At 36.8% G+C, this 144,179-nt stretch overlaps 5 protein-coding genes and 1 long non-coding RNA gene across 9 annotated transcripts in view; 2 read left to right on the top strand and 4 right to left on the bottom strand.

The window, feature by feature from the left end:
- Window positions 1–10,449: 10,449 nt before the first annotated feature.
- LOC138698663 (uncharacterized) lies at window positions 10,450–16,641 on the bottom strand. The gene is made up of 4 exons (XR_011331920.1): window positions 16,083–16,641; window positions 13,836–14,065; window positions 12,200–12,562; window positions 10,450–12,080 (listed from the first exon to the last, which is right to left on the bottom strand). It is a non-coding gene; the product is annotated as an uncharacterized lncRNA (long non-coding RNA).
- A 1,427-nt stretch (window positions 16,642–18,068) lies between these two features.
- Window positions 18,069–30,161, bottom strand: LOC138698664 (zinc finger protein 135-like). Of its 2 annotated transcripts, none has more exons than XR_011331921.1 (3): window positions 28,084–30,161; window positions 27,918–27,988; window positions 18,069–24,611 (listed from the first exon to the last, which is right to left on the bottom strand). XR_011331921.1 is itself a non-coding variant. In XM_069824810.1 (3 exons), the coding sequence occupies exons 1-3, from the start codon at window positions 28,207–28,209 to the stop codon at window positions 23,594–23,596; spliced, it is 1,134 nt and encodes a 377-aa protein (XP_069680911.1). In that variant the 5' UTR covers window positions 28,210–29,337; the 3' UTR covers window positions 18,069–23,593. The 2 variants fall into 2 exon arrangements, 1 of the variants encoding a protein (XP_069680911.1); XM_069824810.1 differs by having other exon boundaries at window positions 18,069–24,530; window positions 28,084–29,337.
- A 13,125-nt stretch (window positions 30,162–43,286) lies between these two features.
- Window positions 43,287–51,774, top strand: LOC138698662 (zinc finger protein OZF-like). Of its 2 annotated transcripts, none has more exons than XM_069824809.1 (4): window positions 43,287–43,646; window positions 46,667–46,810; window positions 47,646–47,827; window positions 50,290–51,774. In XM_069824809.1, exons 2-4 carry the CDS (start codon window positions 46,670–46,672, stop codon window positions 51,062–51,064), a joined length of 1,098 nt encoding a protein of 365 aa, XP_069680910.1. In that variant the 5' UTR covers window positions 43,287–43,646; window positions 46,667–46,669; the 3' UTR covers window positions 51,065–51,774. The 2 variants fall into 2 exon arrangements, with proteins under 2 accessions (XP_069680910.1, XP_069680909.1); XM_069824808.1 differs by having other exon boundaries at window positions 46,644–46,810.
- A 20,352-nt stretch (window positions 51,775–72,126) lies between these two features.
- Window positions 72,127–114,505, bottom strand: LOC138698660 (solute carrier family 35 member F2-like). 2 transcript variants are annotated; one of them, XM_069824805.1, is made up of 10 exons: window positions 114,241–114,505; window positions 111,353–111,462; window positions 105,276–105,469; window positions 102,105–102,264; window positions 100,839–100,995; window positions 95,840–96,050; window positions 94,282–94,391; window positions 87,523–87,569; window positions 83,364–83,508; window positions 72,127–80,769 (listed from the first exon to the last, which is right to left on the bottom strand). In XM_069824805.1, exons 1-9 carry the CDS (start codon window positions 114,345–114,347, stop codon window positions 83,465–83,467), a joined length of 1,140 nt encoding a protein of 379 aa, XP_069680906.1. In that variant the 5' UTR covers window positions 114,348–114,505; the 3' UTR covers window positions 72,127–80,769; window positions 83,364–83,464. The 2 variants fall into 2 exon arrangements, with proteins under 2 accessions (XP_069680906.1, XP_069680905.1); XM_069824804.1 differs by lacking the exon at window positions 114,241–114,505 and adding an exon at window positions 113,676–114,100.
- Window positions 114,506–114,641: 136 nt separating this feature from the next.
- On the top strand, window positions 114,642–136,527 carry Rab39 (RAS oncogene family member Rab39). The gene is made up of 3 exons (XM_069824806.1): window positions 114,642–114,882; window positions 114,959–115,068; window positions 117,883–136,527. Exons 1-3 carry the CDS (start codon window positions 114,775–114,777, stop codon window positions 118,307–118,309), a joined length of 645 nt encoding a protein of 214 aa, XP_069680907.1. The 5' UTR covers window positions 114,642–114,774; the 3' UTR covers window positions 118,310–136,527.
- A 2,799-nt stretch (window positions 136,528–139,326) lies between these two features.
- Window positions 139,327–144,179, bottom strand: part of LOC138698659 (uncharacterized) — a 14,512-nt gene continuing 9,659 nt past the window's right edge. Inside the window, exons 5-8 of the mRNA XM_069824803.1 lie at window positions 144,021–144,170; window positions 143,805–143,946; window positions 141,938–142,096; window positions 139,327–139,563 (exon numbers count right to left, since the gene is read on the bottom strand). Coding sequence (XP_069680904.1) covers window positions 139,475–139,563; window positions 141,938–142,096; window positions 143,805–143,946; window positions 144,021–144,170 — 540 coding nt within the window. The 3' untranslated portion in view covers window positions 139,327–139,474. The remainder of the gene's footprint in view (window positions 139,564–141,937; window positions 142,097–143,804; window positions 143,947–144,020; window positions 144,171–144,179) is intronic.

The following is a 144,179-nucleotide window of genomic DNA, read 5'->3' as shown; positions in this document are numbered from 1 at the left end:
GTATAGTAGTCTGTATAGCTCAACTGATGAATTGTTTATGATTATAAATTGAATTAATCTACTTGATATTAATTGCACAAATTTGTATAGCTTAATGAAAGTATGCTACTTTGTATTGTATATATTTATATAGTTTTGGCCGATGAATTGTATATGCTTTAAATTGAATAGTAATCTATATAGCTCTATTGATAAATTGTGTTTGTAATTTGAAATAGTTTGCATGATATGTATTATCAATTTCTGTATATCACAACTGGTTGAATTGTTATGCCTTAAATTTAATTAACTTACTTGTTTTGTATTACACATATAGCTCAACTGATGAATGATCGTTTGCATTTGTAAATTTAATAATCTGATTGGCTATGTATTGTATACTTTTAGTAGAGCCATCGATGTAGCTCAGTCGGCAGACTCGCTGGCCTGCTGATCCGGAGCTGCGTTCGGGCTTGGGTTGGATCCCCCTTTGGTCTCATTGAATGGTTTCTTCCGAGGTTTTCCCCAGCCGTGGGACTGAAGCCGGATGATCTATGGCGAGTCCTCGGCATCAGCTCCTTTGATTTGATTACCCCCCTTTGATTAGATTACCTGGTTGGGTTTTTCTGAGGTTTTCCACAGCCGTGGGACTGAAGCCGGATGGTCTATGGCGAGTTCTCGGCATCAACCCCTTTGATTTGATTACCTGGTTGGGTTTTTCCGAGGTTTTCCCCAACCAAAAGGCAAATGCCGGGTAATATTTTGGCGAATCCTCGTACCTCACCTCATCTCACTATATCTCGTCAAAATATTTGAAAAAAATTGCACAAAATTGTAAGAATTGTAGAAAATTACTAAATTGTAAAACTGTAAAAATTTGTAAAAATTGTAATTGCAATATTGCAAAATTTTGACTTGTTCCACATCTTAAAGCTTCATTGCTCATGTAAGATCTATGGAATAAAATGAATGAATGAATGAATGAGCATTACACTGGCATGACACAGACCAGTACTGACGTCACTGAACAAATATCATCAGCACTTTCCAGCGCTTGAAAATCCCTTAACCCAAACGCCATTACCCGAATCTTCTTGTATACAGCAGGGATATAGAGCACTCACGTCTTCTAAGATACGCTACCCCAACCTAATGTAGGCTAAGCTTTTGTTTAATATCTACAATAGTGTTGCCAAAACAATGTGGACAGCAAAAACAGTGCGCATTCTTATACAATTTTGAGTATATGCAAGGCTTACCAAAAACGTAAACTAACCTAATGTAACCTGTCACAGATCCGTATATGGAAGGCATACCACAAGCCTAAATTAGCCCAACATGTCACAGATTCGTATATCCAGGCATACAAAAAGCCTAAATTAACCTAACCTAAACTGTAACAGATTCCTGCACCTCTCCACCGGCCTCCACTTTTACAAGTTTCGACCCTTATTTTCACAGTGAAATTGGCGTCGATACCTTTTTTTTTGATACGTATGACTTGAGTAGAAGCCAAGGATGTAAATACATTTGTACCTTAATGTGGCAACGCAATACTCCAGAAATACCCTAAGATAATTAATGTGAAACTTTGAGGGAGGTGGGATATGAATAGAGACTGGATTAATCTTGCTCAGGATAGGGACCAGTGTCGGGCTTATGTGAGGGCGGCAATGAACCTCCGGGTTCCCTAAAAGCCAGTAAGTAAGAAGGGAACTACCTCTGCGCTAGTTTAGCTGTCGTAAATACTAAGTGCACAAAATTTATATTATTGCGTTTCGCTCATTTTAGTAGTTTGTATGTATTCTCTAGATCAAATAAAATAGTTTGGAATAAATTTCGTCGAGAAAAAGCACTGTCAGCTCAGGAAAAACAATCATAATTCTACATAACGTATTTAGTATGTATAAAAAGTAATTAATATACTAATAAATGCATTAATTAATTCTTGTTCTTTTGTTTCAATGTTTTCTACTCTGGATATCAGCACAGACACTCTCTTTTGCTGAATATAACCTATTTTCAATACTACATTTTCTACTCTACCAACCAACGTAATTTCTGATTATACGGGATGTGTTTAAACATAATAAAAGAAATTCAATAAAATGTTATCAATAGTATACTGAAACATAAAAATGTATCCAATAGCAGTAAAATACAAAATTACAAACAGAATATTACAGTATGGAGAAAAAAACAGCTGATACATTCCCTTGTATCATTTTTGCGCGAATGATGCGATACCGATACTGCAAGTATACGAAGCATATCGCCCTGCACGCTGAAGCAAACGATCTCATTGGCGGACCACAAACGTTGCCAAAACCAGGCTATATACATTCACAATCATACCGTGGGTGAATATGAATAATTATTCATCCTATGCAGACACTGCTAACCATATAAGGAAAAGAATGAAGGCATGTTAATTTTGTCATTCACTTACAATTTGCAATGTTTCAAAAATGGTAATTTAAAAACTATAAAAATAGATATTTAGGTTATGATGTGACATATTTACCTGTTATTGATATATCTGAAAATATTCAACATTTTAATGGAGCCTTAAGAACCATCAACCAGCTTTTCTCGACCACGAAAACCCAAAAACATACCAGGTTAAAAGCATATGAAGTTCTAGCAAGATCTGTCCTCATGTATGGTAGTGAGGCCTGGACTGTCCGAAACTCAGATGTTCAACGCCTAACAACTGCGGAAATGAGATTTCTAAGGAGGACTGCCGGCTACAGCTTGCTTGACCACAAAAGGAATGAACTAATTACAAAAGAATTGAAAATTACACCTATTTATGAATATCTCAACCACTATAGACAAAAATGGCTTAACCATGTCAATAGGATGGACCGTTCCAGACTCCCAAGACAAATTCTCCGCTATATACCACATGGAAGACGATCTTTGGGACGCCCCCTGAAAAGATGGACGGAGACCGTAACAGGCCACTAGGCCTAATAGCTGCAAGGAAGATGATGATGATGATGATGATGATGATGATGATGATGATGATGATGATGATAAAAATAGAACAAGTTTTAAAATTGTGAACATAAAAAAATAACATAAAGCACGAAAATAAGAAAATAGACATAACAAAAAAGCACTCACCCCTTCAACATGAAGTAAAGGATGGAAACTTCCAGCAGTACAGAATAGGTTTGTGTAGTCCAAACTCGATGATCCGGAAAGATCCTCTTAACACCAGCCACACTTCTTTTGTTTCTTTCGTTAACATAATAAAATGTTCTACTTGTTTTATTTTAAGACTCTTTTGACATCTACGGCCTTCCAGCGTGAGGACGCGAGAGAGGGAAAGTAGCTTGTTCGTAATATCCTAGTACCCGGTACTCGTTACATAGGTCTTTTTTATGTTTACACAGTGGCCCAATCCTAAACATATTTAGTATAACTTGTTGTGATGTGTTCTTCCTTACTTTAGGGGGCTCCGCCCTTTAAAACCCCTCTTGGGGACTTGACCCCCAAACCTTCATGCAATTAATTTATAGTAATTAACCGGTCCATCACATTTGATTTGAAGGTACGAGTTATATTTTATGATGTATTCTTTCTTGCTTTAGGGTGCCCACTAAAAACCCCTGTTGGGGACTTAGTCCCCAAACCCTCATACAATTAATTTATAGTAGCCTAATAAACCGGTCCATCACCTTTGGGTTGAAGGTACGAGTTATATTTTAAGATGTGTTCTTTCCTGTTTTAGGGGGCTCCGCTCCCCTAAAACCCCTCTTGGGGACTTGACCCCCAAACCTTCATGCAATTAATTTATAGTAGCCTAATAAACCGGTCAATCACCTTTGGATTGACGGTACGAGTTATATTTTATGTGTTCTTTTCTGTTTTAGGGGGCTCCGCCCCCTTAAAACCCCTCTTGGGGACTTGACCCCCAAACCTTCATGCAATTAATTTATAGTAGCCTAATAAACCGGTCAATCACCTTTGGGTTGAAGGTACGAGTTATATTTTATGTGTTCTTTCCTGTTTTTGGAGGCTCCGCCCCCCTAAAACCCCTCTTGGGGACTTGGCCCCCAAACCTTCATGCAATTAATTTATAGTAGCCTAATAAACCCGTCCATCACCTTTGGGTTGAAGGTACGAGTTACATTTTATAATGTGTTCTTTCTTGTTTTAGGGGCCTCCGCCCCCTAACCTGTATCTGTGTAACCGATCCGCCATCACAAAAATAGTATTATCACATCATACGTTACCATGACAATCACATCAGTTAGGCCAAAATTGGCATAAGTAACGAGTACCGAGTACTAGGAAAATACCACAAAGAAAACCTCGATACGACTAAAGCAACCAACGCGCGAATTAATCTCGTCAGATATTCTCAAGCGTAACACATCTAACATCCACCACGCAATCACAATACGAAATGAACGAGTATAATCGATCTCAATTCATAAATCTAACTTATACAGTATGACAACAACGCCCCTGTAGTATACGTCATAACAGAGAAATATTCGATAAAATCGATACATATTACCTTTGATACAAGTAACTAATTTATAATCGCACCCTTAACCTTCATAACTGTTATTAAAAAAAAGACATGAGCCGCGCGTTAAATATATAAAAATAACTATGGTACCGTCGGGTAATTAGAAAACCCCCAAATAATTCAAGACACTCTGCAGGCATTATTCCGAATAATTACTTAAGGGTTATTCATTTTATTCCTCATTCGAGTGAAATTACCATTCGTTACGAATCATGAAGCATTAAATCTATCTTGGCCGTAAGGGAAATTTATGGTTGCGACAGATCACCTTAACTACGGCCACTACGGCATATGTAAATCTGTAAAAGGAGTTAAACTCGTTCAGCTACTAATAAAATTGTGTTTAAAATTTTGTTTCCAGACTTTTTGTCTTTCTCATAAAATAAACAACTGCATTGAAAGTTTATTGTAACTTCATTGGTGACATTACATGAAAAGTAGCAGGGAATTAAAATTGAAACTATACTTGTTTTTTTTTTTTTTTTTTTTTTTTAAGATGGGACATGACAGGAGCGTTGCGATCAGAAAAACAACTGAATGTCACATAGCGTGGTAGGCCTGTTGCTATGGTAACAACGGTTGAGTTGCCAAACGTACCTTTCCCACGCGGCCAGTGCTTATAGCTCTCTTGGCGACATTTATTGTGCACATAATGTTAGCATTGATACGTTTCGTCTTTGATTCTCTGTCGATTTTTGTATTGTTCGCGTCAATTGTCAGTTAATGTTTTAACGTCAGCCATCTTAACGGCAATTGCTAGCTTCCAACAGCTGCCAGCATAGTAGTCCATATTGGCAACATAGGACTGTAGTTCCAAGCTCGGCCGCTTAACTGTCATGTCCCATCTTAAAAAAAAGTATAGTAACAGTTTTATACATGCTTTGGAATGAATAAATTTTATATATATGCTAATGGCAGGTATACTTGACTATTCATTATTCATTCATATGAAGTCAGTTATGTAGACCAATTTAAATAAATAAATAAGCGGATTAATTAATTAATTACGTCTACCAGAGCCTTCTTTAGTTGCAAGCCGGGGCATGGGTAGGTTTGGCAACGCAGAGTGGAGGCGGGAGATTTTAGAGTGATATTGTGTTTGCTCATTGCTTTCGTTATACGTAACGCGTATTTTTTCAATATTACTTCATGCACAAAGGTAAGATCAAGATTCAGATAATGATGTAAATTATTACGGGTTCGAAAATAATGTTTTATTGCAATCAATTAGCTATACTTCAGAATACGGCGTAAGTAGGCTACTTACATACAAAGGCTGCCACTTAAAATAATTAAAAAAAAAACATGTTTTTATTGATAGTACGAAGGTAAATAAATAAAAAAGATATTCCTTGCACCGAAAATAATAAAATCAACAATGCAATAAGGACGTAAGTTCCTACGCAGTATTCTTAAGTTCCATTCAGTTAACAAATTTGTGGCTAGCAAATTGACAATGTTTTGCGACTTAATGGTGTTTCATCTGTGAAAGGTTTAGGATATATTTTAATATTATCTTATGCGATTATCTATCGTGTTTTTCTACAAATATTTCAGATGCCTAGAAAGTGCTGTGTGCCTATGTGTCGTAGCAACTACACTTATAATTAAAAAAAAATAAAAACATCAGTACTTGTTTTTCTATTGGTGGTACAAGGGAAAATAAATAAATACTTAAAGAAATGTTACTTGTACCAAAAATAAATAAAATAATGACGTACTTTCGCAATACCCTATTCCAATCAATTAACCATTATGTGGCTAGTAAATTGACAATGTTTTGCCGCTTAATGTTGTTTCACCTCTGCCATGAAACGTGTAGGATATCATATGCATTTTAATTTCATGTGATTATGTCGTGCTTTTCTATAAATATTTCAGATGTCCAGGAAGCCAGTTTTAGTTTGAACCTGGCCAGTCACCATAACAATACTGTTATCCTAAATTATTTGTTATAAACTTTTTAAAATATAATTTTAAATAAATATAACTACGGTACAGAAAACAAGCTAAGAATGTGAATTATGCAAATAGGCCTAAAATAAAATGTAAACAGAAGAAACTATTGACATTCCTATTATAATAAAAGTATGAGGATGTAAATACAGTTAAGCCAAGTAAAACAATCTATGAAAAAATGAAAACACATCCCTTCAACATAATACGTAACAAAACGCAACCAACAAAGTGATTATATGCATGTACAAATTATAGAGAGTTCTGACGTATAGCAGGCATTCCGAATCTTCAACAAAACTGCAACATTTATGGGATCACAAAACAGCTGTTTACAATGACTTTGAAAACCAACGGCGTAACTTTATTGATATAGCAGGCGAGACCCAACAATTTGACTAGAATTCTGATACACACAAACCACAAATAAGAATATAAAAATGTGGTTATACAATATTTAGTAGAATAGTCAATTACTTTGTCATCCATAACCGTAAAAATTCCCAAAGACTGCCACCATTTTATTTTCATTTATTGTCTTGTTTTTTTTTATCACCAACAGGCATTTAGTTTATAATACATCAACAATTAACGTTTGGTACGACCGCAAACATATTTCCATCGACACACACTTATATTGTAACATTAATTTACATTGGAAATCAGCATTAGCACAAACACGTGTACTGTACGGTCAGCCTCCGGGTGACAGATAATTACAGTGTTGCCGACGTATGGCCCCGGCTTGTAACTAAAGAAGGCTCTGCGTCTACACTTAACCAATATCGTTTTTTTTCACGTTAGTGGTTGGAAAAGATACATAAAAACACGAGTGTCATGTCATATAAATTTATTACCTTATGTAGGCTAGTTTTACTGTTTCAGACCTTCATGAAGAATGAGTACTGCATAATTTTTTTCTCTTTCTCTTGCACAGAGGAGGAACCCGAAGGTTTGCACTGCATCCTGAGGCTTATTATACCTTATTTTATTTCAAGGAGTGCAGTTCGGTGGCTCCTTTGAACATCCACTTACAGATTTATGACTTCTTACACAAACACCTCTGGAAATTCCATCCTGTCCCCTCGTCCCAACATTGCACAGTTGCCATAATCCTGATGACCCTGAAATGAGACTGACGGGATTCTTGGAATTCGGAAAAGATGCAGCAACTCTGCCTCCATGTGGATTTGACGAGAGCCTGTCAATTCTTCTGAACAAAGGTTGTGATTGGTTACTGACAGGAGAAGACAAGATTTCCGTCACCGTAAGGAAGATATTTATGACAACCATTAGTAGGGGGCAGTAGAAGGTCTGTCGGCAAAGTCCTTTCTATGAAACTGCACTCCACGAAAAAAAAAAAAAAATAGAGTTTACTCCTTTCTCACCTTTTTGTGAACGATTGGGTAGCCGAACGGCCGCACTCTTGTACCACAGCATAATATATAGGCACGAAGCTCAATACGTAGGGAATATGCATCCATAGATAGATGCTAACCACTAGGATCGCTACCATCGCTTCATCACAGACAATGCGAAGTTGTACCGGCACAGTCTGTTATTCCTAGTACCCTCAACAACTCAAGCTTCGTGACTGTATATACTGGACTGTGCTCGTACACTGTCGTTCAAAGGTATCTGACCTCATTAATCGATAATGTTCGATAACTTGTTCATGAAAATGTCGCTTCTTTAGTTATTGCTTCTATAAATAGATGGCGGACGTAACAGTCAGTGTCGCCAATAGTACCTAATATACCAGCATTACAAAATTCAAAATTTCGTTCCCCTCTAGTGATTGTTTAAAACTACTAGATGTAGCGGAATGCCGCTGATAATATCTATTATGAGAATAATTTATACTTAATCTATATTGACATTCTCCCAAATACTCTTTTACCCGTCCCAAAAATAGGGTGACCTATTGAAAAATAGAGAAACTATTTCAAAGTTTGTAAATTTTTTAGATCTTTTGTTTAGACTTATCCCGTGGGCAGAAAGTTCGCTTACACGATCTACTTAATTAACTTATTATTCCCAGAACATGAATTTTACCAGGAATCGAAAAGTATTGCCTAAGAAAGAAAGGCTCCATATTTTCACTGATGGATCCCTATTGCCCAACCAAAATGGGGCAGGTGCTGGTGCTACATGTCCACTTTTTTTTTTTTTTATTCTTAGGTTATGGAGGCTACAAATTTTGATGAAAAAGTTCAAGCCACTATTCGACACTTCAAAATCTGTTGTATTGGATTTCTTATTTTCAACAAGCTGATATATTCAGTAATTCTAAAGTAGCTATTACTGCTATAACAACCAATTTGTCACCTAACAGCAAAGAAATAATACGAAAGGATGCTATTGCTATATTATGGATTATCTAATAATAAAGCTGCTGTCTGTCTTGCTTCCTGAAGGGAAGTAAAATCTTATAAAACTCCATGTCAACTTTATCATTTTCAACAATTGACAGATTAATCAACACTATTTTATTATTATAATATTATTATTATTATTATTATTACTATTATCATTATTAAATTTGAGTCCCGCGCCGTGGCGTCGCGGTCTAAGGCATTCCGCCTAGGACTCGCGTTATGCAATGCGCGCTGGTTCGAGTCCTCATGGGGGAAGAAATTTTCTCATGAAATTTCTGCCAGTGTATGGAACCGGTGCCCACCCAGCATCGTAATGCACTTGGGGAGCTGCGATAGGCAGCGAAATCAGGTTGCGAATACCAGCTATAACGGCTGGGGGGATCATCGTGCTAACCACACGATACCTCCATTCTGGTTGGATGATCGTCCACCTCTGCTTCGGCATGTGGGCGTGAGGCTAGCAGCCGGCTGGTCGGTCTAGGCCCTTCACGGGCTGTAGCGCCACGGATTATTATTATTATTATTATTATTATTATTACTATTATCATTATTATTAATAAAAATAATTGTATTTTTTTATACTTTGTTTGTCTAATTTATTTTGACCTGCTGTTCACATTTTATTATGCTTTTTCCTTTCTTTCTGTATGTTATTATGTCTGATTATTACTTACTTGTTGTTTACATTACATTATTATTATTATTATTATTATCTAATTCAGTTTTGTGTGTAAAATTGTAGTGTACTTCGTAAATTTGTAGTGTTTTTTGTAATACAGTTTTACTCCTGGTTGAGTGTTAGAGAAGGCCATATGGCCTTAACTCTGCCAGGTTAAATAAACCATTATTATTATTATTATTATTATTATTATTATTATTATTATTATTATTAAAGATATAATATTATACCATTTCCACGAAATTTCAAATAATAAAGATGAGAGTGTAATGTAGAAGAAAATATAATTCCAGAGTATCCAAAGGAAAGTCCAGTTGCATCCTCTCGATTACTCACTGGGCATGACTGTGAACAACACTTGAACAAAATTGGAATTATTTCTTCATCACTTTCTCCATCGTGCAGTCTTCAGGAAGAAATGAATCAGAATAATATTCAGTGATGTCCAGCCCTTTCCTCTAAACAGACTGTGTATGAGAAATATTGGAGGGCAAGACTTTATTGCCAAGAACTCAGCAATACAGTAGTTAACAACATAATATTATGGATTCAGCATAACAGATAGGTGTAAGATATGTGGGGAATAGTGAAACGTTATAACTCAATGTAATTTTAGTTACCAGGTCTTCCCTGAATGCAAAAACGGGCTAAACATGTTGTTCAAGAAAGTGACATCCCGTCTTATTTCTGAAGACCTAATGTCAGCAACGAAGTTTGAAATGCGGGAGAGAGACCATTCAAATGCGACATTATTAGTTCAACAAAATGTCGCATTTGGATGGCCTCTGTCCGTGGCACTTCTCCCCCGCTGGTCACTGACATTTTGCTGAAACGTGAAAGCTGTTAAATTCGTGTATTGCAGTCCAGACTTTAAGCTTTAAATAAGGCTACAATAGGATCATTGTTTCTTCTCTTTTTGTTGGACATTTTCAATTTAATAGTAAATTTTTATATACTGGCTCTTTTTTCCTTCCTTTTGGGAAAGTATTGAGGCAATGCATGATTTCTATTTCTGACTTTGAAATGGTAAAATATATCGACAGCATTGGTTACTTAAGCAGTTTTTTTAAAGGAGAATTTTGTACCACTGGCCATAACGCTAATCTTCTTTGTTGAAAGTGTAACAGAAAAATGGGTTGAATACCTCCACCACGAGTTTTTTCTTTCTGCAGGATAATCCAAGTTATTGTTCGGGCATTCATAGTCACAAATGCCCTCTGCAGAAGCGAATTGTGCTCAAGGATTTTGAAAGGACTTCTTTTCAACGCTTTAATTTATGTTTCATTATTTATTATGCTTGTGCAACTGGGTGTACACGGAAGTGAAATGGTAAGAGTACAGCTCTCGATAGTAGAGTAAATATTTCTTGTACAGTTTAATTGGTATGTTGGAACAGAATCTCTTTCGCAATGCTTTAGGAAGAAGTCTGACATTGCCATAATATTTTATTATTGTCTCTTGTTTCACAAACTATTAATAAGATTTGAAAAATATTCTTCCTGCTAGTATATATCGATCGTCTGGTTCAAAAGTGCAACAACTCAAAAAAACAAGTTTTGAGATATCTTCAGTTGAAAGTTTCAAATAAATCACATAGAAAGAAACAGCATTCTGGTTCATAACCACGACAATTAGAAATGAGTCAGTATTCAGGACGAGTATATCACAGTCTTCCAGTTCATTATTAATACATTTCGAAATGTACTAATAGTGAATTAGTAAAGTCCATAGTTACAATTACTTCTAAAGCAGTTCATTTAGTTTTTTTTTTTCTTTTTGGTTGTAAATATGACTTATCTCAATACTGAATTGGAAAGAGCTCCGAAAGGGGCTTTCAGTAGTATAAATAACTAAAAAATGGCAATTTTTGAGTTGTCGCAGTTTTGAACTGGATGATCGATATATAATAAATTGGTATTTTTAGACGATGAGAAGTTGTCCAACTGATGTTACTTTTGCGAAATTTTCAGTCCAGCTAGTTGATGACACTACCATGTTTAAAGTTTAACAGATATAAATAGTGAATATCTATTAAAACCCGTACCGGTATTTGGAATTAACTTCATAAATCAAGAACTAAAATTTGGATATAACTTGGCAATGAGATACCTATACAACATATGTTGGAAATTTTGTCATCCATTTCATTGCAATTGAAGACATTATTACAAAAACAGTTCTTGTCAAAATTGCTATTTTTCATGAGAACAAGAAAACATAAAAAGAACAACAAACGTCAACTGTTTTCGTACAATCGGTGTTTATCTTTGTGGCTATTTCACCTGACCTGGGTCGTTTTTGGAGTCTATAAACATTTCAAATGGTAGCAAATCTGTTCTTGACTCAGTTTCATTAAAAATGACTAGGGCTGTTCTTGTAATAATGTCTTGGTTGCTTCGCTACTAATAATTATGACGTATACATATTACGAAGAAAGATACAGAGCATACATTTTATCTATCTACACAAGTGGAAGTAGAATAGAAGCAGCAGTGCAGAGTGCAGCTGCCCACACCTGGCCGCTGAGTGCTCGGTTATCAGTCTGGAACACACGAAATAATCCATATAAGGACAGTTTTTTGTAATTTGAAATAATTGTGAAAGCATTTTTGACAGTTTTTTGTAATTTGAAATAACTGTGAAAGCATTAAAAATGCTTACCATTTTAAAGACGATGTTGAAAGTGTTCCCCATTCGCTGAAAGCCAGGCATTATAGCTTCTAAACACATTTTGGTTTACACGTTGCGGCTCGAAATGTTGGCCATTTCTTCCCGTTTTTAGTAACTTTGTAACATTACGTGCTGCTGCGCTAACTTCGTGCAAGATTTTCGCGGCGATTGTTGTAATCCATCACCGATATCATCCAACTTTTTCTCTGTTAAAACATGACCAACACTGATCTCGTAGTTTTAAATTTATTCAATATTTTATGAAGTATAGTTCTTTCAGGTGGATCAATCTCAGGATATCGTTCTTGAAATTTTCTGCTACAGTGCGTAGAACAGGTCTGTCCACTTCAAAAACTGTAGAATATTAATATTAAAAATAGAATTCGAAATGCTATAATCAACACTAACTTACACATGATTTGAGGCAGCAAGTCTACAAGGCTTGCTAACAAAGACTATAGAAGGAAAACAAGGGGAATACAAAACGAGGAATACAAGGAGGCCAAGGGGAATACAAGAACAAGTGAAATACAAAGATAACAAGAGTAATTGAATGAGAACAAAGAGAATACAAGGAAAGCAAGGGGAACTGGATAAAACCAGGAGAACACGTGGAATACAAGAACAAGAAGAATAAGGGAAAACAGGGAGATCAAAGAGAATACATCGAGAACGAAGGGAAGATAAGGCGAACAAAGCGAATAGTATATTACGAGAGGGAAACAAGAAGGTGAGACAAGGAGAACAAGGGGAGGACAAGAAGAGCAAGAGGAAGAGAAGAACAAGGGGAATATAATGAGGACAAGGGGAATATAGTGAGAACGAGGAATATGAGAATAAAGGTGAATATAATGAGAACAAGGGGAATTAGTGAGAATATGAGAATAAGGGGGATATAACATGAAGACAAGGGTAATATGAGAATATGAGATTAAGGGGAATATAATGAGAACAAGGGGAATATAATGAGAACAAGAGGAATATAGTGAATATGAGAATAAGGGGGATATAATGAGAACGAGGAATATGATGAGAACGAGGAATATGAGAATAAAGGTGAATATAATGAGAATATGATCAAGGGAATACAATGAGAACAAGGGGAATATAGTGAAAATATGAGAATAAGGGGGATATAATGAGAACTAGGAATATGATGAGAACGAGGAATATGAGAATAAAGGTGAATATAATGAGAATATGAGGATAAAGGGAATACAATGAGAACAAGGGGAATATAGTGAAAATATGAGAATAAGGGGAAAAAAACATGAAGACAAGGGTAATATGAGAATATGTGATTAAGGGGAATATAATGAGAACGAGGAATATGAGAATATGAAGATAAAGGGGATACAATGAGAACAAGGGGAATATAGTGAGAATATGAGATTAAGGGGAATATGAGAACAAGGGGGATATGATGAGAATAAAAGGAAGACAATGACAACAAGGAGAATACATGAAGAACAAGGGAAATACAAGGAAAGCAATGGGGAGAGAAGCAGAACACGGGGAACACAAGGAGAACAAGGGGAAGACAAAGAGAACACTGAGAATACCAGGGAAATAGTAGAAGAGAAAAAGAGGAGTTACATTTGTATGTGCCGACCTATCTCCAACTTACTCTCCATAACTTAGTGACGCGTATCTATGCCTAAAGCGGCGTCCTCTGTGATTCTTGACATTTATCGCCTCTAAGTAACGATGGAATGAATGGAAGAGAAGCCATTCAAATGCGACACCTTTAACTTAACGATATGTCGCATTTGGAGGGCTTCTCTCCACAAATGATCGTCTGCAATGCTGCCAGGAATTGTGATGTGTCGCTCGCCGAAGTCCGTTACTAACTCAGTACTGAAATATAAAGAAAAAAACTGTTAAAAGTATATCGTAATTCAGATTGAAATAATGATAGAGTAGTGTGGTCATGCGTTCTCTTTTTATCGGAATTCCACTGAATTTCTTTTGCTAAAGTATCAGCATCTAATGTCAACGGCCATGAGAGATGAATGCAAAAGGAAAGGTTGCCCAGGAAGATGTTAGAATGAGGCCCACCCAGGAGAAGAAATAGAAGTAGGCCTCATGGAGACAAGAGGTCAGAATATGGACGAGAAGGCTCATTCACAATGAAAATTAAACATGACGTAAGCGTTAACTTAAGAATATAAACGTACGGTAAAATCAAGAAGTCATACCATCATTCACGATGGGAACATATAAATAACAGCAAACATACCTGGTAACCATGGTAACATAACAACGACGCCATTTCCTCATATTGTCGTATACTTCAGCGCTCCACGATTGTGTTCTGTTTTGTAAATCACATACGCATAAGCATGAAAGTTTGGAGTTCGCAAACTTTCATGTTAACGTCTTACGGTAATGTTTATGTCAATGCTTATGTCAATCATTGTGAATGATCCCATTTGGTAGCCTGGGCGCAAACTTCTGTGTTTATGTTACGGTTGTTTAATTTTCATTGTGAATGACTGGAAGAATTAGACGGATGGATAGGAACTAGTGAAGGCATGCAGAGGAAATAAACCAAATATTTTAAACAATGACAATACAGCGTCAAAGCTGTGACCGCACTAACTAAAACTACCCTAATACCTCCCCAAACAGAAAATATGTTGATGTACCGGAAACTGAACAAATTACATAACATTTATCAAAATAATTTGAGGGCATAGTTTATTCCTTATAAGAAAACAAAAGCAAGCAGTTCCAAAATAAGACTTTTATAAATAAATTCTATAGTATTATATTGACGCCGGAGGGAAAAAGATCTTTGGGGAGGCTGAGACGTAGATGGGAAGATAATATAAAAATTGATTTCAAGGAGGTGGGATACGATGGTAGAGCCGGGATTAATCTTGCACAGGTTAGGGACCGGTGGCGGACTTATGTGAGGGCGGCAATGAACCTGCGGACACCCTACCCAAATTAAAACCACTCGAATAACGTAGAAAATGAAATAGAACAGTTCATTACACGATGTGAACAGTGTGAAAGCTATAATCCCAACCTCCCCTCACCCCAAATAAATGTAGTATATAAATATGTATGTATGGTAAATTTGCAAAGCGGTAAATAATAAGGCCACTGCATTTTAGTAACGAAACTACTTCCCCCGAACCAATAATACAAAGCCACTTTCGAGAACTCAAGGGCAAGGATATTTATTAAGTAATAATTCCAGGGAAAATACTTTCCTCAGATTCGTTTTTTTTTTTCCTTTTGCATGGAAAAGTAGTCCTATAATTCTTTTGGTCCATGGAAAATCCTCTTTATTCACACATTACTCATTTCAACTTCATACTTTGCCACATCTACTAAACTAGCCAAAATTCTTGGTCCAGGGAAAATTTATGGAAATATACAGCATAGCCTAGTTCTCCCTTCAGATCACTTATTTTTTTCCCCTCTTTTGGTTCAAGACTCGACACGAGACGGTCACTAATGCTGGAACAGTTTGCTTACCTGCATTCTAAAGTTTAGCTATGATTGCAATTTTCAAGCTGAAGTAATTTTACATATACAGCCCATTTGGCCATTTTTAGCCCACAGTAAATTTTGAACGTGAAATAACTTCTTCTTCAATCAAGAGTTTCGTTAAGTAAGAATGCTATCACAACTGGACGATTACAGTTATGAAAATGTGCAAAAATAAATTTTAGGAATTTGTGGAATGTCATATCAACTAATCGCAGTGCATTCTGCTCAAGACTTGGCAACGTACGCTGACTGAATACCAAAAATAACCATATGGTCGCGTCAATGTCTAAAATACCATACCAGCACCACAAACTTTAGCAATTTAAATAATACACACCAATATATATTATACTGAAAGACATTTGCTTACCTTCTACCGACTATTTAAACTACTACTACCTAAATTAGAAAGGAGAATAAAGTTGCTCTAAACTCTACAGCCCACGCAATGTTGAAAAACTGAACTCATACACTTCAATCATCTAGGTACATGTTGCGACATGCTTGACAGTTCAGACCTTCACAGCAAAATTTGAAGCGCCATATATTTCACAAACCAGACGATCACTGCCTGTGTGTGATATGCACTAAAGTGTGGAAGTTATACATAGCATGTGATAAACTGTATTCCAAGTACGGTGTCCTTGATGAAATTCTGTCAACACTGAAGTAAAACTACATGCATATGTTGCGCTTTTCTATGTATACACAATTACGTTTTCACTACTTGGTGTAATTCTACAGAAGATGTCGGATGATTGTAGCGATCCCAGACATCTCCTAAACGACTGATCATGTAGGCACCACATTATAATGTATAATAATGTCCGGAAAAGGTTTCCCGGCCACCGGCATGGCTCAGTTGGTTAAGGCACTTGCCTGCCGGTCTGAAGTTGCGCTCGGGCGCAGGTTCGATCCCCGCTTGGGCTTCTTCCGAGGTTTTCCCCAACTGTAAGGTGAAAGCTAGGTAATCTATGGCGAATCCTCGGAGTCATCTTGCAATCACCAATCTCATCGACGCTAAATAACCTAGTAGGTGATACAGTTAAATAACCAAACTTAAAAAAAAAAAATCCCGTCGCTTTAATTAGGTATATTAGTATTACCAGATAGGAGACCTACTAATTAATGAGTAAATTGTATTTAATATTCGGAAAAAAAGGTCAGTTCTTTTAAATCTTGTTTAACCATTTTTATGCAACATTTCACATTATGGGGACAGCATGAAGCAGCAACGTTTTGGAAATTTTCAATTCTTTTCTCTCTTGTTTAGAAAAATTAAAATTTGTAAATGTAAAACGTTGCATTTAATCCAATCAAGGAAAATACTTTCATGGAACAAAGTAAATTTATTTTTTATTTCGAAAATCAAAACGGATCCTGTTTCTCTGCAGAGGTTCCTTAATAAAGCAGTTTTGTTTTTACTTTTTTTATGTTCTATTTCTCTTATTTCAGTGCAGGATCTCATGTTCATAATATCATATCTTTCAACACATTCCTTAATAAACAATGTTTCTTAATTTAGTGTTAAAAACAATAGAATTATTCTTGAGAATTATTGAAGTATTTCTATTTTTTATGAGAAGAATTATTCTTTGGGCCATCCACTGAAACGATGCAGTGAAACTGTAACAGGCCACTAGACATAATCATGACAGCAAGAAATAATCATTCAAGAGACAAATGATTTTGCATAATATTGTAGCTAGAATATGCACAAACACACTAAAAGTTTTCATAAATATATCTATACTAATAATAAATCTGTAGCCAAAATTTTTCTGGTAATTTTCGATTATCCAAAACTAATGGGTGTTAACATGTATAATTAACCATCCTGAAACCGAAAATCGCTTTTTTGAAATTTTTGTTTGTATGTCTGTCTGTCTAGATGTTTGTTACCTTTTCACGCGATAATGGTTGAACGGATTTCGATGAAAATTGGAATATGAATTAAGTTCGTTGTAACTTAGATTTTAGGCTATACGGCATTCAAAATACGTTATTTAAAAGGAGGGGTTATAAGGGGGCCTGAATTAAATAAATCGAAATATCTCGCCTATTATTTTTTTTCAAAGGCATATTGGTTCCATTAAGTTCAATGTTAATTGAGAAATGAGTTCTATTCAGTCAATACTTAATTTTTCAATTCGCTTATTATTGATTTTTGTGAAAAATGTTACATGACAAAAATTTCTTTAAAAATGATTTACGATAAGTTTTATTCTATGCAAAATTTTGATAGGACTGATATTTAAGGATATACAAGACTTTTAAAATAACAATATAATACATTTTCACCGCCGCCTCAGATTATAGCGTCGTTGTTCCTGCAGCAACTCCTATGTTCAAAATATAAAATTTATCAGTAGGAAAAAAACACATTTATTCATTCCATGGCAATGGTACATTGGAGATTGTGAATTCTTACATTTTCTAAAGAAAGAAATATAATTAAATACCACTATACAGTATATGCTGTATCACTGTTTAAGTTATTTGAAGGGTTCAGAACCATAGTGGGCCCAGCGCCATTTACTGAAGACGTAGAAAACAAGGGTTAAAATTAAGTTATTACCATAATTCAATGGAAACCTATAACAAGTAATATAAAGTATACACATTAAAACTAAATGATATGTCAATCTTCATTAAACTATGGTTGCATGTAATAAAAATTAAGAAACCTGTTAAAGGAATTGTCATTGCACCAAATGATTGCTCTCTGGACCAAAATGATCGCATTTTAATTATTTGGATGCAATTTAAATTAAGTAACATAATAAACGATTTATCCTTCTATCAAACACGAATGTTCACTGGATCAAATGTTCTATTTTAATTATGTAATTACTTTATATTTATTTCTAACAGGTTCAGCGGAGCGCACAGGTACGGCTAGTAACAAATAAAGTTTTATTATGTATTCAACAGAAATGATCTCCTTGTAAATGTTCTTTGTTTAGTGTCTTACCTTAATTTTTGAGAAAGCAGATTTTCTTTAGAATATCCTTGTTACATTCAGCAAGTGATGAAGACACTGCAAAAGTAATTCTAAGTTCTTTATTGCAATACATTCGCGTCATAACTAATTACAAATTAAACAGGCTGTTGACTTCAAGGTTACAATAACGTCGGTTCACACTTTCACAAACAACAAACTAATTTTTTTGTCTTTAACACAGATTTTTATAAATAATAATAATAATACTGAAGTATACTGGGGCAGACAAATACAACAAACCTGCAGATTGTCACGACATTTGTGTAACATATACAAAGACAACATCTAAAGAGATTGTAAAGGGAAAGAGTACAGCATAGCATTCAGTTGACCTTGAGAAAAATTATTCAGTAAATATTACAAGCCGCTATTCAAATGACGATGATGAAGGATTAAAAAGTAACACCTAAACAGTCTCTCTGAAACAAAATTAATGAAAACTGCTTCTGTACTGAAAGGGTACAAATGACTAAAACAGCCGGCCCGGATGGCTCAAGCAGTAGGGGCACGGCATGTCTCTATCGCTTGGTCCAAAGGGTTGTGGGTTCGAGTCCCGCCTTGGGCATGGGTGTTGTGTTTGTATTAGTGTAAGTAAAAACAAAGGAAACAAATGAAAACGAAAACGGAAAACAAAGATAACTTTGGTAAACGGCCTCTGGCCGGTGTCTAAATTATAAAAAATAAATAAAATACAAAAAAAAAAAAAAAGTATTTAAAATAATATAACAGAACGACACATTTACAAACTAATGAAACAGACTTCAATTTATCACTGTCATAACAGTAGAAGAAAAATTGTTGTAAAAAGGCATTAAAGCTAATTTACCGGAAGCATAATGGAACATTTTACCGTGAGGACAATATATGGTTCAGAGTAAAGAAATGAGGCCTGCACTGGGATACAAGTCCTTCAAATCCCTTTCTAGAGGATTTAATTAGAAGTGATAACTTCTTGTATTGCTGTTAAGCGATATGCGTTATAGAAATGCACTAAAAACATAAGCTATTTTGTAAGATTAATCTCCCAACTAACAGGGAAAAGTAGAGAAGTTTTAGCGAAACTAGTACCGAGTCAACTAGCACTGGTGTAGATGTAAACAAATATAAGAAAGGTCTGCGTTTCGAGTGGCAACACTTCCTACATTCTTAATTTCTTTCTACATTATTATTTAAGAGACCCTACAGATGAGGCCACATAGAAGCGCTGCCACTTGTGAATAATGGCCTTCACACAAAGTCACAGAATAGTGGCGCTGCAGACAGTCCGAGTGGTTGGTTCCACTGCTGGTGACAGCCAATAAAAGTGACATTTCCCACCATGGTCCTAGAAATTAAATCGTTAAGTTTCACGTGAGGCCACTATTTTATTGGCGCATGAGTGGTTCATCCGTCACACTGCTAACAGACAACTGTTGGGCCACCATTCCTTACATCGCCATGACAGTATATAGCCTATTGTGCCACGTGTTTTTCTTTTTTCGCATTTTATTGACAATTCATGCTAGTAGCTCTTGAAATGATTTCTTAAACATGCGGAAAAAAATTATTATTTATGGTACTTGTGAGGTAAGTGCATCTTTATTGCGCGAGTGGAAAGATTTAAGCACGAGGCGTCAGCCAAGCACAATAAAGATCAGGCTCACAAGTACCATACGTAATGTTATCCATGACCATAACGAAAAATTCTGTTTTATAAAAGAAAATATGTTGAAAATAAGTCCTCATATAATCAAATATCATGGCATGGATTTTAGAATCGATATGTGTACTAGGTAGGTTATGATGTAGGAGGCCATGATTAGTGAAGAATGGTATCTAAGGCGTTGGATAAATAACAAATTATAATTAATTATATAATTTTAATATTTTTTTCATTTTAACCGTGTATTTTCATCTTTTTGAAGTTTCAGGGATTATTTTGAAGTGTTCACGGGACTAATGTGATTAAAATAATTTCACATTTTACTTCTGTAAAATTAAGAGGAATATTAAAACGTAATTAATCATCGTGTCTGTTTAGCTCAGTGTTGGCTAATGCGTGTTGTTATTAAAATTAAATCCTATAAACCCAACTTTGCAGGTTCAAGTCTCCTAGCATCCCAAAAGATAAATTATGACAAAATTAAAAAAAAAAAAAAAAAAAAAAAAGACATTAGATATGGATGCAATGCACAAATTACAACGTAGTAGGTAGAGAAAAGAGAAAGAGATTGAGTGTATGTATATTTAAGAAGTGGTAATAAAGAAGTAGAGGTAGTGACATCTAATAACTAATATATTAACTTCTTGAGTAATAGTTCAATGGAAAAGTACAAATGTGTGCCCGGGTACTAGGAAAATACTAATGAACTGTGAGATAAAGTTCAAACTGTGAGGTAAAGTCTTTATCTCACTAGTGGAATAAAATAATGTTGAATAAAAGCCTACTTTACAAACGCAAAAGTATTTAGTAAAGGCATGTTTTTCGTTATGGTCATGGATAAAAAACTTTTTTATAGTCCTAATGTAAATCATCAAATAATGTTGAAATAGTCTTCCATTCTGTCTTTCAAAGACCAGTACACTCTTCTTCTATTTTTAAGTCTATTCTTTCTCTGTATGAGCAAAGTTGCAAAAGTGTATCTCCCTCCATGTACATGTTCATAGGAAGACTGAAAAATACTCTACAAAAATCTAGCGAATTAAGCGGTACTTCAAATCCACGTTCGCAGCGCCACTAACAAGCCACTACTGGCACTGCTAAGTGACCTCGTCAGAAGGGACTCTTATACTGCAGAATATAGTTCCAGTGTTGCCAATTCAGCGGTTTTCCCGCTAGATCTAGCGTTTTTCGGCGTTAGTTTAGCGGGTATTTTTAGCACTCACAGCGGCAAAATATTATTTTACATTGACAATATAGGAATTTAGCAGTTTCTGCACGGCTTCACAGCGGATTTTTATTAATCGAATTGGCAACACTGTATAGTTCATACTACTATGAAAATGATACTTATCTATGGGTATCAGCTATAGTTAAATGAAGTTTCATACTTGCTATGAGCATCTTTCAACATATGCTAAATTCAGTAAAAGAGCATCTACACCATGAAGACGTCATATATTTAATAGTGCAAAATCAATTAAAAGAAGTGTACAGACTCGAATCCGGGCTTACTCTCATGCTAGTCTACAACGCTATTATGTTATTAGGTTATGCTCACTTGTTTTGAACAACTTCCAACGCAACAGCAGTGTTAAAAAAATCAACAGTTTAGAAGAAGAGCTGATCATCTACAACTGCTTACGGGCTAACTGGTAGGGTCACCTTTACAATCTAACACGTGTTTTATTATGAATTGAATCTTCGATCTCGCTACACACCACACACGGGACTGATGTCTGATTTGTATCGCGTTATTTCATGATGAAATTGAGAGATGACATATCTTTACAAATATACAGTACATACATCTGGAAAAATAAATAAGCAAGTTTCGCAAGGTCGAGGATCAGTAACAGATTAGGTTTACTTTGTTCAGGCTTTTGGTATTCCTTGGAAACATGGTTTTCAGTAGATATGTACTTACTTACTTACTGGCTTTTAAAGAACCCAGAGGTTCATTGCCGCCCTCACATAAGCCCGCCATTGGTCCCTATCCTCAGCAAAATTAATCCATTCTCTATCATCATATCCCACCTCCTTCAAATCCATTTTAATATTATCCTCCCATCTATGTCTCGGCCTCCCCAAAGGTCTTTTTCCCTCCAGCCTCCCAACTAACACTCTATATGCATTTCTGGATTCGCCCATAATACGTGCTACATGCCCTGCCCATCTCAAACGTCTGGATTTAATGTTCCTAATTATTTCAGATGAAGAATACAATGCGTGCAGTTCTGTGTTGTATAACTTTCTCCATTCTCCTGTAACTTCATCCCTCTTAGCCCCAAATATTTTCCTAAGCACCTTATTCTCAAACACCCTTAACCTATGTTACTCTCTCAAATTGAGAGTCCAAGTTTCACAACCATAAAGAACAACCGGTAATATATGTACAGATATACATTTTTCCAGGATCTAAGAAATGAGTGCTCTTCCACGTAATGCAATGTAGTGATTGTACCACTGAATTACGTGATGATTTCGTGTCAAAATTTCTGGAAAATTGGTCAGATATACCCTATAGGGCCGGGTTGCGGGGGTTTATAACTTTCGCAGTGATCACGTAATGTCTTTAGAATAGTGTGCTACAACTCTGGTTATTTTCAATAATTCAACTAATTTTTTTTGCTCGTGTATTGTGCGTAGCTGGACTGAAGATTCACCCATTCCATTATTAGTTCCCAATTTGGAAACAACAGTCCGTTGAGTCCAGGTGTGTACTTCAGACCTGGCGGTGCCAGGGTACTGTTTTTGAGGCCGGATGGCGCCAGGGCACTTTTGATTTTCATATTATCTTAAAATTTTGCATTTATAAGAATTCATATTTTATTCACATTTAAACAATTCCACAGACTCAACACCCTCTATATCTAGATTCGAATCCTTGTATTTTCGTCTAACATTCCATTAAGTATTCCTACGGAAATGGTGATGATGACGAAGAAAACTACCGGTACTACTGATATTCCAGAACCAGAGTGCTTTTGTGTTTAGAAATACACCACTGGCTGAGACGCTTGCCTGCCGATCTGAAGTTGCATTCGAGCGAGGGTTCGATTCCCACTTGTGCTGATTACCTGCTGGGTTTTTTTCCGAAGTTTTCTCCAACCGTGAGGCAAATATCCGGTAATTTTTTACGAAACCTCGGCCTCACCATTAATTCCATAACGTTAAGTAACCCAGTAGTTGATACGACGTTAAAAAACCCTGGAGCCCCTCTCGTAAAGCCCAAGTTTTAGGAGTGCCCACTAATATGATCGGTGAAACTCTCTGCGTCCGTGAACACCATTTTGCAGAGATCGCACTTGAAAGCGCCCTCACGCGCATGTTTCAAGAGATGTGACGTCGCCCGTGTCGTGGGAAGTGTCTGGCAACAGATCTTACACTTGAACAGCTTGTTGTGCGTGCGCTTATGGTACTTAAAGCTATTTCTATGAGAATATTCTTTATTACATACTTTGCACTTGAATGGCCTCTCTCCCGTATGAACATGTCTATGATCATGCAAACTTCTATTTGCTGTAAACCTTTTACCGCAAATATCGCATTCAAATGGTTTTTCGCCAGTATGCCTTCGTTTATGAGAAACCAAAGCCCCCATCTGAGCAAACGATTTAGAGCAAAGTTCGCAAGTGAACGGTTTTTCTCCAGTATGTATCCGTTGATGAGTGACGAGAGCGCCGCTATGCGGGAACGCCTTGCAGCAGACATTGCACACAAACGGCTTTCCCCTAATGTGCGACCTGAGATGTTTCGTGAACTTGGAACGCTGCTGGTATGATTTGCAGCAGAGCTCGCACTTGAAGTGTTCGCCGGTGTGTGTACGACGATGAGTCATCATCTTACAATAATAGTTGAACTCCAAGCTGCACATGTCGCACTGGAAGCGGTTCTCACCTCGAGACTTGAGATCATAGAGTTCGCAGTATTCGTTGCAGAATACGCACTTCGACACATCTTCGCGAGGTGGCAGCAGTCGCGGTATGGACGATGTGCGACCTCTCCTGGGCTTCTTCCGCGCATGCGCAGCGTCCTTTGAGTGCGAGACCAGATGTTTGCTTAGCTTCTCGGGATCGCTGAAGAACTGGTGGCATACTTCGCAGATGTAAGCCTCCACAACAGGCAGCCCTTGGGGCTTGTGTTGCTCCTCAGCTGTACTCACCAGTTCTAAGCTGAAACACACAAAGCCCGTCGTACTGCTGGACCAGTGTGATACAAACTGTTAATTATCTCATGAGTCGAGGTTGGTTACTCTGGAACAGATAATCGTCATCAATGCAGGATGGTTGGAGACATAATATAAACTGAGAGTTTAGAACCTCATCGACCAACATAACTATTACTGGCAATCTGCAATTAAAGTGGGGCCAATCCATTTTGAGTACTATCAGGTAAAAGCAAGGATAAGAGAATTCCTACTTATGTTTTGGCTTTGCTACAAAATAATGTTAAATACGGTGTATGTTAGTTTTCTTTTCACTGATCGAAATATAAACCATTCATCCAGCTCATGTCAGGTTTAACACTGGACTTCTTCTATCAATAGTCTCTAAACACACACCTTCATCTCAAACAGCAGAAATTACTAAAATGCTCTCTCAATTAATAACACTCAATAAAAGAATTGTATTCCAATGGATACCATCCCATTGTGGAATCCTGGGAAACGAGAATGCGGATGCTTTAGCAAAGAAGGGCAGCACTGCTACTTACAGACCTGTTACTAAATCTACGTATTACTCTGTGAAAAGATTTATTAAATCTACATACTTAGACTTCAACAAACAAAATTTGATAACACAATCCCAAGGGAAAAAATGGAACTCTCTGTATCAAAATCCACAGTTAATTCCCGATTTACCACGAAAATCGTCTGTAGCTGCATTTAGATTGGCAACAGGCCATGATTGTTTGGCCAAACACCTGCATAGAAATGGAATATATCAGTCCCCTAACTGCCCATTGTGCAACTCAAACCAAGAAATGGATTCGGAACACCTCAAAATCTGTGCTGGTCATGATAATATCTTTGAAAAATGTTGGAGTGCAAGAGGTCAAATGACTTTGTCAAATGCCTGGCATTAGAAAACAACAACAACACTGGACTTCTAGAAGAAAAATAAATTGAACAGATTTATGGATAATAGGACAAGGAAATATCATTTAAAACTCAAGCCACACAATGGTGAAGTACTCACTCTTTGCTTTCAAGAATGGATTCTCTTCAGCAACAACTCGTATTGAGAATATCATTCTCTTTTGCAACAAATAATATGAAATAAGGAAAAACATGACACATAGAAAAATTATGAAGGAGTTAAAAGTTCATAGTTATACTTTGGTAACAGTATAGAATAAATAATTCCCAGACTCAACATTTCTTCAAAATATGAGCAATTTCCAGCCACATATTGTTTCCTCAGTATTGAAACATCACGTTTGAGATCAAAGTTGAAAAGACAATTCAAACATAAGCCCAATGATCAATACTTTACGGTAAAGAAAAGTTTGCAGGACTTGTTTTACAGATGTCTGGATGTTAGCATTGTAACAAGTAACATTGCACCATACAGCATTAATCAGATAACAGAACACTTCTCGCCACTTTCCAATAGATTAATTACTGGTACCTACGTTGCACAATTTTTTAATTATTGAACTGTAATTATGAAAAAGTTAATTGAACATTTACACTGAATGAAACTGGCAAGATACTTATTGACCGGTAAACCCTGCCACTGCTAAAAGTGTTCAGGACAAAAGTTAGGGTTGCCAACCCTCTCGTATTTCCCGGGATCTCCCATATTTGCCTTTAATTTTTAACAGTCTCCCGGCTCCCATTTTATTCTTCACTCCGAGCATGTTTTTCCCTTATTTTTGCATAATGTAAAAATTTCTATTCTAAAAATTTTTCCGTGAATGATGACTATTTATATGATGAGTTTTGTTGTTCAAGAGATGCATTAAAATATGCAGTCTTTATAGAACGTAATGCTTGCCAAGAATGAGTTTTAGTGCTGATCAGTTTAAAATCAAACAATGTTAATGTTATAAATTTGAAAAAAAAAACTGGCTTGTTTTGTTCAAGCATACCAAGTAGTAATGCTCATACAAAGAGGTTGTTCCATCTCATGAACAATAATTGGACAGATGTCCGAAACGTGAGCACGACACATTTATTTTTTTATTTTATTGTGCTTCCTCAAATTAGAGGCTGCCATTAGACAAAGCATACAAAACAATATAAGAACAAATAGATGATGAAAGATAACAGAGTAAGAAAAAAAATGGTATAATTCTGTATAATAAACTGTTACATTAAACGAAAAAAAATTGGAAGGAGAAAAATTGAAAAATGACTAAAGGAAACATTCATCTAACAAAGGTAATTATTTTACCTGTATTAATAATTTCTTTTCAGAGTATATTTAAATATATCTATACTCCTATTGGCATTATTAATACTAGTGGTATTAATATTATAAAATATGATTCTTTCGTAAGATATAATATTCTTCTTTGATATTTTCTTTGTACGTAATTTCTGTATGCCGTATTTTTAAGGCTACTGCTTAGTACTAGTACTTATACATTTTACTTTTATTGTATTCTATATACATTTGATGTATCATACATACATGACGTTTCCCTATACCGTATTGTACAGCCTCTGGAATTTGGATAATTATTTTATTGGGTTATTTTACGACGCTGTATCAACATCTAGGTTATCTAGCGTCTGAATGAAATGAAGGTGATAATGCCGGTGAAATGAGTCCGGGGTCCAGCACCGAAAGTTACCCAGCATTTGCTCGTATTGGGTTGAGGGAAAACCCCGGAAAAAACCTCAACCAGGTAACTTGCCCCGACCGGGATTCCAACCCGGGCCACCTGGTTTCGCGGCCAGACGCGCTGACCGTTACTCCACAGGTGTGGACTAATTTGGATATTATGTGATATACAAATTCATGCCTCTTCTTAACAATGCTCCGTGCCTCTCTCTATCTTTCAGATTAACATCGTGTAATAAGTGAGTATTAAGAAAGTGCTTTGACATTGTGGCAACCCTTCAATAATGGAAGTTTGTAGCAATAACTACTATAATAAAAACAGCAGCCGCTCCCAGTGTTGTAAATCCAGTTTACAAGGCCTGTATACAACAGCGGTAAGTACAAGAAAAAACACGATCGTGCAAAAAAAATATCGCAATGCCATTGCTCCACACGTCTCGACGCTTGTCTCATTTTCCGGCGCGTACATAGGACCGATCAGCTGTTGGAGCGCGGAAGAATTTTGCGTTGTTTGTTGACATGCGAAGTCTTCTTGTATGGAAACAAGATTGAAAAATGTAATTTAGTTATGGGGTATACAATTATTTAAATACAACCAATCCTCAAGTATAGCAAAAGCATATAAATTTCCATAAGTTGTTATATTTTACTCAACTAGATGACCTGAATATTAGCTCGTGATAAGACACACGCCTACGAACGACGTAAGAGAAGAGTGTACGCCTATAATAATAATAATAATTACAGGAGCTGTTATAAGCGTCTTACCTTGTGCCTAGTTGCGAAAGTTCCTGCTGTATTAATTCAGTGTTTATCTTTAAATTATCCCACTGTTGTTCCTAGAAAACAAAGAACATTCGATCAGAATTTGGGACATTATGACCGAGAAGCAAGGGCTACAAAGTCAGGCATATTGAAATATTCACTACCTCACCTCGCCTTCGTCTTTCTTCTCCAATTTAATCACAGAAGGCATTGCACTTGGCGACTTGTCTTCTTGCTTTATATCACTCGGAGAGAGCATTGGTAATGTACCGGAACCAACAATAACAATGTTCATGCTCTTTAACAAGGTTCCAGTACGCTTATCAGGTATAACTTACCGAGTTATATTTGTACCTACAATTTTACTCTATTAAGCAATTCAGAAAACATGATACTTCGTTTGCGGCGAACATGGATCGTAAAATAGCGTTTTAATTTAATAGAATGACAGCAGTACCACTTGATTTTTATTTCTTTAATATTTAATCACTTCAGATTACATACAAATCTTCCCCGACAGGAACAAATCGACTGTTTTACGCTCTGTGCTTTGATTCAAATTGTGCTTGTTCAATGGAAAAAAAATACGTCAAGGAAACAGTGTCGCCAATTTGGGGGGAAAAGCCGCTAAATCGGGGTAATCGAGAAACTAATTAGCGACTATTGTCAGCGCATTTCGAACTGACGGATCAAGGTCAAACAATGAACTGCATTGCCATTCCTGGACCATTCTCCTCAACCAAAGTCAGCTGGGATTACCAATGCTTCAGTTTAGTGACTCGAGCGTGGTCTGTACATTTGTACGTGACCTTGATCTGCCAGTTCGAAATACGCGTATAAATCGTGTTTGGGACTAGCGACTGTTTTGGAGTAGCGGAAAATCTCACTCAAATGCAGTTAATTCATTGTGCACTCGAGTAGGCATCGGAAGTTGAAGAGCTTCTGAGATTACTTCATACAAACACAGAAACATGTTAAACGAATAGCTTCCGTTTGTTGTTGTCCAAGGCCCCTTATAGACGAAGTCATTTGTTTTCGTTTCATTACAGCCCATTAGGTGGCGAAATTAAAACGTGTTATTTTAAATCTCATTTATCTCGTTAAATATCAGTACTATCAAAATTTTGCATAGAATAAAACTTATCGGGAATCAGTTTTAAAGAAACTTTTGTTATGTAACATTTTTCATGAAAATCAATAGTAAGGAAGATATTTCGATTTATTTAATTCAGGCCCCCTTGTAACTTCCCTTTTAAATAACGTATTTTAAATGCCATATAGCCTCAAATCTAAGTTAGAACGAACTTAATTTATATACCAATTTTCATATAAATCGGTTCAGCCATTATCGTGTGAAAAGGTAACAAACGTACAGACAGACATACAAACAAAAATTTCAAAAAAGCGATTTTTGGTTTTAGGATGATTAGTTGTACATGTTGACACCAATTATTTTTGGAAAAGCAAAATTACCAGAAAAATTTAGGTTACAGATTTATTATTAGTATAGATAAAAAAAGTACAGGCTGTACTAAATTATAACAAATTGTACAAAAGAAAAAATCAATTATATGTATGAGCATAGCGTACAGACCATTTAAAATTGTGCCAAAAGTGGCATGGATGAATATATTCACATGGTATCTTCGAAGGGGAAATTTGCATTTTTCTTGTTCTCAATTGATGTTATCCACATGTAGGTCTATTTATAATCTTAAGTCTCCAGTCTCAAATTTTTATTACTGGCGTAGTACATTGCAATCAAGTCTCGATCTTCGACTGACTTGCACAGCGTGGTCGTTGATTCATGGTGATTCCCCTCCTTCACTGGATCAGTGGATGTTGGCGTCATTGCATCGTGACTCGTGGTTATGCGCTAAATTTGCTTCCCTTGTGGCCTTGTGGTATTGAAGTGAAGAATGAACCGTGCAACAGAACAATGCTGTTTTGCTATATTATATTTTTGTTGTTCTTTTTTATTTGTGCTTATTATTTTATTTTTTCCACAATGGGTAAGGTCAAAACAGATTTTGGAAAGAATGGCTGGAAAGTTGTCTTGTGAGAATGGATTGCAGAAGTGCATGTAGACAGTGGGACGCTGTAAGTACTGTCATTGCAACTTAGAAGATTTATTAGATAAATAAATAAAAAACTAAAAGGCATATAGCTGCTCCGGAACCATTCAGGTCCAGGTGAAAGACTAGGTTTAACGAAGCTCTGGCATTATTTACCATTTTGCCATGCAAAATATATATCTTAATAAATTATTCTAAATGTGATTTTCAGCAAACAATTTAATATTAACACTTATTTAAGCTGATGTAAGATGGTTAGGGGCATGCTGCAGTAACTAGATTTCCGGTGAAGTCCGAGAGAGGATTGACATCGGCACTGTTGTAACCATCAAGTGCTGGAGCCTCTACTTCCTAGACAGAAATAGTGTATGTACTGATGATCCAGAAATCATTATGAAATCATCACTGGTTTATACAGTCTTAAGAGTAAGGAGGTCTAGAGAAAATAGTTTCGATTTTATTAAATATTGTTACTATTATTATTGCTAAGATATACCGTAGTGTCAAGAAATTTACAAATTATCATTTCTGGGACTTTCTGCTTGCAAACTGGCGGGTTTTTAAGATCTGGCAGCGGTTTTTAAATCTTACGAGTTGGATGTGTACAGTAGAAGAGTCAGTCGTCTTGTCAACATATTTGCATCAAATATTGATATCTTTATTTTACTATTTTAACAGTACACAATATCTTACAATTTTAATTCTGCCTATTCAATCTTAGAAAACAGAATTTCAAATAGTTACAATAATAACTGACCACCTCTGTGGTGTAGGGGTCAGCATGCTGGTCACTTACGTAGAGGGCCCAGGTTCGATTCTCCGCCGGGCCGAATTTCCTGGTTGAGGTATTTCAGGGTTTTTCCTCAACCACACAACAAATGCCAGGAAATTCGGGCCACCGGCCTCATTCATCACCAAAATCATATTCATAACAAATCAGTAATACATATACAGTAGCCATCTAGTTCACAACAATAGAACCAGTCTCAACAATAGTACACAGGCCTTCGGATTTCAACCAAAAGATTAACTCGCGATATGACCGCGAGTATAAATAACAGCGAGGAAAAAAAACTGTAACCTTGGTTTCGCCACAGTCTACTATATACAGTCACGAAGCTTGAGTTTTGAGGGTGCTAGAAACAATAAGACTGTGACGGTACTATTTTGCATTGCCTGTAATGAGGCGATATTAGCGATCCTAGTGGTAAGCAACTATCTAATATTTGCATATTTACTACGTATTGAGCTTCGCGACTGTATATACTAGACTGTGGTTTCGCCATTGAGAGCTTCCATTGTGAGACACCTGTAAATGCTCCATGGAGCTGTTAGTAGCTTCCCCTACACACCTTCAATGCATGCAAATCACTTCAGCGTGGTTATTAAATGAAGGGTACACGGCAATAACGATCAAGGTCCATTTTAGAAAGTTTCGAGAAAAACGAATCTTAAAGTTTAAGCACTTAATATTTTGTTATGTGCGTATTTAATAGAAATTGACGTAGTGGAATGTCAAGAACGATGATTTCTTATTACTAGCTAGACCACATGATAGTACTTCCTTTCCACTATAAGATAGCATTATTAACTCAATTTCGATTTTTGATGGACCTTGATCGTTTTTCCCGTGTACCCTTCAAATGAATCGGTCCATACAGAAAGGGCTTCAGTCACAAATTAAAAAAAACGAGATATAGATGGAAATCATATATTTATGGGTGGCTCCATCGGCCTGTGCAGAAAGATATTCAGTCCAATGTTTGGAAAGATAGAAACTGAAGCGTCAGGGCTCAGAGTTCTATGCAGAAAGGAATAGAGTAGGCATTTACAGAATGTTTTCTTTAGTTTTCTCAAAACTAGGTCTAATGGACTAAAGCCCTTTCTGTATGGAGCGATTCATTAATGTAGATGTTACTACAGAGCGTTCGCCTACGGGTGAGGCCAGGAAAGCGGCATGTACTGATACGCCGCTTTGTGCGCGCAGTTGTTGAGACACGCTCGACAATCAAGGACATCAAGGTCGACAAGTTATCAATTGAGCCAGATGTTGCAGTATTTAACACGTACAGTGCAGTTTCTTGACACAGTTGCTTAAATATTCAGCGTTGTGTAAAATTTGTTAACAATGCAAAATGCAAAATTCACGCTTGAACAGAGAGTTTTTATGTATGATGCATATGTGAAAACAGAGTCATGTAGAGAGGTGCGTAGGCAATTTGAAGTGAAATATTCGGGTGCTCCAATTCAGGATAGAGAAACTGTTAGACGTCTTGTTAACAAATTAAGGACAACAGGGTCGATAAATGCCACAATTCCTAAGCGAAAACAAAGAGTATTGACAGAAGAAAAAAAATTGATGAAATCAGTGCATCATTTACACGCTCTCCTAATAAATCTCTAAGACGTGTTTCACAGGGAGTTAGTGTTTCAAAAACATCAGTCTTTACTGCTGCTAAACTTTTAAAATTAAAACCCTACGGAGTATAGTATAGAAAGCAGAAGCTTATGGATAGACGATTCCAGCAAGCGACACCGCAGGCAGGCCGCTTTCCTGGCCCCACCCGTAGGCGAATGCTCTGTATAACATGTGTGTGTGTGCATATCGGAAACCTCAATTTATAATTTCATGTATGGGATTAAATTCGCAGGTTCAGTATATAGCAAAAAGTTAAGTATTTATACTGTTTGTTTTCGTTCATTCACATAACTACAAGCAAGCAAGTCATAGAATCTCCTCGGCTGTCAAATTACATATACAGAAATAAAATTTGGAGCTCCCTTATTGTACAAGTTTCGCTTACAACACACTACGCATGTGCAGTAAACAAGAGCCCCTGTATATATGCTACTTGTGGACAATAATAATAATAATAATAATAATAATAATAATAATAATAATAATAATCCGTGGCGCTACAGCCTGTGAAGGGCCTAGACCGACCAGGAGGCTGCTGGCCTCACGCCCACATGCCGAAGCAGAGGTGGACGATCATCCAACCAGAATGGAGGTATCATGTGGTTAGCACGATGATCCCCCCAGCCGTTATAGCTGGTATTCGCAACCGGATTTCGCTACCTATCGTAGCTCCCCAAGTGCATCACGATGCTGGGTGGGCACCAGTTCCATACACTGGGCGAAATTTCATGAGAAAATTTCTTCCCCCATGAGGAATCGAACCAGCGCGCATTCCGTAACGCGAGTCCTAGGCAGGATGCCTTAGACCGCGACGCCATGGCGTGGGACGCTACTTGTGGACAGTCATGTGAAATTGTTGCCTACATATAGGTGGACTCCCATCAAGACTCGCTCCAAATTTTAACTCCGTATCTGTAGGATTACACAAGACGAAATAACCTCTATCACTGCCACAGGGAGAGGGAGACTAGAAAAGCTCGCCAAAGGCCCACAGAAAAATAAAAACGAAACGCTGTTGAAGCACTGCAACATTGTAACAGTGACTTACTTCCGGTAGTACACAACCTGTTCACAATTATGGCAACTTTCCCTTTAACTATATTGAAAACATTCAAAACATACCTCAGGAAAAGCACAGGGGAGGAGCACCTTTATGGGCATACTGTAACTCACATGAGAAATTGTGCGTAAAAGAAAATTAAGTGTTTGAGAAACTAGGTAAGAAATGTACAAGACTGATATACATTGTGTCCAGCTTAAAAGTATAATACAAGAAAAATGAATAACAATTGAGCCGTTCAGAGCAGAAGTGGTGTAAGTCAAAAATGGGTAATGAGGGTTAAAGTAAACATTCTGTAAAATACAGTGCAAAGTAGCAATTAATATTCCATTTATTTAAACTAGTAGTAGTCAGTGGATAGCAAGGCCATATTAATTGCTACTTTGCGCTGTATTTTACATAATTTTTTAATTTAAACCTCAGTATCCAACAATGAAAGAGTGATGGAACGGAGAAAAATTCTCTCCAGCGCTGGGATTTGAACCCGGGTTTTCAGCTCTACGTGCTGTGCTGATGCTTTATCCACTAAGCCACACCGGATACAACCCCGATGCCGAACAGAATCGTCTCTGATTGAGTTCCAACTCTTGGGTTCCCTCTAGTGGCCGCCCTTTGCACTATGTCATAGATGTCTATGAACATAGGACCGAAGTCCACACATGTGCTCAGGTGCACTCATTATGAGTGACTAGTTGGCCGGGATCCGACGGAATAAGCGCCGTCTTAAATCATTTTGTGATTTACGCATATCATATATTATTTCAATGTACCGAAGTACATATGATATTTCCATGCAGATATTCTGCGTCATCATACGATGAAAGAGTGATGAAACGGAGAAAACCCGGGTTCAAATCCCGGCGCCGGAGAGAATTTTTCTCCATTCCATCACTCTTTCATTGTATGATGATGCAGAATATCTGCATGGAAATATCATATGTACTTCGGTACATTGAAATAATATACTCAGTATCCAAGTTTGACTTACATCACTTCTGCTCTGAACGGCTCAATTCATGTTTATGCAGCAGCAAAATATAAGTGATACATGGTGAGAAAGATAAACTCAAAATGCCTTTTGATGGTACCAGCCTGTCGTGATGACGCACTGCGCATGCACAAACTGCATTGTTGCCGAGAAAGCATATATAGACCTACTGCATTAGTGGCCATGTGCACTTGGCAGCAAGTACTATCCAGATGATTTCTTATCATCAGGGAAACTGATTAGGGATGATTTATCCCAATTTTTTAATTAAATGGGCGGTCTTCTTGCAAGTTAAATAAAAACATGACCAGCCTCATGGTCTAGTGGTCAGAGCATCTGGCTACAGTTCATGAGGTCCCGGGTTCGGTTCCCGGTTAGAACACAGGAACTTTTCCTTAAAGGGAATTGTTCCTGTGTTCGTCCATGGTCTGGAAATTAGATTAGGTTTAGATTTAAGACCTCTGCTGGCACTTCACATTCATAATCATCCTATCATAATATCATCGGGGCAGTGTAACTCTTGCCTTCCAGGTGCTCCCACCTCAGAAGTGAGTTACAAATAAGCCATTGCCAGAAGAGAAGACCAGAAATGTCAAATGACAAGCTGGTGGCATTGGTAAAAAAAAACATTGACATATATTAGAAATCGATGTTATCCAGGCTAAAGGGCCGTGGTCTGTTGGAGCTGTTGCTACCATACGTTTTGTCTGCTATTCTGGCAGACATCATCATTGGCGTGGCACACGGGAGCACAAAGATCTCCCTAGCGTACTGGGAACGACTGGGACTGGTTGCCGTATGGTATTTAAGGTCAGGATGAATCTTGGCTCACTGTTATCGCTGTGGTCCACACTGATGGCCAACGTGTTCGGCTGTTGGGTAAAGCAGCAGACGAAACATATGGTAGCAACAGCTCCAACAGACCACGACCCTTTAGCCCGGTTAACATCGATCCCTATGGTGGCATCCGTGGAAGCCTGCATTCCAAGATTAACATACATTATTTCCTGTCATTGGGTAGCTGTGTAATTCTTACGTAAGCTGGCGATACACTATTGCCAAACCACGCAGATTTTCAGCCTAACTTTCTAATTTACCATGCACTAAATTACAGAACACTCATTTTACAAACCTATGGATCAACAATTGGCTCTCTTCTGACAAAGGAAAAATTTTACAGTCTGTACAAAAGAAACCAAATGACCTGGAAATGCCCAGACATGTTCAAACATTTTTAACATACGTATTACTCTGTGAAAACATTTATTAAATCTACATACTTAGACTTCAACAAACAAAATTTGATAACACAATCGCAAGGGAAAAAAATGGAACTCTCTGCATCAAAATCCACAGTTAATTCCCGATTTACCACGAAAATCGTCTGTAGCTGCATTTAGATTGGCAACAGGCCATGATTGTTTGGCCAAACACCTGCATAGAATTGGAATATATCAGTCCCCTAACTGCCCATTGTGCAACTCAAACCAAGAAATGGATTCGGAACACCTCAAAATCTGTGCTTCAGTGGCTGGCCATGATAATATCTTTGAAAACTATTGGAGTGTAAGAGGTCAAATGACTTTAATGTCAAACGCCTGGCATTAGAAAACAACAACAACAACATTTTTAACAAGAGCCAGAACAGGTCACATTGTCACTCAATTGTACCTACACTGATTTCACATTTCTGATAATCCTACTTGTCTGTGGTGTAATAATCATGATGAAGATCTGGAACACATTCTTCTATACTGTCCATCCATAAACCTCAAAAGAAGTAAATTAAAATCATCAATACCAGTTGCAGAAGACACAGACCTGCAGTATGTATTGACTACACCCCAACTCTGGCTATTAGCAACAGGCATCTATAATGAACACCGATCAAAATACCCCTCATTTCTCGTGAAAAACAAGAACTGAATAGACTACAGTGGACTATAGTGGACTTTATGTTGTCAGCAAACAGCTGGATACATTAAGAAGACTGATTGATAAATTACAGAACACAACATGTTTTACAATTTATTTTAATGTATTCTATCGCCCCCTTAAATCTCCACAGTTACGTTACTTCCATCCTGTATATCAAAGACCATAAACAGAAAATTTGATTTGGCAATTGGTTTACTTTAGTAGACACTGAAAAACTGAATTCAATATCCGGTACATCGGAAAACCAGTTCCGTATTGCATTCATTTCAACTGTGGTATCCAGTTCCTCACACGATCTTCACTCTTCGGAACGCTCCAGTTCACGGGGGAGAAGCCTTTCAAATGCAACACTGATAACTACAGTAAATGTTGCATTTGAAAGGCTTCCTACCAATGAACTCCTTTCGCCGGCATTGGGATGGAAAATGACGCTCGAATCATATTCGTGTTTTTTTTTATATATGAAGCATGCATTTCCATAACGTTGTAAGTGCCGAAAGCGGGAGAATCTATTTTTTCACATATATCAGTTGTAGGTGCCCTTTTTGACAGTATTACGAAAGGTTATGAAGAAAGTGCTACTCCAAGTAATAAAGTAGTGCACTTTGAGGTTGCGCAAGTCACAATGTTGTATGGACTGTATAAAACTATTTTTGCTCCCACTGTAAACTTTACAAATTCGCACTTACAACGTTCTGGAAATGCATGCTTCATATAATCTACATCAGTTTCACAGAAAAGCTTAAGAAGTTTCCTAAATGCAACACTAGTTATAATAAATGTGCCATTGAAAGGCACTGGCAACATATCATTACCTCTATATTGAAATCATTTAAAAATATGTGAGAGAAGATTATCAAGGTGTTCACTGCAGTACGTTGCATTTGAAAACCTTCTCGTCATCGATCTTCGGTTAGTTCGGACATCAAACATTACTCGGAGCTTCAATCTAACAAAGACCAAGATCGCTGAACCAGCGAATAGGGATTATAAAGAATGGACACTTCGCGTAGGTACCTTTGATGTAGCTGGACTGATTTCAATGACCTTCAAGCCAGCTAAAGCGTGAGATTCTGCTTTCTCCCTAGAGTTGGCGTTGACATCACACCAGCTAGCAGTCGACACAGCGGAAATATAACACATATAATTAATACATCTAGATACATTATGTACTCAAATAAAATAAATTGTATCCATAAAATAATAAATCCTTCATTAACTGTAATGTCTAGACTCTAGAGTTCCTTTATAATGAGAGTTGAGACGTTGACCCCAACAACAATTAAAATATGTAATGATTTAATAGCGCTGAAAATGGAAAAACAAAACTCTTATGAGAAGTAAAACCATATACCTATATTATATTATATACAAATATTAAACGAATTCGATACTTGATTTTATAATGTATTATATTATTTTATAATATAATTTATTATATCTGAAATATAAATTATTATTATTATTATTATTATTATTATTATTATTATTACAACTAGTTTGTCACTGAGAAATAAGGAAAAGCTGTTAACTTGAATTTATTTGAAGCAAAGCATTACTGGATTATGCAATAAGGTAGGCGATTGTTGGATCCTGTGTCTCAACCAACGAGTTAGATACTATAGAGAGGACAAAGATCTCAGAAAGTTGAAGACAATTGAACATTGGTCCGCCATGTTTCGGTTAGTCAAAACAAAGGGGCGTGGCTCGGATGTTGTAGGAAATTACTGTGATGAAGTTAGTATTATTGTGAATTGAGTTATATATTAAGACTATGTTAATAAGTAAAAAGTAAAATACACATAAAACTTTACGTTTTATAACAGCTGTAGGCCTATGTTTTATTAGTTTCACTAAATATAGCCCAGATATTAAATGACAAGCTATACTCGATGCAACCAAAGCAAAGCACCTAAAGACGGATGAATTTAATCGGCAGAAGAAAAATAAATTTTTTGACTTCGTCACAAATTTAATTACCTTACAGCTAATCTAACCTAATATGAAATTATGTAATTCAGTGCTCACCAGGTGATTTCAAGAGAGACGACGTATGTAACTAATAGGAGTAAAATATAGGAAAGGTTAGTGGCGAAAATTTAAAAAAATATCCAGTACGGTAATTAAGTTATTGAGAAAAATTCATTTGAAGTTGGAATTAACACAGAGAACTTTTTGAAAACTGCAATTATTAAAACTTCAAATAATCTCTTAGCATGCAACATAATAATTAAAGAATGACACTAATAGAAAGTTACTCATGATCATAACTCACCACATTTATTGAAACGATAAGATACTTAACGATTAACATTGTTATCAGAAACAACAGGAGCCACAGCTAGGTACACTTCTTTTCGCGTGATGGAGATATCGTGTAGTCTAATATAGTTTGAAACAAATATTGTCGCGTGATGGAGACATCATGTAGTCTAATATAATTTGAAACAAATATTGTCGCGTGATGGAGACATCGTGTAGTCTAATATAATTTGAAACAAACATTGATCTCACAAGTGTCTCGCAACTAGGCAGAGGCTTTTGCAGAATAAAACTGTTCTTACATTATTTTGAACAATAATGACAAATTGTGTGTGATGCAAGTGCAAACTTTCCTCTTTGTTAACAAAAAGAGCCCTACGCATTAATAAAAGAAAATTGGAGTAGGCCCTATAAACACAATAAATACTAAACTCTTGATGGTACAAACTTATTAATACAGATATTTCGCTTATGCTCAGTCCGTCTTATCTTATAATTCTCTGCGGCAATGGTACCTGTATTGAGAGGGTTTAATTATCCAGCAACGAATATTATGATTTACGGTACATTTCATTTAAATCCGACGGAATGGGACATTTTCGGAAATTTTAAAGTCTTAATTATTACTTTTTCATTTATAAAACAGCTTTTTACAAAACCTATAGCGAAATGTTAAAATTAAATATTGATGTATCTGAAAAATATAATACATGTACCAACTCGTTGCAGTGTACCTTTGATAAGCACTCCTTGCGGAGGCTGGCGGTGCTATAGACCGCCATGTTTTTTAGGGAACGATCCATAGTACTGTTGGCCTCCGCAGGGAGCGCTTATCAGAGGTCTTTAGCCTCTCTATAGTATCTAACTCGTTGGTCTCAACTCTATTCTCAATTATCTTAGCGTATGCTTGATTACACTAACCTCTAGCGCTTGAAAGTGGAACTAACTGCTGGCGCACAGAGAAACAAAACACAGGAAAATTCGCTCAGTGTCCATTCTTTATAATCCCTATTCGCTGGCTGAACCATATGCTATGCCAGTGGCTGCCATTTTGTTGGTAAAATAATATACCTGGCATCGAGATCGGCATGCACCATCACAAGGAAATCCTTTCCTGTTGAATTCAGGAGTAAGGAATTGCCATCCACTAGAAGTTACAAAGAGATACTTGAGGAGAGGAAGTCGAACAGAAATAGTGATGAGCGAAAATAAATAAATGAGTCGCAAACCACTACGACATATCACAGTGGCTAGTGCTACATGCAAACTCTGACAAGAAAATATTTCCATGCAACCAATGGAAGCTGGTTGTGAAAACAGCATGCATGGCTATGACAAAAACACCCTAGTACACAGCAGAGAAATCAATAAGTAACGTGATAAGCTTTGGAAAACATTTAACCATACATTGCTATTCTCACACTCATCTGCACGTCTCTAATGACTTATATCGCCTACGTAAATTAATAAATTCAATTGCTTACGGTGTATCACATGACAAAAGAAAAGAGTCATAAAATTCGAATTCTGCAAAGTGATAGCAGTACCCTTATAACTGCTTGAATTCTTAACACCAATAAAACAAGTCATAAGAAAAAGTATAATAACACAACAGAAAAAACACGCATACACAGACGAATATCTTCCTTACTTAAATTGTTTCTACATCTTCGTTTCTCTTTTCACCTGTAACTGGATGTAAATATCTTCAATATTGATTTATATAGAAGAAATGAAACAGCTATTAATGTATGATGTACGCAGTCTCAAAACTGGACGATTTTGAGATCAGAATGTGAAGATATTCTACACGTCTCGACTCTTCACAAAGCCTCTAACGTCAAGTGGAATCAATGAGGAGTAAGTAAGTCTGAAAATGTTAAATTTCAAATCCTGCACTCTTCTGAGAAAGAAAAGTCAGGAAGGGAATAAATTATCTTGTTTCGAAAATACACATCACATACAAATTTACAGGAATGTCTGCTCTTGCTCCCATTAATTAAGATCACTTATTATGCCACATATAGAATGGATTATACAGAGTGGAAGTGAAATAATTCTGCAGATTGAAAGGGATGATAGGGTACACTTAAATGAATAGAAAACCTTTATATTACGCTTTGTAATTAAATGCAGGATTAACTAGAAAATTAAGTTGGAAGTTCAGCAGACTGGTAATATCGCCGCTTACGTGAAAACCATCCACACTATTGAATAGATTTTTTATCGATATGGATAAAAATCACGATCCTACTCGCAATAGCTACCGAATAAGAGGGTCTTAACATTTTTTTCAGAGGAAGCTATGGACTTTCCACTAATATTGCATTACACATACAACATGAGCTATTCACTCTAAAAATCTGCAGAATTAGGCTATTTCACTTCCACTGGTGACTGTGTTGATGTGAGCATTGTGCGTTGTTGGGCCAGTAGGTGTGAAGAAGATGAGACGGGAACATCTGACCTGCAGGACAAGCAAAGAGTTGGACCTCCTGTGACAGCAACCAGTGAGTTTCACAGGGAAAAAGTTGACAGATTGGTTCAAGACGATCGCCGCATCACTCAGAGAGAAACTGCTACGAGAATCGGCATTTCACAAGAGCGTGTGGGTCACATCATTGCTTTGCTTGGTTATTGGAAGGTCTGTGCACGAATACCCTGAATGCTGACGCCTGAAATGAAAGCTCACAGACGTGAAATTTGCCAGGAGCTTCTGTCGCGTTATGAGAATTAAGGTGAAGCGTTTCTGCATGCAACTGTGACAGGAGACGAAACGTGGGTACACCACTACGAACCGGAGACAAAATGTCAGTCCGTGGGATATCAGCACAAAGACTCGACCCAGAAAAAGAAATTTAAGGCACAGCCTTCAGCTGGAAACTCATGGCAACAGTATTTTGGGAAGATGGTGTTATCCATGTTGATTTTTTTGAACGTGGAACAACATTCAGCTCAGAGCATTACATCACAATGCTGCGAACTTTAAAACAGTGACTGAGAAAAGTGCGAAAGGAAAAGGGAAATGTTATTCTGCAGCACGACAATGCGAGGCCATACACTTCACGTGTCACCATTGCCGAACTTCAGAGACTGAATCTCGCCACCCTACAGCATCCACCATCTGTTGCAGAGTTATGAGGGTGAAGGCATTACTTTTCATTCAACCCTCGTACTTAACAGTAGGATAAGTACTTACGCCTATACACTCCAACTTCAAGAAGCTGCCGTGATCACATTAAATGCTACTAACCTAATTGTAATCAAATCCTCTTACCGTTTAAATTAGGAATGACACGTAATTAATGTTTCCTTCCAAACAGGATTAAAACAAGGTAACGCTCTCTCGCCAATCTTACTTAATATAGCATTAGAGAAGATAATACGACACTTAGACTTAATACCAGCTGGAATAAACCTGGGTGGACAACAAAGTTTTTGCATATGCCGGTATTAACAGGAAGAAATGAGCTTGAATTAAGACAGCTATTTATTGAATTAATGGAAAAGCACAAAACATTGCATTAAATATTAACGAGAGTAAAACAAAATATATGGTAATCACTAAAACAAAAAGGATTCCCAACAGTCTTAAAATAAAAAATTATACTTTTGAAACTGTCAACCAGTTCAAATATCTGGTGTTTTGATAGACAATTCTAAGGGCAGAAAATATAAAATACTTAACAGACTACATAATGGAAACAAAACTTTTTATGCTGTTCAAAAAATTATCTTCCCGTTTTTTTAACCAGAAATTTAAAAATAATTTTGTACAAAACACTAATCCAACCTGTACTGTTATATGGATCGAAAACATGGGGCTTAACTAAACATGAAAAACACAAATTACTGGTTTTTGAAAACAAAGTGTTGAGGAAAATTTTAGGTCAAATTTTTTACCCACTTGAAAACAAGTGGAAAATTCGACATAATAATGATATTCACAAACTTTATAATCAACCGTTAATTTTAGTTGTAATGCAGACCAGAAGATTAAATTGGGCAAGACATATTATACGTATGGATGACTCAAGCAGAGCAAAACGAATATATATGTACATCTTTAACAACACAAGCCCTCTGGGAAGTAAATGAAAACATGAAATTCAGAAGGAATGCCTGGAAATGGGAATTACCAACTGGGAGGAACTAACAAAAGACAGAATAGAATGGAAGCGTTCTGTGAAATCAACATGGTCTACAATGTCTTTTGATTGATTGATTGGTAAACTATAATCGCTGCTACCCTAAAATGATTAAATTTTGGATTGTTCTTACTCATTCCACTATTGGCCATACCAGAAGTAGAAGTCAATCTTTAATATCCCCCGTACTTCAGCGAGAAAGTGTAATTTAATCAACCTCCACATAATATGTAGACCTAAATGGGATAGAATCCAGTTTAGACAATAAGATATCGTCAAAACTGCAAGTCAATTAAAGCACTGCAAATAATCAGGACCATAGAAGTTATCTCGAAGAACATTTTCAACATAACTATCGCGAGCATATCTTAAAATTCTAATTAATTACACCAAAAACCACAAATTCGCCCATGATACCGGTACACAGCCCACCAGATGAAGTGAAAATGTACCATATGATCCAGGCAGCTTATACTGAATGATATAGTTTGTTGTTGGTCAATATTTATTTATTTAATTTTACTTTTGTAGGGCATAGTGCAGATCACAAATTTCACATAATTTATACAGAGGAACGGAGAAAGTTAGAAATAAGTAAAATAGGTAATAGCGACATAAAGAGATGAAAAAGGTGTTGCATAAACTCAAGGTGCAAGCATCATAATTAGTTTAAAATACGAAAGGATAGATTTTTGTTACACACAAAGAGACTAGGATTCTAGTTGACTGTTCGATATATAACAGTAATAAGAAAGAGTGGGAAATCAGAAAGTATTTTGAGAAAATCATGATTTATAGGAGTGTAAGCTCCTTTTGTTTAGTGAACTTCCTGTAGAGCGGAGGTAAGTAGCAGAAATATGTACCTATGTAAATATTCATACGGACTTATATAAATAAAAGAAACAACTCTTAGGTCGTTACATTAAAACACACTGTAGAATAATTGTGCACTACTTTGTTGAAGATCCTTTTAAACCACAGAATGATGCTGTTCAGTCAGACTAACAAGGCACTTGAGGAAATCTGTCCCACGATGGATTTTTTCGAACAGAAAGATAATAAGCAGATAGATTAGTGACAAGTAGCCTCACTGTCAGTGACGAGGTTGAGTAGGGTTTGATGAAGAGATAGATTGGTGACAAGTAGCCTACATCGAACAAGAGAATGTCTGACCCATTATCCCTCTGTTCTAGTAAAATAAATACATGAACTCAAGTGTAAAACATAAGAGAACAATACATTCACCAATGATTCAAAGTGTACCTACATATAATGTAGGCTACATTTTCAAATTATAAATAAATAATGCAGAAGTGTACTGTACAGTATAACAAAATTATATACATTACTATTCACAGGTCTACTTAGGCCGTGTCTCAAAGCTGCATTTTCAGCTGAAGTGAACTAGATTGTTGACTAAATAGCCGGATGTGACGTCAGAAGTCATGATCCAAAGCTACATAGTGCATAGAAATCAAGTCCGTAGTAGCTAGTAAACGAAAATGCTTGCTTGATTGTTGACTTGTTCACTAAACAAACATGGATACCTCATCAGAAATTGGGGTTATGAAATCTGAAAATGCTTTGGAAGTGAAATAATGTAGAATAACACGTTAACTTTGAACACTGACATTGTTAGTACCTTCTGCACAATGTTTTAACATTACTGTAATATATTAAGCCCTTATATTTTCCACATAACTCGTAATGAAACTGCAATAGGACACTGCCTTCTTAATTTAGTGCTGCACCGTGATGTCATGGTTTTTAGAAAAATAGTCTATAAAGAAGGCCATGTTTCAAGCATACATTTCCAAAGCTCCCTAGTGTGTAGTTTCAAATGATTCAAATTATAGTAATGCGAATACATTACTGTACATATGGCTCTGAACCACTGAATTAAAAATACCGGTAATGTAAACACTTAACCCTTGAATTGAAAGAGATCTGTCTCTCAGGCTTTATTCCTTAAACCGCGTCGGATTTAAAGAAAACAACTCGATGGCGTTTAAGCAGAGGGAGATAAGTTATAAAAATGAGTTTTGAGATAAATGAAAATTAAACTTCGGACCCTTATTGCAAATAATTTTCTACACAAATAAAACACATCAAATGCTAGTGTATTCTTTCGTTTTTTGCACAACCACTTGTAGAATTTAATTTGTGTATTCAGAACTTCATTTGCATAAAAAAAAGACTAACCCCCTTTAGCCGAACACCATCGAACTACGCCAATGTTTGAGTCCACCGCTGTGGAGTAATGGTTAGCACATCTGGCCATGAAACGAGCGGGCTCTGGTTCAAGTCCTGGTGAGGGTTTTTTCCAGGGTTTTCCTTCAGCCAATTGAAGCAGAATTGCTGGGCAACTTTCGGCGTTGGATCTCGGACTCATTTCGCTATCATTAATTCAAATATCATCATCATCATCATCCATACAATAGTGGCGTGCTGTTCTTGTACAAGAACGCGGCCATTCGCTTACCCAGTCATTCACAGACCAGGAGTGGTAATCACAATAAGCCTCACTCTGCAGTGCAAGCCTTCGGGTCCCTCTTCCATACAAGAGAAAAAAACCAATGTCTATATTATGTTTCTTGTAATGTATTATTTTATAATTCTGCTTCAATTTATATTTTCCTGTTAGTTTTTTTTCTATTAATTTATTAAAATTAAAGCATAATGAAAATGTTGTAGCCTACAGAATACTTAGTCACTTTAAGGATTAAGTTATTAGGTTAAATTTAAATTGAAATAGAAAACCTAAAGCGCAAGTAAAGGTCTGAAGAATTGTATCATCCTGTATTTTGACGTAATTTATATATAAAGAACCTGAGGCTGTGTCTCAAAGCTCAAGTCTATACTACACACTAGTGACTAGCAACTAGGTGACTTGTAAAGTACACACTAGAGAGCTTTGAACATGTATGCTTTACAGTGACTGTAGTATGCTTGAATCATGGCCTTCTTCACAGACTATTTTTCTAAAAAACCATGGTATCACTGATGATAGCACTGAATTAAGAGGGCAGTGTCCTAATGCTGTTTCATTACGAGTTCTGTGGAAAGGATAAGGACCTAATATATTACAATATTTAAAACATCGTAAAGAAAATATTAACAATTCCAATATTCAAAGTTAACGTTTTATCTACATTATATTTTTCATTATTTCACTTCCAAAGCATCTTTAGATATCATAACCCCAATTGCTGATGAGGTATCCACGTTTGTTTAGTGAACAAGTCAACAATCAAGCAAGCATTTTCGTTTACTAGGCACTACGGACTTGATTGCTATTCACTACGTAGCTTTGGATCGTACCTTCTGATGTCACATCCGGCTATTTAGTCAACAATCTAGTTCACTTCAGCTGAAAATGCAGCTTTGAGACACGGCCTAAGCCTGCAGCCAAGTGTTCCAAAGAAGTGCATTTAAATATGGTATTTTATTACAGGTGACAATTTAAGCTCTTATGTTAAGGGTAAGCACTAGAGTCAGTTATTGTTCTCTATAAATAATAATATATTTTCTAGTTACGGGAAAATGAACGATTAATAATTGAGGGCTTTGCCGGAAGAAAGGCGAATAGACCTATACGCCCTTCTTCGGGAAAACGGTTTAAAATATAGTGAATAATTATAGTAGCGAAATTTTGTTTTGATTGTACTGTACATACCTGCAGGACAGGCTGCGTGCGTGTATAACATTTTATTCAGGTGCGTTTTAAAATCTTAGATTGCATGTATCTTAATTCGCCATATTGACGTATACGCCCTTTTTCCGGCAAACCCCTCAATTGTGCATTTATAATGTCCTAAGGGAAATTAATTTTTTGATAGACGGGAAGATTCTGTGAGTGCAGGACATGGACAGCATCAAGAAGGAGCCGGAGTCGAGTCCCCCCTCTCCCCTCGGCCAGTACCCCTCCGTCTACATCAAGACAGAGATGGAGGCTGACGACTCCTTGGAGCCAGAGACCTTGCCGGTCATGAAGTGCGAGACAGTGGTGAGTGGAAGAAGACATGCGCACATCAAGTTCAATGATTTACCATAATACAACAATGTACCAGGGAAGTCGTCAAGCTTGAAAGTACGCCAGAGAAAAAAACGCATTTCTCAAAAATTAAGAGAAATTACAGAGTAGCCAACTATCGCGGATTGTCCTAATTATTACGCATTTGCCTTCACAATTACATCATTACAACGAAAGGGAAAATGATCACAGCAGAAAAAGAAATACAGGCAATTACAAATGATTCATCAGGTTTTAAGTCAAATATTTGCGAAAACTATGGATGCAATATTTTTGTGCTAATCATGAATTGAAAGAAAAACTCTGTAAGTCTACTTTTCCATTGTTGTAACTCTGGCGCATGTAGATAGATGGCAGCACAAACATAATTTTCAAAATGGTGTCTCTGCAGCAGAAAGCGTTCGCAGTTTCGGAATATGAGAAGTCATTTTTCTTTGTTATGGTGCAGTGTGCATTCTGGAGGCAATATCCTGGAACTTCACCGCCAGGTCACCAAAGCATTCTGTGATGACATCGTCAATTTAAGGCAAAATTTAATAACAAAAATGATAGCCATACTCTTGAGCGAATGTCACAGAATATGGTGTGACATGTAAATTCTGTTTGTATGACAGTGGAACACACTTTCAACATTTGCCGTGACATGGAGGGAGATACGTATGATTCTTCCACAATTACTGTATGGTTCAGGAGTGAATTCACGGGTTTGCTGTTTTTTGTTCGTAAGTTATAACTGATAAAAATGACAGGTTTATTTGGATCACCCTGTATAATACAATGTAATCGACTCGCATCTCTTGTTTTCCAGCATAGTGAGGATGATAACAAACCGGAGCCTGAGTCAGTCAATGATGTGGCAGCACTGGGTATGACCTGGGATGTCACTCCTGACAAAGATGACCCAAGGGCTGATGCCACCACACAGAACCACGCAGAGTCAAAGGGCGAGATGGATGATGCTTCTGCTGTCACACAGAACCATGAGGATGGGTAAATCGTCTTGTCTTTGCCAGTAATGAATGCTAAAATAATTTTATCTAATTCCCAAAGGTATACTCAAATGTCAATAACAGTACAACAGTTATTAAAATACAGTGCCACAGTTTACATTAACCATCACTGAATTACAGACCCATTGGAAATCAGAACAGTAGCCACCTTAGAAAATTGTGGAACAACCCTGTACATATGTTGAAAGAGAAACAGGTGGACCAGGAAATCTATCCCCGATTCAATTATTTTCAATTTAAAATTCGAGTACATCAAATTTGTGAGGACAGCGCATGCACGTTCACAGATTTTGTTTTTTCTTGCACTGTTTAAGAAGACATACAGATACGCATGTTATTAAATGAGATAGTTACTGACTTAAGGTATGGTCACACGTCGCTACTTTTGCTGCGCAACTTTTGTACTGCAGCTGCAAAAGTTGCGGGTCGTGTTCACACGTAAGCCAAAAGTAGCGCGCTGCACGCTACTTTTCGTGCTGCGCAACCCGAGTGCTGCAAAAGTTGCAACTGGAGGTTGCGAGTCTGTTCACACACAAGGCGCTACTTTTGCAGCCGCAGTCATGCTGCAGGTTTCCATCTCCGTGTTGACTTCTCAATATACATTTTGTGGTTATGTTCGCATTATTAAGAAACTCATGCGAAAGCTTACTTATCTATTATTTGCTTTTCTGGCCTAACTAGTATCCATAAATTGGCATTATTTTTACTATAAAGCTTTTAAAAACGCCTATATACTTAAATGATAACCAACAGCATATTCACGTAATCAGTGTTGGCAACCCTCCTGTTTGAAACTACGCTACAGAAAATTAAAAAAGTGAATTATATCGTCAGCAAATATGCTCAGTCTGTGTTGTGCATTTAATAACTGTTACAAATAATTTATTTTCATCATATTTAACATTAAAATACATCCAAACAATAAAAGTATCATTGGTACATTTGGGTGGCAACACTGGTCGCAACCGCAGCAAAAGTTTCAACAAAACCGATATCAAAAATGCTGCGGCTGCAACCCTGAGAACCCTGTTCACACGTCGCTACTTCTAAGCTGCGCGCAGCATGGAAAAGTAGCGGGCAGCAGGTTCGGCAGCGCTACTTTTCGGGTTGCACCGTTGTTCACACGTCGCAGTACGAGAGTTGCGCAGTTTTTTGTACTGCATCGCTGCAAAAGTAGCGACGTGTGACCGTACCTTTACTACTACGTTTCTTTAGCTTGCATAGCTTAGACCACCTGCAATATGAATAGGCGCAGAAAATATGATTAATTAGACATCAAAATTACACAAATATTTTAGGTTATAACATTTTGTTCCGAACCAGGGACTGTAATTTATTAAAACTGTAGAAGCAGTTTCTTCATAGCTTTATCTTTCTTGAGCGTCGTGATTTTTGACACAATTCTGAAAATTGATTTGTTTTTTTAAAGGAAATAGACTAGATATATATATTTTGGTCAATTTTTATTACTCTACTGCCACTTCCAATGGACTCCTAACGAATATTCACACGTTTATCACTGGGATTGTGGCGCTGGAAATCAATTTAGAACACTTTTATCTCAGCCACGACACATTTTAATTTTTATTGTGCAATACAAATGCAATTATCACTACAATGACACAATAATTCTTGCACATAACACAGAAACGTAATTAACAGAGTCGCAGTTTCACTTCACTTCCACTAGATGACTCTTGAGTTCCAGCCTACAGGCGTAGCAGGGATGCCAATATCGGCAAACGAAATGAAACTGTGAGGAATGTTGCAACAGGTGTGCTAAACGTTAGGAATGTTACAATAGGTGTGTAGCACGTTAGGTTAGGTTAGATTAGGTTTCGTTAGGTGTGTAAGATAATATTAATGGTTGCCACAGTTGGCGACACTGCAATCATTCTCGCACTCCACCTCAAATAACGTCACAACGACGGAATATGGCCGCCTTCTTCCTTCAAGTACGACGATTTTCCTATATATATATATATATATATATATATATATATATATATATATATATATATATATATTATTTTTTTTTATTTTTATTGGGTTATTTTACGACACTGTATCAACATCTAGGTTATTTAGCGTCTGAATGAAATGAAGGTGATAATGCCGGTGAAATGAGTCCAGGGTCCAGCACCGAAAGTTACCCAGCATTTGCTCATATTGGGTTGAGGGAAAACCCCGGAAAAAACCTCAACCAGGTAGCTTTCCCCAACCGGGATTCGAACCCGAGCCACCTGGTTTCGCAGCCAGCCGTTACTCCACAGGTGTGGACGATTTTCCTATATAAGTAAGGAACCTATTTAGGACGGGTTGGGTGGGACATCGAGTTTCTACTACTCCACACTACAAAACTCAGGTATTTTCAGTGTTTGTTTTTAATTTCCTATACTGGCAGTACAGTAATAAAAATTCACCTATATGTTTTCTTTTTAGCAAATCGGCTGCACTTCCCTACAAATGTGACGTGTGCAACAAGCAGTACCAACATAAGGAGAACCTTCGCATCCACTACCGCCTACATACGGGGGACACGCGCTTTGAGTGCGAGATGTGCAGCAAGGTATTCTGCCAGAGCGGACACCTCGCCACGCACATGCGCACGCATACCGGAGAGAAGCCGTACACGTGTAACGTGTGCAACAAGAACTTCTCTCAGAAAGGGAACCTGCAGAGACATTACCGCATCCACACGGGAGACAAGCGATACGAGTGCGAGATTTGCAACAAGACTTTCATCCAAAATGGAGAATTGATAGTGCATCGCATGACGCACACCAAGGAGAGACCGTTTGGTTGTACTCTGTGCAGTAGGAGATTCACACAGAAGGATATTCTGAAGAAACATTATCGAATGCATGCTGGAGACAAGAGGTTTTCTTGTGAGATATGTAGTAAAGCTTACTTTGAGCGAAGGAGTCTGGAGAAACATTTTCGATCCCATACTGGGGAAAAACCGTTTAGTTGTGAAATTTGTAACAAGAAGTTTTCACAGAAGAGTATTTTGAATAGCCACTTACGGGTACATACGGGTGAAAAACCGTACACGTGCGAGATATGTAAGCAAGCGTTTTCAAGGAGTTTACATTTGGCTTCTCATCGTCGCACACATACGGGAGAGAAACCGTTTAGTTGCAACGTTTGCAGCAAGAAGTTTTCTCATAAACATAATTTGCAGAGGCATTCTCGAAATCATGAAAATGCAGTATAGGTGTAAGTGAACAAGGTTTTACATATTTTGATATGGGTGAAACAAGTAATTTTAGAAACTAATGATCTCTATATAGAATATAAGAATTTAACTTTTCTGTAGGAAACCTATGTATAAAAACAATGAAATAATTAGTGAGCAGGCTTAGAAAATCAGCGGACTTTGACCATTTGCAAAACAAGAGAATATCAGGCTTTCATTTAGCAGCCATAAATGATGTTCTCTTGTAGTGATGAGCAAAAGTTGTTCTTTTCTCGAAACAGTTCAGACTATTCCAATTCCGGAAAAATACTATGTTCCAAGCAACAGTTCCGAAATAACAGTTAGAAATAGAGATGAGTTGGAATCATTCATTGATGCGGGCCATTTCTTTGACTCTCGCTCCTTTTGAGTTCAAAAGAGTACCCTCCCACATAGTGTTGCAGCACTCTTTGCTCGGACTCCTCTTGAAATACGTTATCGGCATGACATAGCACACATGCTTCTCAATGATATTCCAACGCATTCGAATCGGTTTTGGAAACTTATTGAATATGCGGGCAGAAGCTTCATGATTAGTAAGTAAACAGCTGTTGAATGCAAGGTCAGAATGCAACACTTAGTTTTGGTACATAGTCATAATGACTCGGTAACCAACTCAAAAATTTAACATGACATTTAAAACGTGTAGCATAAAATTTTTGTTCTCTGTGTTACACAGTAAAAAAAAAAAAAAACTAAAATCATTAATGCTTATTTTTACTTTTCTTAATGCTTAGTTATAATAATAATAATAATTACATTATAATTTCATAAATAATAAAAAGGATATAACTATATATTTATAAATAAACAGATATTAGAACGCACTCAAAACCTAGCTTTACGTCTCATCACTGGTGCAATCAAAACTACTCCAATTGAAGCCATGCAGATAATCACATCTAATAAACCAGTTGTAACAGATCTTGAAACACAAGTCCTTTTAACCTATGAAAAATTAAGAAGGCTTCCAAATTGGGATAAATCGAGTAGATACAAAGATTCTAAATTTACATTGAGGACCTGAAACGGATACATACAAGAGGTAGAAAAGCTTAAACAAAATCTAGAAATACCAAGTGAAAAGGAAAACTTGATGTCTCGATATAATCCACTTAATAACTTCAAAGTAGACTGCTACCTTGATCTTGATGAAGATATAAATCCAGAAGTAGCAAAAGCCATTGCCCTACAAACAATTAATAGAAAATATCCACAAAAGGCCTGATTGTACATTTACACTGATGGATCTCTCATGGATCAAAATGAAGGAGCTGGAGCAGGAGCTACTTGTCAATACTTTTCTCTTTATAAAAATGTTGGCAAGTACACAACAGATTTTGATGGCGAAGTTGAAGCCATTTATATCACTTCAAAATGTATTTGTTTGGCTAAACCAGTGCAAAAACATAGTCATCCTCTCTGACTCCGAAGCTGCAATCCAGTTCATCAGCTCAACTACATCCCCTAAAATGGAAAAAGTAAAAGAAACTCATTGCATGGTAAAACAAATTCAAATGCTAAACAAAAAAGTTGTCTTCCAATGGATCCCGGCCCACTGCGGACTGAACGGTAATGAGAAAGCAGATATGTTAGCAAAGAAAGGAACTAAAATCAACTTAAAAACAAATTTCAAGTTCCCATATGAATCAATAAAACGAGTCATAAGAAGAATAAGTAACAGCGAACAGCCAAAACATCAAAATTCAAAATGGAAAGAATCATTCAAAGATCCAAAACTAATTCCCGCTCTACCTCGGAAATCTGCTGTGGCCATGTTTAGATTGATTACTGGTCATGATTGCCTCAGTAAACACCTCCATCGTATTGGAGTACTGAATTCACCTAAATGCTTACTGTGCACCAGAGAAGAGGACATGGAGATGGAGCACCTGACTAATTGTGAAACTCTTAGGACATTTGTGGACCTTCCATCAAAATATTGGGAAGCAAGAAGGATGATGACTTCATTGTTAAATCCAGAGCATTAAATACACACACATATTTATATATAATAATAATTTAAACTTCGCATCACACCTCGCTCTGTGTCATTAGTGTCATTATTCATGACCACACTCCAAGGATTTCAATTTCCATACTTCCCCATCCATCCATGCATGTGAGAGTTTCAAGTTGCAACGAAGTTCGAAGTACAACATAAAGAACGACGAGAACAGTGTAGCTGGAGCTGTCATGGTTCAACGGAACGGGTTCCGACTGTTCTCTGTTGTCTCGGAGTCGGAACATGACTTTCGCAATGCACTACTGCGGGCCAGTAACAGCTGGACAAGTGAGGAGCTCGGAGTCGGAACCACTGTTGCCAACTGGACGGAAATTCCGTCCAAACTGACTGAATTTCAACGTAGCGGACGGGAAAAGAATGGCTTTGAAGGGTGATGGATTTTGTGGCGGATATTACGGTTTACATCGCCTTTTAACTTTTTTAGCTGCTATCATGTTCAATTGTTTAATCTGTCCAGAGGCAGATGATGGGGATGAATTATTATTATTTTAATCAAGATTGGTAAGGAAGTTGCGTTAAAATTTGTTTTTTATTTGTATATACAGATATATTGAGTAGGTCTTATTTTTTTTAATTTTGACGGATTTCGAGATGTTAGACTTATGGGGATACAATTGATGTGTTGGCAACACTGGTCGGAACAGGAGGTTCCGACGTACTGTTCATTTTTGCAACAGTTCCGAGACCAGAACAGTTCCAAAATAACTGTTGTGTTATTTTTTACACATCCATATTTTCTTGTTTTACAAATAGTCAAAGCCTGCTAATTTCTAATCATGATCCACTGATCAAGTTATTTCTTCATTGTTTTCATACAAAGTTTGTTATGGCAATGTTAAATCTCTACGTCCTACAGCCAGCAAAACGCACGGTATATATATATATATATATATATATATTTTAATTTAGTTTATATTTACTTCAAACTGTTCTTAATGTGCCAGAAATGTATCGCATACTCTTTTAATTAATTAGGCATATGTTACTTTAATTCAGTAACTGCAGCTTCAATGGATATTTCCATTTATTTTAGCTAATTAAAATTTGATGCATTTTTAGTCTTATAGATTATTTTATTATAAAATTAAAAATATATTTTTATTATAAAAGGGGATATCCTCGTTTCTATGATTTTTACAATGCGAATCAAAAGAACTGTCCTGCAACTTCCTTCTAGGATGATCAAATTTTATACCTCAATAGCAAACTCCAAATAGAACAAATCTTAGGATTAGTTGTATAGATTTCAAGGTAGATGCTATGTTCAGTTCATCAACTGCACTGCATATTGCTCAATCACTTGCAGCAGCCGTACACACCTCAGAATGTAGTGATTAGTGTTTGTAAGTGAATGTCAAATGACTATATGTGTATCATGTGAAAGGTACAAAGTGATGTGTGCAAGTGGTTTCAAACTGGTATGCATGGAAGCTATTCTCAGTACATGATAATTGTGCCATTTGAATTGTTTGCCTTATTATGAAACCTAATTTTAATCTTTATAGCTTTTTATTGTGAAGAACGCGAGACTGAATTTATAAATGCTACTAATTTCTGATGAACTAAGAAACAGAATTTATAAATGCTAGTAATTTATCATGAACTAAGAAACAGAATTTATAAATGCTAGTAATTTATCATGAACTAAGAAACAGAATTTATAAATGCTAGTAATTTATCATGAACTAAGAAACAGAATTTATAAATGCTAGTAATTTATCATGAACTAAGAAACAGAATTTATAAATGCTAGTAATTTATCATGAACTAAGAAACAGAATTTATAAATGCTAGTAATTTATCATGAACTAAGAAACAGAATTTATAAATGCTAGTAATTTATCATGAACTAAGAAACAGAATTTATAAATGCTAGTATTTTATCATGAACTAAGAAACAGAATTTATAAATGCTAGTAATTTATCATGAACTAAGAAACAGAATTTATAAATGCTAGTAATTTATCATGAACTAAGAAACAGAATTTATAAATGCTAGTAATTTATCATGAACTAAGAAACAGAATTTATAAATGCTAGTAATTTATCATGACCTAAGAAACAGAATTTATAAATGCTAGTGATTTATCATGAACTAAGAAACAGAATTTATAAATGCTAATAATTTCTCATGAACTAAGAAACAGAATTTATAAATGCTAGTAATTTATCATGAACTAAGAAACAGAATTTATAAATGCTAGTAATTTATCATGAACTAAGAAACAGCATTTATCTTCTATGACGTAAAGTATCTTAATCATGGAATATGAATGTATAATGTTTTCGCTGTAAGAAAAATCCTAATGTAAACAATAGCACGTGACTGAAGTGAGGCTCCATTGGCCGCTGTTTGGCGCCATAGATTCTCAGTACGTGTTCCCGCCTACTGTTGTACATTCTGTTTCATGTTAAACATTTCCCGTTACCCGTCAAGTAGGCCTAACCTCACTACTATGCATTCGTTTGCTTAGGAAACATTTAGTTTATAATATCTGTAATTAAATTATTTATAAGTCTTATGCCTTCACAATGGATATTTGAGGATGCAGAAGCCATACTTCAGTACCACGTGCTTACGTGAACAACTACGAGCTCAAGTGACGCCAACTGGTTACAAGAACAGACTACCTCGGTATTACTGTTGGTATTCATCCGCGTTCATAGTACATAACAAAATATAAAAGTAGCTTTTCTTTTACATAGCTTTTTACATATGAGTGAAGTTAAATGTTTCATCGTATTTAACAACTAGAATTCAATTTTTTATTTTCAAATAATACAAGATTGTGGTTTCCAAATATGAACTATATTTTCCTGCGTCATGTGAGTGTTTCGACTGGGAACCAATCACGGGCATGACAGCAACGTGCTTATGTTTACATTAGGATTTTTCTTACAGTGAAAACAGTATAGGTTATTTTTTCGGAGATACCGAACATGATATTATGTCTTTGGAAGGTTGTACTTCCACGATTGTATAAAATAGAACTTCTATTATCGTCATTGGTTAGTTACCGAAAACTTAACTGTTATCAAAACGTCAATACTCGAATATTTATAACCATGTTACAGGTATAAAGTGTAACCACATCATGTATCTGTCCTGCTCTTAGTATACTGAGGCAGCTGGGTTCTCGACAAGTTACTGGAGTGGTGATCGCAGTACAATACACAGTCAAACAACTCTTTTGTCTTCATTATTGATTAAGAATATAGAAATACTTCAATCACCGTACCATCAGATATAAATTAAAAATCCGTTGCGTGACAGCCCATGAAGGCCCAAGGCTCAGCCGGGGCCTCGTGTTCACATGTCTCAGCAGAGGTGAACGATCATCCAACCAGAACGGAGGTATCGTGTGGTTAGCACAATGATCCCCCTCAATTAGCTGATTTTCGTAACCAGGGTTTCTGTACCTACCATACTCCTCAAATTCATCACAGTGCTAGGTGGGCACCGGTCCCATACAATGACCGAGATTTTATGAGAAAATTCCTTCCCCCATGGGGACTCCAACCAGCGCATATTCCATAACGCGAGTCCAGACATGACGCCTGAGACCACAACACTATGGCACTGAACTCTGATATAAATTACATAATTAAAATCCAATGGAAACTTGTTACGTAAGCAAACACGCAATTCAAAACGCCAATAGTGATATACAGTATTTTATGCTCGACCATGCCGAAATGTAGTAATTATACACCTGGTAGCAGACCTTTAATGCATGTCATTAAAGTACACCTACTCATTAAAGGTCAGGTCTTTCAGCCAATGACGACTCAGGTTACAACTGTTCAGCCAATGACAGGTCAGCTTTCTACTGTTATAAAACCGCAAGTATCGATTATTCTCGGATATGCAATCGAAAGAGAATTAGCGAAAAGTCACGGAAGCTGGAAATCCAATACTGTCGCAGAAGGTTATGTTCTGTTACTATAATAATTAGCGTTAATTGTAAATAATATTCAAATAAATTCAATTTGTCATCTCGTTTTTCAATGTATAATTTTATTTCAATGTTAACTCTGTAGGTTCTTATGGCCTAGCAAGGTCAATGTGGACATCTGTTCCTCGGAAAAAATCAATACTTTCGCGTCTGCGCACATCTCACAACATACGGGACATTGCTCCAGGTCAGATACAATAAAATTAATAATATCAAGTTAGAAATATGGTCGAGCATAAAAAGTCGTATGAAACTCGCCTATAATGGTAATTAAGAAGCTCGTATGAAAATTATGAAACTCGCTTGCGCTCGTTTCATAAATATCCATACTCACTTCTTAATTACCTTCATTATAGGCTCGTTGCATAATGTACTATTATTTCATTTCTCTGGTGTGAATACTTCCCATGTAACTAAATGAAGAAGTTACATGGGAAGAATGCTTAGAAAATAGTGAGCAAGTTTCTATATACATTAATAATTCCGTACTGCTTTATGAGTCCAAGAAGGTTAAACCTATTAGTCATCATTTAAGAACGTGTCCACACCTGTGGAGTGACGGTCAGCGCGTCTGGCCGCGAAACCAGGTGGCCCGGGTTCGAATCCTGGTCAGGGCAAGTTACCTGGTTGAGGTTTTTTCCGGGGTTTTCCCTCAACCCAATACGAGCAAATGCTGGGGTAACTTTCGGTGCTAGACCCCGGACTCATTTCACCGGCATTATCACCTTCATTTCATTCAGACGCTAAATAACCTAGATGTTGATATAGCGTCGTAAAATAATCCAATAAAATAAAATAAATTTAAGAAGGTTATTTCTTCTGTTCAGTTTTATAACCATTTATGAAGCATGATGTAACTAAACTGACCTTCTCTGAATGAGATATTAAATATATCTGTGTAAAAATGAAAAATATTTCAAACTGCAATGGAGTATCATAATATACTGGAATGCAAATTTAATTTCACATCAAGAAATTAAATAAAATATTCTGTATCACATTCAGTACTAAAATATAATGCGGTAAAACTACTTTCAAAACTATACTGCCAAATGGTTAAAACTGCAGATTGAAAATTTACATACATTATTCATCATCTCCTCAATCACCAATATCGTACCATTAAAACCAAATCAATTACACGAACATAAGCGATCTGTAACACACAACAATAGAAACAGAATCACAACAGTCCATGGCCTCCTGATATACCCAAAGATCTTACACACGCAATATGACCACAGTCTAGTATATACAGTCACGAAGCTTGAGTTGTGTGGGTGCTAGGAACAATAGACTGTGCCGGTACTATTTCGCATTGTCTGTGATGAGGTGATAGTAGCGATCCTAGTGGTTAGCAACTATCTATGGATGCATATTTACTACGTACTGAGCTTCATAACTATATACTAGACTGTGATATGACGATAGATGTTAAAGCATGATATATGAGAAAAAAAAAACACAGAGCTGGCCAAAGCGTGAATCAGGAAAAGGAGCTAGTACCAGCCGTTCTGCAGTGAATCACTATGGTAGCTGAGTAAACACATTTGTTATTTCTATTCACCATGCTTGCATTATGGCTACAATTTTTTCCTAAAGCTGAACCCAGTTTCTTATAAATACATGTTTTGTCTATTAAAATTTGAACAAAGGATAACATTAAAGGAAATTCCGTCCCCTATAATATTTACATACATTAAAGTAACTTTATACTCAATCCAGGATGTGTACAGAGGAGAAGTAAACAATTAACTAGTCACACATCAATGTAACCTGTCTTTTGATTGGTTTATCGCACCACAAACATTGGTTGCTAAGGAGACAGACCTGTATGGCTACAGTCACCTGTATATTTCTGCTCCATACACATTCTGGATTGAGTATAATCCGTTAGATTTCTTTCATACAAAGCATGAATTAACTAGTCCCACATCAATGTAACCTGTCTTTTGATTGGTTTATCGCACCACAAACATTGGTTGCTAAGGAGACAGACCTGTATGGCTAGAGTCACCTGTATATTTCTGCTCCATACACATTCTGGATTGAGTATAATCCATTAGATTTCTTTCATACAAAGCATAATAAATTCCGCATATTAAAGCTACCCATAAACCTTCACAGGCAACCTGAAACAGGTCCTGAAACCACAACAAACTCAAGATGTCGTTTTTATTAATTCAATAGGAGTGAGCTCAGGAAACGATATAATGCCACCAATAATAGCGAGGAGCAACAATAATCGAAAATGACGATAATCGAAGTTTGGCTGTATATTTACTCTAAGAATTAGTTCGAGATTCATGCCATGTGTTAATAAATCGAATAATTATTCCGTAATATTATGGAGCTTATTAATTAAATATTGCCAAACTGTAACTGAAAAATACTCACATTAGTAACTTATGTTCGAATTACGCTGATAAAAATATCATGCAATGCAATCTTAATTTTAACTGTTGACCAGATCGTTTGCTTTCCACGCTCGTAACCTAGGTTCGAATCCTGGTCGGTCCATGTTGATGCTTGGTGGTAGGTGTTTGTGGGGTACTCCCATTTCTCCTACCAAAATTCCACAATTGCTCCATTAAACATCATTTTACAATTCATTTTTATATTTCAATATGCCTGGTGAATTATTAAATAAGTATATAATAAATTTTCAATCTTAAGACATATCAACTTGCAAATGTTTATTTGCTATTTAATAAGATATATGAACGTTTTCGCCGTTTGGAGCATCTTCAGATATAACAAAAAACATATAATCTGAACCTATAATAATAAATTATGCAAATAACAAAGAATAAAGAACAATGTATGTATGCAATGCATGAGATTCATGAGCTTTATATAAAATGTGACATAATATAGGATAATTGTTGATATAATCTTTAGATTTTGAAATTGAATTGGACGGATATTTTATACATATAGCTCATGTTACAAATAAAATATACAATTATGATTAAAATTTTTCAATGATGTTAAAATTTTAAAATTTATAATGATGATTGATAAAATAGATATTTTAAGAGTAATTATTAATTGAGGATTGTCGTAGGGTATACGATAATTTGCGTAGATGATGTTCGTGTGTTATGTATGTGTTTCATTGAAAAACGTTCGCTAATGAACTAATGTTATTTTATGTTGGAGATTGCTGTTTTAATTTATTATCTGACTTGGTGACATCTTATTGATTATAATTGACTGTTACGTGCAATCAGATTTGTTGAGATATTATTTGAAATGAATTCTCGTTGGTTATGGATGTCGTGGAATATACGACGATTTCGTAATAGATAAATCATAAGTTAGGTATGAATTTCAATCATTGAAGAGATCGTTCGCTTATGAAATGGATGTTGTTTGACGTTGGTGATTACTCTGATTTGATGGCATCCTATTGATTATGGCTATTGCGTGTCATCAGATTTATTGAAGTATATAAATGAAGATATTGTTTGTATGTGTTGGTGTTGGTGGTTTTAAGAGAACTCATTTTACACAAAGCTCATGAATCTCATGTATTGCATACATACATTGTTCTTTATTCTTTGTTATTTGCATAATTCATTATTATAGGTCCAGATTATATGTTTTTGTTATATCTGAAGATGCTCCAAACGGCAAAAACGTTCATATATCTTATTAAATAGCAAATAAACATTTGCAAGTTGATATGTCTTAAGATTGAAAATTTATTATATATTTATTTAATTAAACACCATGCAGTGCTATGCAGTTCACCTCGCACGATGCACTGATGGCAATGCTTCGGCATGTCGCTTATACATGGAAACGCTCGAGTGAATGAAGTCAAGAATATGCCATTGGATAAAAATACTACTGTGTTACATATTGCATTGATGATATAGCCAACAGACAACTCATCGTTTTCCATTAAAAGACACTTTGATCTTTCCTTCAACTCGTGGCATGATTTTATAATGTACATTGGGTAGAGTAATATATTATTATAATGTATATTAATATATATGACTTTCTTAACAATCAATTTTGTTATTGGGCATTTATTTAAATGTATAGAGTATAATAAAAATATAATATTTCATCAGCAATACACAGAGTTCACTGTTTTTAAGTCCATATTCCCAATTTTTTCTTTCATACTTTGCGAATTCATATTCCCTTCTCACCTACTCGTCTGTCAATTATTGTCATAAATTAATTTCTCTATTTTCATCTTCATAATTCCGAAATCACATTCTTCTCCAGAATTTGTTGCATACACTATGTGTACTTCTTGCATTTCGCTTCCAACTCAACTCATTCACGAAGCCACCAGTGTGGTCTAGGAGTAGGGAGCGAAATTCCCATTCAGAAATTGGTTAGAACTCCATTTGAGCAGATTACCTGATTCGGTTTTAACGTAAACTGTTTAAGCGCTGAGATTCGAGAAATGTGGTCACATTTTCTGTTAATACGATGACGTCATTAATTGCAGTAGGACTGAAATAAATTATCACGTGCTTAAAACAAAATAGTTTTGAATCCAGTCAGCCAGAGGAAATAATTATTAATGCGACATCATAATGAATTCGTTATTTGTACACAAATGCGGGAGTGCCCTAATTCTAAAGTAATTAACTATGGTACTAATTTCCTAATTAATCCAATTCTCTGTCATGATATATTATTATTCATTACAATTTCAAACAACTCATTGGCGTCACATTGATGTGTGAATCGTTTCGACTATCAATTGCATTGTTGTCTGGAGACTAGGCCTCATGGAATGGGGAAGTAGTTAACGAGAAGGCTCTGCCTTGATAAATTTAAATGGCGGGAGTATAAAGACAGAAATAGTTCCAGAAATTAATCGTAGTCTAATTCTAAAGTAGATACGTACTTTGCCTAACTGCGGCATTCATTTCAAAATAAATCTTATTCTATCTAATGACAAATTATTCATTACAATTTCAAACAACTCACTGGCGTCATATTGATGTGTGAATCGTTTCGACTATCAATTGCATTGTTGTCTGGAGACTAGGCCTCATGGAATGAGGAAACGATTATGATTATAGTTAACGAGAAGGCTCTGCCTTGTTAAATTTAAATGGCGGGAGTATAAAGACAGAAATAGTTCCAGAAATTAATCGTAGTCTAATTCTAAAGTAGATACGTACTTTGCCTAACTGTGGCATTCATTTCAAAATAAATCCTATTCTGTTTATGACAAATTATTCATTACAATTTCAATGACAAATTATTCATTACAATTTCAAACAATTCATAACGTCATATTGATATGTGAATCATTTCGATTATCAATTGCATTATTGTCTGGAGACAAGGCCTCATGGAATATAGGAGCAATTAATGATGGAATCGAGAAGGCTCTGCCTTGTTAAATTTAAATGTGGGAGTATAAAGACAGAAATGAAAAGAAATATCAAACTTTTATTTGAAATCCGAAACATCCTTATAATCTCACAATAACAATCATGTACAGCATAAACATTTTCATGCAATTGTACGAGTTCGATGAATTCCCTGTCATTTTTTCTTAAGTTTTTTCCATGTGTAAAGCAAATATCAGGTAATCCCATATTCCCATTGCGAATCTTTGGACGCATCTATCACCAATTCCACTGAAGTTAGATATCACTAGCAGCTTAGTTGATAAAAAAAACAGTTAAAAATAACTGATTAAAACATATTACCGGTAACTGCCATAGAACAGACGAAAGAAATTATATGGAAGAATATTTCTGTTGTCTATGCAATGCAGAGACCAGTAAAGTGAACTATGCACTTGTGATAAATACACTCAAAATTATTTGAAGCCTTAGTGTATAAAATATTTCCAAACCATCTAACAAATCGAGCTGGCGTTATAACATTATCATAACTGATAAAGGGAAAGGGAAGACATTGGTGATGGAAAAGGGTGCCCACATCATCTCTATTTTCGTATCTAACATTAAAGCAACTACCTTGCGTTAGCAATCATGTGACAGCGTACTAAGAAACTGACCTCTGAAATGTCTTGCTGGAAAGAGATGGCTCCATTCTAAGACAGAAAATACTTCTTTCTTGTCCCAAGTCCCGTACAAATCCTGGAACCATAATAGAACTTACTGTACTTACATTAAATTAATACAAAGTCTGTGTTAATATTGAATAAAATAATATTCTTTGAGGCAGAAACACAGATTCATGTGGAGAATTTGTATAAAGTGAAGTGAATCTGCTGAAAATAAAGTACTAAACTCTAAAAAGATTAAGTCCACAAAAATCCTTCAAATGTATGGATAAAAAGATTTATTTTCAAACCAGAAATAAATTAAGAGCGTGCTTTAAAATATAGTAGGCCTATAAGCCTACAATTTAAGAATTTATAACCAAAACATTAAAAGCAGCTATAGTTCTGACGTATTTTATTAATACTGGTACTGGTATTTGAAAACTTACTGCGTTCAAAAGATGTTAGAGAGAACAAAGAACTGAAGTCTTGTATCTATGTATATTTAAATTACACTAAAATTGTCATTTTCGAGCTGTCCTATGTAGCCTACATTCTATCAGATCAGATAAGAAATGCGTGGAAAGAAAGATACTGTATTGTAAATAATAGAACTGAAATATAATTTAAAACTCATGTTTGAGAGTTTGACATTCTGAAGATGTAATTCCACGCCAAAATCATAACTATAAAAAAATATATACTAATAATAAAAATGAAGTTTGTGAACTACATACAAGTTCCATCATCAGGGCAGATTGGTAAGACTGTAAAGGACACCTACTCTGCTCTACTACCGGCTGCCGAGTCCTATTTAGGACCTTCTCTACAGTGGCGGTTCCTCGGGGGAGGGAAGGGAGGAATGTCCTCCTCACATTTTTCTTCTTTTGAAAGTAAATATGTGCCTTGAAATTCAAGGAAGATTCGATAATTTTTAAGTTCACAGCTATAAGAAAACCTCGGTTGATCGAGTTTTAAACGACGCGCGCTCATGTGCTGTAGAAAACTGTGAGAAAGATGCGAGATTGTTTGTGTGGAGGAAAGTCACTCCATTCCTCCTCTACTGCAGTTAACACACATAGACAACAGCGCACTAGCGGCCAGAGAAAGAAGCAGAGTTTTAAAGCAAGTAAATGAACGGAGAGGGAGGAGATCCTCCTCTGAATCAGCGCATGGGCGGGAAATAGAAACCGACTGGTCGTGCAGCAAGCTCGCTACCGCTGCCATCTAACGATGTTGCATTCAACCGGACTATAACACATCTAGGAGGAGACACAACAAAAACAGTTTTAACGCAACGCTATGAAAGACACCATGTAAACTTTTTTTTTCAATTATAAATCAAAAATATTATTCATTGCACTTCATATAGACTACTATTCATGGTTTGAAACTTAAGGATATTTGAAAGTTAAAGTCGGATTTATATAAAACAAACAAGTAGTTCTACGTTAGTATCGCAGATCTTTTTGGCCCCTGAAATTCACTTCCATTCATTGTGTACTAGACAGGGCAACAGCCAAGTTGTCAGTTTTGTACAACTATATTTGAAATTGAAAGTAGGTACTCCAAAGTACATTATTTTTAACATAAAAAATTGGCCACCGGCAACTTTGAACAATAATGGTAGTATGACTTTACAAGAACTGATATTCTTCAAAAGCATGTGATACTGAACTTGTAAAATGTGCACGTGGCAACACAGACCACGTGGGTGGGTGCAGTGTTCTTGTTTTCCTCAGATTATTTCCAATTTCCGCGGTTCTGATTGTGTTAGTAGCTATAGTCTCTTCCAACACGTGTGATGCTGTAGTGTGCTCGAAAAATGCTGCGAGGTGAATTTCCTTGCAATTGTTAATTTGTGCAATTATTCAACAATGAATGGAAGTGAAAACATGATATATTATGGAAAATTTAGGAAACTCAGTTTACAAGAACAGATTATTGCTATACAGAAGGGAAGGCCAACCCCAACACTGCCTGGTCTTACATGTGTGCATGTAGGCTAATTTGTAGCATGTTTCATTCAAGAAGGTGTCATTTCGTGCTGTTAACTTCTTTCCTCTTCTTGAGAAATACGCAGGAGCCGCCACTGCTTCTCTATCTATTATCATACACAATACCACGAGGGGTTTTGATTTTACTCACACCACTAGTTTTACGGGCACCTTTAGTTGCAAGTAGATTTATGTAGGCAAAACAAGAACCTCGAGTGGCATTTATTAGAGCTATTTCACGAATATAAGAATGCACAATTAATGAAAATAGAACGCATGCAATTAAATGAGAATTGTAATTTACTAACCTAATACTGTACTAGTACAGTTTCCTTGGCTGGCATAGCGTTCATCTCCTGAAATTTAGAGGTGAACAATTAATAGTTTCAGAAAATATAATGAAACACAAAAATTACACAAACATATGAGTTATAACATTTTATTCTGCATAAGCTACTTTCATTTGTCGGTACCAATAAGTTACTATGGAAACAGTTTCTTCACAACGTGATGTTTCTTGACTCTCGCAATTTTTTTGTCACATGCTTTTGAAAATTGAAGAGTCTGATCCCAAAATCGTTGTCAGTCCATCTGGTCATTTTTATGATTTATACATACATACATATACAGGACGTTAAGAAAAAAGTATCCAATATTTTAGGAGATGCTAATACGCATCAAAATAAGAAAAAAAAAGTCTAATAAACATGGGTCCTACAACACATACTTTCTGAGATCTGAACACTTGTTCATAGGAGGTGCTCAATGTGACGTCCATTCATGGCAATGCATTCCTCTGCCTTTCGGCGTAAGGAATCACGCACTCTTTGAAATTGATCTGGTTGTTCTTGATAACCAAAAGTCTAGATTTAGATTTGAGGAACGAGCAGGCCAAGGTGTGGGGCCTCCCCAATCAATACAGTGGTCCTGAAATGTCACCGTCAGGTGTTCATGCTCATTGCAAAAAAATGTGCTGGCGTGCCATTATGCATGATAAGGTAGGCAATACATTAATTAGAAAATCCTGATAACGAGCCCCAATTAATCTCTGTGGTAGCACGTATGGTCCTTAATCTATTGCCAAGAACGCCTGCCCATAAGTTGATTGAGAATCGGTGCTGATGCCTTGTTTCTTCAACTGCATGGGGATTTTCATCAGCTGATTACGAAAATTCACAACACCATCTCTGCTGAACCCCGCTCATATCCGCAACCAGACTTTTCTTTTCAGTATTCTTTGCGACATATCAGTATTCCATGCCAGGGGTGTCAACTACGGTATGATTATCTGGTAGTCTGCTGTATTGTAGGGCAGAGAAATGCATTGCCATGAATGGACGTCACATTGAGCACCTCCTATGAACAAGTGTTCAGATCTCAGAAAGTATGTGCTGAAGGACCCATATTTATTGGACATTATTTTCTTGTTTTGATGCATACTATCACCTCCTAAAATATTGGATACTTTTTTTTAACACCTTGTACTTGATTATGTTTGAGATCTCTATCATTATATTTAAACATATTTTCTTCCAAAACAACACCAATCCTGTGTTATTATGCATGCCACTTGAAAACTGCTGAATCCGTAGAACAGTGGATAAAAAAACCTAGCAGTCCACACCTGTGGTAACAGTCAGCGCGTCTGGCTGCGAAACCAGGTGGCCCGGGTTCGAATCCCGGTTGGGGCAAGTTACCTGGTTGAGGTTTTTTCGGGGTTTTCCTTCAACCCAATACGAGCAAATGCTGGGTAACTTTCGGTGCTGGACCCCGGACTGATTTCACCGGCATTATCACCTTCATATCACTCAGACACTAAATAACCTAGATGTTGATACAGCATCGTAAAATAACCCAATAAAATAAAAATAAATAAAAAAAACCTAGCCCAGTCCTTTTATAAAAATGGACTGAATGCGTTTTGGGATCACAATCAATTATTAATTTAATTATCTAGTTTTTCGTTCTTTAATTTTTAAAAGGAACTAGCAAGATAAATTACCTCTCGCATGTTTACGGGTCATTTGTTATCTCATGGGACCAAATAGATGCGTGAGCCATAGCACATATTAATAAGAACCTTAAAGTGGGGATAAGTGTGCTAGCTAGCTGCAAGAGGAAGCATAGTGAGGGAGGGAAGCTTCGCAGTCCACTTTCTTATTCCCCTTAGGCGCAATTACGTTTCACGAGATAACAAATGGCCTAAATATATATGTTCTATATTTCTTTCCGTGTTAGTTGATAGTGTTTTATTTTGAGACATCTCAAGACGTCAAGTTTGCTGTTGGTATTGGCAACACAGCCTTCTCAATTGTTAAAGTAGGAAGAAACAATTGCCAAATAACATTAATAAAACAAAATAGATATTTTAAAACAATAATCTTGCACTAATAAGATTGCTCTGATTGGTTTAAGTTCAGAAGATTCTTACACATCATTGGTGGATGTTTACATGAGTGAAATAATATAGTAATTATTGAACAATCAAAAAGTATATGAAAGTGATAATGATTCTTACAGCTGTATGTTCTCTGAAATGCAGGCAATGCTCATAGAAAAAGAGGGAATACTGCTACATACAAGAAAGTAGGACATCAATACATCGTAGTTGGTTAGTAATGAAATATTTTGAATTGCACAAATGCCTCTGAGAGAGAAGGATTTGATTAAATCATCAGCCCTCCAGTGAGGGTGTCCAGAATATAGGACAGTTATGTTTTTTAAGTCGATTAATAATTAAAAACATACTAAATTTTGGATTTGGGATGTGCTTGATGTCAAAATGTTATATTGACAAAATTACCGTCCATATATATGCTTCCTCACATCCCAAGTTCAATAACCACCACTTCTAAAGTAGCAACTTCAGTTTCTAGAACCTGTTTAGCAAGGAAAATGTTTATAAACTTCAAAATGAATACAAGTACATCTTACCTGTGTCACAAGAGACGTTCAGTGTCCTCCTCCTGCTTCAATACATTTTTAACATCTCTGGAAATTGTTCTGAAATACTCGAATAATATAAATAAACAAATAAATTTAGCTTCTCTTATCAAAATGTTGCCTCATTTGACAAAGCGTATTACATATAATTTGGAAACACACCTAAAAGATAAAATGATATACATTTGAATCGGTTAGGAATCGAATGCAAAATGTCAGAAAAATTTATACCTAAGTAGTGTTTGTGCTCATTTACAGTTAAGAAAGGGGGGGGGGGAGATCATCAGATAGGTTAGAATGATTTGAATGCCATATACCGCGAGAAAAATAATAGTACGGATTGATTGGCAGTGATATCTAAACCAATCAACAGCCATCGGTTAAGATAACTTAAAATTTCCATTATCACTCCCATACAAATGATTTCTAAATATCTGAACCGATCCTTTGAGGGCACTAATGGCTATTTCCTTCACAATGCTGTGTGTTAGGCCCAGGTTTTTACATTTGTTGGCAAAGAAGGAGGGTATGGTACCTCGTGCTCCCACCATCAGACCTATTACATCAATGTGGGACAGGCTATATTTATCTTTATAGAACGGGATTGTTGGTTCATAGATCCGTTTCTTTTCACTGTCCACCTCATGCGGTTGATCTGCATGATCTTGTTAAATGTTCGAAATGACTTCTCGGATATTTTCTTCCACTTTTCGCATTGACTTCCAACTATAAGAACTTGCTGCAATAACCTGTACACATTCTCAAACAATTAAAAACACAATTAGTTCGCACTACACTGCACATGAATGAGTAATCCCTTCAGTAGCTCACAACACACTAACGTGAAATTCATGCACGCAACGTCCCTATAAAAGCTGTTGATCTTCCGATGTGTATGACAGGTCACCGTGGGAGACATTCAATATGTCTCATGACAACATATACAGGGGACTCTGTGCAAGTCATATGAATCTTGTAGTGTAGGCTTTCACGGCCAGAGTCTATAGATCTAGATTCATTTTCCAGGCTGAGAGGCCGTGGTCTGTTGGTTGGATAAGAAATTAAGAAACATGTTAAAGGAATTATCCTTGCACTAAAATGGTCATATTTTAATTATTTAAATGCAATTTCAATTAAAAAACAAGTTAAACGAATTACCCTTGCACCAAAAACGAATGCTTCCTGGACCAAATGATATTTTAATTATCTACTTAATTCATGGTTTCATCTGGTATTTACGAGGTTATAACAAATAATACCTGTTGTTAATTGTTTCTGTTTACAACAGTAGGCCACGAGTTGTGTTAAAAATGTTGCTTTGCTAATTGTCCAACAACTATCAACGCCGAGAAGAGTTTTTCGACCTAGGATACCACTCCACTGAAGATGTCTGCCGCAGTTGCAGACGAAACATCTGGTATAAAACCAACCAACAGACCACGGCCTATCAGCCCGGAAAATGAATCTAGATCTATAGTCATATGAATGACGGCCAACGGCATAACTCAGGTGCATTTGCCTGATCATCCGAAGTTGCGCCCGGGCGTGGGTTCGATTCCCAGTTGAGCTGATTACCGTAAGGTGAATTGCACGTAATCTATAGCGAATCCCTGGCCTCATCTTCTATCACCAATTTCCATGGATGCTAAATAACCCACTTGATATAGCGTCGTTAAATAACCAAGTAAAAAAAATATTGTTTATGAAGGGATACAAGTATACAAAGCTGCTCTATGTAAATTGAAATAAAACAGAAAAGTTTATATTTAAATATTCGTTCCATTTTAATAAAATATCCTAACTTTTACTACAACATAACTAAGGATGCTATTCATCTAACAGAACCGTAGTTACACTATTAATTTTTTTATATTTCCCACTGAAACTTCGATATCTTTCCATACTACACATGGGACTGATGTCTGATCTGTGTATTGTTATTTCATGTTTAAATTAAAGTGAGATAAAAGCACAAATTAAGTCTTAATTTTATTATTATGCACGGGAGGTATTTTTTATTACTTACACATAATATTTGTTACCTGTATTTCTTAAAATAACGTTTATGTGCTATATTAATTTTCATTTGTTTTTATGTAAACAATGATGCACAAAACGGCTAACATAAAAATTATCTTCGTACACAATCCAAACTAGTATATTCCAATTGGTTTGGAGTAATTCATTAAAGAATGTGCTTTCCAAGGAATGTATTAGAGACTAATTTATAAACATGCTAATCGAATTATCCTTGCACCAGAAACAGATGCTTCCTGTACCAAATGTTCGTATTTTAATTATTTAGATACAATAGCAATTAAGAAACATGTTAAAGGAATCCTAGCACTAAAATGGTCGTATTTTAATTATTTAGATACAATAGCAATTAAGAAACATGTTAAAGGAATCCTAGCACTAAAATGGTCGTATTTTAATTATTTAAATGCAAATGTTAAACGAAATATTCTTGCACCAAAAACGAATGCTTCCTGTACCAAATGATTATATTTTAATTATCTAATTAATTCATGGTTTCATCTGGTATTTTACGAGGTTACGACACATAGTACCTATTGTTAATTGTTCTGTTTACAACAGTAGGCTACGAGTTGTGTTAAAGACGTTGCTTTGCTAATTATCCACTATGGGGAGTGTTATGTACTGTAAAGAACTGTTATCTATTAAATATGTAACTCTCACAGTGATCACATCGTGTTTCTCAAAGAAATTAGTCTAGTTTTTTACCAAAACATAAGGACGTTACTCATGTAACAGAACTGTAGTTTCACTGTTAATTTTTCTTGTTTCCCTTATTGTGCCATAAAAACATTGAATCTGTTCAGTTTTGTGTTTGTATTTATATTTTTTACTAGTGGCTTGTGCAGCAAATGCTGCAAACTAAGTTCATTAGACGTTCAAATAAACATTTTTCAGATTTATTTTCAATGAAGAATACCAGACATTCTGAAAGTTATTTGCTTCCATAAAAATGAAAGCTGCTCTCTCTCGAGCCAATACTGAAGAGAACCACGCATATAAATATCTACACCACACCACCATTAAATATATATGAAAAAGACCCAACCCCTCCTGATTAATAACCTATAAAAATATTTGATTTTTAATAATATTATTATCTTACGTAAGTTTTATAGCTTTCAGTAACATATACTATATATACTATATAGCCGCCACTCAGTAAAATGTAGACATCAAAATCTAATTTAAGTTATTCTCTACATCTACTTATATGACCCCAAAATGTTTCACTTTCATATCATCAATATAGCATTAATATGTATAATTAATGAAAAATAGTCACATCATGGCATTAACTACAATAATATTTCATTTCTAATGGTAATACTGTAATCAAACCACCTCAAGTTTTGTAGTTTTTAATATCCAATACACAGCTGTACCCAGAAAATTACACACCACAGAATCGAACCTGTAAATTATTTTTAGTAAGTTAAGTTTTTAATAACCAATTTAATTTGAGCTCTAAATATGTCAGCATTCTTGCAGATCCTGGCCTTCGTGTAATATTGTTAACTGTAGTGTGTGTTTTGTTTTATTCTTAAATGCAATTAGCTAGTTCTCAAAACTGACAGATGGATTTTGGAAAATAGGAAAATTACGTTGAAAAATTGACATTTCACTGAAAACTCTATTTTTCTGAAAAACTTTGGGTTCCAAGCTTCAAAATGAGGGGTCATTTATTAAAATCCGTTCAGCCATTTTCCTGTAATTTCCATTACCAGTTCAAATTATATATATAAATGTTGCAGCTAGATCCAAATATTACTACGTATAATAAATCTGCAAACATTACAGGCACATATTATGAGAATGAAGCTCCATAGCATACTTACCAAAAGTTGTCAGTTGAGTTTCTGATTATACACACAACAGCAATGTCTTCCTGAAGTATTCTATCAAGCTGAATTCTCAATTGACAGAGAGATTGATTTCCATGAACTCTTGTAGTATTATAATGAGACAGCAACTCCTTGGAATCACATTTTCATAATCTTCCCTCTTCCTCAAAACAGTTGACAATAACATAAACAAAATCTCTACATGACAACAGTCACGTATCCAATAGCAACAGATCCATGCCAACTTTGTACGTATTTATTTCATAATAAAAAATTAAGTAAATGGTACAAACATTACATGAGTTGTACTGCTTAAAACGTGTGATAACTTCACTATCCAAACTCGACTTATCTACAGCTACCGGACATTTACATCAGTCTTTTGGTAGGTCTACATACAAAGACATCAAACACGCACTTCCTTCTCTTCAAGGTATACATTACAAATTTAACTAGACAGTTTTATTTACCATATTATAAGAGAAGTGTCCAAAGGTTGAAACATTGTCGAAGTACAAAACTAAACAAATTCTTTACATTTACTCCCTCCCTGTTATCAGTCTTCTCTGTTCATCAGTTTCAAGAAATGTTCATGATTATCATTCGTTCAAACATTAACACTTTCTTGAATAAATAAGTTTACAGTACATTTCCAATATTCAAACAAGGTTATACCACTCGTGTTGTTTGAAGATGAATGAATTAATGAATGGGAAATTGTTTTAAGAATGAATTAGTTAATGAAAAGTGATGTTTTAAGAATAAATAACAAAGGAATGAATGAATTCATTAATCAAATAATATAGAATAAATGAAAGGTTTAATGAGTGAGTGAAAAAATGGAAGCAAAACAATGAATTGGTTAATAAAAACTAAATGTTTTAAGAATCAATTATGAATAAATGAATGTTTGTCAAGTATTAATAAATGAACAAACAATAGTTATTTATGGTGAGGTAAGTGCATCTTTATTGCATGAGTGGAAAGATTTAAGCACGAGGCGTCAGCCTCGTGCTTAAATTACACGAGTGCAATAAAGATCACGCTCACAAGTACCATACGTAATTTTATCCATGACCATAACGAAAAATTCTGTTTTATAAAAGAAAATATGTTGAAAATAAGTCCTCATGTAATCAGATATCATGGCATGGATTTTAGAATCGATACGTGTACTAGGTAGGTCATGATGTAGGAGGCCATGAATAGTGAAGAATGGTATCTAAGGCGTTGGATAAATAACAAATTATAATTAATTATATAATTTTAATATATATTTTTTTTCATTTTAAACGTGTATTTTCGTCTTTTTGAAGTTTCAGGAATTATTTAGAAGTGTTCACGGGACTAATGTGATTAAACAATTTCACATTTTACTTCTGTAAACTTAAGAGGAATATTGAAATGTAATTAATCATCGTGTCTGTTTAGCTCAGTTGACTAACGCATGTTGTTTTAAAATTTTAAAATCCTATAAACCCAACGCAGGTTCAAGTCTCCTCATATCCCAAAAAGTAAATTACTACAAAATTTAAAAAAATAGATATGGATGCAATGCACAAATTACGACGTAGTAGATAGAGAAAAGAGAAGGAGATTGAATGTATGTATATTTAAGAAATGGTAATAAAGAAGTAGAGGTAGTGACATCTAGTAACTAATATAGTAACTTCTTGAGTAATAGTGTGTGCCCGGGTACTAGGAAAATACTAATGAACTGTGAGATAAAATTCAAACTGTGAGGTAAAGTCTTTATCTCACTAGTGAAATAAAGTAATGTTGAATAAAAGCCTTTTTTACAAACGCAAAAGTATTTAGAAAAGGCACGTTTTTCGTTATGGTCATGGATAAATGTTTTAATGATTGAATGAATGAAAAATGTTTTAGGAATTAAAGACAAGTGAATGTTTCAAGAATGAATTACGAATGAACGAATGCATAAGTGAAGTATGAATATATGAACAAATAAATGTTTTAATGGATTAAGAATGAATTAGTTATTGGAAAGTAGATGTTTTAAGAATCAATTAAGAATGAATGAATGAATTAATTAATTAGTCAAGTATGAAAATAAGAACAAATATTTTATTGAGTTAACGCATAAATGAATAAATAAATGTTGAAGAATGAATTTAGTCAACGAAAAGTGAATGTTTTAAGAATTAATGAATTACTTAATATTAGTGAAATATGAATATATGAAAAATTAAATGTTTATTGAGTGAATGAACGAACAAATGAACACATATTGTTCATTTCTTTACTAAACTTCGTTGATATTAGGCCACTTATTGTTTTCCAATACTGAACACTTTCCTTTCGCAGGCATGTCACAAATTGAATCATCAATACAAGACTGAACACTATGGTAACAGAGGAACACTTTAATGAGAACAGAACTATTGTACTTATATACTGAACCCCTCAACATTTTTTTAACTGTTAATCATGGTTCTCTTTCCTCCCTTAACAGCATGATTGACACTTGTTCCTTAGTAGGAAAATTCAGTTGTGTATTGCAGTTTCTACAGTATGAAGATTATACAAATTTCACACTTTTGTCTTTATATAAAATATCTTGAATACAAATTCCAGGTATGGTATACATCTCTCTCACTATGTTCCTATAGCAACCTACGGATATATATCACTGAGAATATAAACCAATGCTCTATTGTAAAAGACCTGAAATACAGTTACGCAATCTGACTAGTGAAACTCTGTGCCCTGCTGCAACTTCTGAACCTGTGGCACACAATAGAAATGGCAAGACAGATTTCTGAAACATCAACGGAAGGAAACTGCAAACACACTTCAGATACGCATCTGATGCATTTGTATCATAGATTAGTAGAAAAAAGCATGAGAGTTCAAAAGCACCGAGATATGACGATTTCTTTATGTTTATCAACAAATGTTTCTTAGAACAAACACATTATAACACCAGTCCAATAAAAAATATGACGAAGTAAATTCAAAAGGGTTTTCACTGCATTCCTTTCGTGTATCTTCACTTATTTTATGGTATATTTTCTTATAGCCAGCAACTGCTCTTAGAAATCTCATTTCATTTGCTTCAAGATTGCTTTTATTTTTCTCTGTCATGATCCAAGTTTCGCTCCCATACAATAGTTTTGGCACTGACATTACTTTATAAAACTTTAATATTGTGTCTTTTCTTGCTTTATTTTTCAAACACCTTTTTATAGTGCCATAAGATGATTAAATACTTCCATTTTTTTTAATTTGATCAGATTCTTTTTGGTATGATATATTGCATCCTAAGTACTTAAATTCTGTAACTTGTTCCACAATACTATCTTCAATTACAATTTTTGATCGGATGCTCTCTTTTCCCTTGAAAGACATCACTTAATTTTACTTAGGGATACTGTCATGTTATATTCTTTTGCTATTCTATTTAATGCATGTATCGATTTCTGAAGATTATCTTCCGAATTAGATATAATAATCTGATCATCTGCAAACATTAACGTTAATGGATATTCTCTTTTGTTAAAATTATGGGAGTAAAAGGGTATATATAATATTTATCCATTGTCTAGTAATTTCGTCAATTATGTTAAAAAGTAGCGGAGACGTACTACATCCTTGTCTTACACCTAGAGTAATTTCGTCAGTTTTTAAATCTTTGGCTCCTGATATCTGAATTTTTGTTCCTTGATATAATTACTTCAATTAGATGGAGTGGAATACCTCGTTTAAGCATAATTGTCCAAAGTACATGTCTCATAATTTTATCAAAGGCTTTTGTATAATCAATAAATAATATGTGTGTTTCTCTATCAAATTCTAGGTGCTTCTCAATTATTTGTTGTAATATGAAGACATTGTCTGTGCATTAATAATAATAATAATAATAATAATAATAATAATAATAATAATAATAATAAACACTACTACTACTATAATATGGCGTATTGGAATGTGAGATTTATATTTGTACTAGGATCAAGTATTCACAACTGATAAAACAATGTATCACAATCACAATGATTTCAGATTAACTGGAATTAAACCCTCACGAGTATTTGTCATCGATGCCAGTGGTCCTAATACCACATTTGAAGAAGACGGAAGTTACGAAAATCAATGAACCCACAAATCTGGCAATAAAAATCAAGTGCACTCCAACCTGAAAGAAGTAAAATTAAAAGCAAAATTTTCAATACAAAGCATTGTAAAGGTATGGTCACACAACGCTACTTTTGCTGCACAATTTTTCTACTGCTGCTGTGTAAGTTGCACATTGTGTTCACACACAAGTTGTGCAGGTGCTACTGTTAGTGCTGCGTGACGTCAGAGCCAAGTTTCGAAAGGATGTTGCGAGTCTGTTCACACACAAGGCGTTACTTCCGCACAATTTTAGTTGGAGGGGAGTACTGTTATAATGTTGATCATTGCGTGAATGAATTTCTGGGCAATTGGCGAACTTCCTCAAAGAAACCTTCTCAGAATAATTAAATAAATATGTCGTTCACATGACAAAATAATACATGTTTTTAAAAACGGACAAAATTAAAAAAAAATTAAATACTAAGTGTGAAACTCAGACACTCAAAAGTGCCACAAATTATTCATTCATTCATTATTAGCACTACAGCCCATGAAGGGCTTTCTTAATCAGTAGAAACCATTCATCTCTATCTTGAGCCCGTTGTCTCCATCTCTTGCATCCAACTCTCCGCAGATCATCCTCCACATCCTGAAGCCACCTCAGCCTTGGTCTTCCTCTCTTCCTTAATCCTCCTGGGTGACCATATAATGCCCGTTTAGGTAGTCAGCCTTCTGGCATACGTTCAAGATGTCCCAACCATCTAAGTCTGCCTCTCTTAATGAAGGAGACTATACTCGGCTCTCCATACAGTTCCATTAGTTCTTTATTTGTTCTACTTCTAAACTGACCATTTTCAAAATGGGGACCATATATCTTTCTCAGGACTTTTCTTTCCCAAACTGCTAGCATATTTTCATTATTTATTGTTAAAACTCAAGCTTCGCTAGCATATGTAACCACTGGTCTTAGAATAGTTTCATAAATTATTTTCTTTGCAGATCTGGATAATGAACAGAGTTTAAACAGTTTTCCAAGCCCAAACAGGGACCTGTTACCGGCCATTATTCTTGTCTTTATTTCTGAGGATATATCATTATTGTTTGTAATCATTGTACCTAAATATTTAAAACTTGTACAATTTTCAAAATTATGGTGATGAAAGACCACATTGTCCTGCTTCTGTATCTCTCTTCTGGATGTTTTCATATACTTGGTTTTCCTTTCATTTATTTCCAAACCAAGCTTTCTCGCTTCTTCCTCGAATTCTTGCAGTGACCCTGATAGTGCTGCCTTTGTCCTGTCACAAATTATTAAATGAGTGAAATCATCTGTTTTTGGTTAGACTTGGCATTGTGAACATAAAAACAATCGACAAAAGCTGCATTCAAAACTGAAGACAGGGTGTCAATGGCACATTAGTATGCTCACAACCACTGCGAAAGTTTCAACAAAACCAAAATAAAAAATACTGCAACTGCAAGTCTATTCACACTTCGTAACATTGAAGATAGGCGCCCACTTAACGGAACAGATCAATACAGTGCATTCGGAGTTATATTCTTTACATTATTTTAAATGGAGCATCACCACTTGGCCGTATTGGCTCTGTCTGCATGACTGGATTCCGTTCAGAATGCTGGCCAGAGAATTCTAAACAGATTTCTGTGTGGTCCAAGATCGAAATAAAGAATGTCATGGCAAATATATCGATTGCAAGGCCTCCAATCGCGGTAATATTGAAGGTATAATGAAATGGATGACGAGAAGTTTATTTTATTAAGTCCAATGGTATGAAGAGCTTTATAGTTCATGAAATTAGAATTACAGAATGTAATTATGGACAAAGTACGTATGGAATGAGATTAGGGAATACTAAATTAACCAGGTATGTCCTTCATAATTTATTTTAAGTTACAGCACTATTCATTTTATTTCCAGGTTCATCTCAGAACACTACAATGAAATAATGCGCTCTAGCGGTAAATTACAACACTTTTTGGTGATTAATTTGGAAATGCGAGCAAGTGAGCGATACTATAATAAAAATCCGAACGCAACGAACGAATTTCTCTGGTAAGGATGCACACAGAAAGAAAATGTTCCAGTAAGTTCATTTGGCTACTTTCACATGTCACAGTAAAGCTGCACAATATTTTATACTGAAGCATTGCAAAAGTAGTGATATGTAACCATACCTTAACGGAGAAACTCACTATGTTATCAACCATAGACAAACAATAAAACTTGCAAAAGGTATTAACACTTACAAAAGGAACCTCAATTCTTCAGGAATATCACACTGTGATGAAACTTCTCATGGTAACAAAGACGAATTTCTTCTTAGCTTTAGTTAGCCAACAAAATATATTGTAAATAATATCAAATCGTCCACACCTGTGGAGTAACGGTCAGCGCATCTAGCCGCGAAACCAGGTGGCCCGGGTTCGATTCCCAGTCGGGGCAAGTTACCTGGTTGAGGTTTTTTCCGGGGTTTTCCCTCAACCCAAGATGGGCAAATGCTGGGTTAACTTTCGGTGTTGGACCCCGGACTCACTTCACCGGCATTATCACCTTCATATCATTCAGACGCTAAATAACCTTAGATGTTGATAAAGCGTCGTAAAATAACTTACTAAAAAAAAATATATATCAAATCAGCTGTCGAGATATAATAATAATAATAATAATAATAATAATAATAATAATAATAATAATAATAATAATAATAATAACAACAACAAAAACATAAACGCTAACAGATTTCAACAACAATATCTTCATTGGCACAATGTACCCAACACTGGGAACCAGAGTGACTGAAGAAGAAGTAAAAAGCTAGATTCGCAATAAAAAAACAATATTGCAGACTACCCTATGATACACGAATACATAGACAAAACTACTTCAGCATATAAACCAGGTATGTCTACACAGCCTATAAGAAAAAATTTGTCTTTATCTTTTACATTGTCCACCCATCAGATCAAAACAACCAAGTCCCAATTCCTGGTAATATATCATCACAATAATAGTAAGTCGAGGCCTTTGGTAACAATACGTCAAATAAAAATTCGTCTACTAAATGTAACGATACTTGCAACACACATACAGGGCTTCAAATCTCAATCACTCTCACTTCCTAAACACTCTGATTTCCGGTACCCGGCTGATCAGCTGCTCTTATTGCAGTCCGATAGGTCTGAAGTCGACATATATTTTACAACAATAAGTACAGTGGAAGATAGTGAGTGTTATTAGTGAATACTTACTTTTGCTAACTATGGATCCTATCATGAGTGTAGTCTTAAATAAATTTATAACTTGGTTCAAAGCCTTTCAACCACTCTGAATTTATAACTTGGTTCAAATCCTTTCAACCACTCTGAATTTATAACTTGGTTCAAATCCTTTCAACCACTCTGAATTTATAACTTGGTTCAAATTCCAGTTGAACCACCGTGAATTTATAACTTGGTTCAAATCCTAGTTGAACCACCCTTGGTTCAAATCCCAGTTGAACCACCCTCAATTTATAACTTGGTTCAAATCCCAGTTGAACCACCCTCAATTTATAACTTGGTTTAAATCCCAGTTGAACCACCCTCAATTTATAACTTGGTTCAAATCCCAGTTGAACCACCCTAATTTATAACTTGGTTCAAATTCCAGTTGAACCACCGTGAATTTATAACTTGGTTCAAATCTCAGTTGAACCACCGTGAATTTATAAACATGCCTGTAGTTCAGGGAACACAAGGGCTTTCTCCGGATACTCTGGTTTCTTGTGACATCTCAACAATTCTCCATCATCATTAATTACTAGTGTAATGCAGAAGGTACTCGTGTAACACATTCTGGATAGTCTTTCACAAACTAATTGATCTATGCTTCTCGGCACTAGCGACATTCATGTGCCATGCATGTAGAGTCTGGGTGAGTAATGGCAAGTTAAGAGCCCTTACAAATTTCCTGCCAAAAAATTATCATATGTGGACCCATTACATGACATTCGTAATGTTCACAATATTACGCAAGGAGAGTTGGTCTAATGTTCAACAATTTATTGCAGCAATGCGAAGCTCGTCTATAAGCTGTTAATGTTAATGTTATGTTTTATTTAACGACGCTCACAACTGCAGAGGTTATATCAGCGTCGCCGGATGTGCCGGAATTTCGTCCCGCAGGAGTTCTTTTACATGCCAGTAAATCTACTGACATGAGCCTGCCGCATTTAAGCACACTTAAAGTCTATAAGCAGACAGACATAATTTCTAAGATTTGTTGTAATTTAAAGTACGATTAGATGCCGTGATAACAATTAATTACTCTCTTAATCTTTCTTTTTCTTACGGAGGCCCATTACAATGGTTGAAGGGCTAACTACAGGCTGGGAAGCAGATGGCAAGAGTTGGGAGTGCTCGAGATAGGAAACCCTGTACATAAGATACAAAACTGGAAGAGACAATGACTACTCTGCAAGTCCTTACACTTGGAAATAAACTAAGCAACATACCAATATTTATAGCAATGGGAACAGTTCAAAGGAAACCTTTCTGAACAACAAGTCACAATGTAAAAACGTATGAAATGTTTATTTCTATCTACTGAGAGGTTAGGCCTGACTGAGCTGACAACACAAATCCTTGGAGCTCGTCAGTGCAGGCTGGAAGAACATGGACAGAAGATCAGCCAGCCAGATGGTTCAGAAATTGAGGGCTGGATGGAGCACTGAAGTTGCGGTGCTGAACACATGGAGTTGAGCAGACGGATCAGTAGAACACGGCATCACCGTTCATTCTGAACACCTGTGGGAAGACAGCAGCACACATACACAAATCTGACCCATCATGCCAGAGCAATCACAAATGCATGTACCAATACAGTATACAGTAGAACTCCGATTATCCGACACCCTATTAACCGATTGATGGATTATCCGACTATCTTTCTCTCACTTTTTTTTTTTGCTACACAAACACATGAACACACTATTGCACGTTATATTAGTACGTATTTTTTTCTAGAGAGTGTCACAACAAGCCTTAACATTTATCCAGTTTGGTATATTGTTCCAGTTGCCTTACTGTACAACTTCTATATAAAATGTATTTCATGAGTGTCAAAAGAAAACTTTTGTGATAAGTATCGAAAAAATGCAAATAATTGAGTGATTGGGGAAAGAGAAACTGTGGCTCATCTCGCATCAGAATATGAGGCTGATGTTACAACTGTGAGCGATTTAATAAAAATCAAGGATAAAGTGTATAGAGTGTGTGAATCTACAACATGAGACATCTACGCCTACTATTCCTATATTTCTGCTGACAGCCATTACAAGGAGTTTCCTTGCCCCTTAAAAGCACGTCGTTGAAAACCGAACTTCTGCTCCACTACCTAGCGTGTTAAACATAATACAACGGAGGAAAGTGCGAAAATTCACCTCTTATTCACTTAATTTACGAAAATATTTTATGATACGGATTATCCGATTTTTTCGATTAACCGCCCAGCCCATCCCCTTCATTACCACGGATAATAGAGGTTCTACTGTACAATGAAATGTCAGTATAACGTGCATAAGAAAATAAATTATTTACACTTTATTTTGGAAAGTATGTTATAAAGAAAAAAGGAAGTTGCATTACATAATGCAGAGTTATTCCACAACATATCTTGGCTTTCATTCACTGCAGCTGTGTTTACAAACTCAAGGAACTCACTATGCCTGTACAAAACTACAAGGAATATACATATCACAGTTTTAAAATTACCCTATAACAAAGACAAATTCAGTTAAAAACAGTACTACGCACAACAAAATAATAAACACATGGTACACAGTATCACCAACAAAATTTGAATAAGTTCTCAACTTCAGTTTGGTTTGTTTTTCTCGATAATTTTTATTGTAGAAACTATTCGGGTTCCACTCAATGACTTGAGAATCAATAATTCTTGCTACAAAATAATGTACTACAAAGATCATATGCATGTAAGATATACATACAATACTACATTTCCAGTCAATACATTCAAAACAAAAATAGATACACACAGTACATAAAATCTGCAACCAACAATAGATGATATAAAGTTGTAAAACTTAAAAAAACATATCAATTTTTTTTAATTTTCGTACATAATAATTAATGATAAGAAGTAATAATAACATAAAAATAAATATTAAATACAGCAATATCTTTGATGTCTTCCTTCTCCATTATTCTTTATTGTGCCACAGATTAATCTTCCAAATTCCTTGTTGTCATCCCATCTTGCCAGGTAGTTCTTGGTCTTCCCTTCCTCCTTCTGGCATCCACTCGAATACACTTCTGGGAAGTCTGTCTCCATTCACCCTTTGCATCTCAACTGATTTGTTGATATATTATCCAAATTCTATGTCAACTCCCATTTTTAGCCCCATAACTTCACTTTTAATTAAATTAATTAAAAGTGAATTATCTTTACATTATAATGTATGTAATTTTACTGCGGGATTTAAAACGCAAAACTCAAGTCAGCTATACTCAGAAAATACTGTATTCCTGATTATTCATTTTCGGGTTAATTGTGCATAAATTTGGCTCAATAATTAAAATAATAAAATAAAATAAAAACTTACTTCTTGATATGCTCCCAGACATAAGGAGTTGTCAAAGGAAAGAGTAACAGTTTTGTGTTGTGGAAATGGTTTGGGGAACCACAAACTGAATCTGTTTCGAACTGGTAACATGATTCTTGCAAAAAATGAAATTTAGAAATCTTCTCACTATTCGTGAGCTGCCACAAGGGACAAAGAGTACTTAACCATACAAATGTTTACAAGTTCAGTGAACCATTGATTTTGTTTTGACAATGAAACTCCTACAAGTACATAGCTGCAAATACATTTTGTGACTGGTGGAAATATACCTAGTTTTAGAGAGGCAAGTGTTACAAAAAAGTAAGGAATGCTAATGAACTTGGTTTCATTTCGAATATAGGTGATGCTTCAGGAGAGCAATTGATCCTTTCAATGCAGCTAAAGTTACAATCGGACTAATAGATGTAGGTATTCCAAGCCTCTTAAACACATCTTTCATGAAGAGAGTAGCGGTACCTCTTGCTCCAACCAGAAGTCCGATTACTTCAAGCTCTTCTAGCTGGTACTTTTGGAGGTAATAGGGAATGGTAGGATTGTAGATATTCTTTTTTTCCTTATCCACTTCTGCTGGCTGTTCCTCATTCGTTTCGAAATGCACAGTGGGATCAATTATGAATCCAGATCTTGTAGATTCCTTGAAAGCTATTATATCTATGCGCCGTGTACTGCCAGTGACAGAGAGACCATGTACTTCTTCAAATTTTATCCTGAAAAATTTGGTTTAACTGGACTTGTATATAGATCAAGGCTGCTCACCTGGCTGTCTGGGGAACCCGCAGAGAGCTGCGTCTCAACACTACTCGCTGGCCCCCGAGTTGTGCACATGGACGACGAGACGAGGTCGTTGATGGGCGTGGCTAGCTCCACGTCTGCTGCAGGGGTGTGGTCTCGCGACATGAAGCTGCAAGCAACCACCCATCAACTCTGTGATATGACGTTCAAGACAACGACCAATGAGCACTCAGGACAGGATAGTAAAAAAATCGCCTTGAAGGGGGAACACGATGACACATGACGCTATACATTCTTCTAGCAGAGCAATTAAGCAGCAGACAACAATTAAGTCAAGCCACAAGTTGGGCCCTGTGGTGTGGTCAGGTGAGAGTAGGAGTGTACTTCGAGAATCTGTTTGCACATGGTGAAAATTACAAGTTTTGAAATCACGGTACCGGAATACACTTTGTAAATGCAGTATTCAATTCACTAAATTTCAACTTACGGTAGAGCTTTATATGGGGACCCAGGATAATCCGTACACTTAGGCACTCTTTGGGCCATTGTGCACCATACATACGCCAGGATTGTCTAAGTCAGACAGATGGCCTGGATGGAATTTGTAAATCCAATGCTGACAGGTGAATCATCCCACCTAAGCACCCGATATGAGCCAGGTCTCACGTCGCAGACGAATATCTTGATAAACCGCAGGGGCCTAGAGCCCCAAGCCCTTCCTATATCAGTATCGGAAATCTGTACTACCCCTAAGATTTCACCCCAGTCTATTTTTACTATTGTAGATGATAGATGAAAATGAGGCGGAAGGGGTGTGTGTTGGTGGAATGAGAAACGGGAGTACCCCGAGAAAAACCTTCTGTAACGTCTGTTTTATCCATCTCAAATTCCATCACGACCTGACTGGAGTCGAACCCGGGTCGTTTGGATGAAAGAAAAAAAGCGTGCACGCATGCGCGTACGTCCTACATCTCAGTTTTCAGCTATAGTATTGCTTGGAAACCAATTGAACAATTTTTTTAAAGGTATGTTGTTTCACTTTTTTGTCTATTTAGTCGGATTCTGCATAAAAATGTCGAAATTCGTGTTTTATGGCTTTTACGTTAAGTTACCAATATGATTACAGTTTAGAGAACTGCCAAGTTAATAAATGTTATAAGCGTGTTTTATGCTGAAAATACGAAGAAACTATGTGCTATAATTTTTAAGATATGATAAGACAAGTCATGTATATCACACCAGATTTTTTGTAACTGTCGTGCTAATGTGTGTTATGTTCGAATATAATATGCAGGACCATCAAAGTGATCTTAACTCGTCTTTGACTGCCCTCATCTTGAGACTGACTTGGAGAAAGTAAAGGCAGCATGTGTTGTCGAACTCCGCCCTCTCTCAAGTAACTTTCGCATGGCCGCACTACAGATTCCAAGTGCGATGTTTATTACCACAATGAATACTGCAAGTGTAGATTACTTCAACTTCAGAATGTGGTCATTATGGAACATCAAAAATACCTAAGTAATGATATTCCTAGGCACAATATAATACTGGTAGTAATGGATAATACAACTTAAGAACTGAGCAACAACATTTCATTTACCCAAAGGAAATATAACAATACACAGCAGTAAATTAAATTTGCTCAGTGTCTTCTCTGGGACTTGAGCATGGAGACATGGGCAAAGTGTAAGAAAAACACAAAAGCTTATACAGGATGTTTCAAAAGTGATGGTCAAAAATTTAGTGATAAGAAGTAAAAACGAAGAGAAGCAAAAAAGTTCCAGTAAACATGGGTCAGCAAATTAAACATTTACGAGATAATCCTACTTTGTGCTGGTTGAGACCTGCTGAACACTAAGTACTAATTCCAACAAAAGCAGTGACAGTTTGATTTCATTTATCAATCACAAGACAGTTACATTCATAATTTTTGCTTCAACACCACAGAAATGTGATTGAACATACACAAAAGAAACTTTTTGTTTGAATAACAATGAAGTTTGTGGTTAAACAAGATGCAGTACAGTATAAACATGTTAACTGAAGAATTTTACAGCAGTGTTCAAAATGCTGACAATGCACTTCAATGCATCTCTCTAGTCTTCTCTGCAAAGACCCAAGAAAGCACTCGAGCAATCTCAGTCATTCTTCAGGTGTGGTGATGTCTCTTGTGTAAGCTAGGCTTTTTGCATAACCCTGTACACACAATCCAAAGAATTTAAATCCGGTGATCTAGATACAGGTTCTCCTCTACCTAACCACCGTTCATCATATCGTCTCACTCTTAGAAGGGAATGGAATGTGAATAGTGCGGCATGCATACAAAGCATAAATGTTGCCGCTTTACCATATTCAGGCCCTTGGTTCAGTGCCGGCTCCAATCAGCACAAAATGGCATTATCTCATAAACAGTTAATTTTCGGACCCACAGAATACGAAAATAATATTGATTTCTGCGTGACACCTAACAGTCTTGAGATATTGCACCCTATAGCGGAAGTGTTCGTTCTTGCGCGGTTGGGACGGCAGGGCTATTGTCTATGAATCTGGGTAACTTTATCCTTCTTTATGACATGTTTTGTGCATGTTTACATATAATGTCATTGTTTCATATCCATTGTTCAAGAATTAAAACAGAAAATCAATATCCCGAATTTAAAAGAAAACTTACAAATTAAACCAAACCCTTTAACTCTATTAAATATAGAATATAATCTAAATTTAACAGAAGAAATACTGAAATCAGAAGTAAACACTGAAATGCTGAAACAATTGTCTTTAGAGACAATTAATATTAGGTACCCCCCACAAAACTGGCTTCATTTATACACCGACGGATCCTTGATCTCCAGAGAACAAGGTGCCGGTGCAGGTGTTACGTGCTGTCTCTTCTCACTTTATAGATCTCTTGGATATGGAACAACAAGTTTTCATGGTGAAATCATTCCAATAAATGAATGTCTCAGGAATCTTCTATGCCACATCAATAAATTTAGGAATGCAGTTATATTGTCAGACTCCAAAGCAGCTATTCTATCAATAGTCTCTAAACACACACCTTCATCTCAAACAGCAGAAATAACTAAAATGCTCTCTCAATTAATATCACTCAATAAAAGAATTGTATTCCAATGGATACCATCCCATTGTGGAATCCTGGGAAACAAGAATGCTGATGCTTTAGCAAAGAAGGGCAGCACTGCTACTTACAGACCTGTTACTAAATCTACGTATTACTCTGTGAAGAGATTTATTAAATCTACATACTTAGACTTCAACAAACAAAATTTGATAACTCAATCCCAGGGAAAAAATGGAACTCTCTGCATCATAATCCACAGTTAATTCCCGATTTACCACGAAAATCATCTGTAGCTGCATTTAGATTGGCAACAGGCCATGATTGTTTGGCCAAACACCTGCCTAGAATTGGAATATATCAGTCCCCATTGTGCAACTCAAACCAAGAAATGGATTCGGAACACCTCAAAATCTGTGCTTCAGTGGCTAGTCATGATAATATCTTTGAAAAATATTGGAGTGCAAGAGGTCAAATGACTTTATTGTCAAACACCTGGCATTAGAAAACAACAACAACAACATATAATGTATTAATACTATGTGAAACAAGACACTGAACACATCACTGGTTACCAGTTACAAGTTATGGTTTGGATGTCAAAACGGAGATTCGTGTTCAGTACATTACGGGCTGTACTATGCCTTTTGATTGTAATGTGTTCCAATATATATTCCCCTTGCAAAGAACAGTAATTATATTTCTTAATTTTCTAAAATGACCACGAATTGAAGAACCCTGACAAGCTGGACTTGCAGCAACAAGAAACTTCTACATTACGGCTGATGATGACATTACCTTTAGAATGTGACATGTATTGCCTGCCATCATCTTTAATGAAAGACTCTGTGAATGCCAGGCGTTACAACATTCACTATTGCCAAGAATCACCCGAATCACACTGTGACAAAATCGCTATTATCTATTTTTCTGGAGCTGTGACGGCAAAATGCTGTTACACCCCACCTCTACAATGTCCTCATGGACAAATGCTGCCTTAGACTTCTGACATACTCAAACCACCAGTCAGCAACAATAAAGTCAGGTTGATTTCTTTAGTCGAGAATTTCCTGCACATTAAGGTTAAGTAGAGATTAATTTTACCTTCCTTCGAAGACTCTTCACGGGGTGGCAATGATACACAGAACACACTAAAACAAAAAACAAAACAAACAATAAAGTCAAATAAATTCCAAAAAGAAAGGAATAATAATAATAATAATAATAATAATAATATAATATTAGTAAATAATAATTATGAATGATATTATGGAAAGGTCTGTTGGCAATGTTAGAAGAGGTATAAGATGGGGGATTAAACGATACCTTGGAAGATCTGGATTTCACTGATGATATCTGTTTGCTCTCCCATAGTTTTGGTGATATGCAGAATAAAGTTAATACTTTATTAGAAGTAATAAAAGGGGCTCATTTGAAAATAAACGCAAAGAAAACTAAAGAAATGAGATTAAATAGTAAAAAGACAGATGAAGTTATAATAAATAATAATAACACTGATACTGTTCAAGAATTTAAATATTTGGGTAGTAAAATTGACAAGGATGGTGGAGCCTTTGAGGATGTAAAGAACCGAATAAAAAATGCAAATAGTGCATTTGTCCAGTTGTACCCAATATGGAAATCTTATATTATATCTAGATCTACAACAATTAAAATCTTTAACAGTAATGTGGAATCAGTCTTATTATATGGCTGTGAGACATGGAAAACAAGTAAAATTATACAAAATAAACTGCAAACATTTGTTAATAGATGTTTACGAAGAATCTTAAAAATTAGATAGCCAGATATAATCAAAAACTCAGAACTATGCAAGATAACAAATCAGAAAGAAATCACAATAAAATCAAAAGACGAAAGTGGAATTGGACAGGGCACACAATCAGGAAAGAAGATGGAGCAGTAGAAAGAATGGCTTTGGATTGGAACCCCCAGGGTAGTAGAACAAGAGGAAGGCCAAAAAATACATGGAAGAGAACAGTTTTGGAGGAAATTGCTAGGGAGGGGAAAACATGGAGCGAAGTGAAGAAGTTGGCTACAAATAGGGTCCGATGGAGGCACTTTGTGAATGCCCTAGCTCCTCATGAGGAGATACAGGAGTTTGATTGATTGAGTAAATAATAATAATAATAATAATAATAATAATAATAATAATAATAATAATAATAATAATAATAAAATACAAATAAATATTCTGAATGGCTCTAAAATTACATACAGTTCCAGTTTAGAGAGCTCATTTCATGCACAGGATTGTTACAAATTGTTGAAATGAACTGAACTGAACTGCACGGATGGCAGTTCATACCTTACTGGTACTTTATTTTGAACACTTCTTGTTGTGTTATGTACATTTTTTTAATTCGCAAGTTGTGCATAATTTTATGTTAATGATGAAATGTGTAATTCGTGTCTGATATATTTTGAATTAGCGGCTGCCATAATTTTCAGTCACTGTAGTATGCTGAACTGCTGCATACAGCGTGAAGTCCTGCTAAGCAAGTTAGGCAAAAAGAGAATAGTATGTTGCTACTGACTGCCTCATTGTTTGGTTGAACTAATGTTCAATTTGCTGCGCACTCTTTGTGGGTGGGTGGCACAAGGCAGACCACAATGAGCCATCCAGGTATTACAGTGGATATCGTAAGCATTCTAACTTCTTAGATTCAAATAATCCCATAGATTTGAACAAGAAATGCGCAAGTGACAATCTAAAGCCAGTAACTGACCAAGTTAACAAAATTAAAGCGTTCAATTGATTTTTCCCAGGTGTTCGTTAATAATTTTATTTCTTTGTTCTTTGTCATTTGTTCTAAAAACATGAAAGCTTGTTAATTAAATATGTATTCATATAATGTAAGACATTTATATTTCATAATTAAATTTGCATTGTTGCTTACGTACTTTCACTCTTAATAAAACCATCTGCTATGGGTTCCATGGCTACTGACTTTACGCCATTGATGAACTCTACTTAATCAGGATAGAGGTGTTTATAAAGTTTTTAATATCCTCCAACTGGGAGGCCAGAGAAAGAATTGATTCTTCTGCTTAGGTGATGGACTACTTAGCCGTTTGTTATAAATGTTTCCACGGTACACCATGAGGAGGTGAGTCTATCATTGTACTGGGAGGCCAGAGAAAGAACTGATTCTTCTGCTTAGGTGATAGACTACTTAGCCGTTTGTTATAAATGTTTCCACGGTACACCATGAGGAGGTGAGTCTATCATTGTACTGGGAGGCCAGAGAAAGAACTGATTCTTCTGCTTAGGTGATAGACTACTTAGCCGTTTGTTATAAATGTTTCCACGGTACACCATGAGGAGGTGAGTCTGTCATTGTACTGGGAGGCCAGAGAAAGAACTGATTCTTCTGCTTAGGTGATAGACTACTTAGCCGTTTGTTATAAATGTTTCCACGGTACACCATGAGGAGGTGAGTCTATCATTGTACTGGGAGGCCAGAGAAAGAACTGATTCTTCTGCTTAGGTGATAGACTACTTAGCCGTTTGTTATAAATGTTTCCACGGTACACCATGAGGAGGTGAGTCTATCATTGTACTGGGAGGCCAGAGAAAGAACTGATTCTTCTGCTTAGGTGATAGACTACTTAGCCGTTTGTTATAAATGTTTCCACGGTACACCATGAGGAGGTGAGTCTGTCATTGTACTGGGAGGCCAGAGAAAGAACTGATTCTTCTGCTTAGGTGATAGACTACTTAGCCGTTTGTTATAAATGTTTCCACGGTACACCATGAGGAGGTGAGTCTATCATTGTACTGGGAGGCCAGAGAAAGAACTGATTCTTCTGCTTAGGTGATAGACTACTTAGCCGTTTGTTATAAATGTTTCCACAGTACACCATGAGGAGGTGAGTCTATCATTGTACTGGGAGGCCAGAGAAAGAACTGATTCTTCTGCTTAGGTGATAGACTACTTAGCCGTTTGTTATAAATGTTTCCACGGTACACCATGAGGAGGTGAGTCTATCATTGTACTGGGAGGCCAGAGAAAGAACTGATTCTTCTGCTTAGGTGATAGACTACTTAGCCGTTTGTTATAAATGTTTCCACGGTACACCATGAGGAGGTGAGTCTATCATTGTACTGGGAGGCCAGAGAAAGAACTGATTCTTCTGCTTAGGTGATAGACTACTTAGCCGTTTGTTATAAATGTTTCCACGGTACACCATGAGGAGGTGAGTCTGTCATTGTACTGGGAGGCCAGAGAAAGAACTGATTCTTCTGCTTAGGTGATAGACTACTTAGCCGTTTGTTATAAATGTTTCCACGGTACACCATGAGGAGGTGAGTCTATCATTGTACTGGGAGGCCAGAGAAAGAACTGATTCTTCTGCTTAGGTGATAGACTACTTAGCCGTTTGTTATAAATGTTTCCACGGTACACCATGAGGAGGTGAGTCTATCATTGTACTGGGAGGCCAGAGAAAGAACTGATTCTTCTGCTTAGGTGATAGACTACTTAGCCGTTTGTTATAAATGTTTCCACGGTACACCATGAGGAGGTGAGTCTATCATTGTACTGGGAGGCCAGAGAAAGAACTGATTCTTCTGCTTAGGTGATAGACTACTTAGCCGTTTGTTATAAATGTTTCCACGGTACACCATGAGGAGGTGAGTCTATCATTGTACTGGGAGGCCAGAGAAAGAACTGATTCTTCTGCTTAGGTGATAGACTACTTAGCCGTTTGTTATAAATGTTTCCACGGTACACCATGAGGAGGTGAGTCTATCATTGTACTGGGAGGCCAGAGAAAGAACTGATTCTTCTGCTTAGGTGATAGACTACTTAGCCGTTTGTTATAAATGTTTCCACGGTACACCATGAGGAGGTGAGTCTATCATTGTACTGGGAGGCCAGAGAAAGAACTGATTCTTCTGCTTAGGTGATAGACTACTTAGCCGTTTGTTATAAATGTTTCCACGGTACACCATGAGGAGGTGAGTCTATCATTGTACTGGGAGGCCAGAGAAAGAACTGATTCTTCTGCTTAGGTGATAGACTACTTAGCCGTTTGTTATAAATGTTTCCACGGTACACCATGAGGAGGTGAGTCTATCATTGTACTGGGAGGCCAGAGAAAGAACTGATTCTTCTGCTTAGGTGATAGACTACTTAGCCGTTTGTTATAAATGTTTCCACGGTACACCATGAGGAGGTGAGTCTATCATTGTACTGGGAGGCCAGAGAAAGAACTGATTCTTCTGCTTAGGTGATAGACTACTTAGCCGTTTGTTATAAATGTTTCCACGGTACACCATGAGGAGGTGAGTCTATCATTGTACTGGGAGGCCAGAGAAAGAACTGATTCTTCTGCTTAGGTGATGGACTACTTAGCCGTTTGTTATAAATGTTTCCACGGTACACCATGAGGAGGTGAGTCTATCATTGTACTGGGAGGCCAGAGAAAGAACTGATTCTTCTGCTTAGGTGATAGACTACTTAGCCGTTTGTTATAAATGTTTCCACGGTACACCATGAGGAGGTGAGTCTATCATTGTACTGGGAGGCCAGAGAAAGAATTGATTCTTCTGCTTAGGTGACAGACTACTTAGCCATTTGTTATAAACGTTTCCACGGTACACCATGAGGAGGTGAGTCTATCATTGTACTGGGAGGCCAGAGAAAGAATGCAGCAGTGCTGACATCCTCTCCTTCGTAGTTTCTCTTGTACATTGTTCACTTTATTTCGTTTTCTTTCATTTTAGTTTCTATCGCCATTGTACGGCCAATGACTCTAGCAAATCCATTAGTTACTCCAGTTTATATTCAACCAGAATGATATTTTTTATTTGCATATGCCAACTAATAAAATAAATCGATTAATATTTATATCCCCATCTATATAATCATCACTATACAAAATAACTAAAGAAGAAATAAAAAAAAAACAAAACCTATAAATATTAAAGTGCCACTGCATTGAACAAAAAAAAAAAATCCTCCAACTTGTATTTTTATGGGAACAGTAAAGGGAGAGAGGTAAATCTGATTTTCAGACATTACTAAATCGTTGAATGTAACAATAAAGTAAACACAGACCAAGCAGTTGCTACTTTCTTTCTTTTGTACTTTGTGACACGCTTACTGCCTCTTACTGACGAGACTGCTTTCTTCAATGACTACAATGATTTGCAAAGAAAGAAAGAAAACTTAACATCTGAGAATACAACAGTTCATTGCACATATTTTCTTGAAAATAACTTATCCAGTCCTCACCTTTTCTTTATCTAGAGAGAAAGCCAGCTGATTTCAAACACGGATGCCAACATCATGACACGAAATGACCAGGTGTCACACATTTGGTCAATTATTGCCTTGGACCTTAATGTGGTCCAACAGCTTGAACTTAGGTGTTTTTTGGTATTTAAACAGTGATATTAAACACATTTCTCTAAAAAATGTCACTTAGGCACTTACTCACCTGAACTGTAGGGATATCCTGAACTAGCATCAACAGATAGCGCACGTGTACTTTGAGGGATGCGCTTTGCGTGTGCATTTGTTTTTCGGTATATAAACATTGAGGATATACGTAGTGTATTAGTATATTAAATACTCTTAAAAACAACTAAAAATGGCAAATTTTTGTTATGTTCCTATATGTAAAAACCAGGGAAAGCTTTTTATCTTCAATCAGGTCCCGAAATATTCTAAATATATGCTTTAAACCTTAAAAAATATAAGTAATAAAATTGGGCCTCGAAAGTGCTAGCTATTAAATAAAAGTAACTACTTCAACTAAGGAATTGTTGACTACAGTTTCATTTTGGAAGAGGAAAATGAAAAATTAATAAAAACATATGCAACCTCGACAGCGAGCTATGTTAGCTTAGATTATATGCAGTAGTTGTAGGAGTCTCCGAAGTTCACGCCTGCAGTAAACTCTCAATAAACTGAGATGTTTATTATCCAGGACGATCCGTAGTGAAATCCATTTCGTGAATAATGTTTTTAATGTACTGCACCCTAATTATTAAAACCATGGTTTAACTTCAAATTTTCAAAATCATCCCACATAGTATTCAAAACTGCATGTCCTTAACCTACAAAATGCACGACTAATCGTGATACTACTGCGATCATATTATATCAACCTATTAAAAATTGCATTTGATCTTTCTGCAACTACAGAAAAAAATACAAGGAATCCAATCTCGATAGTCCCTTCCCTATAAAAAAAAACACATTGGTGGCTGCATATCCTGTTTTTAGCGTACGGTTATTAAATACTAATGATTAAAGAGGCGAATATTCACCTTCGACATAGTTCCTATTTTTTTATTCGTGCATCTCGTTCTCAAAGTTCTCGTTTAGGTTCATGAACATTCAATTTACTCGTATCTATAGTCTGCATACTGCAGATTTCCCCACCCATCTCGAGGATCGCTCAATATTATACAGATTTACGTTATTATTTATTGTAAATTAAATTAAATTATGAGGTAAGAAAATATTGAATTATATTACATTATACCAGGTTATACAAAATAACTGTAAATATAATTTTGACATGCACAGAAAACCAACAAGCGGGAAAACATAATCAACTGTAGCATATGACATAACATAGACCTGCAACATGTTGCGCTGCATGGAACACTCCTGCCATCTAGCGGTAAAACTTCGCATAAGATATCCCTATTCAATTTACACTATTCCTTTTTCCTTTTTCAGTCTCCTGAAAAATACGAAATGAGAATTCTACAATAAAGTAAATCCAAGGCACTGAACACTACTGGTACCTCACACAATCTTCCTGCACATCCGGGAAAGGTACAGAATGTTCAGATAAACTGTACTGGAGTGACGTGCTCACCTGTACGAGGCAGCCTGCTGCGTCATGGATGAGATGGGTGTGCGCTTCACGGCGTAGATCATGACTCCAGTGGCCGTCAGTGTGAATGACAGGAAGTAGAGTGCGTGGAACTGCAACAAAACCAACAGCAGCTCATAGTTTTGTTACAGCAAGCATTTGAAATTCTGCCATTTTTTGCTTCAGCACAGATCCGTATTCTAAGTCAAAAAATATTTCTTCATAAAAGTATCTTATAATATTCTTCATTAAACTACATACATGTTTCTGAAATCCACATTAAAATTTTCCGGTTATGTGGCACAAATCAAAAATCTTCTTTGCAGACTTGCCATCACAGATTTTCTGCAAAAGCGCAGTTTTTTTTTATTATTAACGTGAAATGTTTATGCTAAAGCAGCCGTGGCGAAAATGTGACTCACGAGCACATTGTGGCTCGCAATGATAGCTATGCATTTCCCTTGCTTCCTACCTCCCACAACCCCCACCCTCTCACTCACTGGAGTCAAACTCCGTTCCATTTGTATTTGTCTCTGACCTGCAAGTGGCATATCGTCGCACTGTTTCTCTCGAAACCATGTACCTCTACAGAAACGAAAGTTCCAAGTAGGATGGGAGGACGCATTTTTTGCTGCCAATATGATGAGAATATTAAATGTATAATTTGTTCACAAGTATTACCAGGAAACGGTTGTATAACATAAAACGGCATTATACTACATGTTACTGATGAAACATTAAAAGGTTAAGTGTTATTGTTGTTGTTACTATTATTATTATTATTATTATTATTATTATTATTATTATCTCTGTACATCGACCCTTTTACAGCAGATGTACGAATAATGCGGTTAGCTCTTCAATTTGAACTCACAGATTTACAATGTGATGTTAAATGAAAGCTAGATGTAAGGACTTGACAAATGTTGAACTTTTCAAATCTTTGCCAAAAAATAAATATCCGAAGCTTCGTTCTTTCGCTTGCTCTTTTGAAGCCATGTTCGCTACAACTTACGTTTGTGAAAAATTATTTTCAACAATGACAATAGTAAAAACCAAATTTAGATACACGAATGACAGACAAATACCTTCGTGATCAACTACGACTGGCAGTAAGTGACATAATTCCTGATTTTGAAACTCTGTCGCAGAGACATTCTGAAGACAGTTAATTTTAGGTTGTGATAATGTGTCCTATGTTTTCTTATTTATTTCTTTCTTCGTTACACGTACTAAACATTAGTTTGTAGCCTTGGACTGTATAAAATTATATTTAACTGCTTGACGTAAGGAAAATGAAAATCCATTAATAAGTCAGACAGTTGCTTCACTTCCCCTTCAGGTGTCCGCCTTCCTCCATAGGTGCTATGCACGTTGCATGTTACACAGTGGCTCAGCGGACTTTCACATTTTCGCCACAGCTGTGCCAGAGGATTAAACAGATAAAATGTTACAAAAGCTTCAATATCTGATGTCACTTGCTTAGCAACGGATCCTAATCTAGTCTGTTTGTTTAGTTCAAAACCTGAAAACCGCACTGAGATTGGTGGCACCACTGCACCTTGTACTGCAGCAGCAGGATGCTGAGCATGAGCCAGTAGAAGTCAGCAGTCAGCAGAGACAGCTGCAGGGCCGTGGCGCCACTGTCACGCAGCATGGCAGGAGCCGACATGTGGAACAGGAACTGCGCCACCCCGAACCCCACGAGCAGTGCTGCCACCTGCCAGCTGCCCCATGACACAGTGAGCAGCGTCTCTCGTTCCAGCACAGCCCTGCACACAACACTGTGAATATCAAACAGTGCTGCCACCTGCCACAGACCGCACTAGAGTGGAGACAACAGCCATGTTTCACCAAAATTATTATTTCGTATTAAAGGAACTTGTGAAGTCTAAACAAATTGCATATCATAAGTGACCTGAATGGAAAATTTACATTTAATTACTTTTTTACAGTAAAATGGTGGATCCCAATGAAATACTGGGTGTTCAGTTCAAAATGTGTCTTGGCTCGCTGTATGCCATCATGTGGCTAGTTGATGAGCCTAGAGAATTCAATCTTCCTACACTTCCGCAGAGGTGTATAACCTAAGAGGCAGAGAAGATGGCTAGCAAGTACGGCGTTCATTCTGAAGAGTACTTACCGATACGTACGATAACGCCGGTAGTGGCAGGAATGTGAACTGTTTGGAAATACGTACTGTCGGGATATGGGGAGAGGGTTAAGACGATTACTTACGTATTTGTTGACATTAACTTCGACGGTCAACATGGACACGGAGCATTTGATTTGTGTTGTGGAATGTTACCGTACGCAACCGATGATAACAAATACCCTGCGTACGACTTGCCGGCGCAAAACACAGTTCGAAAGAGGTTATGGTAGCACACAGACTGTACAGACCGCCATCTGTTGCTACGACGTTCAAGTTATACCGTACACGTTCTCAAGTTCAGATTGAAGAACGCCTTAAATAATAGGCAACTTCTCTAACATATCAGCTGAAACTCGCTTCAAATCGGTGACCCAACAACAGTGACGTCATGACACACTTTGAAATGAACACCCAGTATTTGTTTATTTTAGTAGGTTATTTTACGACAATTTATCAACATCTCAGGTTATTTACCGTCTGAGTGACATGAAGGTGATAATGTCGGTGAAATGTGTCCGGTGTCCAGCACTGAAAGTTACCCAGCATTTGCTCATATTGGGTTGAGGAAAAACCCCGGAAAAAAACTCAACCAGGTAACTTGCCCCGACCGGGAATCGAACCTGGGTCACCTGGTTTCACGGCCAGATGCGCTAACCGTTACTCCACAGGTGTGGATACAATGAAATAAAATGCGTATTTCCCTTAATACAAGATAAAATATGATCCTTCCAGTTTCATGAACCTAAATGAATTTCAAGTGATTTCCAAATAATACATACACGTTGTTAACTAATGCTGAGTTTCTGGCAATAAAACCATTAACTCTCTTGCTCTGTAATTTAAAGGAAAGGGCTGGACATCACTGAAAGTGATTAATTTCTTCCTGAAGATTACACAATGGCAAAAGTGATGGAGAAATAATTCCAATTTTGTTCACAGTCATGCCCTGTGAGTAATCGAAAGGATGCTACTGCACTTTTCCTTGGATATAGTCCGGGTCAGCTTACTTCATACCCTAAGGGTGAAACCTAACCATTTTTCCCCCATTACTACATATGCTAGTGGATTGTGGTGATTTTCTAGTTTGCAGGTTGAATTTTCTTTTGCCAACTTCGTTTCGAATTTCGATACTGACAAATACTACAAATGGTAGTGATTTTGTAACTGGTATGTTGGCAGCTGAGACAAATATCGACAATATTTGTCGGTACTGGAGTTCCTTGAAATTAAAATTGTACTACATTTCTGAGCCGTTACTGGAAGCTAGTGAAATTTGAACGTACTAATAATTAATCAATATCAGTATTAATATTAATACATAATAGTTATTTTATGTGTTGCATTGTGGTTATAATTCAACCATAGCCAGGTAAGTTTTCAGAGTTAGTAAAAATAATTTCATGTGGTCAAACAAAATACATTTTTAGGTTAGGTCTCGATAGTCAATTATTTAGTCAAACCAATGAATTTCATATTGCCAGACAAAATACTTGACATGTTGATCCCTTTCTCGTAAAATTTGCCTACGAAAATATGTTACAAATTATTGAATAATTTAGAACAACCTTCCAACATAAAGTACGGTAAGTAAATAAGTCATTTAGTACGTAGGATCGTGTGATAACTGGTAACAGTTGGCAACACTGACAAGATGGCAATACAGTAGAACTTGGTTATAACGACATCCAAGGGACCTTGAAAATTATGTTATAAACGAGTGTCGTAGTAACCGAGATTCACATTATCAGTCTAGTGAGGTGGAAAATGAAAAATAATAAACATAATTAGGCTTATTTTAGATTTATGTATTCACTTTTAAGCATACCATGAACACAATAAAATACATGTATAATTATAAATACAGTATTCTGTATTAAAACAGTTTGTTCAGTACTCACCAATCTTATTTACTGAGGAGTGAAGTAATCAGTCATTTTACTCTGTTGTCTCCTACTTGCCCAATATATATTTTCTAAATTAAATTCTATGTTCATTATTTCAGTTGCACTTTCACTGCTCCCTCCTCTAGCTTCATAGAAATGTTCACAATTCTAATGGCTTCTAAAGTGTCACTCACTTCTTTTAGTGGCCATACTGCGTTAAAATGCGTGCACTTAGTGAAAACTTCCTGTCGAAACTGACCGCATGAATTCGGGCAGGTTACAATGGGATGGGGAATCTGCCTGCTCTATGATAGAAGGGAACAGTAAAGGATTCGCCAGATTTCAGCAAAATATTTCTTAAAATACTTTGGTTCTTAGAAAATTGTATTCCAAACTGAGGTTGAAAATGACGTTACATGTGAGGTAGACGCATATGCGTTTGTCGTATTAAGCAAGGTAGGAAAGCATATGTCTTATGGGGAATTAGTTGGGACCACAGAATATTTGACGTTATAGGCGAGGTGTCGCACAAAACGAGGTCGCTATAACCAAGTTCTACTGTATTTTCTGTTTAGGAACTGTTCTTATGTGACCCTCACTATACTCAGGAATTATACTTCAGGTATTCAGATCCAGAAAGCATAAAAAAACAGGACCTGATGATACTCTGTATAGAGTGAAAACGTTTGCCCAGACATACCGTAAAAAAAAGGGTTTTACCATAAATAAGTTATAGACTGAAAATATCAATAAATAATACACTAGTTAACTTATCAGAACTGTAATGTCAATCAAACTACGAGGACAGCGCTGGGGACTTGAGTACAAAGAGACAGACTATGTAATGCAGTAATGTAATGATCTGTAAACAATGATTTTGCCTGATCTGAGTTCTATTGGTGAAAATGAAGAAACGACGTCTTCTCATTTCTATACACTGTTACCTCAAAAAAGTCCCAAGCACGTCATTAAGTAAACTGCCATTTTGCATATGCTTAAAATTCGAAAAATGGGTCGAAATTAACTGTGGCCGGGAGGAAAAAGGTCTTAAGTCAATTTTTTTGTGAATATGAGATTTTTATATATTCTGAAAGCGGAAACAATTCTCTACAATCTGGTAAAACGGCTAAAGTCAAATAAGACTCCTGACTGGATTTATAGAGCGTTACTAAATGTCCTAAGTACTTTTTGAATCGAGCACACACAGAATAAAGGACTTAAGAATATTTAATGATTTAGTCCTTACAAACCATCACATGTTTACTTTCCATGCTTCCCTATCAAAAAGGTCTAACTTGTATTTCAGCCATTTTATCACATACTGATGCCCTTTCCTTTTAAAACTTCAAGCACCAGGGTAAACAGTCCTATAATTGTTTAAGACCCATTTTGCATTCCTAATAATTTACATTTCTCATTTCTTTTGACATGAAAAAGGTCTTATGTTTAATAGTCCCTTCTACTCAGTTTGGCTTCTAGTCTTACAAGGGCTTAAGTGCGGCTATTTTTGGAAATAATCAAGAAAATTGTTAAATGAGCAACATTACCTATTTTAGAAGAAATATAAACAAATAATATCCAGGAAAAACCTCTTAATTAAAAAAACCCTATAATTGACACCAATTTCAGTCTTTCTACTGCATTCCTGAAAAGTATAACATTTTTATTTAAGACCTTTTTCCTCCCGGCCACACAACTTATTTTTGTATGAGAACTAGGACCAATGGGAGAAAAAGCTCGAACAAGATTATGAGAAGAACATCTGCAACTATTAACCATGGGTTCCATTTGACAACACAGTACGACCACAGTCTAGTACATACAGTCACGAAGCTTGAGGTGATTTTTTGCATTTCTCGTGATACAATACTCCAAGCGGTTAGCAACTGAGAGTACTAGGAACAATAGACAGTGGGATAATAGCGATCCTAGTGGCTAGCAACTAAAGTTCAGCTGTCATTGGAGCATATCCCCTACGTATTGAGCTTTGTGACTGTATGTACTATGCTAAAAGCCAGGTTATGAACCGACTAAAATGGAAGCAACGTTCTGTTGCTCTCTTTCTGAGCTCTATTGCCACATAGTGGCGCGAGATGCAAAGCATGTTCAGCGTTTGTCACTGATATGTTTAAAATAACTACAGTCTATAGTTCTCGATAACACTATCAACAATATTAGTAATTAAAATTACTGTTTTAAGAAAGCACGAGCTAATGACGCTGTACGAAATGCGACTCCTAATGCGCGTGGTATTGCTGGGAAGTTTGGCTACACTGTCTCTGTGATTCCGTTGCCAGATTTTCGTTAGACGATATTTTCAGGTGACGTCCAATGAAAAGCTCCGTTCTTCCTTTCCCCTCCAACCCTCCACACTCAACGTGTCATCGCTGTACAGGTTACCCCTCTAACCCGTACTTTCCTCTCGCCCTGCTAACTACTTCCTGTTTAATCGGTTCATAACCTGGCTTTTAGTATAGACTGTGGTATGACCATCTCAACACTTTCCAACATGTGGCACTCACGTTTGTACGATGCTAACCAAGCTGCCCAGCAGCCCCACCATGCCCAGGTACTCGACCCAGTCCATTGTCTTCACTATGAGTTCCTGTGCTACTGACAGGATCGCAAACAGTACGGTGCCAAGGAGACACAGCATGTCCCCCAGCAGCTGGTTTTTGCCTGCAAATCCAACAAACCTCATATACTTCCTTCTGCCACTCTCAATAGCGAAATTACGTGGATCTCATCCTTCCAGAAGTTGGCACAGTTTAGAAGGAGGTTTTGACATGATCCCTTTCGGACCAATCAACATATTACGTTGTTGTTGTTGTTTTCTAATGCCAAGCGTTTGACAATAAAGTCATTTGACCTCTTGCACTCCAATATTTTTCAAAGATATTATCATGGTTAGCCACTGAAGCACAGATTTTGAGGTGTTCCGAATCCATTTCTTGCTTTGAGTTGCACAATGGGCAGTTAGGGGACTGATATATTCCAATTCTATGCAGGTGTTTGGCCAAACAATCATGGCCTGTTGCCAATCTAAATGCAGCTACAGACGATTTTCGTGGTAAATCGGGAATTAACTGTGGATTATGGTGCAGAGAGTTCCATTTTTTTCTCTTGAGATTGTGTTATCAAATTTTGTTTGTTGAAGTCTAAGTATTTAGATTTAATAAATCTTTTCACAGAGTAATACGTAGATTTAGTAACAGGTCTGTAAGTAGCAGTGCTGCCCTTCTTTGCTAAAGCATCCGCATTCTCGTTTCCCAGGATTCCACAATGGGATGGTATTCATTGGAATATAATTCTTTTATTGAGTGATATTAATTGAGAGAGCATTTTAGTTATTTCTGCTGTTTGAGATGAAGGTGTGTGTTTAGAGACTATTGACAGAATAGCTGCTTTGGAGTCTGACAATATAACTGCATTCTTAAATTTATTGTTGTGGCATAGAAGATTCCTGAGACTTTCACTTATTGCAATGATTTCACCATCAAAACTTGTTGTTCCATATCCAAGAGATCTATAAAGTGAGAAGAGACAGCACGTAACACTTGCACCGGCACCTTGTTCTCTGGAGATCAAGGATCTGTCGGTGTATAAATGAAGCCAGTTTTGTGGAGGGTACCTAATATTAATTGTCTCTAAAGACAATTGTTTTAGTATTTCAGTGTTTACTTCTGATTTTAGTATTTCTTCTGTTAAATTTAGATTATATTCTATATTTAATAGAGTTGCAGGGTTTGGTTTAATTTGTAAGCCATATTATGCAAGCCAATACATACCACCTGCCAGGCCACGGCCGTCCTCCACGTCGGCCCACACCAGGCAGCCCACCCCCATGAGGCAGATGCTGACGCCCACGATGTGCACGATCTTGTAGCGCACCTTCAGCACCGAACAGCTGAGGGCCAGCGCCACGGGGATGGAGACGCAGTCCAGCAGCTGCGACCACACAAGCAAGTGACACCACGTTAGAGTGGCCACAATTCCAGTAGCACTTCTTATCGCATCTGGCCACAAGATATTTAAGACAGAGAACTTGTAAATATGGCTGGGTTGTCAGATAATGGACTGCACTCTGATGCTATAGCTAGGAACACAACAAAATGGCAAATAAAGTACATCAAAGTCGGTAAATAAAACTACTGTAATTCGTAAAGAAAGGTATTATTTAAATATGTAAATTATGAAAAAAAAAATCGCTATTTAAGAATGAAAATCGTGAAAAATTCGGTATTTAAATATCGTGAAAAAAGTTAAGTATGTAAATCGTAAAACGTCGAAATTTAAATATGTAAATCATAAAAGAAGTTGGTATTTAAGAATGTGAATTGTGAAAAAGTCGGTATTTAAGTACATATACTGTGAAAAAGTAGTTATTTAAATATGTAAATCGATAAAAAAAATCGGTATAAAAGTATGTAAATCGTGAAAAATTCGGTATTTAAATATGTTTAAATCGTGAAAGAAGACGATATTTAGGTATGTAAATCGTGAAAAAGTCGGTATTTAAATTTGTAAATCATGAAAAAAAGTTGGTAATTTAAACATGTAAATTGTGAAAAAAGTCGTTTTTTAAATATGTAAATGAATTTTAAAAATCGGTATTTAAGTATTTAAATAGTGAAAAATTGGGTATTTAAATGTATAAATCGTGAAAAAGGTCCGTATTTAGGTACCATGTAAATCGTGAAAAAATCGGTATTTAAATGTATAAATAATGAAAAATGTGGTATTTAAATATGTAAATTGCGAAAAAAATCGGTATTTGAGTATGTAAATCGTGACAAATTAGGTATTTAAATATGCTTAAATCGTGAAAAAAGTCTGTACTTGGGTCTGTAAATTGTGAAAAAAGTCGGTATTTAAGTACATAAATCGTGAAAAATGTTATTCTTGGCATGCTTTCCACATGATAAAGCATGAAATACAACCCCATTAATTTGGTACTTATTTCGAATGTTTCATTGTCGAAAATGAAATAATGGAATTTCTTGTCTGATGAATGTAGTATTCGGAAAAATTCGTAAACAAATCGCGTTTAACATAAAAAAAAACCGGGGGATGGGAAACGAGTAACATTCGCGCCTAATCAGGATCATAAAACCTGTCTACAGAATGAGTCTAGACAACGCGTATAAAAATTTAACTCTATAGCTCAATTAACAGAAATTCGTCAAAATCGGGTGTCCATTAGCTATAGGCATCAAACTCTAGAGTGACACATACAAAACTAATAAAATTTAATCCAGCCATGGTAGATATTGCACCAGATGAAGAAATTGGCAATCAAACTGTTTCTTCTCCGAAAGAACTCTAGTCAAAAAAATCGGATTTTGTTTGATAACAAGCACATCAGAATAACTTTCCTTAAATACTGCTTAGGTGTTCAGCCATTATATAGAAAAACGTGCAGAAATTAAACAGGAAATAGGAGATTCTCTTGCAGATGATAAAATTTTAATAGAATCTGAAGATGATTTACAGAAATTTACTAAAATCTTGAATGATATGATTATGAAATTTGAAATGAAAAGTCTACAAACAAGATAAAAATCACAGCGTATCAAGGTCATCACATTTATTTATGCTTATTATTTACATTTTAAAATTGTTTTAATATAATTTACAAATCTGAGTCAACAATGTACCATTTTATACCTCACAACAGGTGCCCGAAAACAGCCACCAGCATTTAGGTAATCCATCACGTTCCATTTTTCGGAACAAACTGGAATTATGGGTAGCTGGGGTCAACTAAAAATTTTCAAGGGAGAACGTAGGTCGTGTAAGGTATCCTTGAATAAGACATTTAATGAAAAACAACTTTCACTGAGATCTAGATTCATTTTTCGGGCTGACAGGCCGTGGTCTGTTGGTTGGTTTTCTACCAGACGTTTCGTCTGCAACTACGGCAGACATCTTCAGTGGAGTGGTATCCGAGGTCGCAAAACTTTTCTCGGCGTACCTGAGGCAACTGATTCTGTGGCTGGTTGTGCGGGTGTATTTATAGTGCGACTCGCGGGCCAAGGCCTGTTGTCGCTGTGGTCCGCGCCGCTTTGTTCGCTGCTCCTGTTCTGGGTTCCGTCCTTCTATTGTAGTGGCTTCTTCTGTTTAGGACGAGATACCAACACTTGTTTAGCTTTACGCCTTCTTCCTTACGATTAAAGTTGTTGTCATGTTTATAGATTTCGATCGCTTCTCTATGTAGACGGGGGAAGAAGTGTGTCGTCATGCTCAAGATGTCCGTGTCCTTAAATCGTATGTTGTGATCGCCCTCTTGATAGGCATGTGCTGCCACTGCCGATTTGTCGATCTGTCCTAGGCGGCAATTCCTGTTGTGTCCTGTCAGTCTCGTCCTGACGCTCCGCTGTATAGTACCGATGTAGACCTTCCCACACGAATATGGAATCCTGTAAACTCCGGCGGACAGCAGCTACAAAACTTTCACTGAACTTACATTCTTTATTCACAAACAAAGAAAACAAAAAAAATAAATTATAAATACAGATCTCAGATATTGGGAACACTCATTCTCACGCAACACTCTTCATAATTGCTCAAAATGTCCACCAGCCTGTGCTAAACAATGCCGTGCTCTCTTCTTATGTCCTGGGATGCTCGGAGGACTTCAGCACTGCTGAGAGACCCACAGACTACTATAGTTCTCTCCTTCATGTCTTCCCTCGTTGTTGGACGCACCTGAAGGACGATTTAATTCACTCCCACAAACAGAAATCATTTGGAGATAAATCAGGAGATCAGAGCGTCCAAGGTACCGGTCCTCCTCGTCCAATCCAATGTCCCGGAAAAAACTTGTCAGCAAGCTGTTGAGCCATGAGGGAAAAGTGAGCTGGACAGCCATCTTGCTGAAGCCACACTGTTATCCTTATAGCGAGAGGAACATCACCGAGCTTATGGCACAACATGTTGTTGAGGAATACTGGACTCACCTGGATGCTGGTGAGTGTTGTGAACTGGTGAGCCATCATGAGCAGGAAGCCAGCCTCCACATCCATGAAGGCCAGCGCCAGGTAACGCAAGCCTTGGCAGCGCAGCACGTTGATGATGCCCTGATCCCCTGAGCGACACGACAACCACGTGGTGAACACCACACACTGCAGCATGTAGCGCAGCGTGCTCTGTCCTGCCACCAGAGAGAACATCACCACTCTAGTGAAGCTGGACAGCAGTTCAGCAACTAATAATGCCTTCAATGCAAAGTGATATACATGCAAAAAAAAAGTGACACTGGATTTGAGGAAATCGCTATGATTGCATGTAATGTCTATACAGGAATTAGGATAAATAAATAGGCCTACAATTTACTGTAAGATTTAAGAGTGGCTAATGAAATGGGCTATGAATAACGGTTATTCTGCCAATCAAATAGTAATAATAATAATAATAATAATAATAATAACAATAACGATGCATTAAAGGGAGGTTAAAAAGTAACTGACCTAAACTGACAAGTTACCATTTAAATATTTTTATATTGGAAACTACTTAACCAATAATGAGCAAACTTCCCAAAAGTCTGTATACAAGATGGAAGTGAAAATAACCTTGCAGATTGAAAGAGACGATAGGGTACGTGTAAATGAGAAGACAACCTGTATTACGTTTTCTGATTAAATGCACGGTTAATTAGAAAATTAAGTTTGAAGTTTTAGCAGTCCGGCAACATCGCCGCTAACACACTGCACTCGTGATACAGATGTAAGAGGTCAACGAACTCGATGAATCTCTGTACATAAGCTGCCAAGATCTTGCCACTCATTTGCTTCATGCAATAGTTTGAATTTAGGAGTTTTTAAAATTAAATTTACACGAAAACTGTGCATGCTATTGAAATATGCCAAAGAGATAAATTATTCTTTATTAGATTTCCAATGGATATGAACAAAAATCATGATTCCACCAGCAATAGTTACCAAATAAGAGATTGTTAAACATTTGCAAAAAACATTTTTCTCTGAGAAAGCTATGAACTTTCCATCAATATGACATTATAGTTTTTTGTTACATACAAAATGAGCTACTGACTCTGGAAATCTGCAAGGCTTTATATGCCATACTAATTTCATTCTGAAAGAACAAATTGTTTAGCTATATTATGAGTTCTTTCAAATTTCGTTTTTTTTTTCTTTCGGTAATTCAAAACATTTATTTTTAATGTACCTTTTCTCAAAAACTACATTCGCAAGAAGTGTGAATATTTTTTCACACATATTAAGAGCTATATGTTACAATCTGAAGAACAGAGAATTTCATATCTCCATTAAATAAAAAAAAAAAAAAAATCCAATTTAAAAAAAAATATGTTTTGAGAATATTTGGCATGCAGTGTGAACGAGCCTTAAGGTGTATCAATATGATTGCTCGTTACTTGGTGTAATACAGTATAATAAGCATCTGTGCAAAGTTTGACTCAAATTGGACTTGTAGGAACTCTGATGATTGTAGAATGTCGTTTTGAGAAAAACAATCAATCAATCTTCTTAATGTATCCAGCTATTTGCTGACAATATAAAGTCCACTATAGTCCACAGTAGTCTATTCAGTTGTTGTTTTTCTCGAGAAATGAGGGGTATTTTGATCGGTGTTCATTATAGATGCCTGTTGCTAGTAGCCAGAGTTGGGGTGTAGTCAATATATACTCAGGGCTGTGTCTTCTGCAACTGGTACCGATGATTTTAATTTACTTCTTTTGTGGTTTATGGATGGACAGTATAGAAGAATGTGTTCCAGATCTTCATCATGATTATTACACCACAGACAAGTAGGATTATCAGAAATGTGAAATCGGTGTAGGTACAATTGAGTGACACTGTGACCTGTTCTGGCTCTTGTTAAAAATGTTTGAACATGTCTGGCCAAGTTTTTGTACATTTCCAGGTCATTTGGTTTCTTTTGTACAGACTGTAAAATTTTTCCTTTGTCAGAAGAGAGCCAATTGTTGATCCATAGGTTTGTAAAATGAGACTTTACTGAAGCAAAACACTGGATAGAGATATCACTTGAAGAGGTCTTGCTTGCAAATATGTTGCCTGTTTTGCAATATTATATACTTTCTCGTTTCTAGGTATACCACAATGACTAGGTATCCATTGAAATGTTATTTCCCTTTGGAGTTCTTTTAGTTTGCGTAGTTGTTTCTGAATTGGGATAATTCTATGTGCATATAGGTTTGGTACATATTTAACTATATTAAAAATAGCCCCCTTGGAGTCGGTAAGTATGCAAATAGATTTTTCAGAAATTTGAGTAACACACTGAAGAGCAGCATCAATAGCTAGAATTCAGTGTCAAGACTGGAGGAGGATGAACATGGTAGGAAATAACTTTCTTGAGAAAAACAATGACAAAGATAAATTTCATTATTGGTGCTATGTAGTCTAAGATGCCTCAAAACATGCCATTTAAAGGCATAAATGATTACTTTAATAAAGTATAGCTTACATATCTTGATTCAGAATAAAGGGTTAAATTTAAATGAATTGAAAGTAAAAAAAAAAAAGTCATTTCTAAGTTGTTTCTGTCTTCAACCTTCCCTCAAAACAGAAGTACTATTAAGAGGACAGTATTAATAATAATAGTAATAACAATGGATGATGATGATGATAAAACTGAAAAAAGGAGCAAACAGCATGCTTATTTCTATCGTATTTTTTCAATATTTTCATATCTCTACTGATGAAGTAGGTTTAGTTGTTACCTTTCTAATTGCACTGCTGTTCAGACATGTGAGTTGTATGGGCTATTCCATATGAAATCGATCAGTAAAAAACCTCGCATTTTTTAAAACTCTAATTTTTTCTCTATTTATACAAGGTGCTGAGGAGAGTGCATTTGCAAAAATATACTATCGAAAGTCAAACGGTTTTCGTACTATTGAGCGACAAATTTAGCGTATTTTATAAAAACAAGCCTCTTTCAGCGCTCAGAACTCTGGAACCATTTACTGCAGAACATTGAATGAGAGCTCATTTTGAAGCTGACATTTGGTAGGTTATGATACTTACTTATTTACTTACAAATGGCTTTTAAGGAACCCGAAGGTTCATTGCCGCCCTCACATAAGCCCGCCATTGGTCCCTATCCTGTGCAAGATTAATCCAGTCTCTATCATCATACCCCACCTCCCTCAAATCCATTTTAATATTATCCTCCCATCTACGTCTCGGCCTCCCTAAAGGTCTTTTTCCCTCCGGTCTCCCAACTAACATTCTATATGCATTTCTGGATTCGCCCATACGTGCTACATGCCCTGCCCATCTCAAACGTCTGGATTTAATGTTCCTAATTATGTCAGGTGAAGAATACAATGCGTGCAGTTCTGTGTTGTGTAACTTTCTCCATTCTCCTGTAACTTCATCCCGCTTAGCCCCAAATATTTTCCTTAGCACCTTATTCTCAAACACCCTGAACCTATGTTCCTCTCTCAGAGTGAGAGTCCAAGTTTCACAACCATACAGAAGAACCGGTAATATAACTGTTTTATAAATTCTAACTTTCAGATTTTTGGACAGCAGACTGGATGATAAGAGCTTCTCAACCGAATAATAACAGGCATTTCCCATATTTATTCTGCGTTTAATTTCCTCCTGAGGGTCATTTATATTTGTTACTGTTGCTCCAAGATATTTGAATTTTTCCACCTCTTCGAAGGATAAATCTCCAATTTTTATATTTCCATTTCGTACAATATTCTGGTCACGAGACATAATCATATACTTTGTCTTTTCGGGATTTACTTCCAAACCGATCGCTCTACTTGCTTCAAGTAAAATTTCCGTGTTTTCCCTAATCGTTTGTGTATTTTCTCCTAACATATTCACGTCATCCGCATAGACAAGAAGCTGATGTAACCCGTTCAATTCCAAACCCTGCCTGTTATCCTGAACTTTCCTAATGGCATATTCTAGAGCGAAGTTAAAAAGTAAAGGTGATAGTGCATCTCCCTGCTTTAGCCCGCAGTGAATTGGAAAAGCATCAGATAGAAACTGACCTATACGGACTCTGCTATACGTTTCACTGAGTAACATTTTAATTAATCGAACTAGTTTCTTGGGAATACCAAATTCAATAAGAATATCATATAATACTTCCCTCTTAACCGAGTCATAAGCCTTTTTGAAATCTATGAATAACTGATGTACTGTACCCTTATACTCCCATTTTTTCTCCATTATCTGTCGAATACAAAAAATCTGATTAATAGTCGATCTATTACGCCGAAAACCGCACTGATGATCCCCAATAATTTCATCTACGTACGGAGTTAATCTTCTCAAAAGAATATTGGACAAAATTTTGTACGACGTCAACAAAAGTGATATTCCTCGAAAGTTACCACAGTTGGTTTTGTCCCCCTTTTTAAAAATAGGTACAATTATGGACTCCTTCCATTGTTCTGGTACAATTTCCTTTTCCCAAATAGCAAGTACAAGTTTATAAATTTCGCTATATAATGCACTCCCACCCTCTTGTATTAATTCTGCTGGAATTTGATCGATACCTGGAGACTTGTACTTTTTCAGATTTTCTATCGCAATTTCGACTTCTGAAAGCGTGGGTTCGGGTATAAATGGCTCAGCAGTTTGTATTTCAATTTCGTCCCGATCATTTCTATTTGGCCTATGTACATTTAGTAGTTGCGCAAAATAGTTTTTCCATCTGTTTAGGATTGATGGAGAGTCTGCAAGCAAGTCACCATTCTCATCCATGATCACGTTTACCCTTGGCTGATATCCGTTCTTAAATTCCTTTATACCCTTATATAAATCTCGAATATTTTTATTCTTACTATTTGTATCTACCTCATTCAGTTTTTCCTTCAAGTAACCTCTCTTTTTATTCCTAAGTGTACGACTTGCTTCCCGTCTTTCATTGAAATAATTCTCTCTCTTCTCCTCAACTGGTTCCTGTAAGAATTTCAATTTTGCCTGTTTCCTTCTTTCTACTACCATGCAACAATCTTCATCAAACCACGGTTTCTTTTTCTTAGTTTCATAATAAGTAATCCTTATTTTTATTGTACACAGAGAGACAAATAATCTGATTTTACTTACTTCTAAGCTTTTTGCCAATTTTTAAAAATGTAAAAAATACTGAGAAAAAACCTTGCATTATTAAGAGGGATTCGGAATTGTTTGGTTAGTGGTACGGCAATAAGTTTCGAGGGTATTAAATAAATTATTTTCACACGCCTGGACTTGAACGCCGCAGTACTGCATGCACTGGCCGAGAGCTGAAGATAAGCGAGCGTTGGGCGTCATTTTACTCCTGTGTTTATGAAAACTTGTGATAAAGCTAGCCCAGCTATTAGCTACTAGACGACACATCACGTGTTTGTCTCCTGGCCTTGCTTGTCTTGGCTATCTTCCACCTCACAGTCAGCTGGTTACTTCACGCGTGTACTATTTATTTTCTTGATTTGATATTTTCAATACTTTCTTATCAACGGTGCACCAGTAAAAAATATGTTTATTTATACTTTCAATGCAGAATCTAACCATATATTTTAAAAATATTTTTTTCGTGGTCAAAGGCGTCTTAATGAAAAAAAAATCTAAATTTTTCCATTTCCATAAAAAGTAAGAAAAACTGTTTACATGTCAATATAAACTTTAACTTCTCAGCATCAAAATAAACCATGATTTTGATCATTGGGTGAAAGGGTTTCGGAGCCAAACAGTTTAAAGTTACTAAGTTTATGAAAATAAGATAAATTTAAATATTTTAAATTTAAACACTATGAAGTTCTGATGCCTCAAACTTTGCACAAAGCATTGTATCACAGTTGTCAATGGACAGAAAAAGTTTTATTGTATTTAAAGATTGCAAGGTCAATTTTCTCTATATTTCAGTCGATTTGAGATGGGATAGCCCGTACAGTATTTTATACTGCAGCACCGAAAAATTAGCGATATGTAGTCGTATCTTTACTCTGAATGTGATATCTTCAATAAATGAAGACACCAAGAATGAACCAAGTTTGACTTGGTTAGACGTGCCAACTCACCCATTGGCAAGGTGACCTGGTACCAGGTGGACAGGTAGTGGTTACACACTGCCATAACACACAGCAGCAGGGACATCAGCTGCCCCAGCATTAGGGCCCGCCATACAGGCCTGCCAACACAACATGACTCAGTTACTTTCAAAGGTTGTATTACCTTAATCATCAGATGTGTTTGGGCCACTATATATGACTAAATTCACTTGAATGATCTATGGACTAACACAAACGTAATGATAGCGAACACTAGAATTATAATTGTTGCTCACACCTGTTACAAAAACAAGACACAATTTACATTAAAAAAAATTAACCAACCTTCAACTCACAGAAAGTGGAGTTAGGTAACATCCTCCAAAAACAGTTATATACCGGTAATATTTCATCAATAAAAATGTTAAAACCAGTGCAATCAAAGTGTACAGAATTTGCATATTTTTAGTGGTAAGCCTGAAAAATAGCTGTTTTTAATATTTATATTGGGTTAATTTAGGATGTTGTGTCAACATCTAGATTATTTAGCGTCTGAATGAAATAAAGGTGATAATGCTGGTGAAATGAGTCCGGGGTCCAGCACCGAAAGTTACCCAGCATTTGCTCGTATTGGGTTGAGGGAAAACCCCGGAAAAAACCTCAGATAACCAGATAACTTGCCCCGACCGGGATTCGAACCCGGGCCATCTGGTTTCGCAGCCAGACGCGCTGACTGTTACTCCACAGGTGTGGACTTAATATATTTTTTTTTCTGAAAATGTTGAAGTCATTTTAATATTTTTTTCGCCTTTTCAAGAAGAAAGGTATTTTTTTATGTTCATAAATTTTTCTTAGTAAATAAATGGACCACTGACAACTAAATCCAAGTCACTTTGTTTCAAGTATGAATGCTGCTATTGTACAGAGCGGTCACGCCAAGACGTCCCGCACTAACATGAAAACTGGTTGGCAGTCGGGAATGATGTGAGTCCCGGCGTTAAACCGCATGCTAGTATGGCAGATTCAAGTCAGTATTTAGTGTGTCTCTATTGTGATGTGCAGTATAGAACAACGCATTTTTATATGCAAAACTATCGTGAATTATACATGGAGAATGTGTTGCCGTAAATTCTGACGTCATTTCCCCAATGATCCTGTGCCAAATAAGAAAACAATATACAGACTAGTAAAGAAATTTAACGAGGCAGGCTCGGTTCAAAATAAGAAGCATCAAGTCAATAAATGGAATAGCTGAGGAAACATTACATGAAATAGGTTTTCAATTAGAATGAAGTCCTCAGAAATCTATGCGCAGATCAGCCCAGGAAGTAGGGGTGTCTAAAACCTCATTTCAACACGTCACTAAATTGAAGTTAAAACCATACAAAACCCATCTAGTGCATCACATAAGTGAAAATGTTGAAGTTAAAACTGTACAAAACCTGTTACCATGTTAACGAAAACAAAGGAGTGTGAAAAATTTACAAATTCCGTTGTCCGATACATACAAATAACGTAATATTATTACCATTTTATGTATACGTTAATTTTTAAAAAGGTTACATCTATTTCAAAATGTTATTTACTTTTGAATAACCCTATACATATCACAGAGCCAATGAAAAAAAAAGAAAATTATGCCTTTCTTAGTGTAGCTCTTCTGGAGAATTACCAAATCGACTTTGAACCTTCATAAGAGTAATAAAAAGCAATGCAATTTCCACTAATGGTACATTACATCAATAACACAAAAATAACATGCCAATTAGAGAGACAGTACAATTTCATTAATACAAAATAAACGAAAATTCAGTTAGCTTACAAAAGAAAATGTGCGTTGAGTCATATGATTACGAAGAGGATAATGCGCACTATTAGCACAGTGTACTATATACAGTCACGAAGCTTGAGTTTTGAGGGTGCTAGAAACAAGACTGTGACGGTACTATTTTGCATTGCCTGTAATGAGGCGATATTAGCGATCCTAGTGGTGAGCAACTATCTAATGTTTGCATATTTACTACGTATTGAGCTTCGCGACTGTATATACTAGACTGTGATATTAGTCTAAAGATTGCTACAATTAAACAATATGTAACAACTATAACTAGCATGGGTGCAGAATTACTCCATGTGTAATGAAATATGAGGAAAAAGAAACAAAAAAAAAAAAACACATAGGCAACAGGAGAGAAAAACTAGCGTATTATTTGACCTTGTGGTACTAAAGAGTGTACGTTAATTCATGAGAGAGAAAGAAGTGGCATAAGGGGCTGTCGAGCAACGCCACAAAATCTTTCTGAATATCAAAATGGGGTGAGCTCTTTCAGTTCAGCTACGTTAAACAGACAACCTGGTGGCACCGATGATTGCGACAAGCCCGGGGCTGTGCCTGGGGACCGCGTCCTGAAGCTGGTCCGGCGGGATGGGCTGATAGGGGCCGGCGCACCGAGGACTGCTCACGAGGTCGTAGGACAGGCTGGAAGTGTCGATCTCCACGCTGGAATCTGAGTGACTGTTGGTAGTCATGGAGCACTCCACCAGGGACAGCTTGCGGCCGGGGATTTCGGCGAGGCTCAGTCTTCGGGGCCTGTCCCACGGACTGCATTCCGCCAACGAGCTGCGGCGCCACCCGGAAGAAGAAGGGACGGAAGAAGCGGGGGACGAGCGTCGTACTGTCACAGGGACGGGGGCGGACATACGCCTCGCGTACCGCACGTCCACCAGGGACGTCAGTGAGCTGGGCCGAGGGTACGACGCCATGGCCAGGGACGCACTGAGGAGATTAGCTCGCAGGTGTCCGAGGACTGATCTCACTCATCAGCCATGCAAATCCCATCCACGTGTTCGCGTCAAGGAGACGCCCGATATGAATATGCATGAACTACAAACATAACCTGTAGACCACTAATACTTACCATCGACCTAGCTCGGACAGATATTTGTCGGCTTTCTCAAATATGCCATCGTTGGAGTGATCGCTCGTGCCATTCGCTACACGCCCAACAATTCTCTGTTCCGCCATAACACGAAATTTGCTTCCTCTAATGAAGATTCCAGCTTACAAATATTATTGGTCCACTAAATTATAATCAACCAATCGTGATCAATGTTTCATTGAATCGAATTACAGGGCAAGCAGGCAACATAACTTTCTCCATGTCCTCATTCTTCAGAGCAAATGAACATTTTATTCTGTTGGTAGTCCTGAATCATATTGTTATGTATCAGAACATACAAAAATAGAAAATACCACGCTACATAACAAGAAGTAATTCTCATTTCGAAATGTTGCCAGTATTGCCATTATTTGTCCTGAGACCGGAAGTGGGATCAGTGTGTCACGGTCAGCTGAGAAGAAGGTTATATACGTCTAATTTTAAAGACTTCCTTCAGTGAATGTACACGATGACAAACGCTAATAGTTTCAATGTTTAATAAGTGTTGTCAGAATGGTTGAGCCAATTTTCGATTACCAGTTTCGGTTAATTCTAATTGGTGATAGTACAGTTGGTAAAAGTTCCTTATTAAAATACTTCACGGATGGGAAATTTGCTGAGGTATGTGACATGAGCTTAGTGAATGACTCATCTTGAAATTGCGAATATTTTATTATTCTAAACCTTAATTGTGTAGCTTTCAGATCCAACAGTTGGTGTTGATTTCTTTGCCCGTCTGATAGAAGTGAAAGATGGAACTAGGATAAAATTGCAGCTATGGGACACTGCTGGGCAGGAAAGATTTAGGTATGTTTACATTTTTCATTTGAGAGAGTTTATTTACGTAGCTACAGACATGTAGTCAACAAACGTCACATTACTAGTACCACTTTCCTCCTTGCCCTTGGTTAATTCTGTATAATAAAATGCACATACCATTCATTTCGACCAATTTTACGTTGTTTTACAACTGCACGAATTTAGCACTGACGTTATGGTTAAATTAAGCGTTTTTGTACAAAGTGTAATGATAGCTATCGCTTAACATCCTGACTACTTATTTAATTTTTTTTTTTAAGTTAGGCGAATCTTAATGTTTGCATCATCGTGACTTCACCACCATAATTTATTCCATTAGGCTGCATGACAGACACGAAAAATTAAAAAAATTATATAACTTGACCCTAGATAATTCCATGTGCGACAGGTAAGTGTTTGTGAGGTATTTTAACACTTTTGACAATGGTAATTCCAACATTGAACTTCCATCAGATATCAGACGAATAAATTTATTAATGACCCCTGAAGATTCTTGGACCTTTGTCACGAGCTTCTCGAGAGCTTGAGACATAAACCCTATCATTTTGAAGAGTTTTTCGTCAGTAAAAAGAATTCTTTTGTGCCCATTCTGAGCGTAATGCTGAACAAAGTGTCTTCATTTAAACTCCCTCTGCTGCTTCCATTAGGGACCGAGGAAATGACTTGTGCTTCGCCAGTAAGCTCTTACCCTGGGTCATTTCTAAGTATGCTGGACATCATAATTCTTGAAATCTGCAGCTCATAGCTAGCACAGTGATTTTTGGAATATGAGCCGCCACTGTTGAACCAGCATTTTGGTCCTCATGGTGTGAGGGTGGTCTTGCCTCGGACAGTCAGCATTTGTCCCTAGATCAGCGGACCTCTTGATGGTCCGAAACACAAATATTCTGCTGATTCGAAATTTTTTAATGGTCATGGAAATATCAGAAGCTGGTTTTCCAAGCCTATGAAGTGCTGTCACTGCTACACGATTTTCGTTATCACCCCACACCATGACGAAAATCTCACAACGGCACCTTTGATGCTTCGCTGCAAGGGTGGTAAATAACTTTCAAAACTGGTTATACAGCCTCACTTAAAAATTTGTAACAGTATTTTATTGTAAGATTAGGTATTATACCAACTGTTATTGTTATTATTATTATTATTATATTACTCCCCAAAGATAGAGCGCTTGGTATTATTTATCAGTTTAAATGAAATGTTTAACCATAATATGTACACCACATAATGGTATTTGGTTTGACATATCCATATGAATAGCCTATAATGGTTGAACATTAAACTGCAACCATGGACTACACATTCCTTCTGCTACCTGAACTATTCACATCAACGCCTGTGTCTTTAATATTCAAACATAACAGGATCGCTAACATCTAATCACTGACTTTGCCTCTGCCTAAAATTCTAAATCTGCTACACAAAAATATGACTTGACTTTAGTAATAATAGTAATGTTATAAAACTGGCAAATACTGTAAATAATGGGTAGACCTATTCATAATATGGGTTGAAAATTGTCACACTAGCAACACTTATAATCAGTTTTTCCCATGATTCTCATTGAATCACAGCTAGCAATATTCTGGGCTTCATGTGGCAAACTAACGAACTTCCGTGATGATCTGCCTTGCATCATAAGAGTTACCATAATCATCCATTCCAACCATCATCAACCATGACCATCACCACCATTAACCACCTGCAAATCAATAACCATGTTCCTATCAACAACAATCGACCATGACCATCACCACTATCAACCACTTTCACATCCATAACCATCACCACCATTAACCACCTCCAAATCAACAACCATGACCACCACCACAATCAACCACTTTCACATCCACAACCATCACCACCATTAACCACCTCCAAATCAACAACCATGACCATCATCACCATAAACCACCTCCAAATCAACAACCATGACCATCACCACTATCAACCACTTTCACATCCACAACCATCACCACCATTAACCACCTCCAAATCAACAACCATGACCATCATCACTATGAACCACTTTCACATCCACAACCATCACCACCATTAACCACCTCCAAATCAACAACCATGACCATCATCACTATGAACCACTTTCACATCCACAACCATCACCACCATTAACCACCTCCAAATCAACAACCATGACCACCACCACCACAATCAACCACTTTCACATCCACAACCATCACCACCATTAACCACCTCAAATCAACAACCATGACCACCACCACCACCACCACAATCAACCACTTCCACAATCATCAACCACTATGACTCCATAAATCTACCACAACTGTCACCACAATTAACCACATTAACGACCGTGACCCTTATCAACTATCATCTATTTTCAACAATTAACAATCTATATCATCATATACCATGAACAACCAAGAGTCCACACCTGTGGAGTAACAGTCAGCGCGTCTGGCCGCGAAACCAGGTGGCCTGGGTTCGAATCCCGGTCGGGGCAAGTTACCTGATTGAGGTTTTTCCAGGGTTTTCCCTCAACCCAATACGAGCAAATGCTGGGTAACTTTCGGTGTTGGACCCCAGACTCATTTCACCAGCATTATCACCTTCATATCATTCAGACGCTAAATAACCTAGATGTTGATACAGCATCGTAAAATAACCCAATAAAATAAAAAAAACAACCATGCCCTTCATCAATCACCTCCACTAACATTCTCATCAGTAGTCACCACTAGTCACCAATCACCTCCAACATCACCACCACCATCAGTTATCCCAAGCATCTCAGTGACTACCATGAACCTTATGCAGGTCCATCACCAAGTCGTACTACCGCAACTCCGTGGGGGCGCTGCTGGTGTACGACATCACGAACCGCGCCAGCTTCGAGCACATCCCGCTGTGGATGATGGAGGCGCGGCGCCACATCGAGCCGCACCGCCCCGTGTTCGCGCTGGTGGGCTGCAAGCTGGACCTGGAGCGGCGCGAGGTGAGCCGCGAGGAGGCGCGCGCCTTCGCAGAGCAGCACGGCCTGCACCACGTGGAGACCTCCGCCCGCACGGGCGCCCACGTCGAGGAGGCCTTCCACGCCGTCACGCAGGAGGTGTACGCCCGTATCCAGTCGGGAGAGTACAAGGTCGAGGACGGCTGGGACGGCATCAAGACGGGCTTCCAGCGGCCGGGCGGCCTCGACTTCAACCTGGTGGAGGCAGAGCCCGCCAAGTCCACGTGCTGCTGAGAGACGTGCACGCGTAGTGACATATCAGGACTCCGTGCGGCGACGGCACGGCACAGGGAGCAGTCTGTAGCCAGGGGAGACTGTTTGCGAAGTATAGATTACACGATGCTCTGAAGGTTCAATCTATCTCCGTCTTCAAGTGATAAAGGGAGGAAAGAGCAAAATTCGACTTGCGGCCATTACATACGGCTAAATGCAATTTGCAGTTTGAGAACAGACAACCCTAAACTGCGGATACTTTGAACACAGAGGAAACTTTGACCGTTTTTTTCAGAAAATCATATTTAGGTTTCTACATGCTCCACTTGTTATAGATGGAGGTAAATTATCATAAAACCATTCTCATATTAAATTTACCTCCATCTATAACAAGTGGTCCACATCTGTGGAGTAACGGTCAACACGTCTGGCCACGAAACCAGGTGGCCCGGGTTCGATTCCCGGTCGGGGCAAGTTACCTGGTTGAGGTTTTTTCCGGGGTTTTCCCTCAACCCAATATAAGCAAATGCTGGGTAACTTTCGGTGCTGGACCCCGGACTCATTTCACCGTCATTATCACCTTCATTTCATTCAGACGCTAAATAACCTAAGATGTTGATAAAGCGTCGTAAAATAATTACTAAAAAAAATTATAACAAGTGCAGCATGTAGAAACCTAAATTTGATTTTCTGAAAAAATGGTCAAAGTTTCCTCTGTGTTCAAAGTATCCCCAGTTTACGGAACGCGAAATTATAGACAGGTTGACAGTGGTAGAGGTTTTCTAAGGTGGCTCAAAATTCCCGCACCATAGGCTGGATTACAATATTTGCTCTGTGTGATGGCCACTAGTGTCAAAGCACAACTCTAGGCGTTCACCCATGTCTCACAGGATGCGGGTCATTAAGTCCGACGAAAAGACACAGCACTCAGAAGCAATTCGTTCTCGCAGATGCTGTTTGTCCCTGATTTTCACATTGTACACTTTTGCTAAATACATTGGATTGAAATCCAGGGATTGGGGAGCCCATTCCACGTGTCCCCTATAGCCAGTCCAGCCAAGGACATGCTTGCACGAATCACTACAGATGCAAACCAATTATGTCAAAGTCAAATTAATGTTTTTCTCGTGCCAGGTATGTTATACTCATGACAGTGTCTTAAAAAAGCAGGAGACCATGATGCTGTCTTTTCACAGACCACACCAAACCACGATCCAGTCTGCACATCGTTTCTTGTCAATAAACCAATGTGAATTCTGGTCGGACAAGTAGCGCAAATTCTGCTGGTCTATCTCACCATTCACATAAAAATTAGCTTCATTAGTCCACACCTGTGGAGTAACGGCTAGCGTGTATGACCGCACAACCAGGTGGCCCGGGTTCGATTCTCGGTCGGGGCAAGTTATCTGGTTCAGGTTTTTTCCGGGGTTTTCCCTCAACCCAATATGAGCAAATGCTGGGTAACTTTCGGTGCTGGGCCCGGACTCATTTCACCGGCGTTATCACCTTCATCTCATTCAGACGCTAAATGACCTAAGCTGTTGATAAAGCGTCGTAAAATAACCTACTACTAGCTTAATTACAGAACGTGATCGTGCACGAAAATTCCTCACCCTCTTCCATCTTTCAAAGAAACCATTTAAACATTTCAGCTAAATGATCAGGATTGTCTTCTGTCATAGCGAGATGAGGCTGAAGATTCGCCATAGATTACCTGACATTCACCTAATGGGAAAAATCTCGGAAAAAACTCAACCAGGTAATCAGCCCAAGCGGGAATCGAACCTGTGCTCGAGCACAACTCCAGATCAGGAGACAAGTGTCTCAGCCAACTGAGCTGTGCCAGTGACAACTTAAAAAGTGAAACTTGAGCTTCTCCAAGGTGCACTGGATGGTTGTTTGGGAAATGCCCAATTCCGAGCTTCTTTGGGCTCGAGATACACCTTTACCAGGACAGTGTACTCCATGTGCTTGGTCATCCTCTTCCAGGTGCGTCCGCCAAACTACTTATGGTTTTCAATTCCTGGAGCAACCTGCTAACAGTGATGAGTGCTATATGCTGTCAATTAAATTCTGTTGTAACATCCCTGTGGGAGTAGCCTTCGCAACCAAAACCAGAATAACTCCTACCCACTCTTCAACAGGCAGCACGGTTCACCTACAAAAAGAAATCGCAAATATGTCACAGTTATCGTAATCCGTCTATGGTGCAGCATTTTGGACCACCCTGTAGATAAGAATTATAAGCGAGAAGGAACTACGAACTGGGTAAAATAAAAGAGTGACAAATACCTTTATCCAACAGATTTGATCTTCCCGCACCTCTGTAAGACGCAAATAAGGTGCATAAGCAACTACCTAAATCTACCCGTTTACCACATCAGTACAGAGTGGGTAGTTACTTATCAAAGATGTCGTTACAAATCTTCGGATCAAATCAGTTGTTGAATAACTCCACTTTCCCAAGTTATTTCTTTCTCAGTCCGTTTGGTGGCAGTTTAAAGTTTCAGTTACTTTTCAACTTAATTTAGTTTTGCACTGGCCCCAATATACATGCTACTTTCTCCACTTTCACCTGGAAATGAAGATACATGCAACCTTCGAAACGTCGTTCACTCCACATTTTGCTACCAAAGGCGAACAGTCCAATACAGACATCTTGAAGGTGCCGAGCACTTCGTGGTGATTGCTATTCGACCCGGAGGCGTAATTTTCTAGTGTGATAACGTGTTTAGCTCGTGGTTGACTTTGGTGGTCTAGTGGTTACTGCACAAGTCTTCAGACCCTAGCGTCGCAGGTTCAAACCCGGCTGAAAGAGATGGATGTTCGGACAAAAAATTGTGACTGAGGGGAAAAAAGGTTCAGTGCCACAATAATTGTATGACATTTGATCCGTTAATGTCATAAATAAATCCACCTGTAGATGGTTCTACAAGTAGGAACATGTGCATTATAGATGCTGTGATGTTCACGGCCCCACAGATCTCTAGTTACACATATAATAAGTAGGATAAAAAATTTCCAGCTGTCCTCTTTTTGAAGAAAATTAGTAGCAGAGTTCTTAGGCCCCAGTTTTACTGCTGAAAGTTGCTTTCAGCCTGGTTTCAGTCTGCGAACTTTGGTTCCCTATCTCCCAATCTTTTACACAAGTGGTGGTGGTTCACGAACGAGAAACTGCCAACTTGAAAAAGAGAATTGAAATTACAAGATAATTAAACCAAAAATTAATGCCATAACAGAATAAAATTATCATAAAACATGTCAGAGTCTGCTGTGCAACAGTATAACACATTGTTACTGGGACGCTTCTTCAAAGGGAAAGATTTTCATAATCCAGCAGCATAACAAGTATGAGGGTCGGTGCTGCAGTATTTGTCAGCATACTGCTGTGTAAAACTGTTAATCTTTAAATATTTGATGCCGAAAAATGTATTGCAGAATACACATAACTACAATTTCCTCACTCAATAATGAACTATTATTGTTTTACTAAAGGGTCTGTTCATGCTATCCAATAATGATTTGCATAAAGGTACGGTCACACGTCGCTACTTTTTCTGCGCAACTTTTGTACTGCAGCTGCAAAAGTTGCGTGTCGTGTTCACACGTAAGCCAAAAGTAGCGCGCTGCATGCTACTTTTCGTGCTGCGCAACCCGAGTGCTGCAAAAGTTGCAACTGGAGGTTGCAGGTCTGTTCACACACAAGGCGCTACTTTTGCAGCCGCAGTCATGCTGCAGGTTTCCATCTCCGTGTTGACTTCTCAATATACATTTTGTGGTTATGTTCACATTATTAAGAAACTCATGTGGAAGCTTACTTATCTATTATTTGCTTTTCTGTCGTATCTAGTATTCAGAAATTGGCATTATTTTTACTATAAAGCTTTTAAAAACGCCTATATACTTAAATGATAACCAACAGCATATTCACGTAATCGATGTTGGCAACCCTCATGTTTGAAACGCTACGGAAAATTAAAAAAATGAATTATATCATCAGCAAATATGCTCAGACTGTGTTGTGCATTTAATAACTGTTACAAATAATTTATTTTCATCATATCTAACATTAAAATATATCCAAACAATAAAAGTATCATTGGCACATTTGGGTGGCAACACTGGTCGCAACCGCAGCAAAAGTTTCAACAAAACCGATATCAAAAATGCTGCGGCTGCAACCCTGAGAACGCTGTTCACACGTCGCTACTTCTAAGCTGCGCGCAGCATGGAAAAGTAGCGGGCAGCAGGTTCGGCAGCCGCTACTTTTCGGGTTGCACCGTTGTTCACACGTCGCAGTACGAGAGTTGCGCAGTTTTTTGTACTGCAGCGCTGCAAAAGTAGCGACGTGTGACCGTACCTTAATACTGACGTAAATGAAAAAAAAAATTGTTTTATGAAGCAAGAATGTGTGCCAAGCCAGTACCTACAAGTTCAAATATTTATGAATTGCTAAAATAATATATAATGAGATAATTTGAAGTGTACCCTAATGTAAATATGACATTAAGAAACGTACTAACAGTAGCTTTTTCAAGAAGATCTCTGTCAAAATTCGAACTAGTGAAAACTTGCCTTTGAACGTAAGAGTTTGGTGATATTCTGTTCAACATTATTTGGCTTCAAAATTAAATTATTTCTTTGTTATAAGTGAATTTATTACCGCATAAAATAAATAAAAATCAGATAAAGTTACGTAACCCATCTGATAAGTATTTTGTTAGCCTACATCTTATGTTAATGACTTAATTAGAGTGCATATTTTATTCCTCTTTAAGATCAGATTTTCCTGTAAGGTGCCTCTGACCACATTGTTAAGGCTCATTCACAATGACAATTAAACATAACGTGAGCGTTAACTTAAGAATATAAACGTTACGGTAAAATCAAGAAGTCATACCATCATTCACGATGGGAACATAAACATAATAGCAAACATACTTGGTAACCATGGAAACATAACAACGACGCCATTTTCTCATTATACTGGGAACATAAACATAACAGCAAACATACTTGGTAACCATGGAAACATAACGACGCCATTTTCTCATTATACTGTCGTATACTTCAGCGCTCCACGATTGTGTTCTGTTTGCAAATCACGTAAGCAAAAGCATGAAAGTTTGGAGTTTACAAACTTTCATGTTAAAGGCCCATTCACAATGAAAATTAAACATAACCGTAACATAAACACAGAAGTTTGCACCAGGCTACCAAATGGGATCATTCACAATGATTCACGTAAGCATTGACATAAACATTACCGTAAGATGTTAACACGAAAGTTGCTTATGCTTACGTGATTTGCAAACAGAACACAATCGTGGAGCGCTGAAGTATATGACAGAAGGAAATGGCGTCGTTGTTATGTTTCCATGGTTACCAAGTATGTTTGCTGTTATGTTTATGTTCCCATCGTGAATGATGGTATGACTTCTTGATTTTACTGTAAGTTAACGCTTACGTTATGTTTAATTTTCATTACTTGTTTGGTGCTAGCTTCTGGCAGAGTGGATAAATTTCAAGTCCGTCAAGTCACAGTACAACTCTGGAAATGTACATTGCATAACAACAGATTACGTTAAGTTATTTGACACTTTCATGAGGGAAGGAGCAAATACAATAAGAATGTAATTGAAATACTTCTGAAAACTTTGACGACTCTCGTATCTCACAGATTAGTGATCTTGTGTGTCCTTGTTAATTTCCAACACTCTTTCCTTACATTTCGTTACAAATTTGTATTAGCTTGTGATTAGTGACAAAAGAAGAACCAAGATAGTTGAAGCAACAAGCTCGAAAATCATGCGACAAAGTGAAATGTATTATCACTTCCAGTTGAGAGCCACTGAACAAATTTTCAAGTAAACAGCAAAGAAGTGAGAAAGTCGTGGCCTAGTGTAATAAAGTGACAGCAGAATGAGACTCCAAGTTGCTGAGGAAGGACTCTAGAGCGCCTGAACAAATAGTGAGAATTTAGGTTACACTAGCTGTAATGAAAGTGTAAAATATTCAAAGTAGAAGCCAAAGTCTTGCAGCATGCCATGTTTCCCTGACTACAAACCACTTATGAGGCAACTAGGCCAGGAGATAATGGGGTAGAGTGGCCAGTTCCTTTCCCACCTCCATTGCATATATCGCCGATTAGCTACATGTTACACTAATCAGGCTTCAGATGCAAAGAAACAATTGGACATTTAGGAGTTAAAAATCATAGTGCCAGTCCACACTTGTGGAGTAACGATTAGAGCATCTAGCCGCGAAACCATGTGGCCCGGGTTCGATTCCCGGTCAGGGCAAATTACCTGGTTGAGGTTTTTTTCCGGGGTTTTCCCTCAACCCAATATGAGCAAATGCTGGGTAACTTTCGGTGCTGGACCCCGGACTCATTTCACCGACATTATCACCTTCATCTTATTCAGACACTAAATAACCTAAGCTGTTGATAAAGCGTCGTAAAATAACCTACTAAAATAAATCATAGTGCCAGTTTCATCAGAGGAAGTAAATTCATTGGTCCCATATAGTAGATTTAGGCCTACTGCATTGAAAACTCCCTTTGTTTATGAATAGGGATTCTGTTTTGCAGTAAATAAAAACATTTTAAACTCTGTATAAGAATTTGGTTAATTTCTGTGTTATTTCACATTTAAAAACTATAAACTGATTGACTCTATTGTCGGTTACCACGTCTAGCCGCGAAACCAGGTGGCTGGATTCGATTCCCGGTCGGGATAAGTTACCTGGTTGAGGTTTTTTCCGGGGCTTTCCCTCAACCAATATGAGCAAATGCTGAGTAACTTACAGTGTTGGACTCCGGACTCATTTCACCGGCATTATCACCTTCATCTCATTCAGACGCTAAATAACCAAAGCTGTTGATAAAGCGTCGTAAAATAACCTACTAAAAAAAAAAAAAAATTGACTCTATTGACTCTCATCATGCAAAATAAATGACTGTATATTCCTACAAAGACTAGAGATCTGTATCATAAGGAATCCTAAGGTTCTTTGTATACTTTAACACAGTTTTCTCTCGGCACTTATGCCTTCATATTATGTAGAGAAATTTATGTAACAGACTCCCATCCCGTGTGTGAATAATATAAACTGATACGCATCACAAAATATTCAGGCTATTTCTACTTTATCTTTAAAAATAAAGTCACTCGTGATCTGGTTTGAAGATTACATTCAAAATTCGGTATGAAAACGAGATTTCAATATTCAATTCAAAATTTTGTAAATTTTTTTTTATACAGATGAGATAACCAAGACACATAATTTAGCCTGCTTCAAAAAGTTAGATATCAGCTCATTGAATAGCTATTCCTGACAAACGAAATCACTCTGTAAGGGTACGTACAAGTTGAAGCAATGATAAACAATAAATAAAACGACCTAGCGATGCTTTGGTATTATCAAAGAATCAAGTGTTCATATCGGAGCAACGAGGTCGCAGGAAGCGAACATTTTGATTTATCAGTAGAAGATATTCTATGCATCCACTTAATGAAAGAAGATATATAGAAAGTATCAGCTGCCAAGTTCAAGGGTAATATAACTTAAATATGTACGAAATTGAACTCGTTTCTCATCCCAAAGACAGTATAAATTCGTTGTGTTGTGATTGGTTCTTGTGATCACGTAACATATGATGAATAAATACACAACTGATCAATTTGCCAATATCTGTAATAATTAATTTAATATGCCGAAATAATAAATCGATTAATATTCGGATATATTGATAACCACCAGTAATGATACAGATTAATATTATCTTAATCAGAGATCATATGAACGACAAGAGCGAAGAAAATGGAATTTTTCTTTTTCGTCGCTTTTATCGTTACTCCAATATGCACACCTCAATAACAATGCATGCTTCAATTCTCTCTGATATAGCATCGCTGCTTCTTTTATCGGTTATCGTCGCTCCAACGTGTACGTACCCTAAGGGAGAAAATCAAAGGCACATTGAAATCTTGGCTATAATCAAAGGATTAAATTTCGAATCTGTGTGGAATTGCTATGGAAACCCAAACAAAAGACTGGCTGTTTGTGACCTGAATGAATAACAAGTTTTTTTTACTGCGCAGATCTGAAATGACTCAGCTACTATGGCTATTTGCGCCCTTGACTCTGCTGCACATCTGAGGTCCAGAATTGTGATACGAAGTCACGTGGTCTGTGGTTTGGAAAACATGGCACCCTCGGCAACATTGCCAAATAAGACTGTGTTGTGCTGTATCGCGTCAAGGTGTCCCTAGAAGCAATTTAACCCTTTTCTGCCTGTGTTTCGTTACCCCCCACCTGAGGGTGGAGGAGCTCTTGTCACATATACAGAATTGTGTGATTTCAATCTCTTGGCATGAGACAACTCTACAAGCACAATGGCATGGTGCACAGTCAGCAGTGGTGATGTGTACAATGCAGTACTTTACGTTTCGATGGCAGGACCACAGGGAAATGAAAAAATGCCAACTTTCCACTAGCACACGTCTTGCCCGATCTGTAGTCAGAGCGGAACAAGTACATAATATGTATCACCATAAACTATTCAATGTCAGACCACGTGGTTGCTTTCTTCTTATGAATCTCTAAGTACTACTCTTAGCCATTCTATACCTTTTTGATTTAAATTTCGGAAAAAGCCTGTACAATTTCAGTTTCGGAAAAGTAATATGAAGTTCCTAAGATGTAAAGTGAATTTCATAAAAGGAAATCAGTCATTCTTCTGTAACAGATATGACATGCACATAGTTTTAGAATTTAATTTTTAAAAATGTAAATTTTTTTAAGTTCCATTCTCACCTCGTCATCTTGCAGTCTTCCTTAGATTCATCTGAATTTTCATTATTATTACTCTGAATATTTTCATTTTACCATCATTTTTTGCGCTGTAACAGATGTGACAAGAATGTCACCAAAAATCTGTTAATCCATCTGAATAATTCATTCATTAAATGTTCTGCTCAAGGACAGTCTTTCACTGCAAACCCAGCATTCTCCAAATGTTCCTATTTTCTGCCTTCCTCTTTGCTTCTACATATGATCCATATATCTCAATGTCGTCTATCATCTGATATCTTCTTCTGCCCCGAACTCTTCTCCCGTTCACCATTCCTTCCAGTGCATCCTTCAGTAGGCAGTTTCTTCTCAGAAAGTGACCCAGCCAATTCTGTTTCCTCATTCTGATCAGTTATAAGCATCATTCTTTCTTTATCCACTCTTATATTTTAAAAATTCTTTACTGGCACCTAAAGAATGAGGTTAACTATCTGTGTTGATAAGTTCCGTTTATTTTAATTAAAAAAAAATTATTTTCTGTAATGGATTGACAATGAACACTTAACACGTGTTTGTACTTTATTTTACACGAAAATTAATGCTTCACAAATATTCTGTGAACACATTAAGCTATGAAATATTCACATATTTTACTACATTTTATCATCTTATTTCCACAACAGCAGAGTAAATATTTTTTATATGAGATGTCTGTTATAAAAGATTGGCTGAAACTGAATTTCAGAAAAGATATATATAATTTCGGAAAGCTTTAATATTATTTAAATTACTTTCACTTTATTTTGAATAATATTGTATTAAATTCGATGTAATTGTATAAATCTGTGGCCGGGAGGAAAAAGGTCTTAAGTAAAAATTTTATACTTTTCAGGAAAGCAGTAGAAAGATTGAAATTGGTGTCAATTATAGAGTTTTTTTAATTAAGAGGTTTTTCTTGTATATTATTTGTTTACATTTCTTCTAAAACAGGTAATGTTGCTCATTTAACAATTTTCTTGATTATTTCCAAAAATAGCCGCACTTACGCCCTTTTAAGACTAGAAGCCAAACTGAGTAGAAGGGACTATGTAAACATAAGACCTTTTTCATGTCAAAATAAATGAGAAATGTAAATTATTAGGAATGCAAAATGGGTCTTAAACAATTATAGGACTGTTTACCTGGTGCTTAAAGTTTTAAAAGGAAAGGGCATCAGTATGTGATAAAATGGCTGAAATACAAGTTAGACCTTTTTAATAGGGAAGCATGGAAAGTAAACATGTGATGGTTTGTAAGGAATAAAGTATTAAATATTCTGAAGCCCTTTATTCTGTGTGTGCTTGATTCAAAAAGTACTTAGGACATTTGGTAACGCTCTATAAATCCAGTCAGGAGTCTTATTTGACTTCAGCCGTTTTACCAGATTGTAGAGAATTGTTTCTGCTTTCATAATATATAAAAATCTCATTTAAAAAAAAATTGACTGAAGATCTTTTTTCCTCCCGGCCACAGAAATTATGATGGAAACAACAATCCTCGTTGCCATGTAAACGAATATTATCAATAAACATTGTTCATTGAATGGCTGCATAGCTATGATATTTTATTTTAATATGTAACAGTTGAAATAATGATAAAAGCATTCAAATCCTAAATTCACTTCTTTTCTGAGTTTAGTATCATTTCCGATATTGAATTTACATTTTCCGAAATTGAAATTGAAAAGGTATACGTACATACACTTTCCACACCCTGGTTTCGGCACTCTTTTGGAAGATAATCTGGCAAACTATTCTCCACATGCTGTAAATGGTCTTTCCAGTTTTAATGGTATTCTTTAATTTGACTGACTGTACGAAGGAACTGAAGCTCAGTATTTCTCTGACCCCTCTGTAAGCACATTTTGTGATTTTACGATTAAAATGTAACAAGCTTATGTAATCGAAGTTAAATTTTTTTGTAAAAGGAAACATATCATTCATTGTTATCTGGCTTCATGGTTCTTGTATTATATTATTATTATTATTATTATTATATTTTCCGATTCCGTCCTCATGAACAAACTACATGGTGAAACAGCAGGACTCCCAAGATGTGCCATCTTTCAAAGGACTGAAAAATACATTATTGTCAAGATTGTGCGAATAAAATAACAAGTATTGCTGAAATTCACGCTATTTCGCAATTCTCAGAAGTGCGTCCTTTTTATGGCAGGAAGTATAAAGAAGTTGTACAACAAATTGATAAAATGAGAAAAATTCGAGTTACATCTTACAAATGTCACATATCTCTGGCTACAAGTGTTACCAGCGAATAGGGATTATAAAGAATGGACACTGAGCGAATTTTCCTGTGTTTTGTTTCTCTGTGCGCCAACGGTTAGTTCCACTTTCAAGCGCTAGAGGTTAGTGTAATCGAGCATACGCTAAGATAATAATTGAGAATAGAGTTGAGACACAGGATCCAAACATCGCCTACCTTATTGCATAATCCAGTAACGCTTTGCTTCAAATAAATTCAAGTTAACAGCTTTTCCTTATTTCTCAGTGACAAACTAGTTGTAATAATAATATTTTATATTTCAGATATCATAAATTATATTATAAAATAATATAATACATTATAAAATTAAGTATCGAATTCGTTTAATATTTGTATATAATATAATATAGGTATATGGTTTTACTTCTCGTAAGAGTTTTGTTTTTCCATTTTCAGCGCTATCAAATCATTACATATTTTAATTGTTGTTGGGGTCAACGTCTCAACTCTAGAGTCTAGACATTACAGTTAATGACGGATTTATTATTTTATGGATCCAATTTATTTTATTTGAGTACATAATGTACCTAGATGTATTAATTATATGTGTTATATTTCCACTGTGTGGACTGCTAGCTGGTGTGATGTCAGCGCCAACTCTAGGGAGAAAGCAGAATCTCACGCTTTAGCTGGCTTGAAGGTCATTGAAATCAGTCCGGCTACATCAAAGGTACCAACGCAAAGTGTCCATTCTTTATAATCCCTATTCGCTGGTGTTACTGTTGGTAGTTTTACTAAATGCCATACTGCATTGCTACAGGCTCACAAAAATACCCAGGGACTCTCAGTTATTTCCATTCTAAATTGTGAATATGTCTTCCACATACCATACTGACTGCCATCTCATTCCCTGACATCCTGCAGCTTCTGCATGATCAACGATGATCTCTGAACTCGTGCTTAAATCTAGCAAAACTAAATGTTTTATGAAGCTGTAAAAATTCTTAGCATCCTTTGGAACAGTAAAACAAATGATAAAAGGGGTCCCAAAACATATGTTCGCAGCATATAAACACCCTGATACAGGCAAAATTACTGATTATTTCTCAGCTCACCTGATTCTCTTGTTTTAAAGAACGAATGTCTCCATTAAGACTACAGGTGGCTCTGTGGGACGTCTTTCGAGACCGTAGAAGCCTCTGACACACAAAACAGGAAGTGGAAGAAAAGGTGGGCTACAATAGGCATGCAAGGCTGTAGCGTTTTAGGTACCTACAAAGAAAATCACAATATAAAGGACTTTGATTTTCAGAAACATACCTGAGAAGTCTTGTTGCTAAGGTCTTCATTGTCGAACAGTCAGCTGTCTTCCCTCTAGTGTTATTAATTGAAAAAGAATAGAACAAACTGTAAATCAACTGATGCATGTCATTCAAAAGTAGTGCAAGACAGTGCCATGAAGACCATTGGTGGGAACTGCCAGATCTCTGTGTTGTCAAATCTTGCAGGTAGAACACATGGTGGTCTTTATGATGCAGGCTGAAATTGCCTTCTTGAGCAACAGTTCAGGTCTGATCGCGACTTTGAATAAACTAAGGCCCAGTTTCTTCAACCTTTGTTAAAATGCATCTAACATAGCATTAATTAACTGTAAGTTAAAAGTATGAATTGCTGTTAAAAATATTGCGTTTCTTCAATTTTACATTTCACATTTTAACATTCTGTTTGTTAACTCTGTTAGGACCAGAGATTCTAGAGTTTAACCATAACCTATAACCAAGTATAGGCTCACTTCTGTTTTCTGAACTCTGACAATTGCGATTCTCGCTTGTTTCCGTTGTTTGATTCAGAGAGGATAGAAGTCTTTCTATTCTCTAAGGTTTGATTTATGATTCTTTCCTTGTCTGTACTACAATAGCGTGGAGTGGCGTATTGGTATTGCTGTTATGAAATGGAAAACACTGGAACAAAAAGAAATCGTGGGACTAATTTCTCTTCGTTAGAAAGATACCTTCTGCTGGAAATTATTTCGCAGTATAAACCAATTAATGTGAATAGACAAACAAACGGATCTAAGTTGAAAGTGAAAAGTGTGGTTTGGCAGAAAATAGCCTGTACCTTTGTATGAATTTCTGTTCTGTAAAATCACAGAAATCATCCGCTCTGTTTATGTATTCATGGATATCATTTAGAAATAATCCAGATATACAAGTTCAGCATCTAATGCATCAGCCATATTGGATACTTCTATGCTAACAGAGAGTTCAATGATTTAACTGGATGAAATTGGGCAGTTAAATTAACATAGGTTTTAACAGTAGTTGAAGAAATGCTTCAAATGTTAAGTTTACAGTTAAAATGGAATAACACACTGTTATAATTTAACAAAGGTTGAAGAAACCGGGCCTAAGTGTAAATAATTGACTTAGTTGTTAAATATTGAAAAAACACAATAATAATAATACTAATAACATGAGGTACTAACATCATTAAAAAATGAATATAAAGAGATGTTACAATATTGAAAACAATAAGCTAGGTTAACTGCAAATTTTTGTCTTTGTGGTGACAAATTGCAAGATTAAAACGAACAAAACATTATTTACGTAAGTTGTGACATCTAATTGGATTTTTGAGGACTGTACAGTAAATAAAATTTTAACATTTCAGATCATATCGTTACCGTGCCTCCAAAATCTGCTATGTGCATTTAAACAGATATTTTCAGGAGAAAGGATAAAAAAACATCACTTTTGATTCCATTGATTTTCAAAGTGACTTTGGGTATAATTTCATCATTTTTCATGTACTGTTTGAAGTTACACCGAAAGTAGTTTTCAAAATCAAGGGAATTAAAAGTGATGATGCTTTTTTCTTTCTCCTGAAAAATCTGTTTAAAAGCATATAGTGGATTTTGGAGGCACAGAGACGATATGTGAAACACTAAAGCAGTCTTCAAGAATGGAACAAAATTGAAAACATCAGTAAAGAAACAAGATTTACGTCAAGTAACTGACGCAGAGATGAAATTTATATCCTCAGTTAAAGGTTGTACAAAGAAAGACAACTGACAAATGAAGAAATCATACAGAATTAAGTAATATTTATAAATTACAGATAAATTAGACGTACAGTAACAAAATTAGAAAGAACAGCTAAATAGAATAAACGAAAAAAATTTCTAGAATATAAACATAAAGGAAGGTATGACATAGGCAGACCAAGAAAGAGATGGTACTGAGTTCAGTAATGTAATCCACACAAGTAGATGAACAGAGCACCAAGTTCATTGGAAATATTGTATAGAAAAATGTAAACAAGTTTTACTATAGAGACAAAGGTACTTCATTCTGAAAAGCAACATGCTTATCCTTTTAAGGACAGGAAACCAAATGCATATCATTATGTTTGCAAAAACCAAGAAATTTAATTTCCAAGCAGGTTACAGTTGCTATGGAAACATAAACAAAAGCAGGCGCAGAAATTTGCTGTTTCCAAACTGTACGCATTTACAATCATGTGACAGCAGATGTCAGAGATCTACTGAGACTGGCCCCAGCTGACGATGTAAACAAATGCCTCTGCCCTCACAGTCTGTGGACTAGTGTTACAGAGTCACATATCGTGAGTGCAAACCTAGCAGAAGGCAGTTGATTTTGGAATAAAAAAATACTCTGCAAAACGTGAACTGGGCTACTGGCTCGTAGTAATTTTGTAACATTAAAGTAAGTACCATTAGCAGAATTGTCCATGGCCTTTGCATGGTCCACCAATAATTCCTAGAGTCAGGTGCAGATGGCACTGCCATCTGATTGCCAGTAGAATTCTTTTATAATGAGCAGAGACATTGGATGATCTCTATCTGACCTCCATTAATTCATTGACAAGTAAATCTAATGCATAAATAAACTAATAACTATGTCAATGAAAGGGCGGCCGGGTAGCTCAGTTGGTAGAGCAGCTGGCTACGGACTGGAAGGTCCGGGGTTTGATCCCGAGTGGTGACAGGGTTTTTCTTGTTGCCAAACTTTCAGAATGGCCCCGAGGTTCACTCAGCCTCCTATAAAATCGAGTACTGGGTCTTTCCCGGGGGTAAAAGGCGATCAGAGCGTGGTGCCGACCACACCACCTCATTTTAGTGCCGAGGTCATGGAAAGCATGGGGCTGTACCTCCATGCCCCCCAAGTGCCTTCATGGCGTGTGATTGGGATACCTTTACTTTACTTTTTACCTATGTCTATGAAATAATAAATCATCCTTTTTTTCTACAACAAAATTATGTCCATTTTTCATTACAAAAATATTTACTTGATCGCATTGCAAATTAAAATATGTAATGATCTGATAGCATTCAGTGACTAGGAAATGGAAAAACAAATCACCTATGAGAAGTAAAAGCATAGATATTAAACGAATTTAATACATAATTATATATTATATTATTGTATAATATAATTTGTCCTGCGTCGTGGTCTAAGGCATCCTGCCTATGACTCGCGTTACGGAATGCGCGCTGGTTCGAGTCCTCGTGGGGGAAGAAATTTTCTCATGAAATTTCGGCCAGTGTATGGGACCGGTGCCCACCCAGCATCGTGATGCACTTGGGGAGCTACGATAGGTAGCGAAATCCGGTTGCGAATGCCAGCTATAACGGCTGGGGGAATCATCGTGCTAACCACATGATACCTCCATTCTGGTTGGATGATCGTCCACCTCTCCTTCGGCATGTGAGCGTGAGGCCAGCGGCCGGGTGGTCAGTCTAGGCCCTTCACGGGCTGTAGCACCACGGATTATTATAATATAATTTAGTATATTAGACTTACACATAATTTTTATTTTTATAGCTACTTTATCAGTGAGGAATATTTCGTATTTTGACCCGGTACTAGAAGCAAAGGCATTTTAAGTGCTTACTGAATTATGCATTAAAGTAGGTCATGTCTGGCCCCATTGTCTCAACTCTTTTCTCTTAGATATTATAGGAGGACTCTAATTTCCAGCATGAGGAAGAGGAATAATGTAAAAATTTCTCTCCTAGCCATAATCTGTGCCTGCCATCTAATAATTCCACTTCAGAAACTTGTAGTTGACCATAATGTAAAGCAAACAGTCTACCATCTTTTCAGCTTAGAGGAATTCTTTTCTAATGTCCCTCATATGACCAGCAACACACGTTGGCAACACTGTTCTTTTCATGGAATGTGAATCTTGAGGCATATCATGTGTGGTGCTGGTGGATACAGTAGAGTTGTCTCATATTGGAGATCTGTGACGTGGCAGCTAGTCAAGTGTGAGTCTGGGATGCATGCCCCACGCCCAATGGCCAAACACTGCCAACTCTTAAAAGCAACATGACATGGTTCATACTTGTGCCTTTGAACACTCTCGAGCTCAACTTGTGTCAATTGAACGTGATGTGCTGCAGTTATTGATTATCCACTGTTCACCTCCGTGCAGCATGGTAGGGAGGCCACCTACTTGCCCCCACACACTTTAATGGTGGTTGGTTAGTGATATAGTTTTGGCCTTGCAGTGCTGTGAGATTTAATTTCCCAGATATTCATTTCACCATATTTTAACCCACGACTTTCACCTCGTTTTTGTAATTAGGTCATGACATGTTATATTTACATTAGGATTGCTAGTCTCGTTTAGTTCGAATGGGGAACTAAGTTATCAACTATTTGTTTCAGCATGTCGATTATTTTGAACAATTTAGAACAAACAAATACACTAAAATAATACAGTATTAAGCATTTTGTATTCTAATGAGTCTTTTCTTGTTTAGAAATAAGCATTTCATATAAAAAATTGCTTAAGTCTAATTTGATACTGTCTGAATAGTTGAGATCCATTTTAGCTAAACTTACTGATTTTGAGTACAATGAATTCTAATATTCTGTTATTTTGGTAGGAACATTAAATCCAGACGTTTGAGATGGGCAGGGCATGTAGCACATATGGGCGAATCCAGAAATGCATATAGAGTGTTAGTTGGGATACCGGAGGGAAAAAGACCTTTAGGGAGGCCGAGACGTAGATGGGAGGATAATATTAAAATGGATTTGAGGGAGGTGGGGTATGATGATAGAGACTGGATTAATCTTGCACAGGATAGGGACCGCTGGCGGGCTTATGTGAGGGAGGCAATGAACCTTTGGGTTCCTTAAAAGCCATTTGTAAGTAAGTAAGGCCATATGTTTAGGTTTTAAATGAGAATATCTGAGGATGGAACCAGTTAAAAGCTTCAAAATACATTTGAGAAATCAAATCTCAACACATGGTTGTCCACACCTGTGGAGTAACAGTTAGTGCGTCTGGCCGCGAAACCAGGTGGCCTGGGTTCGATTCCTGGTCGGGGCAAGTTACCTGGTTGAAGTTTTTTCCGGGCTTTTCCCTCAACCCAATATGAGCAAATGCTGGGTAACTTTCGGTGTTGGACCCCGGACTCATTTCACCGGCATTATCACCTTCATCTCATTCAGGAGCTAAATAACCTAAGCTGTTGATAAAGCATCGTAAAAAAAACGTACTCAACACACGGTTCAAATACTCAAAATCATCTTCACAACACAATTATGGTAAAGGCCTCGAATTATATATTTTTCTTTCGTTGGATTTTGAGAATGACTGCAGGTTCATACAAGGTAAAACCTCCCTGCCAATGCTGCATAAGTCAAATTCTGCCCTTTTGTGTCATACATTTTCTCACTCATACTATTGCACAATACATAATACAATCACTGTGGATAATAAATGATTGCCGAAGTTGGCAGGCCTACTTCCTTCTTTCTGAAGCCTTTTCCTCCTGAAGATGACCAGGTTGGGTCTTACTATGTTTGTGTGGCGATTTTTTTTTTTCCTTTTCATTAAGTTGGTGCTTAGACAATTCAAAATGGATGCAAGGCATTGAGTTGACACACCATCCATCTGTATGAAATCTGTTTCTATACTGAAATGTTTAAGCATACACTTTGAGCCAACTTGGAAAATCTTTGGGATGTTCAGAAGCAGTGAGGTTACACTTCAGATACATCCCAAAGCGGATGAAAGGTTCCAGCCAAGTGATGAACAATTAAGGAAGATGCCCCAAATCTGACGAGGGCCATGCATTCCTAGTCAAAGACCGGATTGTTTTTGAGTTCTTGTACATATATAAATAATAAAGTTTACCAGCGTGAGTCTAGACTTCTTTATCTCCCAAACACCCAATCCCAACCAAACACTGTATCCATCCATCCATCCATCTCAAATCGACCGAAATACAGAGAAAATTGACCTTGCAATTTTTAAATACAATTAAACTTTTTCTGTCCGTAGACAAATGTGATACAATGATTTGTGCAAAGTTTGAGGCATCAGAACTTCATAGTGTTTAAATTAAAAATATTTAAATTTATCGTATTTTCATAAAATTAGCAACTTTAAACTGTTGTGGCTCCAAAACCCTTTCACCCAATGATCAAAATCATGGTTTATTTTGATGCTGAGAAATTAAAGTTTATATTGACATGTAAACAGTTTTTCTTACTTTTTATGGAAATGGAGAAATTTAGATTTTTCTTCATTAAGACGCCTTTGCCACCGAAAAAATATTTAAAAAATATATAGTTAGATTCCGCATTGAAAGTACAAATAAACATATATTTTTTACTGGTGCACCGTTGATAAGGAAGTATTGAAAATATCAAATAAAGAAAATAAATAGTACGGGCGTGAAGTAACTGTGAGGCGGGATTTAGCCGAGACAAGCAAGGCCAGGAGACAAACACGTGATGTTTCGTCTAGTAGCGCATAGCTGGACTAGCTTTATCACAGGTTTTCATAAACACAGGAGTAAAATGACGCCCAACACTCGCTTATCTTCAGCTCTCGGCCAGTGCGTGCGGTACTGTGCCGTTCAAGTCAAGGTGTGTGAAAATAATCTATTTAATACCCTTGAAACTTATTGCCTTACCACTAAGCAAACAATGCCGAATCCCTCTTAATAATGCAAGGTTTTTTCTCAATATTTTTTTATATTTTTACAAATGGGCAAAAAGCCTAAAAGTAAGTAAAATCAAATTATCTGTCTCTCTGTGTACAATAAAAATAAGGATTACTTCTTAACATAACCTACCAAATGTCAGCTTCAAAATGAGCGCCCGTTCAATGTTCTGCAGTAAATGGTTCCAGAGTTCTGAGCGCTGAAAGAGGCTTGTTTTTATAAAATATGCTAAATTTGTCGTTCAACAATACGAAAACCATTTGACTTTCGATAGTATATTTTTTAAAATGCACTCTCCTCAGCACCTTGTATAAATAGGGAAAAAATTAGAGTATTAAAAAAATGCGAGGTTTTTTACTGATCGATTTCATATGGAATAGCCCATACATACTATTGAACAGTTTCTACCTTGACAAGTCTCTAAGCACTGTTGAGCCAAGAGCTTCCAATGTTGCCATACTGCGTTCTCGAGTGTTATGGGAAGCAGTACTGACATTACGTCACTGGCACTGGGTACAAAAATATTCAGTATTCTTACTTCATACAAATGACAGTGCAAACAGCAAGATAGTGAAGAGACATGTCCAAATCATATATATATTTTTTTAACTTCTGTAATTTTCAATCTACACATCACTACTGACAGGTAACCGAATATACCAATACTGCAACTCCTCTCATGTTAATACACTGCTCTGTCGATATATATATATATATATATATATATATATATATATATATATATATATATATATATATATATATATATATAGAAGGTACAGAACTGAGAATCTTGATCATCTAAAACGAAGAATCAGACAAGTAATCAGAAGCATTAAGCCAGATGTTCTTGTCAGAGTGTGGAGTGAAATTGAATTTCACTTAGACGTCTGTCGTGCTCATAATGTAGTGATGGGTCGTTCGCGAACGAACTGACTCTTTTGAACGACTCTTTCCTTCGAGCTAGTAACGAGCTAGCTCGCTCGTTGAGAGCTGGTCATTTGCGAGGCACTTCCAGCTCCTTCAGCTTGCGACTCTCAACCAGCTCACAGCTCGTCTCACGACTCCCGCTCTCGAATAACCAATGGCATTCAATGCATGATCACGTGACATCTGCAGTTACTTTGAGAAAGACAGAGAAGGTGAGACTGCGCCATACGCCAGTAGCGGACGGATGTGGAACTAATATTATGCGGCTTTCTACCAGCTGATGTGTGTAGAAAAATATACGTATAACATTGTATAACGTTTACGTTGCAGGGTTTGTTTTTTTCATCTATTTTGTTTAGCATAATACGATTGTCCCTGTTCTCCTTCTGATTCCTAATGTCATAGATTACACTAGTATTGACAGTTTCGATATGTTATGCAACCAGCTCTTTGAACGATGTCGTTCGCGACCTGTCTAGCCTCTCGTGAACGACCAAGCTGGCAGCCAGCTCGTGAACGAAAGAGCTGGCAACCAGCTCGTGAACGAACTGACTCTTTTGAACGACTCTCTCTTGGGAGCGCGAGCCAACGAGCTAGCTCACGCCTAAGAGCCGGTTGGACCCATCACTATTGTAATGGTAATCTTATTGAAATTTACTAACGTTATTTGGAAACTGAGTCACTGAACTAATTACAAACACCTTCAATTCATTACACATAATACATGCTTCACCGTGAACTCGTAAAACCCCACCATTCATTCTCGAAAACCATGTATTTTCCTTCCTGTAAGAAGGCCAAGAAATGTGTGTTGGTGTGTTATTAGAAGAAAAACACAAAGCTTTTTCGAATCACAGATTCTAATTGGGTTCCAAACATATTTTACAAGATGACACCTATGTACAAGCTACAAACATGTCTACACTGGCATTATATTGTTCTCACAGTTAACAGGAATACAATCAGTGTAAACGCTGTATGTGTTACAATAACTAGCCATTGTCAACTTACTTTATACAGTAAATATGCACACATCCAAACATTCACTGAGGAAGTGTCCTTGGTTCGATCGATCCCTGATGGTACTTTGCTGGTTAAATTGATTGACAACTCACCTCGTTTTAGCAACTCATTGAATCAACTCTACCCTTGTAGCAGATAATACTCTAGCAGATGGAGGAATGAGGGCACTCCCCCAAGTCATTCACACACTATGCGTCACTCAGCAGATCACAGCCGTACAAGATGTACTCCTCTCGGGAGAGCCAGAATGGGGTGCCAGGCGTTCGGGTGGGCTTATCTGCAACAGTTCATACAGCTCTGATACAACCTGAACTCGTGGGTTTTCAACTAATCAAGTCTTCAGTAAGTTATGGTCTCTCTACTTTCAGTAGAGTACCTATATTTCATTTTCTTTAACAATGAAAGGTTTACCTCCACCTATGAATAATTATCACTTAATAATACATAATACTTCATGTAATGAATTAACAAATAAGTATTGTAATTGCCCACATCTAACACCTTCCACACAAGTTAAATATTTAGGAATTATTATAGACCAGCATTTACGTTGGGATAAACAAATTGATTTCATGTGTACAAGTATAAAAAAGACAATTTATAAATTCATAATACTTCGAAATTTTATCACTAAGGAGGCATTGAGAATACTGTTTTTAGCTTTGGTACAATCATTAATACAATATGGTATAATAAATCGGGGTGGAATAGCATCATCTGTACTTAACCCATTAATTTTATTACACAGAAGATTAATAAAAATTTGTCTACCCAAAAATATGGATTAACCAACAAATTTAATTTATACAGATTTTTAAGTATTAACTATTGAAGAAATTTATAAATACAGTTCACTAACTTACTACCACAGAAATCAAATAAAACATAAATCCAATCGACATGAATATCGTACTCGAAGACAAAAGTCTCCTTTCCCATTGATAGAGCCTAAATGTCATACAAGTGCAGCTCTTAAACATGGTGCTAGTTTCGGCCCAAGACTTTATAATAAAATTACAATTAATTCCCAAATTTGAAATATTTTAAACCTTTTAAAATAGAAAGAAATTAACAACTCAGATTCGATCACTGTTTAATTTCGAGCCATTATGACAGGAGAAATAATGGAAGAAGCTATCTCCCCTCGAGTTCAGTGTTGAGAAACTATGGCTTAAGTGGAAATGATTCAGGACATAAAATTTGCTCAATCTCAAAATGTTTCAAACAGTTTTATTCACGTTTTAATTTATCCTTTGCGAGTCCATATATACCTGTATAAGTTTATTTTTCTGACTCTCCTCAGTCTTGACTTATAACCATTTGAAAAATACTAATGGCGAAATGCATCAACATCGGTTAAAAACGCAGTAATCATCGATTATGGAACGACGGTTAAACAGTAACCATGATTAAAATGTAATTTCTGTGCACCATTCATAATCACCGATTACTTAAACATAGTTAGCTGACACTTCATTTGACCAGAGCAAAGTCTATGATGGTACACTGTTTCTACAAAATGACTAAAGGAAAGCATCCATACCACAGCAAAGATAATAGTCAACGTCTAAAAATGACTGCGCTCACTCTGTTCTACATCAAAGTGAACATGTCCTACATTTTCGCGTTGCATTTGTTTGCTTTTGGGCGCTGTTATATTTGCGAGTTGCATTTCTTTGTTTTTCGTTGCTGTTAGGTTAAAATCGTACAAAATAGAAAATTTAATGCAAAAATGATTATATTCCAATGTGAGGTTAAAGAATCGATAGACTTAATTACTAGATTTAAATATATTATATAAAAAAGATGGCATATCCATAAAGGAAAAGGATGCAGAAGATTGGTAGGAATGTGTGTACAATCTTGGACCCCATTTACACCAGGGAATTGTGCATTATCCTAAGATCCGTCCATAACCTCTCTTTGTTCAGCCAGTGACTTAGAGAAAGAGATATTCGAGCATTCCCTTTTAAAATACAGAAAATAACAGTTACATAGAATGGTAATATAAGCAGTCGATCCATAGGAGAAATATGACTGTTCTTGTGTTATTTCAAGTGATCCATTTGTAGATTTTGATAAACAAAATCCCTCCTGAAATTTTCTGTCACCTATTCCTCGTAAGAATTCTCTCTTTCCACTTAAGAACCTTCACGCTCACGCTCTATCCAAGTATTCAAGTACTGCACAATAATAATCGTCTTCGAAATAATCACCTGTGGCTCTGGCCGCCATTTTCCTTTACTTGCTCTACTAATCGCTGGTTATCTCCTTTAACCACTCGAATATGGCCGGTTAGAGATTACTGTGGTTAACTTCCTATTTAAATCTTAACCGAGGTTGATCCACCGTAAAAATGCTTAATCAGGGGTTAGGTGACAATTTTAACTGATGGTTACACTAACCGACATTGATGCACGTGGGCATCATTAAATCTATGTAACAAGCAGTGACTCTAAATACTTCAGAGAAGTGTCAAAATAAATTCAATTACTAATAAAATAAAATAAGTAGACACTAGGGGCGTCAAATTTGTTTTATCAGTTTTGTCATTTTTCTCGTAACTTGTAATTTCGACATAGGCCACTTCAATTTTGAATTACCAGTCCAAAGGAAAGTGGTTGTTAGGAAAACCTAACAGGTGAACTCACTTGAGCGAGGGAGGGTCAGGTAGGTGGAGCCCATGGCCACACTCCAGCTGCTGGAGCCGGGGCAAGTCTTCACGTCCAGCACCGTGCTGAACTCTGGTAGCAGGTCTCGCAGATCACGAGCCACACGCGTCTTGAAGCCCACCAGATCAGTGTTGCCACCTGCAAGCACATAACACCAGAATGTGAAGATGATATTACAAAAGCATTATCACTCAACTTATTTCCAAGTCCCCAGAAAGCTGGCAGCAGCTGCTACCCTGTTCCAGAGAGAGGCACAACAGAAGTGCTGCATATAAACTGAAAATGCCCTACATAGTTCGAGCGTTGCTTTGAGCACTTGTAGATGAGAATTATTTTAAACCTTTATATTTTAATATTACTAAACATAATTAAATTTTAGTATAATTTATTGCAAAGCTTTATTTTTTTATTCAAAGATTTATTTTATTTTTTTTTAAAGTCAACAGTCATCACACAGGGAGAGCACTCAATTGGGTGATTTGGTGGTCGGGATTCCTACAGCATACGCACTGTTAGGCGAATCTATGTAGAGATTAATTTTAGGTCTTACAAAATTATCTGTGATGGTTACCATTTGTTATTATTATTCCCTGTTAATAAAAAAATGGTAACCTTCACAGATAACTCTGTAGAACCAAAAATTAATCTCTACATATATTCTGTATAGGCTGGTTCACAATAAACCGGGAACGAGAACCAGAGTGAAAACGAGAAGCAGAGGACGTGAATATGAAAATTTTTGATTCACAATAAACCGAGACCGTAGACGACTATGCATATCGATATGCATGTAAATAACGATATGTAAAGTCGATATTACGCATTCTGATGTTATTTGTGTATAATTGACCAATGGCGTTCTCTCATGAGTACAAGGCAGCCAACATAAACACAGGTTAACCAACTTCAAAATTTCAATGGTACTATAAATATACCCATGCATCTTTATCATCACAACCTATTTTAAGTCTACCATAACGTAAAATAATTAGGGAAGAAACATTTGTGATATAACAAAAATGAACACAACAGTAGTTATTGAATTGAAGCATGAATATGTAGTGTGTAATACAACCAATACAGTAATAAAATATGATTCACTTACGATCGGTGTTCAAAGATGCAGCTATTGAGAGCCACGTATTCTCCTACATTTATACGAGGACCGCCGCTTATCGTAAACGTGAGGATTTTCCTCAACACTCAATATTAGAATCTCATCAAATGAAACTTGCTCCATGATGCACAGCACAGAACAAAATAATGCATAGGTTATGTCACGGTCTTCTTGCTATAAAATATACGACGACAAAATAGCTTTTAGATGACAATAGAATGAATCTGGTGGGCTGTGATTGGAAACGTGAACGCCAAAGTTGAAACTTGGCCAACTCTCCATTCCCGATCCTGGGCTCTGGCAAGCTTTTCGTTAATTGTAAATGCTCACATTTAAATGTACACATTTTAACAATTTTACAGTTTTCGTTCCGATTCTCATTTCCGGTTTATTGTGAACGAGCCTTATTTAAATTAAATTACAATTAGTTAATTGTGAATTAGTAACATGTTGGTGAAATCGTGCTCTAAAAAGACTAATTGAAAATTAAAGTTGAATATGTTTAGTGAAAACGGCCCTAAAAGCTAATGTAACAATCCCTCCCAGGTTTAAAGAAAGAAAACATGTAGCATGATATGAAATGTAATGACAGACTTGAGTCTGTAACATAACTAGCAATGCACATGTACATTGCTGCCACTGCCCATTACACGAGTGATACTAATGACATCTGCAGGTTGGTACAGGCACGTTTATAGGTGCTGCAGGGCCTGGTTTTGTCAGACTCACCTGTGAGCAGGATGTGCCCCAGACACTCTTTGAGCACATGCACCGGCAGTCCGTCTGTCACGTCCCGGATCACCTGAGGCAGTCCCAGACTCGTGTACATCAACTCAGGGGCAAGATACAGCTCAGCCCCCAGGGACACCCTCTGCAAGACAGACAGGGATCAATGGCTGTCCACACATCTGACAGCCTGCTTGTCCTCCACAGCCACCCACTCACCCAGAACTGCTTGTAGTCAGCGTAGCTGTCCACGCGGAGGTTGATGTGCTCCCGCCGCGCCGGTCCCTTGCGTCGCTCCTCGTTTGCGAAGTTGTAGCTCAGCCGACACTTCTCTTTCACAGCCAGAGTGTCCAGATATGATACAGGGATCTGGAGAGA

The sequence above is a fragment of the Periplaneta americana genome, chromosome 4, assembly GCF_040183065.1.
Source record: "Periplaneta americana isolate PAMFEO1 chromosome 4, P.americana_PAMFEO1_priV1, whole genome shotgun sequence".
Taxonomy (NCBI): Eukaryota; Metazoa; Arthropoda; class Insecta; order Blattodea; family Blattidae; genus Periplaneta; species Periplaneta americana.
The sequence above is the reverse complement of the archived record's forward strand: the minus strand, read 5'-3'. Positions and strand labels throughout refer to the sequence as shown.

Excerpts from the sequence above, each read along its gene's own strand:
- LOC138698664 (XM_069824810.1), bottom strand. The coding sequence starts at position 28,209 with ATGAACATTGTTATTGTTGGTTCCGGTACATTACCAATGCTCTCTCCG. Across the intron at positions 27,989-28,083 it reads AGAAGAAAGACGAAGGCGAG|GAACAACAGTGGGATAATTT; the intron begins GTGAGGTAGTGA and ends TTTGTTTTCTAG. Across the intron at positions 24,531-27,917 it reads CTTTCGCAACTAGGCACAAG|CTTAGAACTGGTGAGTACAG; the intron begins GTAAGACGCTTA and ends TGTGTGTTTCAG.
- LOC138698662 (XM_069824809.1), top strand. The coding sequence starts at position 46,670 with ATGGACAGCATCAAGAAGGAGCCGGAGTCGAGTCCCCCCTCTCCCCTC. Across the intron at positions 46,811-47,645 it reads TCATGAAGTGCGAGACAGTG|CATAGTGAGGATGATAACAA; the intron begins GTGAGTGGAAGA and ends CTTGTTTTCCAG. Across the intron at positions 47,828-50,289 it reads ACACAGAACCATGAGGATGG|CAAATCGGCTGCACTTCCCT; the intron begins GTAAATCGTCTT and ends TTTTCTTTTTAG.
- LOC138698660 (XM_069824804.1), bottom strand. The coding sequence starts at position 114,085 with ATGGCGTCGTACCCTCGGCCCAGCTCACTGACGTCCCTGGTGGACGTG. Across the intron at positions 96,051-100,838 it reads TTGGTTAGCATCGTACAAAC|GGCTGTGCTGGAACGAGAGA; the intron begins GTGAGTGCCACA and ends TGTTGTGTGCAG. Across the intron at positions 94,392-95,839 it reads TCCTGCTGCTGCAGTACAAG|TTCCACGCACTCTACTTCCT; the intron begins GTGCAGTGGTGC and ends GTTTTGTTGCAG.
- Rab39 (XM_069824806.1), top strand. The coding sequence starts at position 114,775 with ATGGTTGAGCCAATTTTCGATTACCAGTTTCGGTTAATTCTAATTGGT. Across the intron at positions 114,883-114,958 it reads CGGATGGGAAATTTGCTGAG|CTTTCAGATCCAACAGTTGG; the intron begins GTATGTGACATG and ends TTAATTGTGTAG. Across the intron at positions 115,069-117,882 it reads GCTGGGCAGGAAAGATTTAG|GTCCATCACCAAGTCGTACT; the intron begins GTATGTTTACAT and ends AACCTTATGCAG.